The sequence below is a fragment of the Orcinus orca genome, chromosome 1, assembly GCF_937001465.1.
Source record: "Orcinus orca chromosome 1, mOrcOrc1.1, whole genome shotgun sequence".
NCBI lineage: Eukaryota > Metazoa > Chordata > Mammalia > Artiodactyla > Delphinidae > Orcinus > Orcinus orca.
The window spans coordinates 167,944,749-168,087,889 of record NC_064559.1 but is presented as its reverse complement, the minus strand read 5'-3'; the positions used below and the strand labels follow the sequence as shown (position 1 = coordinate 168,087,889).

General features: G+C 51.2%; 1 protein-coding gene and 1 long non-coding RNA gene across 2 annotated transcripts; one reads left to right on the top strand and one right to left on the bottom strand.

Annotated features, from left to right (window-relative positions):
- Positions 1 to 37,439: 37,439 nt before the first annotated feature.
- GLIS1 (GLIS family zinc finger 1) lies at positions 37,440 to 121,593 on the bottom strand. The gene is made up of 8 exons (XM_033435472.2): positions 120,711 to 121,593; positions 60,222 to 60,383; positions 55,264 to 55,374; positions 51,039 to 51,171; positions 46,052 to 46,208; positions 41,063 to 41,241; positions 40,398 to 40,565; positions 37,440 to 37,965 (listed from the first exon to the last, which is right to left on the bottom strand). Exons 1-8 carry the CDS (start codon positions 121,503 to 121,505, stop codon positions 37,808 to 37,810), a joined length of 1,863 nt encoding a protein of 620 aa, XP_033291363.1. The 5' UTR covers positions 121,506 to 121,593; the 3' UTR covers positions 37,440 to 37,807.
- LOC125961537 (uncharacterized) lies at positions 69,680 to 71,065 on the top strand. Its single transcript, XR_007472395.1, has 3 exons — positions 69,680 to 69,875; positions 70,282 to 70,461; positions 70,816 to 71,065. It is a non-coding gene; the product is annotated as an uncharacterized LOC125961537 (long non-coding RNA).
- Positions 121,594 to 143,141: the final 21,548 nt, after the last annotated feature.

Here is a 143,141-nt window from a genome sequence, read left to right as displayed (position 1 = left end):
AGGAAAGTGAGGCATAGAGAGGGATAGTGATTCGCCTAAAGTCACACATCTTCTAAGTGGCCGAGGTGGGCGTACAGAGGACGACATAACATCCCTGGGCACCAGTTACAGAGTTGTTAATATCCATTTTGGCCTGCCTTACCATCTTGAGACGTTTTTGAACACAGACTGCCTGAACGCACCCTCGTTTCTGGGCAGATTCTAGCGCAGCACAGAGAGCGGCCTGAGGACTGTTGCCTCCTAAAACCACGGCTTCATCTACTCACTGACCCCGGCATCCAAAATCTCCTGAGAGAATGCTAAAAGAGGCATTGTTGTGACCAGTGTGGAAAGGGCCCTTGGGGTCTTTGGGCCAGAAGACAGTCAACACCTCCTGTTGCTCGAGCCCCTGCTGCGGCCTGGGCTTCACCTCAAGCCCCATGGTGTGAGCTGGGACTGACAGAATGCTTGTTCTTGTGGCCAGAGTGGAGGACAGAGGTGTGTCTTCTAAGGCTGCACCTGTAGGTTTTGGCCCCCCAAACCCTACTGGAGAGAAGCCCTCCCACCTTGACCTTCCCAGTTTTCCTGGAGAGTGGGCTAGGGATCCTCTGCAGACTAAACATGCCCTTCTGGGTCTAGGGCAGGAGACGAGGTTCTCTCCCTCGTCTCCTGCCGCCCTGGGGATTATCACAGCTCCTTCCACTCCTGGACGCCGTGGTCTCGGTGGGCTTGGACCTAGGCCCCTCTTACTAGAGAGCTGCTCAGAGGCCCTAGAATGAGCCGTGGGTTCTTCTCCTTGGCCAAGGCCTAAGGTCTTAGGGCCCCACTCTTCCTCCTTACCTCTTCCTAGCTGTGTGCGCTTGGGCACATCACATAACCTCTCTGAGCCTCCCTTTGCCCTCTTAGCACTGGCTCAGGGGTGTGCTGAGGCTGCAGGGAGCTCTCATGAGAAACACGCCTTCGATGCCACCTCTCAGTGCACAGTATATGGTAACTCGTGTGGTCAGATGATTGAAGGCAGCATTGAGTCTGTGTCGGGAGGCTAAGAATCACAAAGGCTAACAGCTGTGGCTCTCTATTTCCTGATGCTCCCCATGCGCTAGGCACTGTATGAGTACTTCCACCAATTCTCTCTGTGAATTCTCACAGCGACTCCTCCAGGCAGGCACCGTAATTCCTCCATCTTACAGATGGCAAAACCGAGGCCCACAGAAGTTAAGTTCCTGCTCTTGGTCATACAGTCTATAAGTGGCAGAGCCAGGATTAAATCTGAGTTCCACCTGAGTCCAGAGCTAAGTTCCCAACCATACTGGCCTCTCCTGCTTCTCAGCAAGGGAGAGTTGGGAGTCTCGGGGAACTCATGGGTCCCCCGAGACTTGCTGCCCAACTGCAGTCCACCCAGCCTAGCTGCTTTCAAGGCATGTGGACAGGCTGAACACAAAGAACAACCTAGCTCAGATCTTATGCAAGGAATAAAATTAATTAAAACCTTTTATTTTCATTTTGAAAATGAACAAAGAAGCGTGAAGTTGATTTTTAAAAAATGGGTACTTGAGGTATATTAAAATTTAAATATATACCCTTCCACAAGGTAGATAGGAAAATTATCAATAATGGTGCTTTTTTTTTTTTTTTGCAGTATGCAGGCCTCTCACTGCTGTGGCCTCTCCCGTTGCGGAGCACAGGCTCCGGACGCGCAGGCTCAGCGGCCATGCCTCATGGGCCCAGCCGCTCCGCGGCATGTGGGATCTTCCCGGACCGGGGCACGAACCCGTGTCCCCTGCATCGGCAGGCGGACTCTCAACCACTGCACCGCCAGGGAAGCCCAATAATGGTGCTTTTAATTCAAATGTAACTTAGGAAACAGTTTTGGTTTTCATCGGGATGATTTCTCTTCGTGCTCATTTCTTTATTTTTCTCCAAACTTTTTGTTCGTTTTTGTTTTAAAATAATTAATTAATTGTGAATATAAGAAAACGGTAAAAGTATAAGCCAGAAGCAGATTAGTTTCTCACCACCTCTGTTACCCATTCTCATTTCTTTCCTCAGAGACATCTCCTCTTTTTTCTGTCTCCTTGCAGAGATGATTTGTACCAGCTTTTTTGATTGTTTGTTTAACTGAAGTTTGATTTTGAGATAAGTATAGATTCACATGCAGTTCTGAGGAATAGCACAGAGAAATCTCACATGCCCTTTACCCAGTTTCCCTCAGTCATGCAATATCATAACCAGAATATTGATATTGATACAGCCCACTCAGGTTTTTCAGATTCGGTGTTACATTTTCCATCTGAGTTAATTTTTGTCTGAGCTGTGAGGCTGAGTTTCATTTGTTTTCCTGCGGATGTCCAGTTGCTCCAGCACCGTGTGTGGAAAAGGCTGTCTTTCCTCCATCGAATTGTTTTGGCACCTTTGTCAAAGATCAGTTGAGCATATTTGTGTGGACCTATTTCCTAGTTCTCTAATCTGTTCCATTGATGTGCTTTTTTAAAAACACACAAATGGCAGTGTATGATCCACACTGCTCTGCACATTTCTCTTTTCATTAACACCAGATCAGATGTTCTGAGCTTTTTTTGAGCCATGGACCCCTTTGTCAGTCTGGAAAAGCCTGTGACCCCTTCTCAGAGCAGTGCTTTAAATGGATAAAATAAAACACATAAGGTTACAGAGGAAACCAATTATGTTTAATATACTTGTCAAAATAGAGAAATACATTTGTGGTTTAGTAATACATGTACTTCTTTACTAACACATTAAATAACAAAATCTATTGGTGGGTCTAATACTATTAGCCTTTTTTTTTTTTTTTTTTTTGTGGTATGCGGGCCTCTCACTGTTGTGGCCTCTCCCGTTGTGGAGCACAGGCTCCGGACACGCAGGCTCAGCGGCCATGCCTCACGGGCCCAGCCGCTCCACGGCATGTAGGATCCTCCTGGACCGGGGCACGAACCCATGTCCTCTGCATCGGCAGGCGGACTCTCAACCACTGCGCCACCAGGGAAGCCCTATTAGCCATTTTTAAGTAGTGATATAATTGATATTTTGAGTTATTTGCAACCACTGTAAAGTGATATGAGGAAATCTGTGATTTCTATTGGTGACCAAGTCACTGCTAATTTTACTGGGATTGGTGGCCTGAACTCATAATTGACAGAAACACTGAATTATAGTTAGAGGTTAGTGAAAATCAAGATGTAATTTTCCCCCAGCCAAGTTCACAGAGCCCTGAATTCTCTTCCGGACCCTGGTTATGAACTTCCGCATCCGAGTTTGGAGATCCTCCTGGCCTCGTTCCTGTTAGCCGCTGAGTAGTCCTTCACTGCGTGGATGCCCCTTAATTTATGTAAACAGTGCCCCGCTACGAAACATTTAGGTTGTTTCCAATATTTTGCTCTTACTGCTAACTTAAAATTTTAAAGGTTTCTCCGGCTAAGATTTTCTTCTCAAGCAGGGGCACCAAACTGACGCCTCCACCTTCAGAGAAACCCTTGGCTGGGCACACACACACAGCCGATTTGCAGAGGGCATCTGGGTGAGCAGGCTTAAGCCCACCTCTCACTCCTTCTGGGGCCGTCCAACCTCCAACCATAGAGTCCTTCACCCCTGCCCTCAAGCCCCGGCTGGGGGTTCCATGCCAGCCCCGGTGAGCGAGCGGGTAAGCGGGCCAGCAAGGGTTCCCCAAGCCATGCGGCATCCTGTGACCAGATGTACGGCTCCTCTGCGCCTTTGTGCTACGTTTAATTAACAGCAGATCGCGAGATGCTAACATTCTATCATGTCAGCTCTTGCATTCGAGCTAACACAGGCATTGGTCTGTCAGTAATTAGCTGCTGGGTGGTGTCTTCATCTTTTTTCTTCTTTTAATTGGAATCAGGACTTTCTCTTTCTTTCTTTCTTTCTTTCTTTCTTTCTTTCTTTCTTTCTTTCTTTCTTTCTTTCTTTCTTCCTTCCTTCCTTCGTTCCTTCCTTCTTTCCTTCCTCCCTCCCTCCCTCCCTTCCTTCCTTTCTTCCTGGGAGCAGATGCTGTCCATGGAACACTCTGTGTGGACTTGGCTGCATTTCCGCATTCACGGACAATTAATTCCCAGCTATACTCCAGGTACCAGCAAACACTGAGTTGCCTCCCAGTGTTGTCAGCCATTTGCTGGAAGAGTTGCTCCCGCCAGCCCCAACTTGGGGAAACAAGAGATAATAACACCTCGTTCTGAAATGTGTGAAACACACTTGGTTTGGAAACCCTGGCCATTTCACTGTCGGTCTTTGTCAGTGTTTTTTTTGTTTTTTGTTCTTTTTGCGGTACGCAGGCCCCTCACTGTTGTGCCCTCTCCCCTTGCGGAGCACAGGCTCCGGACGCGCAGGCTCAGCGGCCATGGCTCACGGGCCCAGCCGCTCTGCGGCATGTGGGATCTTCCCGGACCAGGGCACGAACCTGTGTCCCCTGCAACGGCAGGCGGACTCTCAACCACTGCGCCACCAGGGAAGCCCTGTCAGTGCTTTTGAACATCTGGATTTTGCCTTTTTTTTCCAATTTGGAATGAATTTTTTGCTAACACAGTATACCAACCTAGTTATAGGGTGATGTCAGCCACCATCTTTAACATCAGCAGTGGCCCATATTCTGTCCGCAGTGCCAGTATGCATCTATTGGGTGCCTGCAATGGGCCAGGCCTTGTGCTGGGCTCCTAGGATAAGGTGGCTCTTTCCCTCCCACACCCTGGCCTGGGCACTCCCCGACATGAAACCCTCCTCTCGCTCTCCACTGCTGCAAGGCCCAGTTCTTCAGGCTGGCCTACAGGCCTTTCACAACCCACAGTGCAGCTGATCATTTCAGAGTCTTCTATGCCTCTTTGCCCCCATTGCATGAGGATTTCCCCAAATGCCTTGCTCACACAGCATCCTCTGCCTGGGCCACCCTTCCCCTGGGCCTCATCAGCACCTGCATGGAGCCTGCTCTGAGCCTCCCAAGGAAGTCCGGTCTTGCTCTCCTTTGATGCCAGGTGAGTCCTGTACCTCTCCCTCCAAGACATTACTGCACTCACTTGCCTCTCCTGTGGGTTCGTCACAGGTAAGGATGACATCTGACTCACCCATCCAGGTCACCAGTGATAGCCTCATGGCCACGTCCAGGGGTCAGTTCTCTGTCCTCTGCTCCCTCGACCTCCTGATGCATTTTACACACGTTTCTGTAGATCCTGGGACGCTATTCTCTCCTGATTCCTGCCTCACTGCTGCTCCTTCCTGCATTGCTGCTCTGCCCCCTCCTCTGCCTGCTTTCTGGATGCTGGCGTTCCTCAGGCAGGCCCTGGACCCTCCTTTTCTCTTGACAAGTCCTTACACTCAGTCTAGTGCCCTGGAAGGGCTGGCCCGGGCTCCACACTTGTGTCAGCTTTGTCTACACACCTCTCTCCCTGCATGTCTAAAAGGTGTCCTGGCAGGAAACAGAAGTCAACTTGGAAGGTTCAAGATTAGACTAGAAAATAGTGTTCCCTGAGTGAGCTGGAGCCTGTGGAGGCGGATCTGCCTGCGGGGGCTGCAGTCATGGAGGGATATAACTTTGGCCCCCCAAAATAGCTTAGACCGTAGAGGGAACTGGGTAGAAACAGCCCTACCTCACTCTCCTCCCACCCTCTGATCTCCTGCCGGTGCTTTCCATTGGCCAAACCCAACTGGAAGCCACAGGGCAAAGGAGCTGTGGGCGGCGGTGGCACTGGGGGTGAGGGTGGGATGCAGTTCACAGTGCTCTGACTTAGACCCTTGGGCACAGAATAGGGCAAAAGGGCAGAGCAGAGTTGGGGGAGGCAAACAGAGAGTCACAGCCACAGTCCACCCCATGCCACTCAGCATCTTGCCCTTCTCTCAGAGCAAGAAACTCTCATCTTCAAAATCAGAGGAGGGGGCTTCCCTGGTGGCTCAGTGTTTGAGAGTCTGCCTGCCGATGCAGGGGACACGGGTTTGTGCCCCGGTCCGGGAAGATCCCACATGCCGCGGAGCGGCTGGGCCCGTGAGCCATGGTCGCTGAGCCTGCGCGTCCGGAGCCTGTGCTCCGCAACGGGAGAGGCCACAGCAGTGAGAGGCCCGCGTATCGCAAAAAAAAAAAAAAAAAAAAAAAAAATCAGAGGAGGGACACAAGCCATCAGCCTCTGTATCGTCCTGGTGTGATGTCACTTCAGTCACACTCCAGCCTGGAACCTAAACCAGAGCATCAGCTAGATGGCAGGAAAGGGGAAAGAAACTGACTAGTCAGCAAAAGACGCAGCCTGTGGCGGCGCTCGCCATGTCTGTAGCTGGATGAGAGGCAGAGGCGAATCATCGTTAGTGCTTCTTTCTAGCGCCCGTTCTATGCTCCCCTCATGCTCTGCCAGCCGCTCAGCTTGGGGGGGCTCTGTGCCTGGGAGGGTGACCCAGCTCTTCCTCCTCGTGGCCGAGTCCTCGGTCAGCCCGTCCCTGTCATTGGCTGCAGCCTTCCGCCTACTGTTTTAGAGGATATGGAAGCATCTGTCCCCGACCTCAGGGGCTCTGCAGGTCCCAGGCCCAGTTTTCTTTTCCCTGTGTGCAGCAGAGCCCCGTGGCCCCTTGGTAGTTGCGGTCACCCACTCCGGACAGCACGGCAACTCTTTGCCTGTCAGTTCAATAGCACACGGAGCCCAAAGTGGCCAAGAGGAAGCCCAGCTTCTAATTTAGCAGAACCGTGGCAGTGCTTCCTGGTGGAAGCCTTGAGAACTGGCACCCCCCAGCCTGCTGAGCCCAAGGCTGCTGTCGTAGTTTGGATTCCTCAAAGCAGACCCCAAGGTGAGGTTAGTGTAGAAGTGATTTATGAAGGAGGTGCTTTTGGGAGAGACCAGTTAGGGAGAGGGGAGAGCAGGACAGGGAAGGGGGAGAAGCCAGGAAGGATGCCATTTCAGGCAAGCTCTCAGCCTCAGCCCGGGAGCTGAGCCAGAGAACTGGGCTGTCACACTCCTTCACCCTCAGTCACTGGTTAAGAACCGCCCCGGGGGTGATGTAAATGCCCAGGCACCTCCAGCTGTCTGAGCCTGTGGGCCAAGCAGGCTCTGGAAGCCCAAGGGATGTTCTCTGAAAAGGTCTCAGATGTGCCTGTTGGAAGCAAAAACACGCCAAACCCGGGAAGGACCCAAACATGGACAACAGGAATCTGAGGGAATTTGGGCAGAGCTCCAACATGATCTGTTATGTTGCAGAGACGGGAAGCCAAAACTTCGTAAGTGGGTTATGAAGGGATAACCGCGAGTGGGCTGTGGTAATGGTTGCACTACTATGAATAAACCAAAACCCATGGAATTGTACACTTTAAATAAGTGAATAATATGGCATGTGCATTATAAACAATAAAGTTGTTATTGGTTTTTTTTTTTTTTTTTTTTTTTTTTTTGCGGTACGCGGGCCTCTCACTGTTGTGGCCTCTCCCGTTGCGGAGCACAGGCTCCAGACGCGCAGGCTCAGCGGCCGTGGCTCACAGGCCCAGCCGCTCCGTGGCATGTGGGATCTTCCCGGACCGGGGCACGAACCTGTGTCCCCTGCATCGGCAGGCGGACTCTCAACCACTGCGCCACCAGGGAAGCCCTGTTATTGTTTTTAAAAGTGAGTGGGGACGCTCCTGGTGGGAGACAGCACTGTATATCGGTCACTGATTAAGGCACACGCCCCATCCTAAGCGGTGGATCCCCTACATCATCACAGGGTGCTGACTCCCAGCTGGTGCTGTAACTGAGCCCTCAGCAGCCATTCCTCCATCCCCTCAGGCTAGCTGCTGGGTGCAAGCCCCCCGCCACACTTTTCTCCCTATTAATTGCGCTTCTGGGTTGAAGGCAACAGTGCAGCACACCACGGTGATGGAGAAAGCATTCTGTATGACCACAGATGGTGGTGCTGGCAGAAGTATCCAGCAGAGAAAGCAAATCTATACCCAGATTCCATGAGGATGAATTGATGCAGTCCTCATGGTGGAAGACATCCAAGGTAATCAACTTGCCATCATCGTGGTTTCCTGGGCAGTGGTACCATTTGGGCACCATTGGCCGGCAACTGGCCTGCTACTGGCAGACTCGACACTCAGCAACGGCAGCGGCCAGATCAGCTTTGGTAAGGGGGAGTTCATGTTGTTGAGCCTATGAAAAGCCTTCCTCCCTGCTGTTATGGACTGAGTGTGTCTTCCCCAAATCCGTATGTTGAAGCCCTAATTCCCAGTGTGGCTGTATTTGGAGATGGGACTTCTAAGGAGGTAATTAAGGTTAAATGAGGTCATAAGTCTGGGGCCCTGATCCCATAAGAACAGTCTTTATAAGAAGAGACGCCAGCGAGCTCCCTCTCTCCTTCTCTCCATGCATGCAGAGAAGAGGTCAGGTGAACACACAGCAAGATGATGCTGCCTACAGGCCAAGGGAAGAGCCCTCAGAATGGCGCCTACCTCGACGGCACCTTGGTCTCGGACTTCCCACCTTCCAGAGCTGTGTGTCGTAGATTCTGTTGTTTAAGCCACCCCGTCTGTTATGGCAACCCAAGCGGACTAATACACCTGCTGTCACACTCACTTTGTTCATGAGCCCATTGAGCTGGGGAGAGAGATTAACTGACATCTGCAAGATGGGCCCTCTTGTCCCTCTAGCTACTGAGAGCCTCACCTGCAGTCGTTACCCTCTGGTGCACATTTCCTGGCAGTGAATATCTTCTCACACTGCCTGTTTTGAGAGGTCCAGCCACATACCCACCAGTTTTCCCATCTTGTTCTTTCCAAAACCCTGAGCAGCTGATAACCCATACACCTCTGCCCATGAATCAGTGTAGACCCATACCTCAGGCCGTCCCTCCTTCCTCCGACGTGGGCATCAGGTACAGGTTAAGCCCTGCGCACAGGAGGATCTCCTTTCACCACTTGCAGGGAAGGCCCTGAATGGGGTTGTAATGCAGCCTCCATCCACTCTGGCTGGTGGTGACACACCGTGCACCCCCATTTGTACATCAGGCTCCTAGTGGCTTCTCCTCTGCTAACTGGTCACAGGGAATTCCCCAAAGGAGATGGCAGAGTCCAGCAGCAGGTTCCATGGGCGTGTGAGCCACGTGTCCGCATGATTCCCTTGTGCCTTTGGACCTGCTGCAGCCCAGTGTTGTGCACATGTTTGCTTCTCACACTCAACCTTATGGTTTGGAGGAGCGGATAAAATCCAGTGTGTCTGTTTTCTATGACTGCATCACAAATCACTACAAACTCAGTGGCTTGAAACAACACCTATTGATTGTCTCGTAGTTCCCGTAAGTCAGAAGCTGGGTAACTGCATAACTGGCTTCTCTGCTCAGTCTCATCAGGCTGAAATCAAGGTGTCGGCCAGGGTGGCGACGTCATCTGAGGCTCAGGGTCCTCTTCCAAGCTCATCCAGGCAGAATTCGCTTCCTTGCAGGTGTGGGACTGGGGTCTTCTTGCAGGCTGTTGGTGGTGAATCACTCTCAGTTCCTAAAGGCCACCTTCAGCCCCAGGCATGTGGGCCTCTCACAACATGGCAGCCTACTTCTTCCAAGCCAGCAGGAGAACCTCTCTCCAGTCTGCTGTGATAGGGTCTTATATAACGTAGTCACAGGAGTGAATATCCCATCATATTTAGACTCATGGGGAGGGGTTTCTACAGGACATGTACACCAGGGGGCGGACTCCTGGGCTCATTTTAGAATTCTGCCTACACACCTATCATACGGGGTCCCCATAGGAAACAGCGTGCTCAAATTAAGATAATTTAAGGGGGCCCAATAAAGGAATGAATAAAAAAGCTTGGTGAGGAGTAAGAAACCACAAGCGTAGTGCAGTACCTAGAGAGGTCGGTTAGCATCCCTGGGGTGGCTGAGGGGCGAGGGGACAGATCGCTAGTGGGACATGGAAGGAGTCATGTAGAGAAGTCTGCTATGACAGAGCAAGGACCTCTCCCAGGGACACTCCACTCTGACCCCTCTCCCCTCCCGCCTCCAATCTCCTGCTGGGGCTCCTCAATGCTGAGCTCAGCCAGAAGCCAGAGGACAGAGGAGCCCCTTGATACAGTCCACACAGGTCAGGCTCCGGGGCACAGAGCAGGGGAGAAGACAGGGGCAGCGGAGGGTAGGCAACAGGAGGACATCCAGCCAACAGCTCGTCACCCAGCCCTTCAGTGTCCCGTGGCCACGGGGTCCAGTCTCTCCCAGAGCCTGAAGGGCTGTCAGTGGAGGAGAGCAAGCTGGGCTCCCAAACCTCGGCGGTCTGTGCTGCGATTCTGTGGGGGCCATGCCAGGGACACCACCCAACGCCATTCGGCCCCCCTCACCCCAAGTCCCGTTGGATCTCTTGGGTCATAAGGCCCGTGTGGCAGGACAGCTTGCACTATAGTCTGGACCAAATGCAGAGCCCGCTCTTACTTTGGGCCCATTCAAAACTGGCAGGCGTACCAGTTCCCCAGTCAATAGGTCAGAGCTGCACCCCCCCGGTGTGCTGTATGCAACCTCCAAATCCCAGAGGCCCCTTTAGCACCATGCCTCTTATTTGGTGGTAGTTGGTACCACACGGAGCCACATACCTTTCATTGTAGAGAAGATATCCCAAGTTCTATCTCCTCCCATCCTCTGGTCTCCTACTGGAAGCCAGAGAGCAAAGGAGCCCAGGAGATGCTGTCCACAGGGGTCGGCCCTTCTGGACACAGGGTGGAGAAGGGATCTGTGTGTGAGATGCAAAGGGAGAGTACCCGGCTCCACATCTCAAACTGGACATGGCAAAACAAAGCCCTCAGCTTTACCAGCCACCACTGACCCCTGTCCCCAGCCTTCCCTCCTGCCTGGTGGATGGCAGTGGCCTTCCAACTGGACGCCCTGCCTCCCCTCCCCACTCCACTCTCCGTAAGCAGCTAGAGTGATCCTGACAAAATATGAATCAAATCAGGTCACTCCCGGCCCCAAACCCTGCAGTGGCTCCCCTTGCTCTTCCAGTAAAACCCCAACTCCTTGGTCTGGTTTCTGAGGTTCTGAATCAAACGGTCACCACCCGGGCTGGTACATGAGATAAATTCATCATTGGTCCACGCACTGCCTACTTCCATCTGCTTGTTTGTTTTTAATCATGTGATTAGCACCCATCACTCCATTTCTCCAGACAAAAGCCAGGCCCTTGACAGTATCCATCCAGCCATCTGGTCCCCAATTCTACCCTCACCTCCCCCACTCACTGTAGCCAGCACCCTGAATGCTGGTGTCTCATTCACTCGCTTTCCTTTTTTTATTTCATCACATCCATATGTTTTCCTAAATTTTTTTTTAAAGTTATTTTAGGCTGTAGTCTTTGGGGCGAACTTTTTTCACCGAATATTACAATGTATCGTTCACACTCATCCACATCATTGTGGGCTGATGTGGCCCTTTTGTTTTACCTGCTGTGTGATGTTCTTGTGTGGTATCCCAGGTTTCTCACATTGTCCCTCTTGCTGGCATTCGGTGTGCAGGTTTGGCTGTGGGGGGCAGTGCTGCTATGAACCTTACTGCCCAGGCCCCTGCTGGCCCACCTTCTAGCACTCTTCCCCTCACCCACCTCATGCCAGCCACTCTGGCCCCTTAGTACATACTCCCAGCTCATCCCTGCCCCAGGGCCTTTGCACCTGCTGTTTCCTCTTCTTAGAATGCTTTTGCTGGTCTGGCTCTTCTTCATCATTCTTTTGGTGCAATGTCACTGTCTCACATATCTGTCCTCGCCCACCTGGGTCTGCAGCTCTCCCCTCCCAGGATCTATCCCCATGAGACCAAAGTCTTCTTAGGTGGTTCAGGGAGGGGCTGCTGTGGGTGTGGCTGGAGCATGGAGTCAGTGGTGCCCTGAAAGAGGCCTAGTGCAGCCAGGGTGCTCCCCCAGGCCTCTGGGGAGGGGCAGCTACCGTACATGATGAAATATGAGGTATTCCCTCAAATCTATCCCTCCGAAAAGAGAGGTTGCCTCATATTTGAATCTTTACATAGTGTCACATTCTATGGGGCACTTGTCCAACTACTTTATTTTGAAAAACCAAGTTCTGGTTGGAGAATGCTTGTGAGACTAAAACAAACCTCCGTTGTTTTGGACACTTCTGAGGGTTACCTGTAAATTTGATAGAAAAGAGATAGAGAGAGTCTTTTCACTGACAGGGTCAGCATTCAGAGGCGTGGACCTGATGATTGTGAAGGCTGCCTGAGGCCACATGGCCAAGCTGTTTCCTTGGAAGTGTGGGGGTCTGCAGAGCTCCGTGGGCCCATCCCCCTTGTTCTTCAGAAGGAGAAACTGAGGCCTGAGGAGGTGAATGACTTCCCAAGGTGCAGAGTCAGGCCTAGAGTGCAGCGCCCCTGCTTCCTAGAGCCTCAGGCTTTTCCAGGACATCATGTGTGGAGTACAATGTGCCAGGTACATGGGGCACAAAACCTTTCGGCTAACCAGCTGTGTGACCTTGGGTAAGGCACCTCCCCTCTCTGAACCTCGGTTTCCTTCCCTGCTGAGTGGAGATGATAGCAGTGTGGTGAGGCTCTGGCTGCTGCAGAGTGGGGTTGGGGGGCACTCCTTGGAGTGTGGGAGCCATGGATGTGAAGGAGATGCTGGCGGGGGGTGGAATCATGGAGCTGCGGAGATGAAACTGTGGCCTCTTTCTCCAGTGGTCCAAGGGGCTGTAGGTGCTTGAGGGCGTCCAAGCTCTCGGAAGAGTAGGGGCAGGAAGAGCAGGGCTAGGTGGCTGGGCTGTCTGTACTCATAGCCCTCTGCCCAGCAGGTCCAATGACTCTCACCACGGGAACATGTGTTTGCTACCACAGGCCTTGAATGTCTTATAAAACTCACAATTTGTTCAAAAGAATAAACAGCATGAAAGGGGATGCAGAGCCTTCATCCAGGGCTGGTGGGAGGGTGGGGAGCTGCTCAGAGGCTGTTTTCCATTTAAACCAGATTTGGAGGCGTCGGTTCTCAGCTCTAGATCTGGGAAGCTCTGCCTGGTGCAGACTGTGTGCACGGCTCTGGCCTTAATGAAGGACACAGGGCCTTACTTTCTCCACTTGTGAAACAGGGATAGCAATAGGATTATTCTATACAGTATAGGATTAATAGATACAAAGTGCTTCGAACGGTGCCCAGGAATGATGAGCCATTAAGCTTACGGGAGGAAGACATATGCATTCCGTGACACCCAGAGGGGTCAGTGCTGTGACAGAGGAAGCCTGGGACCTCAGGAACCCAGGGAGGCCTCTGAAGAGGCAGAGAGGGTTTCCTGGAGGAGGAGACACCAGTTTTCCAGATATAAATCGGGGACAGGGTGGGCAGATATGGGTCCTGGCAGAAAAGTAGCACATGTAAAGGTTCTGAGGTAGGAAAAAGGTTTTCATATTTGAGAAACTGAAAGAAATTCCCTGGGGCTGAGAGGACCAGGGGCCAGGTCACATGAATCACGGGCGGCCTTTAGAGGATGTGCCAGACCAGCCTGGAGCATCAGAGAAGGCTTCCCGAAGGAAGTGACACTCAGGCTTGGCGCTGAAGAATAAGAAGGTATTAGTATTGTGAGGAAGGGAGGGAAGGGTGTTCCAGGCAGAGGGAACAGCATATGCAAAGGCCTGGAGACCCGAGAGGACAGACATAGTGGGTGGACCTGGGTCAGCTGGTTGAGCTGAATGGGTCAAGAGTGGACTAAAGAGTGTCAAATGGATTTCAGAACAATAGGGCTTTGGAGTGATTGTGAAGCGGGAAGGGAGAGATAATGAGTGTAACTGCTCTTTTGAAAACTGGGCTCTGAAGAAGTAGGAAGTAGCTGGTGAGGGAAGGGGGTCTGTGAGTGTGTGTGTTAAGATTAGCTGAGAACTTCTTTAAGTGCTGACGAGGAAAGAGCAAAGAGGCTACAGATGGAGGAGGCAGAGGATGGGGGTAGTTTGTGGGGTTTGGGGCCAGCTGTCACAAGAGGGCCCTCTGATGGTCAAAAAGGCCATGAGCACTCCCGCCTCTGGCGGAGCAGGAGGGGGGCCTGTGGCTGGGGGTCTGGGAGGGAGGAGGGAAGGGAGGTTTGCCTGTCCAGGAGAGTCTGCCGCTAGAACCTGGACAGGACGTGGCCCGTGGGGTCCTCAGTGTGAGCATTGCATGGGTGGAGGGGCATGGAGCCGGGAGGGGGCCCCAGGGGCAAGGCTGGGGCGGCACTGAGGCTGGACGTGAATTCCAGCTTGCCCCCAGCCTACCCAGCAACCGTCCTGGCAGTGCTGAGGGGCTGGGGCTGGAGGAGCAGCCAGGGTTCAGGCTGTGGGGAGGGAGGACAGTGGAGACAGTGAAGGGGGAGGGGAGTGGCTGACCCGAAGACCCTGGGCCCTGGGCTGGGGGTGAGAGTGGGGAGGGCGCGTTCTCCTGGTTCTGGAAGCCCCCCTCTCCAGAGCCAGCCAGTACATGATGGTGCACCCTCCCCAGCACCCCCGTGTCCACTCCCGTATCACACCTGCCTGGCATCTCTAGGCCCACTTGCTCCCCTGTAAGATGAGTCCGGCGAGGTTAGGAGTCTCCAGGGTGCCTTCTGCTCTAATCTCCCCTGACAATTTGGTTTCGCTGCTTTCAGGAGCTTGTCCAAGGTTGCACAGTGAATGCAAGAGGCCTCCAGGCCTCTGACCCCTTCCTCCACCTGGGATAACCCCCTGCAGCTGGTGGGGACCCCCGTCTCCTCCCATCAGCAATTCAGGCAGCTGGACTGCCAAGTGCATTTGGCGAAAGCTGAAGGAACGGCCACGAGGGGGCGCCAGGACCCAAGCCAACCGTCTGTTCCAGCAGAGAGGGCTCCACAGTCTCTACTTAACTATATTTTGAAGCGGCTATTAGCTGCAATGAGAATTTGAAAGTTTGTCATGGGGTAGGGCTTCTCCCGTCCTGGAGAGGAGGCAGGAGGCCCAGCTCGGTTCCCAGCTCTGCCAGAGACCTTGGGTAAAGTCCCCGCAAGCACCGTCAGGCCTGTTTCCTGTTGGTCAGTGGTGGTGTCTGCTTCGCTTGGGTGGGTGTGGGAAGTGCAGCAGCGCCGGTGCCTCCCTAGCCCCCCACCCTGCCGTGATTTGTGCCTGGACCCACCTACCCACTGCCCACCGCGGCCTCCGCTAGCCTTCTCGGCCAGGAGGCTGCCTCCCGGCTCTGAAGGGCTTTGAAGTTTGCCGAGGATGTTTCCACACTGGCCCAATCCCCACACCCCTCTGGGAAGTCGGGGCCCTGACTCTGCTGGTGTGGAAACTGAGGCACAAGGAACTGAATGCTTTCGAGGCCACCTGCCCCCAAATGCCCCCCCCCAGGGGAGGCTGTGCCAGGGCCTTGGGCTCTGTTTTCACCCTGCTCTGTGAGTAGCCAGGAGGCACAAATCCCTGGGACCAGGGTTGGAGGCTGCGAGTAGACTCCTCAGCCCAGTAGAAGGCTGCCACGGCTGGAGGAAGGGCGCTGAGCCCTGGGGCACGGGCTGCAAAGCTCAGAGGGCCTGAGAGGGAGCCGGGAATCTGCATTTGTACCAGTGGCCCCCAGTGGCTCTGAACCAGGGGACCCGCAGACAACCCTATGAGACACCACTTTGCAGGCGAAGGCAGCTTGTCCGGGGCGCCAGGCTGGATGCACCTCCGAGCCCGGCACTCACACGTTCATTCCTTTCCTCCCTCCGTCAACAGTAACCGGCTTCCAGTCCGGGCGGGGCTCCCTGTGCCCAGGGCGCTCACAGAGCCACCACACCCGGTCCAGCCCTGGCAACCCCAAACCCCACACCCTGTATTTGAGCTGCCCCCATTTGGAATGCAGGTTGAGAGGGGGCTGCATGGAGCTGAGGCTGCAAAAGTAGGCAGTGGGGTGGGGTAGAGGGGGTGGGCACTGGGGAGGGGTAGGCGGGAAACAGCTGATTTGTTTTAGAGCAAGAGGCTCTCGGTTGCTTTCTAAACTGCAGCTTCAAAGGCTGCTTGGAAGCGTGTACAGAATAAGGTGGAATATTATGGAAATTGTCTCCTCTGCTTTGTGGCCCGGGAATTCACGGTCACTGAGAAGAATTTCCCATGGTCCCATAGTTCCCCCTCTTTGAAAGTCAAGCTTTTGGATCAAATAAATACAAATTCTGGTCATACGTCTCTCCTGACCTCAACTGGCTTCACCAGCCATAACATACATGGATTGAGCTTTTTTCAAATGGTCCTTCCGGCGTTGGAAGGTTGAGATTCAACATGGTAACGTTCCCGTTTTCATCTTTCCTGTGACCATGGCTTACAGTCACTGGTACCCGAGAGCCACCTGGCAGTGGGGGACCCAGCTCCTGTCCTAACTGGGTCGCACTGGGGTCTTGGGCCCGCCCCTTACACTTAGTGGGCATCAGGATCTTCACCTACCAAGAGGATTAATTATACCTACTGCTCCTTCATTTTAATTTTTCTCAAAGTAATATAAACACATTGTTTTTTTAAAAAAATCAAGTGGTGTACTATGGGCTGAGAAGAAAAATCAACAGCCCCCCATTATCCCAGTCTCAAGAAGCCTCAATTCCACTTCCACTTCCCAGGGGCAGCCACAGTCACATCCTGAAGCTTTTGCCTCTGTATTCACGTTCACACTTCAATACAATACGTTAACTGCTATTTCTTGCCTCTTCACTTTGAGATATTTTCTGTTGGCCTCCTGGGGGACGGTGATGACCTGGTGTTCTTCTGTTGCTCCCACCACTTCCCTCTTCCCCAAACTCCCAGTAGTTACAGCACATAAATTTTCATTAAATAGATATTCTGGAGTTTTGTTATCGTAACTGTGTAAATATTTACTAATCCAAGTACTGTACTCTGATTAGTTTCTTTTTCTCATACTTCTACTGTTTTCTGAAATTAATAATCGCCTTGTTTTCTCGTTTGTCTAGTTTTCTATGTTCCTATTGCTCATCCCTCCCAAACCCTCTGATAGCCACGTATGTCACCTCTCCATAGCACTGTCCACACTGCCAAATGCACCAGAGGCTCCAGTTCAGCCCTCTGCTCCTCTAGCTCTGCTGCGCAGCTGTCCACTTAGCCTTGGCTTTGACCTCTCCTGCGCTGGCTTCCTTGTTTGCAAGATCCAATTCCTTCCTCGTTCTTGCTTTATTTCCTTAGTTTAGTGGAACTTGTCCTCTGGTAGCTTCTTGAAAAGTGGTGCATAGAAAGTACTTCTTTCTGTAGTTCACGTCTGAAAATATCTTTATTCCACGCTCACCTTTGATTACTAGTTTAGCTGGGCATAGAATTTTAGGGTGAAAATTGTTTCCATTCAGAATTTTTAAGACTTGTCTCTACAGTTGTCTGTCTTCCAGTGTTACGCTGAGAAATTCGATGACGTTCTGACCCTGTATCTTTGTATGGGGCTTCCTTGCTCCTTTTAGCCTCCACTTCCTCCTCCTCTCTTTAGGACCCCTCCTTCATCCCTGGTCTTCAGACGTTTTCAAATGACGTGTCTCGGTGAGGCTCTTTTGTTCATCCATTGTCCTGGCCTCCCAAGTTGGAGGCTCACATCCTTCCATTATGAACATTTTTCTTATACTGCTTCTTTCACAGCTTCCCTTCCTTCATTTTCTCTTTTCTCTCTGGAACTTTTATTAGTCAGATATTACTCCCAGGATTGATCTTCAAGCCTTCTTATTTATCTTTTCCTATTCTCTATTTCTATACTTTTTGCCTACTCTCTGAAGGATTTCCTTAATGTTACCTTTCAAACCTGTCCAGGGTTTCATTTCAGTTCTCCTTTGTTTGTTGTTTCAGTTTTGCTCTGCTGCCTCGAATTGTCTGTTTCCTCCGGGGTTTATTTTGTCCCTGTTTGTTCCTGGTGATTCTTACAGGCACTAAAAAAAAAAAAAAGAAAAAAGAAGCTGTGTACCTGATTTCAGGATGGCGGGGAGCACAATTGTTGACTGTGGGCTCCACTGGGGTGATCTGGTGGCAAGTCAGCTTTTCGAGGAGAGGGTTCTAGGGACCAATTACTCCGGAGAGGACTCTCCATCCTCCTGTCCTTCAGGATGCTTCTGGGTCAGGATCCACCCTGGTTCTTTGTCTCTGGAGAATGAACCTTCATCTCCTGGTCTCCTGGGAGTGGGAGGTGAGTGGTAGGGAGAGGACTAGTTGCCTGGCTTTAGGGTTGGGAAAGGGGGTACCAGGAAGTCTAACTCTCCCACACTGACTTTCCACCGCCCCCTTCTCTTTAATCCACCCCTAGCCCCCACCTTCTTCAATATCTGGTGCCTCTGAGTCCTGAGCGTTTCTGGGGCTCCGTGAGAGACCCTGTTCATGTCCGGCAGTGCCCCCTCCTCAGACGTGGAGCTACTCCTGCCCGGCTAGTGCAGTCTCCACTCCCCGTCTTCCACTGGCTCCGCTCCTGTTCCCACGGTCTTTCTTATTTCTGTCCTGTCACCTTAATGGGGTTTTAGGAGGAGATGAGATCAACGCTTATCAAGGCTCCGTCTCTTATTTCACTTAGACTGTCCCTGTGTCAGGCAATCTGGGGAAGCCAGAGAAACATCATCATCCTTGTAACAGCTAATATTTACTCAGTGCTTGCTCCTTCCAAGAACCTTCTTAATCCTGTTACAATGTATTATCTCATGGGATTCTTACTACCACCCTCCGAGGACACTTACAGATGTGCAACTGGGCTCGGAGATGTCGGTGACTTGCCCAAGGTCACCCAGCTAGACCATCTAAACTCGTCAGCGGGCGTCAGAGCCCTGGGTGGTCCTGGTGCACTGCCCTCTCCAGCCTCCCACCCTCCCCACCCCGCCCACTGCATCGGCCTGAACGACCTCAGTGCTCGGCTCACCCCACTGTCTCTCTCCCACTTCTACACCTTTGCACAGGCTGTTCCCCTGGAGAAAGAACAAAAGAAGTTGTGGGAAAACTTGCTTGTAAGAACAAAGACTACCCAGGCTCCCGGCACAGCTGTAAGAGCACCCAGCTCACCTCCTATCAGCCCTTGTGTATGTAAGGGCATGTTTTTCCATGGTGCTTCTTTGAGGTTTCTTTAGAAATCAACCCTTGACCTTAATTCTTTTAGTTCATATAAAAGGTTTGCTGCAGAGACTTCCCTGGTGGTCCAGTGGTTAAGAATCTGCCTTCTAATGCAGGGGACGTGGGTTCGATCCCTTCTCGGGAAACTAAGATCCCACATGCCTCAGGACAACTAAGCCCACAGGCTGCAACTACTGAGCCCGCAACGAAGAGTCTGTGTGCTGCAGTGAAAGCCCAGTGCAGCCAAAAATAAAAAATAAATAAATTAAATAAAATATAAAAATTTTTTAAAAAATAAAATAATTGTTTAAAAATTAAAAAAAAAATAAAGGTTTGCTGCAGTATGTACCTGGGATGCACATGTTTCCCTGTTGTTCCTTTCTTCTGCTCAAGGAGGGTTTTTTTAATAATTAGTACCTGACCTGTTAGTTTTCTGCCTCTGAGGTGAGACAGTTGACCAAGCAAGGGACAGGGCTGCATACTGATGAGAAGTGCAGTGCCAGTGGGAAAAATAACAGATTAGTCATTTGGTGCTGCTGCCAAGACGTCACTTAATTAGACTGCATGGGTTCTGCCATCATTTCTCTAGGTTTATAAGAACAAATTCCACACAGAGACTCTCTTTTTCAAAAATAATGGCTTTATTGAGATATAATTTACATACCATACAATTCACCCATTTAAAGTGTACAATTCAATGGTTTTTAGCATATTCACAGAGCTGTGCAACCATCATTATAATCAATTTTAGAACATTTTTACCACCCCCGCTAAGAAACCTTGTAACCATTAACAGTTACTTCCCATTCCCCCCAAGCTCTCATTCCTGGATGAACACTCATCTATTTTCTGTCTTTATGAATTTGCCTATTCTACACACTTCATATAAACGGAACCATACAATATGTGGTCTTTTGTGACTGGCTTTTTTCACTTAGCATGATGTTTTCAAGGTTCGCCCAGGTTGTGGCAGTATTAATATTCTATTCCTTTTTAGGGCTGAATAATATTCCATTGTATGTATATACCACACTTTGTTTATCCATTCATCAGTCGGTGGACATTTGGATTGTTTCCATTTTTTTGGTATTATGAATAATGCTGCTGTAAACATTCATGTACAAGATTTTGTGTGAACATGTTTTTAATTTCTCTTGGGTTTTTATTCTATGTAAGAGTAGAGTGGCTAGGTCACATGGTAACACTATGTTTAACTGTTCAAGGACTTGCCAAACTGTTTTCCACAGCAGCTGCCCTATTACATTCCTACCAGCACTGTATGAGGGTTCTGATTTGGTCATATCCTCACCAACACATGTTATTATCTGACTTTTGATGACAGCCATCCTAGTGGGTGTGAAGTGGTATTCCATTGTGGTTTTGATTTGCATTTGTCTGGGGCAAGTGATGTTGAGCATCTTTTCATGTGCTTTTCGGCCATTTGTAAATCTTCTCTGGAGCAATGTTGATTCAGATCTTTAGCCCATTTTAAAATTAGGTTGTCTTGGGGCTTCCCTGGTGGTGCAGTGGTTGGAAGTCCGCCTGCTGATGCAGTGGACACGGGTTTGTGCCCCGGTCCGGGAAGATCCCACATGCCATGGAGCAGCTGGGCCCGTGAGCCATGGCCACTGAGCCTGTGCGTCCAGAGCCTGTGGTCCGCAACGGGAGAGGCCACAACAGTGAGAGGCCCGCGTACCGCAAAAAAAAAAAAAAAAAAAAAAAAAAAAAAAAATTAGGTTGTCTTTTTATTATTGAGTTGTAAAAGTTCTTTATGTATTCTAGATACAAGTCTCTTATCAGACATATGATTTGCAAATATTTTCTCCCATTCTGTGGATTGTCTTTTCCCCTTCTTTTTTTTTTTTCACATCTTTATTGGAGTATAAATGCTTTACAATGTTGTGTTAGTTTCCGCTGTACAACAAAGTGAATCAGCTATATGTATACATATACCCCCATGTCCCCTCCCTCTTGAGCCTCCCTCCCAGCCTCCCTATCCCATCCCTCTAGGTCGTCACAAAGCATTGAGATGATCTCCTTGTGCTATGCAGCAGCTTCCCACTAGCCATCCATTTTACATTTGGTAGTGTATATATGTCAGTGCTACTCTCTCACTTCGTCCCAGCTTCCACTTCCCCACTGTGCCCTCAAGTCCATGCTCTACGTCTGTGTATTTTTTCCTGCCCTGACACTAGGTTCATCAGTACTGCTTTTTAAAATTCCATATGTATGTGTTAGCATATGGCATTTGTTTTTCTCTTTCTGATACTTCACTCTGTATGACAGATTCTAGGTCCATCCACCTCACTACAATTAACTCAATTTCATTCCTTTTTATGGCTGAGTAATATTCCATTGTATATATGTGCCACATCTTCTTTATCCATTCATCTGTTGTTGGACATTTAGGTTGGTTCCATGTCCTGACTATTGTAAATAGTGCTGCAATGAACATTGTGGTACATGACTCTTTTTGAATTATGGTTTTCTCAGGGTATATGCCCAGTGGTGGGATTGCTGGGTCATATGGTAGTTCTATTTTTAGTTTTTTAAGGGACCTCCATACTGTTCTCCATAGTGGCTATATCAATTTACATTCCCACCAACAGTGCAGGAGGGTTCCCTTTTCTCCACACACCTTCCAGCACTTATTGTTTCTAGATTTTTTGATGATGGCCATTCTGACTGGTGTGAGGTGATACCTCATGGTGGTTTTGATTTGCACTTCTCTAATGATTAGTGATGTTGAGCATCTTTTCATGTATTTGTTGGCCATCTGTATGTCTTCTTCAGAGAAATGTCTATTTAGGTCTTCTGCCCACTTTTTGGATTGGATTGTTTGTTTTTGTGATATTGAGCTGCATGCGTTGCTTGTATATTTTGGAGATTAATCCTTTGTGAGTTGCTTCATTTGCAAATACTTTCTCCCATTCTGAGGGTTGTCTTTTCATCTTGTTTATGGTTTCCTTTGCTGTGCAAAAACTTTTAAGTTTCATTAGGTCCCATTTGTTTATTTTTGTTTTTATTCCCTTACTCTAGGAGCTGGGTCAAAAAGATCTTGCTGTGATTTATGTCAAAGAGTGTTCTGCCCATGTTTTCCTCTAAGAATTTTACAGTGTCTGGCCTTACATTTAGATCATTAATCCATTTGGAGTTTATTTTTGTGTATGGTGTTAGGGTGTGTTCTAATTTCATTCTTTTACATGTAGCTGGTCAGTTTTTCCAGCACCACTTATTGAAGAGGCTACCTTTTCTCCATTGCATGTTCTTGCCTCCTTTGTCATAAATTAGGTGCCCATATGTGTGTGGGTTTATCTCTGGGCATTCTATTCTTAATCTATAACATTGATATATATTTCTGTTTTTGTGCCAGTACCATACTGTCTTGATTACTGTAGCTTTGTGGTATAGTTTGAAGTCAGGGAACCTGATTCCTCCAACTCCATTTTTCTTTCTTAAGATTGCTTTGGCTGTTCCGGGTCTTTTAAGTTTCCATATAAATTGTAAAATTTTTTGTTCTAATTCTGTGAAGAATGCCATTGGTAGCTTGATAGGGATTGCATTGAATCTGTAGATTGCTTTGTGTAGTATAGTCATTTTCACAATATTGATTCTTCTAATCCATGAGCATGGTATATCTCCACATCTGTTTACATTATCTTTGATTTCTTTCTTCAGTGTTTTATAGTTTTCTGAGTACAGGTCTTTTGCCTCCTTAGGTTTATTCCTAGGTATTTTATTCTTTTTATTGCAATGGTAAATGGGATTGTTTACTTAATTTCACTTTCTGATCTTTCATTGTTACTGTATAGAAATGCAAGAGATTTCTGTGCATTAATTTTGTATCCTGCAACTTTACCAAATTCACTGATTAGTTCTAGTAGTTTTCTGGTGACATCTTTAGGATTTTCTATGTATAGTATCATGTCATTGGCAAACAGTGACAATTTTACTTCTTATCCAATTTGTATTCCTTTTATTTATTTTTTCTTCTCTGATTGCCATTGCTAGGACTTCCAATATTATGTTGAATAATAGTGATGAGAGTGGACATCCTTGTCTTGTTCCTGAACTTAGAGGAAATGCTTTCAGTTTTTCACCATTGAGAATGATGTTTGCTATGGGTTTGTTGTATATGGCTTTAATTATGTTGAGGCAGTTTCCGTCTATGCCCACTTTCTGGAGAGTTTTTATCATAAATCGGTGTTGAATTTTGTCAAAAGGTTTTTCTGCATCTATTGAGATTATCATATGGTTTTTATTCTTTAATTTGTTAATATGGTGTATCATATTGATTGTTTTGCTTATATTGAAGAATCCTTGCATCCCTAGGATAAATCCCTCTTGATCATGGTGTATGATCCTTTTAATGTACTGTTGGATTCTGTTTGCTAGTATTTTGTTGAGGATTTTTCATCTATGTTCATCAGTGATACTGGTCTATAATTTTTTTTTTTTGATATTTTTGTCTGGTTTTTGTATCAGGGTGATTATGGCCTTGTAGAACAAGTTTGGGAGTGTTCCTCCCTCTGCAATTTTTTGGAAGAGTTTGAGAAGGATAGGAATTAAGTCTTCTCTAAATGTCTGATAGAATTCACCTGTGAAGCCAGCTGGTCCTGGACTTTTGTTTGGTGGAAGATTTTAAATTCCTGTTTCAATTTAATTACCTGCGATTGGTTTGTTTATATTTTCTAATTCTTCCTGGGTCAACCTTGGAAGGTTGTACTTTTCCAAGAATTTTTCCATTTCTTCCAGGTTGTCCATTTTATTGGCATATAGTTGCTTGTAGTAGTCTCTTATGATCTTTTATATTTCTGCAGTGTTATTTGTAATCTCTCCTTTTTCATTTCTAATTTTATTGACTTGAGTCCTCTCCTGTTTTTTCTTGATGAGTCTGGCTAAGGGATTATCAATTTTGTTTATCTTCTCAAAGAACCAGCTTTTAGTTTTATTGATCTTTGCTATTGTTTCCTTCATTTCTTTTTCATTTATTTCTGCTCGGATCTTTATGATTTCTTTCCTTCTACTAACTTTGGATTTTGTTTGTTCTTCTGTTTCTAGTTACTTTAGGTGTAAGGTTAGATTGTTTATTTGAGATGTTTCTTGTTTCTTGAGGTGAGCTTGAATTGTTATGAATTTCCCTCTTAGAACAGCTTTTACTGCATCCCATAGGATTTGGATCATTGTTTTCATTGTCATTTGTTTCTAGGTATTTTTAAAAATTTCTTCTTTGACTTCTTCAGTGATCTCTTGGTTATTTAGTAGTGCACTGTTTAGCCTCCATGTGTTTGTGATTTTTACTGTTTTTTTTCCCTGTAATTGATTTCTAATCTCATAGCATTGTGGTTGGAAAAGATGCTTGATATGATTTCAATTTTCTTAAATTTTCCAAGGCTTGATTTGTGACACAAGATGTGATTTATTCTGGAGGACGTTCTGTGTGCACTTGAGAAGAAAGTGTATTCTTCCACTTTGGGGTGGAATGTCCTAAAAATTTAAAAATAAATTAAGTCTATCTGGTTTATTGTTTCATTTAAAGCCTTATTTATCTGCTGTCTGTATGATCTGTCTATTGGTATGAGTGGGGTGTTAAAGTCCCCCACTATTATTGTGTTACTGTCGATTTCTCCTTTTATGGCTGTTAGCATTTGCCTTATGTATTAAGGTGCTCCTATGTTGGGTACATAAATATTTATAATTGTTATGTTTTCTTCTTGGATTGATCCCTTGATCATTATGTACTGCCCTTACTTATCTCTTGTAATAGTCTTTATTTTAAAGTCTATTTTATCTGATATGAGTATTGCTACTCCAGCTTTCTTGTGATTTCTGTTTGCATGGAATGTTTTTTTCCATCCCCTCACTTTCAGTCTGTATGTGTCCCTACATCTGAAGTGGGTTTCTTGTAGACAGCATATATAAGTGTCTTGTTTTTGTATTCATTCAGCCAGTTTGTGTCTTTTGGTTGGAGCATTTAATCCATTTACATTCAAGGTGATTATTGATATTTATGTTCCTATTACCACTTTCTTAATTGAATTGGGTTTGTTTTGTGGGTCTTTTTCTTCTCTTGTGTTTCCTGTCTAGAGAAGTTCCTTTAGCATTTGTTGTAAAGCTGGTTTGGTGGTGCTGAATTCTCGTAGCTTTTGCTTGTCTGTAAAGCTATTGATTTCTCTGTCGAATCTGACTGAGATCCTTGCCAGGTAGAGTAATCTTGGTTGTAAGTTTTTCTCTTTCATCATTTTAAATATGTCCTGCCACTCCCTTACAGCATGCAGAGTTTCTGCTGAAAGATCAGCTGTTAACCTTGTGGGGATTCCCTTGTATGTTATTTGTTTCTTTTCCCTTGCTGCTTTTAATATTTTTTCTTTGTATTTAATTTTTGATAGTTTGATTAATATGTGTCTCTGTGTGTTTCTCTTTGGGTTTATCCTGTATGGGACTCTCTGTGCTTCCTGAACTTGGGTGACAATTTCCTTTCCCATGTTAGGGAAGTCTTCAACTATAATCTCCTCAAATATTTTCTCAGACCCTTTCTTTTTCTTTTCTTCTGGGACCCTTATAATTCAAATGTTGGCGCATTTAATGTTGTCCCAGAGGTCTCTGAGACTGTCCTCAATTCTTTTCATTCTTTTTTTTAATTCTGCTCCGCAGCAGTTATTTCCACCATTTTATCTTCCAGCTCCCTTATCTGTTCTTCTGTCTCAGTTATTCTCTTATTGATTCCTTCTAGAGTATTTTTCATTTCAGTTATTGTGTTATTCATCACTGTTCATTTGCTCTTTAGTTCTTCTAGATCCTTGTTAAACATTTCTTGTATTTTCTCCATTCTGTTTCCAAGATTTTGGAGCATCTTCACTATCAGTACTCTGAATTCTTTTTCAGTTATGTTGCCTATTTCATCTTCATTTATTTGATCTTGTAGGTTTTTACCTTGCTCCTTTGTCTACAACATATTATTTTGTCGTTTCACTTTTTTTTTGATGGGTGGGGCTGTATTCCTGTCTTACTAATTGTTTGGCCTGAGGCATCCAGCGCTGGAGTTTGCAGGCAGTTGGGTAGAGCCAGGTCTTGGTGCTGAGATGAGGCCCTCTCGGATGCCTCACTTCAATTAATATTCCCTGGGGTCTGAGGTTCTCCATTAGTACAGCAGTTTGGACTCAGTGCTCGCACAACAGGAGCTCAGGCCCGACCTCTGGTTTGGGAACCAAGATCCTGCAAGCTGCATGTCATGGCAAAAAACCCCACAAAAAACCAAAACCAAAACCAAAAACAAACAAACAAAAAAACAGAAAGAAGAAAAGGAGCAGTACAACAACAAAGAATAAAAAACAAAATAAAATTTGAATGATAAAAAATATATTAGGAAAAACAAAAAATATAATTGAATTGACTGCAACAAGGTAAAACAAAACCACAACAGAAAAAGAAAAAAAAAGGGGGGAACAAGCCAAAATGAGCAGAACAATAACAAAGTGTAAAGAATAAAATAAAATTAGAAAAATAAAAGATTTATTAGAAAAATAAAAATATAAATGAATCAACAACAACAAGGTAAAACAGAACTCCAACCTAAAAGAAGAAAGAAGAAAAAGAAAAAAAAAAAAAGGCCTTGGCTATGGGGGTGGAGTTTAGGCAGGTGGTAGAACTAAACTACCTTTAGGCAGGTGTGGGGTTTAGGGTGGGGCGGGGCCTAGGCTCAGGACCCACGCAGCCGAAAAGGCCTTGGGGGCGGGGCCTAGGCAGGGCAACACTGAAGCGTGGAGCGGAGCCTCTGCTTAGGACCTGTATGGAAGGGGAGAGGCAGCACATCCGAAGGGGGAGTCTCTGGAGTGTGGAGTTCTGGAGTTTGGAGGTAAGGCCCTGGGTGAGGGTGTGCGGGTGGGGTTTAGGCCAAGCCTGGTTGGAGAGGGTCTCAGAGGGTCTTTTCCCTTTCTTAATGGTATCCTTTGAAGCACAAAAAATGTTCATTTTAGTGGAGTTCAGTTTATCTTTGTTGTTTTTGCTGCTTGTGCTTTTAATGTCATATTTAAGGAAATATTGCCTAATTCAAGGTTGTGAAGATTTACTCCTATTTTTTTCTAGGTTTTATAGTTTTAACTCTTTCCTTTAGGTCTTTGATTCATTTTAAGTTAATTTTTGTATATGATGTGAGGTAGGGGTCTAACTTCATTCTTTTGCATGTTGTCCCATCACCATTTGTTGAAGAGACTATTCTTTCCGCATTTAATAAATGATACCTATTGTAAATACTAGTTACAGAATGCTAGAACCCAAAAAGGGCTAAAGAAAACCTTAGCAACGATAAATCCCAATCCTCTCATTTTACAGGTAGGGAAACAGAGTCTTGGAACTGTTGCCTGGGGGAGAAGGGAAAAAGGAGAGTGACCAGTTGACAAAGCCTGAGACGTGGCTCCTGTTTTCCTTTCCTGGGTTCTCCACTCAGTGGCAAGTCCCTGCCCTTCCCTATCTGTAAAATGGGGGTTCAACTGATTTCCCTTCAAGCCCTTCTGAGAAGGCCTGGGTGAAACTCTGGGTCTTGTTGACAGACTTGGAGGCCTTGGGATTCGAGAGCTGGGGCCATGTCCCTGAGTGGAGCCTGACAGCCACATGGGGATCTCCAGCCAAACTGTGGGCATCCATGCTGTGTGACATACTGAGCATTCGTTGTGTGAAAGGAAGACTTGAATGACCTGGCCTCGAGGAAGTCCCATCATTAGGAGATGAGATGCCCTGAGAAAAAGGTCATGGAAAGACTGACCAGCTTGGAGGGGCTGTGTGTATCCCAGAGCCCTGGCTGGGAGTTAGCAAGCCTGTGCCTCCAGTCTCTGCCACTCTCCCACTTGCAGAGTGACCTGTGCAGGCCCCACTTCCCTTTGTCTCTCCTGGCTCTGAGCCCATGACCCCTTGAGCTCATCTAGAGCCTTTGCACACTGTCATATGGGCTGTTGAGCATTCACTCTGCTCTGGTGCTGGAAGCTGCATTGTGAACAAAACACAAAGGCCAACTTGAGGGGCTTCCCTGGTGGCGCAGTGGTTGAGAGTCCGCCTGCCGATGCAGGGGACGCGGGTTCGTGCCCTGGTCCGGGAGGATCCCACATGCCACGGAGCGGCTGGGCCCGTGGGCCATGGCCGCTGGGCCTGTGCGTCCGGAGCCTGTGTTCCGCAACGGGAGAGGACACAATAGTGAGAGGCCCGCGTACCGCAAAAAAAAAAAAAAAAAGGCCAACTTGAAGGAAGTGGGACTCAGAGGAAGAGGAGCGATCTTAGGGTCCAACAGCCCTGGTCTGGTGCTCTGACCTTGGATTGTTTCTCTCTAGGTTGTTTGAAGAGTGAATGAGTTAACGTATGTCATGTGGTTGACACACAGAGGGGGGCTCAAAAAACTCCTGTTGTCATACGCAAGGTCTGCAAGTTGGGGAGACTAAGGCAGGCTCTTTTTTGGCCAGTGGGAGGGAGTAAGCAGTCTGGATTGTAGAAGATGTCTTGACCTTGGAGTGATGGCCTTGCCTTTGGACAGCCCAGGCCCATCGGCTGGCAAGGTTGCATTCTATCTCTGTTTCTGGCAACAGCAAGATTTTCCCTCCTTAATTATCAACCTACTCAGGGAGATGCCTGTTCCTGTGCATATGTCCAGTGGCCATCAAGAGGGCTCCATGGAGGAAAGTCTATTTCAAGAGCACATTAAGTGCACAGAGAGAAATTGAGAGGAGAGACTTATAAGCAATGGGAAGGTAGGTCACGTTGGGGGTACTTCCGGGTGAGGGTCCCTGAAACACCTTTACAGAAGCCCACCTTGCTGGCTGAGTGTAGGAATACTTGGAGCGTCTTCAAATTCTTTTTAGAACCAAGTCATGTATAGTGAATTACTCAGTTGCTGAATTGATAGATGGAGGCTGACTCCTTCTCATCCCTCACCACCACTGTGGCTTTCCACGGTCACCAAATACTGCCGTCTCTGATTTCTTATGTCTTCCTCAGCACAACCTTATGTGTAATCATGGTTTTCATTTTTCAGTTGAGGACACTAAGGCTCAGGAGAGCATGTGACTCGTCTAAGGCTGCCTCCCAGAATCTGAATAGAGGTCCCAAGCCCTGGGTAGAGAGACTGGTGTGTTCTGGCCAGCGAGGCTTCTGCCCAAGACAACGTGGGGTGATGAGAGTGCTGCCCTGGAGCCCTGAAACCAGATCCACCACCAAGTTACCATGTGTCCCCAGCCAAGTCAGACCAATTCCCGGGCCTCAGTTTCCCACTTGTATCATGACCCTGAGTTTAGAGTTATGAGGAGAATGCTCAGGGCACTTATCTAAATGGAAGAAAATAGTTACATTTCTTAAGATCCTACTATGTGACAACATCACCCCATTTAATCTGCCTACTAGGGGAGGGCCATCGTCCCATTTTACAGAATAGAAGCCCAGACTCAGTGAGGAGACCTGCCCAGGGCCCCAGTCTGAGCAGATCTGAGGACACTAGAACCCCTGCTGTCAGTGCTCCGGGCCTCACCATCTTTTGGGAGCCACAGACTTCCTAAGCCTCAGTTTCTCCATCACTACAAGTAGAGCAGCGGTGCCAGTCGCATTCCAGGCCTCTCTGGGGCATGCAGGCACCTTGTAAAGCCAGGCTCCATGGAGACAGCTGCACAACACGCAGCGCCTGCTGGGGAGGGACCACGAGCCTGTGCTCCCGGCAGCCCGCCCCGCGCAGAGCTTATGACTTCAACTTGGGGCCGCCCCCCACCTCCCCCTTTGCTTTGTAGCAGGAGACACCCACCACCTCCCCACCCGTCCCCTGGGCCCTGTCTCAGGTGGAGGCACAACTGACCCGGAGGAAAGCTTGGGTGAGGGCAAAGTGCCAAACTTCTGTGAACGCGCCAGCTCGCCCCGGCACAGGCCTTCCCAGTTGGCCAGGCAAGTCTCCTGTTCCATTAGAGCTCTTGATTCTCCAGGAGCCAGGAGGGCTGTGAGCATCATTCCCATTCTACAGATGAGGAAACAGACGCCCCAAGGGTGAAACAACTCAGCGGCAGAGGCAGGTGATACACTGGGGTTGACTCCCAACCTTGGGATTTCATCTCAACTTGGCATGTGCCATTCACCCCAGGAGTCTGGGGAGAGCAAAGTACTGGGGCTCGGAGGTTGACCAAGGGTGAGGGCTTTGCAGTCAGAAGGACATGAGTCCAAAATCTGGCTTGGCCGTGTGTGATCCTGGGCAACGGACTTCGTCTCTCCGGCTTTTCGATTTCTTATCTATAAAACGGGGATGAGATTAGACCTTCGCTGCAGGGCTGTGTGGAGATTAAACAGAGTGCACACGTAAAGCACTGACGGTGCGGCCCCTGCTGAGGGACGGCCGTTAGTGTAATCTCAGGACCAGCATCCCAGCCCTCCCTCCCTGGGCATTGAGGCTGTTGGAGGCGCTCGGATGGTCTGGCCATGCAGTCGGCGGAGGAGGCTGCGCGGCATCAGGTAGGTGGGTGAGCTGGTCTCCGAGCAGCGTGGTGACCCACAGGCCGTCTGGGCTCCTGTCCCTGCTGCTCCAGGACTCGGCTGCCCTCAGGTGGCTCGTTCCTGAGGGAGCTGCTGGGTGCCCAGGCGGGGGAGGCTCTGACCTCACTGCCAGGGACTTGCTGAGCTGCTTCAGGCACAGCCTTTCCTTCTCTGGGACTTGATTTTCCTCTTGTCAATAATACCTATCCCTCACCTCCCCACCTCAGGGCCAGTCTGACCCCTCGGAGCCTCAGTTTCCCCATCTGGGAAGTTAGGGCGTTGGGAGATGCTGCCCCGACCGCGGCCTGGCTGCCCCCAAGGCTCCAAAGGCCAACAGACGCTCGTGTGCTTGGTGTGCAGCCCCTGGGTCAACACTGCTCTCCCCTGCAGCCTCCAGACCAGGTGTCGTCTCCTGATGCCTGGCTGCCTGTGGGGGAACGAGAGGCGTCTGAGAGCAGAGGCCCCATCCTGGTCTCCCCTTGCTGCTGTCCTGGGCTTGAGGCCTGACAGCCCTGAACCTCTGAGAAATATGGAGGCAGTAACCCAAGCCTCGGCCACCTGCTTTCCCTGCAGGTGTGCAGTTAATCACCTGGACACGCGCTTCCCTCTGTCCAGCCTCAGGGACAGCGATGCTGGGAGGCTGGCCCTGCTGCAGCCTGTGTGGGTGTGAGACGGCGGCTGCCTCCGAGTCCTGAGTGAGCCTGAGAGGCCTTTCGAGATTGTGCAGTCCAGTCTGTGACCGAGTGACAGGACTGCTTCATGGCTTCCTGCACACTCTTGCTTGTACACCCCCAGGGATGGGGAGTTCACTTCATCCCAAAGCAGTCCGTTCTGCTTTCGAGGGCTTTGCCTTTTAGAAATCTGAGATCTGCCCCCAGCCCCACTCCCTGGCATCCCAGTCTTGCTTGCTTGAGGGTCTCCAGCTCCCTCTCTCCAGGGCTCCCCGCAGAGCTTTGGGGTTGGGGCCAAGCTCTCCTGAGCATGCCCGCAGCACGTGCGGCCACTGTCAGGTAGGTGAGCAGACCTCTCCCTGTCCTGGCCCAAGTTCTGCACACACATGTATGTCACTGGCATATTAACCCAAACAAAGAAGCGTTTATTAAATCCCAACCGTGGGCCAGGTCCTGCACTGGGCACTGGGGACACAGGGCCCCAACACGGTCCCTGCAGTGACAAGACAGTCATACAGGGAAGGTGAACTGAGGCTCCAGCCCCTCCCCCAGCAGGGCCCTAGCCTGGACTTGCCTCCTGGACCCATCCAGGCTGCCAGGCCAGCGAGAAAAATCCCAGCCTGGCCACACCAGGACCACATCAGTTCTCTTCTGGAAAATTTCAAGCATACCCAAAAGTACAGAGAAGTAAAATGAACCCCCAGAGAAGAGTGGAGTGGACCCTCCTCCAGCTTCAGTGCTTTCAACTCAAGGTGAAGCCTGTTTCTATCCCCTCTGTACCTCCCCCCTCCCCACATTATGTTGAAACCTGGCTGCTCCAGTTCTTCCTAGGCCCTAAAATCACCCACCAGACCCCAGTCCAAGCCCTGGCCCCGTGGGAGCTCAGGCAGCCCCCAGGCTCCTGCACAGATAGGACGCATGTCCTTGGAGGAAGCCTGGCACGGGGGCTGTTTCATTGGCCTCTTGGTGGCCCTTCTGCAGGGTCCGGCTGCACCACAGCCCCCGGGACTCCTGGGAATAAATCAAAGAAGAGCTCTGGCTCCACAGCCCTGGGGCAGATGAGGGCTGGCAACTCCTGCCCTGTTCACTTTCCATTTGCATTTTCCCCCAGAGACACGATCACTTAGAAACTTATAAATCCCTGGCAGGGCTGACGACCCAGGAAAGTATATAAACTGGCAGTTGTAAAAGCATAATGGTCCCCTCTGGATGGCGCAGAGGGGCGCGTGCCAGAGCTCCTCTGGTTGCCCCCCAGGACCCGCACTGGGATCCCAGCTCTGTCTGCCCTCTCTTGGCAGCCTCAGGCAAGCCACCTCTCTGAGCCTCAGTTCTTCCCTCTGTAAAATGGGGCCATCGCACTTACCTTGCAGCATGTCGCAGCAACATCATGCAAGTGCCGTAGGAGCCGTAAAACATGGGCTGCAGCAGCCTTTTTGGTGGGCCGGCAGGGTATGTGGACAGAGCACAGGCTGGGTCCAGGAGGCCAGGGTTCTCCCCTGATGGTCACTGACCTGCTCTGTCACTTTGGACACATCACATCCCCTCTGGGCCTGTCTCCTCATTTTGAAAATGAGGGGTTGGTCAGGCAGTTGAATTAACAAGTATTTGTCGTGGCCGTACTGTGCACGAGGTTCTGTGTAGACGGGCCCTTGTTTTCTTGCTCCCATCTCTCTGCTCCATCGATGTATGTAACAAATAGGTGTTGAGCACCGCTGTGTGCCCAGTGCTGTCCTAGAAGCTGGGCAGTCAGCAGTGAGGAGGACAGGTCAGGACCTACCCTCACAGGGCAAACGTTCTAGTGGGAGCTTCCCCAATCCATTCCTCCATGGGCACGGGCAGGAGGTGGCATCTCGGGTATAAACCTGGCGCATCCCTCCTGACTGCTCCCTTGCCTGGAGCCCCATTCTCCACGCCCTTTCGGCTGGATTAGGGAGTGTGGGTGGAGGCTGGAAGCGGTTGCAGAAATGGAGTCTCTCTGGGTCTTTCCCCATCTGTGAAGTGAGGAGGGTGGAGCAGGTGGCCTCAGCAGGCGCTCTCAGCCCTGATGGTCTGGGTCACGGGGGACCACAAAGACCACCAGGAACAGAGGATGGGGAGGCAGGCGAGTCCCTGGAGGGCAGATCCAGGTATGTGCCCAGCATCAATATGAACCCTGGGCCTGGCTATGAAGGCAAAAGGGGAGGTCCTAAAACCCATTCACCCCAGAGACCCCTGGCAGGTGGAATTCAGGCTGAGGAGGGCATCAATGTCATGGGCTCCGGTCCCGGCGGCAGAAATAGGGCAGCTGGGGGCAGCAGTGGCACAGCAGGGGTCAGCGGTGGCTCAGGGAGCCAGAGGTGAAACGGCCTAGAAGCGCCGGGGGCCCGGGGACAGCCGGAGGGTCCAGCCAAGGGATGCGGGCCGGGTTGCCGCCACCACCGGGGGGGTGGTCCTTCCTGTCCACCCAAGTCCTGCTGCCTCCTACTCAACCAATGGGCTGCAGCTCACACTGCTCTGGGCCTGCTGCCGGCAGCGCCGGGATGGATGGACCAGGAATCATGGGCAGAGGCCTGAATGTGGGTGTGGGGGACTTGCAGGCAGAGGAATCCAGAAGCTTTTTTTTTTGCGGTACGCGGGCCTCTCACTGTTGCGGCCTCTCCCGTTGCGGAGCACAGGCTCCAGACGCACAGGCTCAGCAGCCATGGCTCACGGGCCCAGCCGCTCCGCGGCATGTGGGATCTTCCCGGACCGGGGCACAAACCCATGTTCCCTACATCGGGAGGCGGAATCTCAACCACTGCGCCACCAGGGAAGCCCCGGGGGGCTGTTTTTTAACCACAGAAGAAAACAAGTATCGAAGCCCAGGGCTGGGAGATTCCACTTCCGATAGAGGATGATCTGAGTTGACACCACGCTCCTCTACCATCCCCACTCCAAACACATATAAATGCTGCATAAAATATTACTGGGGAAAAACCCAACTGGCCGCTGCCCCAAAAACCTCTCCCACCAACCTCCTCTAGGCTTGCCTCTCGGCCCTCCTCTGCCCCTTGGCCATCAAGGCTCGATGGGACCTTGGGCAAGATGCCCTCGGCCCCTGGACCACAGAGACTCAGACAGGAGTGAGGAAGAAGGAAGCACACACGGGAGGGTCGGGAGAGAGAGAAGGAAGCCTCCTTATCTGGGATCAGACCTTGCAATTTAAAGAGAAAGGGCAAGAGAAACTGGAGGAAAAAGAGAAACAAAGGAATGGGCTGGGAGGAGCTGAGAAAGGGAGGAAGGAGAGAATTGGAGGAGGAGGGAGGGAAAAAGGGCACTGCAAAGAAATGGTGAGACAGGGAGAGGGAAATGGGAGGGAGGAGAGCCAGAGAGAGCCAGAGAACAGAGGGCCAGGAGACAGCAGACAGACAGGGAGACGGAGGACAGAGGGACAGGGAGACGGAGGACAGAGGGACAGGGAGATGGAGGACAGACAGGGAGACGGAGGACAGACAGGGAGATGGAGGACAGAGGGACAGGGAGACAGAAGACAGACAGGGAGATGGAGGACAGACAGGGAGACGGAGGACAGAGAGACAGGGAGATGGAGGACAGAGGGCCCCGATGGAGACAGAGACCAGGCATAAGGGAGGCAGGCAGTCTCAGCCTGAACAAAGGCTAGGGCCATGGGGCTGTCTGGAGAGGCCGCGCTGGAAGGGGAGCGTGGTCACTGTCTCTGCAGGCCTGTGTGTCTGCACTCTAGGTCCTCCTTGAGGGTTCCCGGGCTGACTCAGCTCCACTGCCCTACAGACACCACAGGGCCCCCAGCCTTGGCCACCCTGGACGGGCTCCCCAAGTGAGAAACACCACGCCTTCCACCTGAGCCGGGTCCTCCCTTGGGAGGGTGGGCAGCAGGCACGCCTCTTCATTAGGGGCGGTAACCCCCATGCCCCCTGTGATGGTGTGACTCCTGAGGCGGAGTCCCTGGCACAGGGTCAGAGCTCAGGAGGGGCCACGGTTCTCCGTGTTTTCTAAATAAGGGATGCAAACAGCACTGGCTGGGAAGGCGCTCAGGTCCAGTCTCCCAGAGGGCCCTGCCTGCTGCTGTGCTCCCCTAGACTTGGAGGGACCCTGCAGGCTTGGGGCATCAGGGCAGAGGATCCCCTGAGGATGCCAAGAGGAGGCGCGGAGGCTCTGAGGAGATCCCAGCGGGGGAGGGGAGCAATCACATTTCTAGCTCATGGTCGCTCCTGAAAGCTATGACCTACTGAGCCCTACTGCGTGCCGGCTCTCAGCACCCGCCCGGTCCCCAGCTCACTTGTCTTTTTCCTTTCTTTGTCCTGTGCTTCTCCTGCCTTTGTCTCCTTGTCTCCCTTTCTCTGGCTCTCTGAAATTAAATAGGATCCAACTGCTAGCTCCCTGTGTGTTCTCCTGCTCACGACTCAGCCCTTTTCATTATTAATAGAAGTATGTCCTCATTGTACAGCTTAATTCTGCTTATCTGGAGTGGATTAAGCGCTCACAGTGACATGCAGTATTGATTCCTGAGCATCCCTGTTAAAGGAATTTCACCGCGACCTAATTAGTTCCATAAAACCAGTGGGGGACGGGGCCAGGGGACGAGGGGAGCCTGGGTGGGAGTCAAGAGCCCTGGATCCCCATCCCATAATGCCACTGTGCTGAGTGACATCGTGCCCGTTCCGCCCGATGTCACTGGGGAGTAACTGGCCTGCTCCGGGAGGCTGGAGCTGGGAGAGGATGTGGGAGCCAGGTCACCCCGAGTCTTCAAGCAGTCAGAGGTGCACTGGGTGAGAGCATACGCTCTGGAGCCCGAGGCCTAGGTTTGGATCCCAGCTCACCATCTGCTGGCTGTGCTGTGAGGGCAAGTGACTTAACTTCACCGTCCCTCAGTTTCTGCATCTGTAAAATGGGAGGAACTGTCAGTCCAGCTCTGGCAGGAAGCAGATGGCCCTCTCAGTCCTGGGCAGCTGAGGAAGGTTCAATGAAGGGACTACACACAAGGCTGTGAGCCGGGTGTCAGGCAAGCAAGAGACAGCGCAGTGTGCTGACTTCCCTAAGAGTGGGTGCAATTCCAGTGCCAGCCCCTGCCTGAACACGTAGGCTGGGGGCCATGTGAGAGGGCCCCTGACCTTCAGTGGAAGATATAGCCTGCCAGGCACCCTCCTTCTTGCCCTCCCTGCCATTCTGGGCTCCTCACTGGCTGCCGGGAGCCAGCACGACGGGAGCCCCAGAGATAGGTTGGCCCTGGACACAGGGCAGGCAGAGAGTCTACCTGGGGTGAACGGGCGTCGGCGAGCTGACCCAGGAAGCACACGCAGGCTAGCGCAGAGCGGCACTCACAGACCCCCGGAGATCATGGCGGGGGGAAGCCAGGCACGCGTCACGGGTTCTGTCGCCACTTGGTTGGGTGGCCTCTCTGAATCCTAGTTTCCCCTCTTTATAAAGAAGGGGCTGCTGGATCTTTCCATCTTGCTTTGCCTAACGCAGCCATGCAGTATGAAGAGGTGTCCCTTTGGCCTGGGTTTGAATCCTGGTTGCTCCCCTCACCTAAATGGGGAAAGACCCTCCACAGGGCTGTTTCCCAGAGCCGGGGTGGGGTGGGGCGGGGTGGGAGGAGGGCCCTGCATAGAATAGGTGCTCAGTAAACATGACCTCCCTTGCTTTATTTCACTTCAGCAGTAACGAGGCAGGAACTTTCCCTGGATTGGTTTTTAACAAGCTGACCTTCAGGATGACATGGTGAGACACAGGACACTGTTCAGGGCACCTGCATAGGCCTGGGCTGTGGGGAGGGCAGCCGCCTTGTGGGAGCCTTGGTGTCCTCCGAACCGGCCTCCTCTTCCCTCCCTGCTGGGACACTCAGGGTGGGTGGGGCTCTATGTAGAAAGGATGTTCTCTCCGCCCCCGCCCACCTGTAGGGGCCCTGCCTCTGCCCCTTGCCCTCTGGAGGCTGTTCGGGCTCTGTCCCTGGAAGGCCTGCTCTGCCCTCCCCTGGCTTCCCCTGTTTACCCAAAGCCAGTGCCAGAATTGAAGCACTTTTTTCCACCAGCTGAGGAGTCAGTGCAGAGAGCAAAGGTCTGGGTCACACAGGGATTCCAATTTCAGTCCCAGCCTTGGTCTGCCTGTTTGCCAACGGGGATAAGCCTGCCTTTCATTGATGTCCTGGGACCAGTGCTGGTGTCTGTAAGACTCACAGCACGTGGTGGCGGCCCTGTGATGCGGGCCCCCGTCCCTGCCGAGGGAACCCAGGGACCGAGCTGGGCTCCGCACCTCGGCTCTGTTACACACTCCTCCACTGCTCTCCTGGTCTCGGCCTCTAGGCTGAATCACAAAGCAGAAACGGGCCCCCAAGTCTCGTTTCCAGTTTTTAATGTTTTTCTTGTAAAACCAAAAATATAAAACTGGCAGGGGAATGGAAAACAAGTTCTGTACATTTTATATACACGAGGTCTGTGATTTCGAAACCACTGGGGAAACGAAAGGAAGACGCAGTCAAGGGATGCCACAGGTCACGGATCCTGAAGGGCACCTCTGAGCACCTGGCTCAGGCTCAGAGGCTCACTCCCGGCCAGCGCTGTGCAGCTGCCGCAGACCAGGCACCCTGCGCTCTGCGGAGCAGTGGCCTGGCTGCTCGGGCTGGATGCCCCTAAGGTGGGAACAGACGACGGGGTGGGCAAGGGAGCGTCTGCGGTGGAGGTCAGGCAGGTGTGGGAGGCGTTCCTTCAGGTGTCTGTGTAGATGGAGGGGATGTGACTCAGGCAGTGGTCAAAGGCCCCGTTGGGGAAGAAGCCACAGTCCTCGGGGCCGCTGGACACGACGTCTTCCGACGGCTGTGGTGGCAGCACTGTGGGGCATGGGGCCTCGGCCAGGGCCTCGTAGCCTGTGGGTGTAGGGGAACAGGGTCCAGACTGGAGAACTCAAGGGCCATGCCTTGTCATCTTTTCCCAGCTCCCAGACCCCACCCTCCTGCCCAGGGTCCCTCGTCACGGTTTCCCCTCAGCAGGGTGCTCTGAGACCTCTGCTCTTCCAGATGGGGGAGCTGGTGGGCGGGGCGGGGGCTTGGGAGGAGGCTCCCTAGGCCTTGTACCCCCAAGGGGCCCAGGGCAGTTGGGGAGAGAGGCAAGGGCTGGCGTGGGGCAGTCCATCACCCAGTGCTGGACTGTGGTGCAGAATGTGGGGAGGAAGGGGAGGTCGAGGTGGGAACATCACAGCTCTAGCCCTCAAGGGCTGGTTTTCTCCTGGCAGAAGGACCCCAGCCCACCGTCACCCTTTCAGGTTCCTCTGCCCCAGCAGACACAAGAAACCCAAAGAAGGGGGCCAGCACTCATTGGGCGTTTACCAAAAGCTCATTTAAATCTTGTCTCACTTAAGCTTCACAACCATCCTATGAGGTGGGATTCATTATCCCATTTTACAGGTGAGAAGACAGGCTCAGAGAAGGCAAGCTCCTTGCCCCAGGTCATAGTAAGCAGGGGAGCTGGGATTTGAACCCAGGTCCACCTGGCCCCGAGACACCTGGCTCTTCCATTGGACACACTGTCTCTGGGGTGGGGGCCTGAAACCTAGAAGGGGCCTAGAGAGGTCATCTTATCCACTCCCTGCCCTAAGGACTCTGTCCCTGAGCTGCTGTCATGAATTTGTATAACCTGAGACAGATGGGTCTCAGTCTTCCTGTCTGTGCAATGGGATCAGATCAAACTAATCCTGAGGCCCCATGGCCCTACCTTGTTGGTCTGGATTCAATCCTGTGAGTCTGCTCTCGCCTGGCAGAGGAGGTGTGGGCAAAGGCACTGGAGGCTGGGCTGCCACCCAGATGGCAAGGGAGGCGGGAGGCCAAAAGAACCCCCTACCCAGATGTGGGGGCACGGAAGCTGCCTCTCGCCCCCCCTCAGAGCTATTTATTTCAGGTCTTGCTGCTGAACCAAGAAAATCCCGCCTAGAGTTGGATGGGGCCGGGGGAGGCTGGGGTGGCGAGAGCTGGCGGCGCTGGAGACGGCGGCGGCAGGCGCCTAATCACACACCAACCCGTATGCAAGCAAACACGGAACACGCCCCCCGCCCCCCGCGGACCTGTGGTCAGGCTCACATCTGCCTCTCACGCATGCGTGTGACACATGTCCACTCACAGAGATATGTGCACTGTGCCCGAGCACACAGGCACACACCTGCACACAAGCACGCTCATATGAAATGGCCCAAACATGCTAATACACAATCACGCACACACACGTGTACACACAGGAGGAGGACACACGTGTGCACGGACACGGCATGAACATCAGCACAGGCACGATGTGGAGCACATGTTTGCAGACACAACACACGTGCCACCGAACTCCTTACACACATGGGGGGCTCACACTACCGGGAACCCACCGTGCTGGCCCTGCATGCACACGCATGCACATGGCCACAAAGACGTGCCCCACAAACACGTGTAGAAGGAAGACATGCGCAGACCTGGAGCGTGCGTGTGAGCAGGAACACACGGGTCCACACGCAGGTGACCCGCAGGTTTGTGTGTGCTTGGCTGTGGCCTTGGTGCTTGTCCCTGGTCCTTATCCCTCCCCCACCAGCTGCACACACCCAGAGCTGCCCAACGGGCCTCCAGGAAGGGTCTCAGGCTCCCCTTTGTCCGGGGCCCCACCATCCTGCCCAGGCCTTGCAGCTTCCAGCTAGAGCTGAGCCCCGAGGCTGATCTGGGGTGGGCTTGGCTTGGGGACTTCCGGTACCACCCATCTGATGCCCCTGCTCTGACCAGGCCTGGCCCTGGGGTCTGAGACCTCCACTCGGGCTGTGCGCAGCCCTCCCCTCTCACTGGGTTCTCCACCCCAGCTGGGGGCATTACTCGAGGAAGGCCCAGGGCCCTGAGGGGGACACAGATGCAGCATAAGGAACAAACACAACCTCTAGGCTCTGTCTCTTCCTACAGTGTGGCCTCTGTGGACCTCGGTTCCCTCATCTGTTAAATAGGGATCAGTATTTGTCTCATTCCCTGCTGTATTCTCAGGGTTTACAACTGTGCCTGGCACACAGTAGGTGCTCAATAAATATTTAAAGGGAAGCATCAGCTAGACGGGGAGATCCTAGTCTGATTCTTCTCTGTGTGAGAGTGTGGAAGGAACACGGAGGCTGGGGTCAGGCAGTGTGCACATCCCCACTCTGTGGGGTCCTGGGACCTCCCTGCGCCTTTAGCTCCGCCTCTGTAAAGTGGGGATGACCCTACGTCATAGGGCCGTCCCAAGGCTGTAGGACGATACGCACGAAGCACGCGGCACAGGAGTGGAAAGGAGGCATGCAGGTGGGGCTTACCTGTGGCAGGTAAAGGTGCACTGAGGCCATGGTAGCCATTGGGCCGCAGGGGGTTGAAACCGTGGGCCTCCCCGGCCAGTCCGTCCCCACTGGTGGCCTGCTCGGCTGACCGGTAGCAGTCACCATAAGGGAAGCAATTCTGGATGGAGTGGAAACTGCCCTGGTAGCCTGCAGGGGGAGGCAGCGGGGGCCGCATTCAGAGGGAAGATGCCCAGGGAGGGAGGGGACGGTCCCCCACTGCAGTGCTCAGCCCCCCACACTCCTGTGGGCATGGGGGGTGTGAACGAGTGAAGAGAGCCCCAGGGTGGAGGAGGCGCGGGGGGTCCTGGCCCGCATGGGGTTGGGGAGGTGGTCTGCTTGGGGGGAAGGGACTGTGGGCCCTCCCCCGACTTCCGCTCTGAGATACCCCATCTCTCACGGTTCCTCCAAGCAGCAGGCCAGTCCCACCCCCAGCCATCAAAGGGAACGCTGTTCCATTTGATGCCTGGTCGATGGAACAAACTCTTCCTCAGCCCTGCCACCCGGCTTTTCCCAGTGTGGCCCTCAGTGCCCGCCATCATTCCGAGTACCCACCTGCCACCCCCAGGCCAGTGTCTCCTGCCTCTCGGGCAGCCTGAGTGGAATCGGTGGGTACATATGGAGAGGACCCCCTGGCCAGAGCTTACCTTGCGGGCTGGGCAGAGGCTGGGGCGGAGGGCTCTGGAAGGGTGGGTAGGGTGGCTTGCTGGGGAGCGTGGGGAAGGACTGGCCCCCTGGAGAATGGCTCTGGGAGGACGGTGGCAGCGGCGGCGGCGCAAGCCCCTTCAGTGGGCTGACCATGGGCGAGAGGAGGCCGGGTCCCAACCTGGAGAGAAGAGACAGCCCTTAGCAGGATGGGCTCTGGGGGATGTGGGGGCCACAGGTGTGCCTGCCACTTCTTGTTCCCCTCCAGCAACGGTGAGCTCACTCACTGACCTGTTCTAACTTACAACAGTGCAGTTAGAAGAGGAAGCTTTTATTTCTGATTATGTTCAAACCGGAATTAAAATTTAAAATCCTGTAAGCTTTAGAGTCCAAAGGAGCCAGTAAAGAAAAGCTTCTATTTGGTATTTAGGACTGATAGTCAAGACCACTGGTTATAACCACAACCTCTGGAGTCAACAAAACTGTTTAAAACCCCATCTGCTCTCAGTGCTCACGTGACTTTGGGCAAAATGCTTAATGTCTCTGAGCCTTGGTTTCCTCACAGGGTTGCTGTGTTCTCCACCTTGCAACTCCACTGAAACTCTTTACCCAGGGCTAAATCCCAGCCACCCCTGCTGGATCCCCATACCCTAACTCTGTGCAAGCCGCTCTGGCCACCAGCAGGACGAGTCCAGGAACAGCCCCACTGAAAGCCGGGGCAGTTTCTCAGCAGGAGAACATTCCAAGGCACTAACAGTCACCATTCACTCATTGAACCTCTGCCTCGCTCCAGACCTTGTGAGAGATGTTCACAGATCAGAAAACCAAGGCTCAGAGAGGTTGCCCAGGTTAGTCCCAGCCACACAACACTGACCCCATAGGTTCTGGTGAGGATAAAATTAAGTAAAGCAATGTGGACAAAGCACCCAGTGTGACGTCAGATACATTCTTAGCCACACTGTGACAGCAGCATTACCATCAAGGGGAAAGGAAGGAACACTAGCACTGAGATCTGGTGTCCAAATTGGCCTTTCGTCCTCTGCATGGTGTACTTTTAGGGACCTTCTGTCTCCATCTCTGGCCATCTCTCCTCCACTTGCACACATCCTGTGATGGGGGACTCACCACCTCCCTTCGTACACAGCCTGAAGGGGTGTAGGCCTCAGCCTGTTTTCTCTGGAAGCTCACGTTCTGAAACGAGCCTGCAGCGGCTGAGAGCTGCGCAGCCGTCCTGAACCCAGCTGAGCCCCAGTGGGCTGTCTAACTAGGCTTCCTGTCACTGTACGCCAGGTTCCTTTCTCTTGCCGCCCTCTTAAGCCTCTGAGGTCTGCTCACAGGAACCCAGATGACCCTGGGGTCAGGGGGACTGGGCTGAAGGCTCAGCGCCTGTGAAGCATTTATGTGCACTGCAGAAAGAGGACGAGCGTGAGGGCTCAGAGTCTTTACTTTCTTGTTTGCATTAATGGTTATGTGGGACCATTCACGTTAGAATAGCCTATGAACTCAATGTCACAGCTCCAGGTGAAGCTCCAGGTGACCTTTTCGGGCTAGGCATGTTACGCCCGCCCACCCTCCAACATGAAGAGGTGTGAACAGACAGATCAGTGCCTCTCTCTGAGGGGAGCAGGACTGTCTCAAAACAAGGAGAGATTTGGGGAGAGGCTGGTGGGCTTCATGTCTGTAGCTCTGCAGGGTCCCCACATGCTCTAACTTGGGCATCCTGCTGTCACTGCCCCTGTGATGACACGGCACTGTCATCATTCCCATGTCTGGGACCCCCACCACTGTGTGAGTATGCTGAAGACAGCAGAAAGGGGCTTCCACGCCGGGTCCCTGGTCCCCAGGCCCAGCATCTAAGGCCCCGGAGGTACGCGTCAGCCTCCGTAAGTTGATGAACTGACGCTCATCAAGACTCCACGAATTAATTGTCATTATCATCAACGTGTGTATTTTTAGACCTGTCTCACAGGGCCACCAAGTGGGTCTACAGTTGTGCTCTATAGACTGTGTAGGGCTGTGCACAGGCCATGGGTCCTCGTGACCAGTTCTCTCCGCTGAGGCTGGGTCCAGGTGTGGCCAGGAGGGTGGGCCTTCCTCCTTCCTGCCTGCTGGGTGGTACCCTCCTGTCTTATGCCCACCCCATCCTGGCACCCACAGCCCAGTTCTTCCCCGACTTCCTGTCAGTCCCCTCCCCTGGGAGCCCCTGCGGGGAGGGCCAGGCCTGGTCCTCTCCGTTACTCCCTGCTCAGCACCGGGCCTGGCACATAGCAAACAGCTGATAAATACTAACAAACGGGCTTCTGAATCACTCAGCTACAAAATCCAGAGATTAACAGCACTGCAGACTTAAGGAGAACCAGATCCGAAGGGGAAAAAACATGCATTTTCAAAGTTTGTTTCTCCTGTCTCAAACCTGCCGTAAATTCCCATGTGCCACCTTCACAGCCAGTGAAATTAAACAGAACACGACTCTCCCCTCAGCAGACGTGAAGGTTGAGGTTCTACTGCTCTACCTGAACCCTTTAAAAGGAAGAAAGATCGTCTGGAGCTCCTCTTCTGAGCCATGCAAATGATCCCCAAATCAAATATTTTTGCTTCAATTGGAACCTATAAAAATTAATATAAAACCTCACTGGCCTGGCAGACGAGGGCTTCATACCTCGTACAGGGCCGGGGAGAAAAAACCACCCTATTGAGCGTCTTCTCTGAGCCAGGGTAAACAAATCTGGTCATGAAGTCAGGCCCTCTTAGCATATTTTTGAGTGAATCAGATAATTCTGTCAAGCTATTTAACGTCCCAGCAAACCACCAGGGAGCTGCGAGTGGCCTTCCATGTTGACTTTGGCAGGAAGGGGAGGCTGAAGGCCTTCCCCCCTTCCTCGCCTCTTCTCAGGGGCTGAAAAAAGAAACCCATTCAAGCTGGGCCTGGGCCTGGTGTCAGGCGTGAGGGCCTTTCTCTCGGGCAGCCCAGGGGAGCCTGGGCACCTGGCTGGTGGGGATGGCTTGCCCGTTGCTCCTGCAGGTACGGGTGACCGAGCGGGCCTGGGGTCCTGTCTCCGTCCTGTCATCACTCTGCCTCTCGCTGCAGGAATTCTTGATGGGCACTTATGCAGGCGGCAGGGAGGTGACGAATGAGGTGGAGCAGAGTGCACAGGCCTGAGAGGGGAAAGGACTCTGGTTTATTTTTCTTAGGTTGACGATGTTTTGGGGCTGGCTGTGGGTGAACAGGTGGACTGAGCCAGTGGGTGGGGGACAGGGGGGTAGTGTCCAAGGAACCTGTACCGGGCGACACATACAATGTCAGGCATGTGTAGCTGATCCTTACCACCTTCCTAGAGGAGAGTTTTTTAATGCCCATTTTACAGAAGAAGAAACTGAGGCTCGGGGAGGGCTTGGTTTTCTGGGTCCCCCTTTGCACTCCATCATGCTGCCTCTTTGTGGCTCTTCCCCTACTCATAGCCAGTCTTCCCTGCTCACCCAGGGGTTCATCTCTGACCAGCCCTCCTCTCCCCACCCAGCCAGAGTGTCCTCAAGTCCTGCTCATTCCATGGCACTCGTGTCTTCCGAGCGTTCCTCCTCTCTCCCACAGGTGCTGGCTCAGGCTGCCATCCACCCACCTTGGACGACGCAGTCCAGCCCCACACTGCAGGCTGTGTCTTCTCATCCCCAAACCTGACCTGCTCACTGCTCAACACCCTTCAGACAGAGTCCTGTCACAGGCCCCGTGATATGGCCTGGTGGCCGCTCTCCTGAGCCTATCACCCCACACGAAGGTTCAGGCTTCTCAGAACACACCAAGCTCTCACCACACCTGCCCACGCTCTGGCTGCTCCTCCCTCCCAATCTCTCCACTCGGCCAGCTCCTACTTAACCTTGGAGGCCCGGCTTAACACCACCTCCAGGAAGCCTTCCCTGACATCCTCCCCCACCACACTGGGCTCTTCTCTGGGCTTCCACAGCCCCTCCTGCTTTCTTCCCTGAGGGCACTTGCCCCACGTCCTCAATCCCTGTAGGTCTATCACAGGGAGCTTCACCAGGGCTGGCTGGGGGCAGCAGTGGCCCCAGCACCAGGCCCAGGGCCCTGCCCTCAACAGGGGCTCAATAACTGGACACTGAATGAACGGATGAGGGAGTAGCGAGAGGAGCCCTGGACAGCGAATTTGGTAATGAACTCAGGCTGGTGGCCCCTCGCACAGGCAGGCCACGGCTGCAGCCTTGAGAAGGAAGGGCAGGGGAGGAGGAAGGTGATGGGAACAGGCCTTGGGGGACGAGTTTGATCAAGTCAAACTTGGGGGACAAGTTTTGATCAAGCAAAAGTGGCAGGGAGGGCAGGCGGTAGGGCTGTGAGGCTTCCCTCTGCCCATTTGCAAGGAAAACAGATTTCTGAAGCATTAGGGGCCAGCAGTTAGCACATTCCTCGTTTCCAGCCAATTAAATGGCCACAGTGGGAACCACCCTGAATGCAGAAAGAGGCCCCCTCCCTGCAGTGATCCTGCAGAAAGGGCTTCTGGACAGCCCTGGCGGGCCGGCCAATGGTCACAGCTGCATCGGCCAGAAGTGGGGACGAGACCAGGCGGGCCTTTCTGGAGCGGGCAGTGGGCAGTCTGCTCACCAAATACACGGTGCAAGCCAAAGAGAAGTCAGGGTGAGGCTCCCAAGGAGGCCTGGCTGTGGAAGCCCAGAATGCAGGGTCGGGTGGGGATGCAGCATCTTCCCAGGGCGGCCCCCCCAGGGAGTGGAACGGGCACGAGGTGAGGCACCGAGAAGCCCCGTACCGATATCATCCACCTGGTAGGGTTACTGTGAGGCACTGATGAAATCGTGCACGGCGAGTATTTGGTACAGAGCGTAGTACCTGTAGGTGCTGCATAAATGCTGGCTATTTTCATTATTAGTAACGACCACTGAGTGTGCGGGACGCCTGCCCTCACCTGCTGCCCGTGCAGGTGCCCACCTGCTGTCCCGGAGGAGGACTGGCTTGCTGTACATACCCATCCCTGGTGCTCTCAGCCGTGGGCAGAGGGGACAGATGGTGGTGGGAACTGGTGGTGGCGTCCAGTGGGTGGTGCCTGGAAGGGACATCGTGCATAGGGGGCAGGATGCTTGATGCGAGCCCGTTATGGGGGGTGATGGAGCCAGGATACACGCCTGCAGGGAAGCAAACAAATATCACTGGGCTTCGGCCACTCCCTAGAGATGGCTGTGGATGCCCCAGAAGCTGTGTGCCTGCGGAGAGAGAAAGACAAGAAGGGAAACCAGCGAGGTTGTATTCATAGAAGGTTAGGGGCCCAAACGGGGGAGATGCTCTGTTCACACTGTAGCTGAAGGGTTGTGTGCGGGGCTGAGGTCTGTGCTGAGAGCAGAGGTGGACTGACAGGGGCTGTCAGAGGCAGGGGGTGGTCAGGCTGTGTGTGTGCACATGTGTGTTTACTGGGGCAGAGGGGTGTTGAATGGAGCAGGCTGCCTCAAACCTCTGGGGCTGTTCTGGGAAAGAAGGGGCTTGCTCGGTGTAGCCCCAGTAGACAGAGACCCTGGAATGAAGAGACATTTGAGAGAAGCAGACTCTAGCTCCAGGCCTGGCCGTTCCTTCTAATAGGCAGAGCTGCTGTAGGGTCACAGGCTGCCTTTGGAGAAAATTAACTACCCAACCCCAGAGATGTGCAAGCAGTGTCGGGATGTCTGCTGTGAGGGGTTCTAGAGAGAGGATGACTGTGCTAGCTGGATGGCAGGCTGGCCTGGGAGACTTGGGAGAAGGGATACCACAGATGGCTACGTAGGCTGTACACTGCACAAGGGTCCTGACCAAGGAGAGGTGTCAGCCACGCTCTAGTCTCAGATTCTAAACCTCTAGAGACACCTGCAGGGTGGTACCACCTTTTATCACCTTTTACTCTCAAGGGTCTCACCCTTATTAAGAAGACAGGTGGGCTAGTGAATCAAATGGGGGACACCAGTCAGTCCAGGGTCCCAACTGAGGGTCTGAGAGTAGTTCCCAAATGCCTTCAGCAAGGAACCCCAACTCTGGGACTAGAGCCTGAGAAGGTCACAGCAAAGGCTGCAAGTTTTGACATTCCCTATTTCATCTGAAAAAAAAAATGAGGCCAATTTTGCAGCCCTTCTTTAATCTGGCCATGTTTATTCGAATATTAATAGAAATTGACATCGTTTTCCCAGAAATCAGTTCATCAAGTTGATGCCCTGGGAGGACTCTGTGGACCTGGGGGCTGTGCCCCAAGCTGCACTGGTGCAGTGTCCACTCTGACTGTCAGCTGCTACATGTCGAATATCACTCTGGTCATCGTGGATCCAGACCCAATGTTCTTAGCACCGCATGAGGACCATCTGAGAACACACCACACTCTTTCCATGGATTCAGTAAAGGAGGAACTTTAACCTTCTTAGGTGGTTCTAAGGCTAGCCCGTCCCAGGCCTGCAAGTCAGGGAACTACTACCAGGAACTGAGCAGGGCTACGGCAGGGACTGCAAGCTCAGTGCCTTAGGTGGCATGGCAGGGAGCAAAGTAAGTGAACCGGCAGGGTTTACGGTAGGGGACTGTGGCACCGCACAGGTCGTAGACCAAACGGTCTGCAACCCCTGGCCAGGAGTTAGAGCAACAGACGTCCTATGGAAGGGTTACATTAGGTGAAATTCTAATCTATTATTAACAACAGTTAATTAAGAATATACTATACGTCAAGCTCTTTTTCCACAGTATCAAGTTGAAGCATCTCAGCAACTGTCAATCGGGCAGATAATATGATCTCATTTTAAGATGAAGAAACTCAGTCTTAAGAACTTCAGTGATTTGTCCCAAGTCATGCAATGGGCAGCTAATCAGGCCTCCCAAGTGATACCAAGAGAAAGTCCATGTAGAGCCAGGCCCAGGAAATGGCCTGGGGCTCCAGCTCAGGCTGCAGCCTGGATGTCTGGCTAGGGGGCTCTGGTCCAGGCTTCACTGTGGGCCGGCTGTGAGACCCAGGCTCTGAACGGGCTCTCGGGAGCCTCTGCCTCTCAGCCCCAGTCCCTCCCGCTCCGTCTCGGGGACCTCTGTTCCCACGGGCAACATCCATCGGCCGTCTCCTTCAGCCACACACCCCTCCCAGCTCGGTCAGGAAGGCACAGGAGCGGGGTTCTGCGGATGGGGCCTGGCTCAGCGCTGCTCACGGCCTGCTCCGCTCACCGCTCTCTACGGCACCTGCCTTCTTGAACCCATTTGGGAGTCTGACAGCTGGGAAGGCCTAGAATCCTGATAAATCCTGTTCCCTCTCCCTCAGCCGTGCTGACCTCATGCTTCTCATGTCCTACTGCCCATCACGTTACCAGGGTCAGCTGAGGGAGTCCTGCCAGGGGTTTCCTGTAAAGAGAGCTGGTCCTCCCTGGTGAGAGACAAGCTAGAGGGAGCTTCCTATAGTCAGACAAATGAAGATTTGAGGCCGCCCTCACCAGCCCCTCCCTAACCTCACCCCTCTGTTCTGGACTCTTCTGTCCATACTCATCGAATCTGTGCCATTCCCCCTGCCTTTGCCCTGCCTGGGCCAGGTCCCTCTCTGTACAGCCCCCTGAGGATGAACACACGGTAGGCGGCTGAGTATGTGGACATGGGGCCCGCCCGTTCTCTCCCCAGAACATACCACTTCAGCCTGTAAAGCATTGTCATCAATCACCAGCCGTGAGCACTTAACCTCTGGCCCCGACATCTGTTCCCAACCGTGCCTCAGGCATCTATCTGCTGTAGGGTCTGCAGAAGAACCTGACGGCCGAATCCCAGGGGGACCCAGGACTCCTGCGTTTGCCTGGCTGGTCCTTTTCTCCCCACTGTGCCGGAAGCAGCTCAAGGACAGGGACTAGAACAGAGCCTGGCACACAGTAGGTGCTCAGTATGGCGAGGTGTAGCATTGGCAGCAGGGAGGCAGCAGACGGTTTGGTTAAGGGCACAGGCTGCAGCCAGATGGCCTGGGTTGAAATTGGCCTCTGCCATTTACTGGTTGTGGAACCTCAGCAGAAAGTTACTTAAGCTCTCAAGGCCTCAGTTTCCTCATCTGGAAAAGAAAGAGCATACGGGCATGTACTTTCTGAGGCCGACGTGAGTATTATGTTAGTTAACACACATATGTATAGGCTCTAGAACGGCTCCTGGCAGCACATATTCAATAAATGTTGGCTGTTGTATTATTAGGAGATGGATGAGTAAATAGTTACTCTTCTCCTTCACCATGAGACACAAAAATAAGGATAAAATTCTCAGTCGCATGGGTTCATATAAGGGATCACATCCACAGTCCCATCTGTTGCCACAGCAGGTGTGGGACGGGGCGGGGAACGGAGGCCCAGGGCAGGGGAAACACCCCTCACGCATTGTCGGAGCAGCCCTGGGCAGGCTTGGTATTACCCCAGTGCCCTTCCCGTCCACGATGCTGCCTCAGTGACTTCACTCCTCATCTGCAGCATGGGCTCACTGGTGACTGGATGAGATGATGTTTGTAAAGTGACCGGCCCAAGCAGGTGCTCAAGAGATGGTTGTTGCTGGTTCCGACTGCTGTCCCTGGGACAAGCCCTGGGATAGCATCTGGGAGAACAGGCTTCCAGATTGGATCTGCTGACTTTTCTGGATGACCTTGGGTCAGTCCTTTTCCTGCCCAGACCTGAGTCTTCCCAGGGTAAAAATGATGCAGCTGCAGGACCTCGACCCCAGAGTAGCCATTATTAATCAGTCCCAGCCCTCTTTCCTGCTGAGCCTCAGAATCCTTCTCAACACATAGCTCCAGCCACAGGCAGCTGGCACTTGAGATACAAACCTTTATCCCTAGACTAGGTCATCCCTAGGGTCTCTTCTCTACTAGGGTCCCTATTTTAGCAACTCTGACCCCATGAGAAGCAGCCATGGCAGATGGGCCCCCTAGCTGGAGGGAGGTGGGTGTGGTCCCTCCTCCATGGACCCATCCTCCTGGGGTGTCCTCACCTTTGTGGACCTGTATGAGCACAGACCCTGTGAAGGGTTACCTAGAGAAAGGGGAAACACCTTCTCTTCCCAAGGTTGTTTGGTAAAGTGCTTTGACACAGTTTTAAATTTGCTGCAACTCTAAGGCTGTGGGGGGAGAATTTTAAAAAACTAGAAAATAAAAAATGTTTAAAATGGTTGGGGTAATTCAAGAAATCCCGAAGGGTGGGAAAAGCTTTCTGCTCTGATACTGTGGTTTCTTTGGGGGTTGGGGAGCGGGTAGAGCACAAGTATTATCAGCTGGAATCCACAGGCCACACTGCCCTTTTCTGGGCTGGATTCCCAAGCATCTAGGAATCCCTGCCAGGGCCTGAGACCTGCTCCATGGCCCGCGGCAGCTGGGAGGGACACACAGGCTGCCTCGGCTGGACCAGAGAGGCTCTGAGTGTCCGGATGGATAGGCTGCAGGGTTCCAGGGGTTTGGCGGGCCCTATCTTATGATGAGCTGGAACTGATTATGGCCAAGCTGCCCACCCTCTCAGAGCCTCGGTTTTCTCCTCTGAAGCAAGGAGTCGTGGTGGGGAATACATGGGACTTTAAGTTGGGGTCCAGGCCTGAGCCCTGAGGCAGGTCCTGAAGGAAGTGCAGGAGCTGCCTTCGTGAAGGGGAGGGGAGTGGAGGCTGGCACGGTGTGTACAGTGGTTCAGAGGCAGAGGTGATCGGGAACTGCGTCCAACGTGCCAAGGTTGGGGCAGGAGGCCGCCAGGAGTGCCTAGGCCCCGTGAGGCCTGGGAGGCCCAGCTGGGAGGAGCCTGGGCTTCATCCCAAGGGCAATGGGGAGCCACAGAGGAGTGTGAAGGAACATACACCTGGTCAGATAAGCTGCAGAGTCAGTAAGCCCCAAGGAGTGGGTGCCCTCCAGCAGGTCATGCCCACATGGCCCCCGCTGCCCAGAGAGCCTGGCCATCCTCATGGAGGGCTGGGTACAGGAAGGGGCCCCTCCAGGCTGTGCGCCTAGCCCTGCCTCCCTGTATGCGTACCTGGGAGCAGCTCCTGGCTCAGGGTGCGGCCACCCTTCCCATTGCTGGCAGCCAGCTGTGTGGATGCGTGGAGCTGCTGTAGGGCCAGACACTCGGTCAGGACATCGGCCTCAGCATCAGGGCACATGTGCAGCTGGGGAGTGAGCAGAGAGAGAGGGAGTGTTAGCGCGAGGCCACCTGCCCACCGGCAACCGTTGCTTTAGGGGACAGGGCAGGAAGGACAGTGGTCCCAGGGCACGACCCCTCCCTCACTGTACCTCAGTTTCCTCAACTGTCAAATGGAGCTAATTATGTACACAGCTAAGGTTGTGTTAGTTCAGGGCTGAGGAGCAGATGCTAAGGGAAGATTGAACATGCAAGGGTTTTAATAGGGAGAGTGCCTGTGTGAGAGAAAACAGGGAGAGCTGGGCAGGCTGGGAGAGCCGTCAGGCCAAGGGAAGGAGGGAGGGAGAGGAAGCTTCCTCGACTGGGAGCCTAGGTACCAGGGAGTCCTCAGGGAACCAAAGTCTGCTGGGAGTCAGGGGGGTCCAAGTCTCCCAGGAAGGGGTCTGGTCTCACATCCCCGCAGGGCCTGCCAGGCTCGGTCTCTGGCTGGGAGCGCCCGCAGGAGGGGTGGCCTCGGCACAGACGCCGAGAAGGCATCAAAGTGCAGCAGCTGCGGCCTTCCAGGTAGCTGGAGCTCTGTGAGGCCCATTTTCGGGGCTGCTGCCGGGGTGACTGATGCCATGGAGTAAGATACAGGGGGCACGTGCAGTTAAGTGTCTCCTCTCTGGCTCTCCCCTCCCCTGCCCGCAATAAGCAACAATACCCCTCAGGCCAGGCTGCTGTGAGAAGTGATGAGAGGATGGGCATGAACGCTTGTTGAAGGTGCTGTGTCAAGGGCTGGCTGGCTCCACTGGCGGAGTCCCCCAGGCTCACATGACAGTGGGCTCGCTGGGTCGATACCTGGTCTTGAGGGTGTTGGCTAAGAGTATGCTTGGGTGGGCAAGTCTTTGGCCAACCGCCCTCAGCTGTCCCTAAAGACAGACTTGAGCTCGACACCTCAGACCATCTTCACGTCTCCAGATGGGGCCAGATGGGCACAGGGAGGGGCTGGTTGGGGCCCTCGGGCAATGGGGGAGGGTGGCATGCACCAGGATGGGAGGGTCCCTTCTCCCAGGGAAATCCCAAAGCTGACCACCATCAGAGTCCAGAAGATTGACTTGTCCAAACCCTCATTTTATCTGGGACAAAACCGACTCAGAGAAGGCAAGAGCCTTGTCGCATGTCACACAGCAGCTGGGAGTCAGCCCTGAGGGTTTTTCTACCCGCCCAGTCCAGCTAGGCCAGCACCCAGGCTTGGGGAAGGCATGCCCAGCCTCCCGATGGGCTCTCGGCTCCCTGACCCAGCAGCTGTTTTCCATGTAAGTTAAGTTTCTGGCAAAAGAGGGCCAAGGCATGTTCTTACAGACCGCAATATCGATCGGATTAGGAGCAGCGGGAGAGGAGAATTAAGGAAGAAAAGCATTTCTAATTCTCTCTGAAACGCAGCAGGACTGCCAAAGAGCTGTCATAATACAAGGGTCGCTTTACCCAGAAAGATACATCATCCCCGATGGCTTTTAATGGATGCTTATTGTTGGGAAGTTTGCAGATCTGCGGCCCCAGGTCCCTGGGGCTCAATGCAAGCCAAGCACAGGGCCTGGGAAAACCAGGGCAGGATTCTGGCCCTTGGGCACCAGTCCGCTTGGGACAGAAGCCCCCCCTGGCGTGGAGCCTGGGCCATTCCCTGTCCCTGACCAAGCCCCTCAAGCTGAGAGCACTGGAGAGAGCTTGGCCCTGGAAGCAGATGGGTCTGGCACTGTCACTCCCACGCTGAACAACTCTGGGGAGATGTGTTACCTCGCTGAGCCTCAGTTTCCACATCTCTAAAATGGGGGGAAAATTGCCCACTTCCTAGTTATACTGAGGGTTATAGTGAGGACTAGATGAGATACGGTCTGTGAAGCACCAGGCTCGTCTCTCCTTTCTCAGGGTGAACGTGTGTTCATGGTGAGCTCGTGGCCCATGCTGCGAACATGTCCCTTCTTTGCTCTACTGCTTCCAGGGGCTCCCAAGCCTGTCTGTCCCCTCCTCATTGTCTTTGCCACTGAGGCCTGCTTGCTTCCAGCACCTCATCTCCGTATACACCCATCCCACAGACTACAACAGTCTATTTCTCCAGCCTCTAGGCCTTTCTCTGCTTTATTCACGCCGTATCCACAGTTCTGAGAACAGTGCCTGGAGGACAGGAACTGCTCCGTAAATCTTGCCGAACAAATCCATGGGCTCTTCCCCCCTCTGTCCTCCTCTGTCATGCTCATGTCCCCAGATTGGCCCCTGGTGTTTCTCTTCCCCCCACACCCTCCCTGGCACTCAAGCGCCCGTGGCCCCGGTGGTCCTCAGGAGATGTGGGTTAAACCCAGCGGCTCACACACCGCCTGTCCAGAACAGAACCTGCTGCTTTCTTCTGCAAACCTGCTTCTCTCTTAGATTCTCTTTCCCGGTGAAGGGGACCACCATCCGTCTGTCCATCTTGCCCCCAAACGTCTGACACTGATGCTCCTTCTGCCAGTCCCCCCACTGCCCAGCCAAGCAGTCGCCAAAGCCAATCCCCTCCCACCTTGCCCCAGGTCAGCCCCCACTGTCTCCCCTGCTCCCCAGCAGTGGCCTCCCTGCCTTGAATGTCCCTCCAACCACCTCAACCCATTCATTCTCCACTAGGCCCCAGAGCCATCTTTCAGGGTGATGTGTCCCTTTTTTGCTTATAACCCCTCGATGGTACCCCCTGTCCTCAGGACAGCCCAGACTCCTCTGCAGGGCTTTGGGCTGTCCTGCGCGCCCCCCCTCACCCACCTCCCCTTCGTGTGGCTTGCTGCTCAGCTCCGAGACAGGTAGGGGGCCCACTGGTCCCCGCACAGTGATTTAAGCTTCAGTTCCTCTCTTGCGCACCGTCTTCACCGGCCCAACGCTTACTCCTTCTTCAAGACTTAATGACAACACCCACCGACTTCTGTTCTGGACTTTTACTTTGGCCAAGTACTGTTCAAAACCCTTGACATAGATTTACTCATTTAATCCTTTAAAGGACATGACGTGACATGACAACCCTTTAAAGCAAGTCCTCTTTGCCCCATCTGACAGCTGAGGATATGAGGGACAAAGGCACTAAGACACGTTCCCAAGGCCACGGGGCTAGTTAGCGGTGAGCCCGCAGGCTGGCCAGAGCACACACCACTGCCCCCACCCCCGGCCCCATGTCACTTCTTCCACGACCCTCCCATTCCCACCCTGACGGGCTAGAGCCCCTTCTCTGTGCCCTGACTGTTCTCTGCACACGTCTACTGCAGTCTTTGTCATATCTCTTTATGCCTGTCTCTCACTGCCAGGTCCCCACTGAAGGTGGGGACCATGGTTTTGTATTTTTGCATCCTTGACGCTTAACATCAAATATTTATAAACAAGGCATGGCCAGTGGGCAGATGGATGAGAGAGGAGCTGGTGGACAGTCTGTGGGTGGATAAATGTCCGCTGGCTGAGGGTGAGGAAGTACAGATCTTCCTCAGCTTATAATGGGACCACGTCCCCAATAACCCATTGTAAGTTGAAAATATCACAAGTCAAAAATGCATTTAATACACCTAACCTACCAAACACCATAGCTTAGCCTCACCTACCTTAAGTGTGCTCAGAACAATTACACGAACACAAAGCCTATCTTATAATAAAGTGTTGAATAGCTCATGTAACATATTGGATACTGTCCTGAAAGTGAAAAACAGAACGGAGGTCTGGGAACAGAATGGCTGTTAGCATATCAGCTGTTCACCCTCGTGATTGTGCAGCTGACTGGGAGCTGTGGCCACTGCCGCTGCCCAGCATCACAAGAGAGGATCTACTGCACGTCGCAGGCCTGGAAAACGATCAAAATTCAAAGTATGCTTTTACTGAATTTGTAAAAATACCATCGTAAAGTTGAACAACTGTAAGTTGAACCATCATAAGTCAAACCATCGTAAGTCAGGGACTGTCCGGACACTTGGGCTGGTGGGAGGCAGATGGAGGGCAAGGGACAGTGGCACCCTTGGATGTGGAAGGCTGAATGCACGCAAGCAGTGTGGCTTGTACCTGCCTTGATGCTGGACGGGCGGCCGGGAGGCCGGGTGGGGGCATCTGCAGAGACGGGCCTGGAACGGAGCCCTCTTACCTTCTTACGCACCTGCTGCTCTTTGGCTGAATGGGCCTTCACGTGCTTGCGGAGGGAGCTGGGGTCTGTGTAGCGCTTGGAGCAGCCAGGGATCTGGCAGGCGTATGGCTTCTGTAACATCAGAGGGCAGAGGTGGGGTGAGTGAGGGTCCACCTGCCAGGCCCGAGGTACCGCTGCATGGCCTGCAGTGGGGGGGACGACTGGGCAAGGGGCGGCTGCAGGCTCACACCCTGTCCCTCCCTCCGTGTCCTGGGCCAGGAGGGGTCTGACTCAGCCAGGCCTGCCGATGGGTGCGGGGAAGGTGCCTGGCCTGGCAGTGAAGGAGGGGGTTTGTGTCTCCATTCTACCCTCATGCTGGGACCTCGGGTAAGTCGCCTCCCCTCTCTGAGTCTCACTTTTCTCCTCTGCATAAATGGGGCCAACTGAGTCCTAAGGATTCTTTCTTTCAGCTCTAATACTAGTTTGGAGAAAATATACCCTTTGGGGCTCATGGCTGCAGAGAAGCAGCAAGTGGAGAATGAGTAAAGTGAGGTTGTTGCCTTGGAGGAGGGGGAGGGGCGCAGGGAGAGGGGGAGAGGGGGAGAGGGCGACAGCGCAGGGCAAGGCGGGCGCAAACATGGAGCCAACCTGCACAGTGGCAGGGCCCGGGCTGGGAGCAACTGACCGAAACTTGCCATGGGTCCAGAATCACAGGTCCTTGACCCAACAGTCACAGGAGACCAGAGGGAACTGGATCTCAGACACAGCCCTGGGAGGCTGTGCCTTCATCTGTGCCCTTTGCGTCCCTTCCCCTCAGAGCCCCATCCCTCCTCTAGGACGAATGCACGCCCACCGCCTCCCCTGGTTCCTGTCCAGACCCCACCCTGCTCTCTGTGCCTCCAACCTCCCCTCACACTCACAGCCAGAGGGCCTTTCTCACAGGCCTGGCCACGCTCTCACCTTCTAACACCCTTGGCTCCCTGGTGCCCTTGGATACAGCCCACGTCTGGGCACGGAAGGCCCTTTGTGACTTGGGCCCTGCTTGAGTCCTCACCCCTTCCCCTGCCCCTGCACACCCACCGCCCAGCCCTCGTCACCTCCTCTCCAGCCTTTCCTCGAGTCTTCTTCCCACTGCCACCTCCCGAGCTTCCACGGGCAGTGCTGTCCACCTGCACTGCTGGGTCTGTTCAGTGGTGAGATTTCCTCAGGGGAGGCTCCCTTCTGATTCATCTCAGGCCTCAGGGTCTGACCCAGGGCAGGGACCCTGTGGCTCTAACTGAATTCTGAGCTCTCTGTAGCGGCCTCCACAAGACCTTGCTTGCGGACTCCAGCTGCTACTTGAAGTCCCTAAGACGCCCTTTTTGAACACATCTAGTGGCTCCGATTTCTCGGGGCCTTCTGGCCTCCAGCGACTGCAGGGGATGTCATGGGGAGGGGACGTTTGGAGGTGATGCCTATGTCCCCGTCAGACACGCCCACTGGAACTGCCCCCCGAACCTCAAGGCGAGTCAGCCCTGCTGGACCTCATGGGGAGGGGGAAGCAGAAAGAGACGGCCATACCTTGGTGCTGCCACGGAGAGTTGCCAGGTTAAAGAAACGGAGGAGAGCAAAAAGAGAGAGACAGAGCAGTGAGAGGCTTGCCTTGCTGAAAGGAAGGTATGGGCGGGAGGGTGGAAGGCAGGCCTCAGACCTGTCCCCACACAACCACACAGAGACACAGACACAGACCAACACGCTACAGGGTCCCTCTCACACAGGCCTGCTCCCTGCCCCAACATATGCACGCGTGCGTGCATGTGCACACACACACACACACACACACACTTTCTCTCATGGGCCCTACCCTGCCCTGCCCCAGGCCCGGTCCCCTGGGGACGCTGATACAAATCCACACGCTTTTGTCAAAAAGCAAACAAACAGAGCTCCGTGTGTGCAGGCACCCTCGCCTGGAAAGAGGGCACAAGGCCCATCTCTGTGTTTGTTTTTCCAGGGCCTGACGTGTGTAGAACATTCCTCTGGCCCAGCTCCCTCATAAGCCCTCAGGAAACCCTGTGGCTGTCCCAAGCAGAAGCCAAGCCCCGGGCCTGGAGTCACCACACCGGCTCCAAAGCCTCGTTAACAGCAGGACGCTCACGGCCGTGCTGTGAGCGTGGAGCACCTCACAGAGCCCTCCTGATCTGTGCTCAAGACAGCTCCTCACCTACTGAGCCCCACAGTGCAGGCCTGTGCTCGGGGCTGGCCACCCACGATCTCCTTTCAGTCTCACACCCACCCCGTGAGAAGCATCCGCACTTTGCCGATGAGGATATCGAGGCTGATGCTTTGCCCAAGATCTCACAGTGAGTGGAGTGCCCATGACACTCTGCTAGGGTGCCCCCTCTCTTCTGCAGCCCTGAAGGGTCCAGGGAAGTGGGCAAAGGAGAAATTATCACCCCCTTCTTCCCTATAAGGAAATGGAGGCCAGGGCAGGATGGTCTGTGGCAGTCGGGACATGAACCCCACATGGAGTGCCTGGGACATGGCAGGATGTAGTCAGCATTCAGTCAGTGAGTCATAGGTCAAGAAAGGAGGGACTCAAGTTTGCTGTGCAGATCCTGTGTCTGGGCTCCACATTTGTCACCTCAGTTGATCCCCTATCCCTCTCATGTGAGGTAGATGTTTGAGGAAACTGAGGCCAGAGAGGATGGGTGGTGGTCCTGGGACCTCTGGGACTAGGTGGAGGGCCAGGGTTAGAACCCAGGCTGGTTCTCTCCAGTCTGTCCCACTGCTTTCCTGCCTACGGAGAGAATCCCATGTTCTCTGGTGCCAGAGGGGAGCTGGGGACACGACTGGGTCCTCTCTGGAAAACAAGGCCCAGCCTACATGGGGCTGACCCAATGGGCCTGAGCCTCGGGCGCTGGGAAAGCAAACTAGCCACGGGGGGTCCGCCTACATGTCTCCATGGGGCTGGAGTACGCGGGGGCTGCGCTTGGTGGCTGCACCTCCCGGGCTTGACCAGGACCTTCTGAGGAGATGCAGGCCTGAGACAACCCTGTGGGCTCATTCTGGGCCTGACCCGACCCAGCCCTTGGAGCTCTGTTCACACACCAAGTTGGGGCCAGAGGCATGTTGCTTTGGGGCTGGGTCCAGGAAGTGCAGTAAGGGGAAGGGAGGAAGGGGGTGAGTCAGGGTAGGTGACCCCGAGATGCTGGAGGGACGTCGCCCGGGGGGAGCGGGGTACAGAGAGGCCTGGTGCTGTTGAGGCTGCCTTGTGGCCTCTGGGAGATGTAACCAGGGTGCTGGGGCACAAGTCATGCCTCTCAGGGTTGGGACAGGTGCCAAAGGCCCCAAGGGCTGGGCATGTGAGAAGGTAACAGAGACAGAGGGATTTGGGAAGAAGATACCTCTTCACTTCATGTCCCCAACCCCCGTGACAGTGAGCCTGAGAGGGGCGGGGTGGGGACAGCGGTCGGGCTCAGGTTGGCGGGAGGGCTCCCCCTTCCCACCCTCTCCCCTTGGCTCTTCTCCCCTTTTCCAGCAAGGGGCAGCAGACTTGGGGTCAGGCAGACTGGGTGGCATCCCAGCTCCGCCACTTACCAGCTGTGTCACAGTCAATGACTTCATCTCTGACTTTCAGTTTCTTTGTTTGCAAGATGGGGATAGGCCCCTACACCTTGTGGTCTGTCACTAGGATTAAACTGAGGGACAGTGTGTGTGATATTAGGGGACAGGGGAGATGTGTAGAACATTCTGCCTGGGGCCTGGGCCTGGCCCCAAAACCTGACTTCCTGCTATTTTCTGCTACCCACTTCTCCCATCTTTTCTGGGTCTTGGTTTTCCCAGCTATAAAACCCCAGAGGGGCTCTAGCTCTGACCTCTGTTGTTATGTGGCTTCCAACTTACCCTGGAGGGGTCAGTCGCCCTCCTGGGCCTCTGTTTCTTCATCTGTATGTCTGTATACTGGATGGGCTGGGCTGGACGGCCACTCAGGTCTCCCAGTCCCCGACCAGCAGAGTTCCCCAAACATTTGCACAAAATGCAGAGACACAGGCCAGTGGCCCAGACGTGGAATCTGGCTACGGACCCGTCTCCTGCTGCACATGCGGGCTGGGGGCCTCCCAGGCTGGGTGCATCCCATCACATGGGCCCTATGAGACTGGGGTGAGGCCCAGTTCTGAGTCAGCTCTGCCACCTTCCAGCTGAGGAGTGAAGTGGCCAGAGCCCCGCTTCCCTCATCTGTCAAATGGGCTAGTGACCCCCCGACTGGCAGGGTCATTGTGAGATCGTGGGAGACGATGTTCTAGGAAGTGCTCTGCTAACCGCTGAGGTCTGTATGCACAGGAGAGAATGCTTGGACCGATGCGATGATGGAGCTGCAGGTTACCACACTGGCACAAACAAGGGAAAGGAGGTGGATACACGGGCATCTGGGGCCCAGGCCACTATTCCAGGGGCCTGGAGTCTTAGGTCCTGCTCACCTCAACTCCTCACCCACCGTGCCCGGGAGATACAGAATGGTCCTGGAGAGCCTCTGGCCTGTCTCCATGGAGGGAGTGGGTGGGAAGAGCAGGGAGGACCTGCTCTGGGGGTGACTGACAGGCCTGGGGATAGGATGCAGGATGGGAGCCCACCCTCTCAGTGGGGCCCACACTAGTGCCTGGGCCGGTACCCTTGGGCTAAAGCAGTGGTTCTCAACTAGGGGTGAGTTTAATTCCTCCTCCCCAGGATTTTTGGCAACGTTGAAGGACATTTTTGGTTGTCATAACTGGGAAGTAGGAAATCGCTCCTGTCTAATGGATAGAGGCCAGGGATACTGCTAAACATCCTATACTGACAGTACTTCCCTCTCCCCACAAAGAATCGTCCCGCTCAAAATGTCAACAGGGCTCAAGGATGCAGGCAGGGTTTCTGCCTGGAGCCGCCTGCTGCCCTGCATTAGGCAAGTGGGGGCAGAGTGCGCGTCCTCCAACCCCACCCTCGGCCTCTGCCCTCGGGCTTACCGTGTCAAGGTGGGTGCGCTGGTGCTTGGCGCGGTCGCTGGAGTTGCTGAAGGCCTTCTGACAGCCCGGGTGCTGGCACAGGTATGGCTTCTCGCCCGTGTGGCTCCGCAGGTGGATCTTGAGGTTCTCCAGCCTCGAGAAGGCCTTGCTGCAGCCCTCAAACTGCAGGAAAGGCTGGTGAGGGGTGCTCTGCAGCCCCCGGAAGGCCCACCGCCCAGCCTGGAAGTGGGCCCCAGCATCCTCTCCCCCCCAACCCCCTGACCCTGCCCGAGGCCTCCAGCTGCCCCAGTTCAGCTTCCCATGAAGTGCTCAGGACCCAAACTCTATCTGGGAAGCCCTGGTAGGTCCAGAAAAAAATACACCCCTGACTTACAAATGGCCACTAGGGCTTGAGAAAAAAGTGGTCTTTCCAACTCTGGATCTCGACAGGTTTGCCCTCCATCGGCATCTGGAAATGATGTGCTGCTCCAATGGCAGCACTGCCCTGAATGGACAGGATGTAGGTATACATCTATTGCAGACAGCCCTGGATTTGGAACCCAAGGCCTGGCTATGAGTCGGGCTCTGTCCCAGTGAGGCTTTGGGCACTGCCCTTGACCTCCCCGTGCCTTATTTCCTTGCCTACAAACTTAAGACTGTGTGGCCACCACTCAGGGCTGATAGGAAGGTCCCAAGGGGTAGGACGCTGACTGTCAAAGGGCTTTGCCCACCTGGAACACAGCATCAATGCTGATCGCTGTCAGAACAATGACCACATTTGTAACCGCAGCGTCTCTGATTTATCATTTGGCTGTTCATCTGTTTAACATCCATCAAGTATGCACTAGGCCCCATGCCAGGCAGTGGGCATTCAGTGGGTACAGCACAGACATGTGATGCCCCTGGTCAGGGTGGAGATGAGCAGAGAGCAACAAATACAGTGCTGATCCCAGCAGCCTCGGCCCAGCTCCCATCTCTCTCCCCAGAATCCTCTAACTTCAAACTCCTCCCTCCCTACTCTCTACACAGCTACCCCAGGAGCCTCTGGTGTAGGAAAGGGACCCTGTTGCTTCCGCCTGAAGTCCTGCGGGCCTGGCATTCAAACACTCGGCCCTCCACACGTTCCAGCCCCTCTTGACTCCCCACCAGAGGCTTGAAACAGCAGGGGTCCTCCAGGCAATCTCAAGCCTTTGTACTAGAAAGGCACTCAGCAAAGAATGTCCTATCTCGTAACAGTGCATCCAACCCCCTTCAGCCTTCAAAATCCTTCAAACACCGCCCGCCGAGCACGCCCTAGTCCTGGTGTGACTGGCCGCCATTCCCGCGGCGCTCGCTGTGGGCAGGAGGAGGAGCTACACCAGCTCCATCCATCCAGCTGTGGCGCTGGCTGTTTAACCACATGACAACCGGGAAGTGTGCGGCCTCAGTGTCCCCACCTCAGAGACAGAGGCTTCCAGGAGCGATCACAGTGTTGGGACAAGATGCAGGCCACATCTGGGGCCAAAGTCCAGGTGGCTACTCTGTGCCTGCTGCCTTCCCACAGCAGTGGGGCAGGGGGAGGTGACCCTTGAGGAAGAAGAGATCAGAGGAGGCTGGGTTTCCTCTCATGAGCCATTGGTTCCAGCCCTCAGGCCAGGGCAGACGTCAGAACAAGGACCCAGAGACAACGGTCTGGGGCGGGCTCTCCTGGAGCCTCTCCCTTGAAGACCCGGCCACAACTGTGGGCCGTGCTCTGCTGGGGCTGGTCCAAGGCAAGCTGTCCACAGCTGGGTTTTAGAAGCTGTTCCGCTTCCTATTTCCAGATGTTATGCCTCTTCCGTGCATCAAAACCAGAAGGAAATCCTGTCTGGGGAATAAACAGGCCACAAGCCACGCCCCCCCTTGCTCTCCTGCAAGGCCGGTGCCAGGTTCACCCACAGTGAGGTGGGGCAGCGGCTGAAGAGCAGGCTGCCTCTTGGCTCCCAGCCGGTCCCTTTGTTCCTCTCTGGCCCGAGCTGGGAGGGTGGACATCTGAGGCAGAGGGGCAATAACCCCTCAGGTGCCGCGTGCCATTCCTGACTTTGGAGGGTCCATCTGACTCTGGAGATCCATATATCATCTCCCCACCCAGTCTGCGCGCCTACCTGGCCAGCCGTCCGTCTCAGCACCGTTGCCCCTACCCCCATGCCTTTGTTCGGGCTGTGCCCCTCCTGGGACACCTTCCCTTCCAATTCGCTGACAATTCAATTCAGACACTTTTCACGATCTGCAGCTTGGTGTTCGCGGTCTTCCAGCACGGCTGGACGCCTCTCCCATCTGCATACACCCCACACGTTATGCTGTAGCCACACGGGAGTGATCAGACCCCGAACGTGTCGGGAACTTGAATGCCCCCAGGCCTGCTGGAGCTGTTCCCTTGGAATGGAACGCCTTTCCTTCCTTCACTCACTTGGCAGACATCTACTCATGGTGCCCAAGCACTACCTCCTTGGAGAAGCCTCTCCCAACCTCCTGCTCCTCCTTGGTCACACCCTGAGGTTTTCACTGCACATCCTTTGCCCTTTCTCCATGCCTCCAGGCTAAGGGTTTGGGAGTTCCTTGCGGGCAGAGCGAGCAGCTCACTTATGGGGCAAAGGGTGAGTTAGAAATGTGATCCAATGGTGGTTAAGAATAGGGGTTCTGGGGACTTCCCTGGTGGCACAGTGGTTAAGAATCCGCCTGCCAATGCAGTGGACACGGGTTCAATCCCTGGTCTGGGAAGATCCCACATGCCATGGAACAACTAAGCCCATGCGCCACAACTACTGAGCCTGTGTGCCACAACTACTGAAGCCTGCGCGCCTAGAGCCTACGCTTCGCAACGAGAAGCCACCGCGATGAGAAGCCCGTGCACCGCAATGAAGAGTAGCCCCCGCTCGCCAAAACTAAAGAAAAGCCCGTGCGCAGCAACAAAGACCCAACACAGCCAAAAATAAATAAATTAATAATTTATAAAAAAAAAAAAAGAATAGGGGTTCTGGAGCCTCGGGGTGCACACGCCTCCCTCGTGTTCATCAAGGCACCCCACACCTGCGCATGTGCGCTGTGCCCATGCCATGCCTGTGTATATCGGCCCAGCTCGTCCTGCCCACCCCTACCCCACTGGAACTTAACAGAGCTGAGTCCCAGGCTGGGGTACAACAAGCAGCTGGCCAGAGCACCATGATGGGGGACCCAACCCTCAAGGTAGAACCAGAGGTAGCAGCAGGTGAGGTAGCAACTGCCCCATCAGGACAGGTCTGGGACGAGGATGTTACAGGTACACCTGGCAGAGCAACACCCGCAGCAGAGCCAGCATCCCAGGCATGCCAGGGCCTTGAGGGGAGATGGGCTCTGCCTGCAGCTGCTTGCCAAGGTCCCCGAGATCCTCCCCCTTCAACAACCCCAGAGATGGGCTAACAGAGGCAGAGAGAAGAGGACGGGAATGCTCGTGGGTTCAGCACCTGTGCGCTCACTCTGCTAGGCCTGGTAATGTCTCTAGCATGATCGAATATCCTCTCCACAGCCCTCGGGGCAAGTATCTCTCCCACTGTCAGGAGCTGAGGCTCGGGGGAATCAGCACAACAGTTACAGACACGGACCCTGGTGTGGGACGACCAGGGCTTGTGTCTTGGGTGCTCCACTTGTGAGTGATCTGAAGTGAGTCCCTTCAATTCTTTGAGGCTGTTTCCTCATCGTAAAACTGGGTGAGTTCTACCAACCTCAGAGGGTGGCTGCACAGTAAGTGCTTCCCTTGGTACCAGGTGCTTGCTCAATACCGTCATTGTAGCTACTATTTAGGATCACAGAGCAGGTAAGTAGTGGAGTGGCATTCTGCCTGGGGTGGCAGCTCCCGGGCCTGCTGGCCCTCTGTGGAGTTGGAAGGGTGTGTGTGTATGCGTGTGTGTGTGATGTCCCGCTGGGCATGGCGGGCTCTCAAGTCCCCCCAAAGTCCTGTTTCTACTTCTCACTCCTTAACCCCTCACCTCACTCCCCATCTTCCTCCTCCAGCCTGACATCCAGACTAACCTCCTCAACACACCCTGGGCTCAGGCCTATCAAAGGGGTGTCAGCCTGCTCCTGGGGCCTGGAGCAGGCTGGGGACTGGGCAACAGTCTGGAGGGGCAGGTGCCCCAGCACCTCCTCTGATGGGGAGTTATCTCAGTGCTGTCCTGGCTCCACCTCCAAGGAACAGGTGCCCTGGACAGGTCTGCTCCCCCACCAAGCCCCTCATCTGTACCCTGGGGAGCCAGGACCTGGCAGGGCTCACACAGTGGTGGAAGGGCCTGGTCTGGAATCCTAGAACTGGGGCACCTGAGTTTCTCATGAGTCCTTCTCTGCTGCCTTACAGCGGTAGCTTCACCAGACAGCCCCCAAGACCCCTCGAGCTCTAATGCTTTATGAGTCCATTTTTAAATTGTAAATCTAACCAGGTCACCCCTGCTCAGGACCCTCCAGGGCTCGTTGTGCCTTCTGACATCCGGTCAACCCCCTTAGCCTGGCATTCAATGCCCTCCACGGTCTGGTGTGTCAGAGGCTGGGGTGAAGTGTTCAAACTCGGAAAGCAGATGGCTCTGTAATCTTGGCAAGTCAGTGCCCTCGCTGTGGCTCAGTTTCTTTCTCTGTAAAATGAAGATGTGAGGAAGCAGCTCACAGAGTTGTGGCAGTGGGGCAATGTGCATATCTGCATGTCACGCAGGACGTCAATGTTGTCACTATTATCGTGGTGGTGGTGGTGTCTTGCCCTGAGGGAGGACACCCCTGTGGGGCAGGTTTTACTGACCCCAGAAGTAAAGAACAGGAGGCCCTGGTTGATGTGTTTGCCATTGATTGGTGTGGCCCTAAAACTCTTTCTACGCCAAGCCCGTGGAGTACCCTTTGGCTTGAAGGGGCCCCATGCACTGACTGTGTGGGGTCTGGGGGGACAGCAGGGAGAGGTGCCCCACCACTGCTGTGTCATGGGGTACAGATGCTGCCAGAATGGAAACATGGGTCTTATTGGAACAGAAATGGAGTCAACGGGCACATCCGGGCTTTGGGTCTCCGTTTGCTTGAGGCGGGTGGAGGATGGGCCTTAAGGCAATGCTACGGTGACCCAAGGGTGTAATGATGCTTCCGCAGGGTCTGCACCCCACCGGGTACATGCTAGGGTGGGGCCTTCCTGACATTCCTCCCCCAACACTCCAGTCTCCTGAGGTTCTAGGGCAGATTTTGCCCTGTTGTCCATGTCCAGGTGTATAACCTGCAGAGCACACCCCTGCTCCCACTGCAAGGGGGCAAGGAGGTGTAATTGCCCCCACTGTGCCAGAGGGCACCAAGCCTGGGCTCGGCTGCAGTCAGAACTGCCGTCTCCTCTAGAAAGAAGTGACCTCCCATTTCTACTTCTAGATCTCCTTCTCTTCCTCCCCTTCATTCTGGCTCAGCAGATGCTTGGCTGTTTCCAGAATATATACCACCCCTCCAAGTCTGCCTATGATCTCCACTCTGTTTGTCCACAGAAACTGCCCTGTGCAACCATTCACATGGCCCAGCCAACGGTGCAACACAGGGCTATTCACTTGGGGAACTCTGGTGCCACTTCTGCTGGTTGGACTCCCTGGCCACTGACCTCCCACCTTCCACCTGGATGCTTGAGCCAGAAACCTGTTCCCTCCTCCCTGGCCCCTGCATCCAACCATCTGCTAAGCAGGGAAATGCCACCTCTTAAACATCTTTCACATCCGCCCACTACTCTGGTCCACACCCCAGCACTGCTCACCCAGGTGACTGTACCAGCCATCCTGCCTCCACTCTCCCTTCCCAATTCATTCCCACATGATATCCAGTATCTAGAACAAAGACGGAAGCCTATAGGTGTGTCTGAGCCCCCTTTCCCTGCCACCCCCGCTCACACCCTGCATGGCTCCCCAGTGCCTGGGAAAGTACAAACCCTCACCCCAGCATTCTGGCTGGTGCGACCTGGCCCTGGTAACAGCTTGGTGATGTCTGCCCCCTCCACCCCCACGCCCCTCACCACTGTGTTTCAGCATCAGATTGGCCTGGGTTCAAATCCACTCTTCCGAACTCGATGACCTGGGCAAGTTCATTTCACTTGTCAGAGCTCACGTGCCTTATCTGTAAATGGGGGCATCCACTTGGGCACACCTGGGCACATGGTGGGTGGGTGCTCTCTGTGAACCACAGGGTATATGCAGCATCCTGTGGCCAGAGCCCTGATGCCAACTGTGTGCACCCAGAGGATTACCCAGGCACCTCTTATTCGGGATGAATTTGCAACACACCAGTTCACACAACCAAACACAACAGATCTATCTGGCCAGAAGCAAAGGCTCACATGCCATGGGCAACAGAGACGGCCGCTACTGTGGGCAAGGAGTACCCGGAGAGGGGAGAAGGAAGAGAAGAGCTATCTGACAGTCTAGAAAAATGTAAGAGTGAGTGCTGGGTTTTTCTTATTTACTTAGAAGGTATAAACATTAAAATACGTACTAAGATGACACTGGGGTGAATTCAGAATGACCTTAGTGACTGGGTGACACCCTCTCAGTCACCTATCAGGAGCCGGGAGCCATGTGTGTTTTGTGTGGTACTTCATTTAATTGTGACAACATGCTCTTCTGGTGAGGCTCCTTTCAGCGCCACGCTGCAGATGAGGAAACTGAGGCTCAGAAAAGTGACATCACTGGCCCTAAGTGATGTCACACAGCCAGTAAGTGGCAGAGCTGGGGCTGGATCTCAGGTCTGGCTGATGTGCAAGTCTGTATATGTGTGTCCCTAAGTGCTCTGGCTACCGCCTCAGGGACCCCTACAGAAAGCACCCAAAACAGGCTGGTACTCGGGAACTATGACCATGATTTCCAACTGGGCTCACATCCTGGGTTCCTTTCCCAGGCAAAATCAGGCCCAGCCCTGGATGCAGAGCTGATGCTGGGCAAAGGGGACACCCTCCTTCCTCCCGGGGCCTCCGAGAGGAGATGCCACCACACAAAAAGGAAAGCCGCGGCAATACAGCAGAGAACAGCGAGCCCGGCTGAGGCACTGAGTCTTGAAAGGCCCAGTTCCCACATGTGGGGCGTGTTACTAAAGAAGATTCAAATAACGGGGGAAAATACCCCTGGAACCATGAAGCCCTAGACCATCTGGAGTTTTATAGTAACAGGCAGGGGAAAATCAGAACCTAATTGAAAAAAGTCCACTGCAATCCATTACCGCTGCATGCAGCTCACAGAACCAAGGGCAGGAGATGAAAGCCTGAGAGGAGCCGTCCCGGGAGCTGGGGAGGGGGCACTCTTTTCCCTTCCAGACCAAGTCCAAGGACCCTTCAAACTCTGGCTGGGGGAAGGAGAGGGCACTGGGTCTGGCATCAGAATCTGCAGGGCTGGGCTCACCCCACTCAGCGAGCTGCCGTCTCTGAGCCTTTCTCGCACCTGTGAAAGGGCAGAGCGAGTTCATTCAGGGCAGCCCCAGCACGGAGCCAGCTGGTGCCGGGCACGCCTGTTCTCTCCCTCTGGGCCTTGGGGGATGATCAAGGGCCCTGTGTCACATGTGAGGTGTGGGACATTGTGCCACAGGCCGAAGGCCACGAGGTCTCGCAGACAGAAGTTTGTGCCGGGGACACACCACCGACCGCCACGAGCTTGGGCAGGTCATGTCCCACCTCTGCCCTCATTTTTCTCCTCTCTAAAATGGGCCACCACAAATGGCTGCTAGAAGTAAATAAAAGGACATGCCCAGCACAGGACCTGGCACACAGTGGTCCCTGAGGAATGTCAAGTTTCCTCCCTGTGGCTGACATGGGCCAAGGAGGAGGGAGGCCCTTTTCTCATGCTCTGGCTAAGGATCTGGACACAAAGGGCAAGGAGGAGGTTTGGGGGAACGGGGCACACGGGTGGGGGCAGGAGAGGAAATGCCTCCAGTTTTGGCCTTTGCCAATGACTTGCTTCTAAACAAACACATTTCTGGTTTAAGGGTAAAATATATTAGGTTTCAACAGTCTGGCAGGCCATTCAGGGATCAACTTTTCATTTTCGTACAAACTTTTAACCTACTTTACAACAGTGATTTGGATGGGAGAGCTGCACGGTGCCAGAACCTTCTCCAAGATGTCAAATAATTCTGTTTGGCCAGCTTGAAAGGCCAGCCAGCCGGGAGCTGCGGTCCACGCCTCACGCTGCTCCCCAGGAGAGGGATGCTGCTCTGCAGTTACTGTCCTCTGAACCTCATGGGTTTTCCACGAGGCTCTTCTCAGGGCCTTGTGCTGCGAGGGTCCTCAGAGGTAGGTGGAGGCAATAAGGGGAGGGACAAAAGTGGAGAGTCCTAGGAGGTGAGGCTGGATGGCACTGGTCCAGCCTTGGGTACCTAGTGCCGTCTGAGTGAATGAATGGACGGGCAGATGGGGGCAGGAGGGAGACCATGACTGTAACAGCAGCTATCACATTTACTAGGTGGGGGACTGGGCCAAACTCTCCCTAAACACGTCTCCTTAGTCCCATTAACCAGCACGACAGGTCCCCTTGTTACAGAGGTGGAAACTGAGGCCCAGGGAGTTTATGTGAGAGAGACCCCGAGCTCATGAGGGATGGAGGCTGGGTTTGCCTCCAGTGCCCTTCTGTGCCTGGGCCCACTCTTGTCCTAGGCAGCCAGGACCGAGGGGCGCCATGAGATCCAAGGCGAGCATCTCTCAGCTCTCTAGGCCTTCATGACCACCTAGAGAAGCTGGAGGCACACAAAAGGCAGAGAGAGACTGGGCTAGGGGGCCACAGGCCTCCTTTCCAGAGCCGGTCAGACTGGGCCTGCCCTTGGGAGGAGATTGCTCAAGCTAGCAAGGTGCGGGCTGGAGATTCCCCATCCCTTCCTCACCAGGACTGCGCTGGAGGCTCTGGGCTGGGCCCTTTTCCAGCAGAAAGTCCCTCTCAGGGCAAGAAACAGGTTCCTGTTCCCAGCCAGAGAGAGCCAAGAGGGCTAGGCCACCTTTCCAGGGTATGCAGAGCTCCCCAGAGTAGGAGGTGCACGGGGAGGTTGAGTCTGCTCACCCAGTAGACAGGTGGGATCCAGGGGGCTCCCTGTGCTGACACATGGCTTGAGGTGTGGAGAGAGGCTCGGCTAGGGGCCAGGGCTCAGAGACTGCGCAGAATGGCTGACACACGCACACACACATAGCAAGCCACCAGCCGCAGACCCAGAAATGCAGACACGCACACACTCTGACACCTCTTCTGCCAACCAAGCCACACATCAAAGACACAGAACCCCAGGACACCAACACACAGTGCATGCGCGCACACACACACACACACACACACACACACATCATGACTCATGCCACACACACACACACACACACTCATACATATACCCAAGGACACCCAAGCCCAGACCCCACCACAGGCACAAACATACAAACTCCGCAGACTCTAGATGCACTGACACACAGCCCCACGTACAGCACAGCAGAAACTGGCTCACATATCAGAACACAGATGGTCTCATGGTGCTCTGTGTGTGCACAGGGAGAGACACCCAGAGACAAAGTCCAGCAAAGGCTTCCTCCAAGAGGCCAGTGGATAAAGACAAGTCCTCACACCAACATCTCCACACCCAGCACAGCCAGACCCATGGACAGTCACGCTCCCACACGCCTCTCCATGGCTCCAGGCTGCCCAGGAGAGGAGGCTGCAGGTGGGAAGAGCCAGCTGAGCCCACTCTACCTCCTGATTTTCCCACGGCAGCTGGACAGGCTTGGCTTTGGGGAGGGAACATGTGGCCATAGAGAACTCCAAGACAGGGCCGCAGGCCACCCTTTGGTCCCACTGACCTCTAGCCCAGTGCCCACTGCCCCTTCCTAAGCTCCAGCCGCAGGCCTTTGACCATGCAGTGTCCTCTGCCTGTCCGGTCCTCCCTGCCCTTCTGGTCTTGGCTCAAGCCTCAGCCCTCCCCTCCTCCTGTGCCAGGCCTTCCCTAATCGCCCCTGTTCCCACCCTGCCCTGAGCGCCCGGACACCACCCTGATGCACTGAGGCCAGGACGGCCTGTCTCTCACTGCTCGTCCTCTCTGCGGATGCCGCATACCCCCTGGGCCTTGACAGATGCTGCCCGGCCTCTAGAGCTCACCCCCAAGAGGGGAGGCAGGCACAGGTGGGAAAGCGACATGGCAGCCCATTCCATCTCCACAGCCAACTGAGAAGCAGAAGCACCTGGCCCATTTGCTGAGGAGACACCTGTCCAGGTGCGTCGACATCTGATCCTAAGAGCTGGGGTTAAGACAGGTGAGCGCTGCTCCAGGAGGAGGAGGGGAGGGACTGTAATGAATGAAAGGGTTCTCTCCAGCCTCAACCCTCCCCGAAATAAGCCTGCGCCCACAGCCTGGGTCTCAGGTCCAATTCCTCCTCTTCCTGGCCCCTGTGAACCTCAGTGTGCTCCCTGCAAAGGGGATGACACTCCTGGCCTCAGGGGCCTATTATGGACAGCAGGGTGTGGCCTTGGTACTGGGCACAGGGCAGGTGCTCAGTCCTCTTTTCGGCTCCTCTCCCGGATTCCAAGAAGAAACAACAGAGGATGGGTCCATGGTGTGAAAAACATTAGGGTCTGAAGACCTGATTCCAGCCCTGGCTCTGTCACAGGTTACTGTGTGAACTTAAACCAGTCACCTGCTTCCCTTGAGCTTAATTACCCACCGCCTGCCGAGTGCACAGGTGGCGGCTGCATGAATTAAGCCCTGTACAACGCGCAGCACCCTGGGGCTGCCCGGGGAGAAAGGAGATCCAAGACATCCCACCCATCACCTGAAATAAAACCTCATGTCGGGTCAGTGCGAATCATGACAAATGCACACGTGCAAAATTCCCTTCTGAGGTCATGGGTGGGAGCAACCTGCCCCATGTGCACCTGGGGCTCAGTTCCCACCAGGAATGTCCCGTGAGGCTCTGGGCCCCTTGGGAGGGGGGAGGGGCACGGCTGGGCCAGACTGCTGGTGTGTGTAGCTCTGGGGTAGCAGGGGCCTGTCGAGGTCGTAGTGAGGGTGTGGGGAGCCACAGAGGGCTGTGCTCAGTCTGGGGGAGCCCTACTGGAGAGGACACGAGTGACCCATTCCCAGGTGCTCAGGAACAGAGCCGGGTGACTGCATGTTCACCAGGGCTGCTTGGAGGGTGCAAGATGGTTCGTAAGTTGCCTTCGGGGATATCCAATGGCTCTAAATTGGGTTGGATCCGACACCTGGGTCCCAGTGGGATAAACAGGCCAAGCTGACCTGCCTCAGCATTGCCACCACTCTCCCACCTGCCACAGATCCTCTGGGAGGCCCTGTGATGGCAACTTAGGGCCACACGCTGAAGAGGGTCACTTGGCTCCACAATGCTCGCTGCTGCCACGGACTGAACCCAGTGCCTGGACTCACTAATAATGGTGGATGGAAGGAACGATGACAGCCCAGCTTTCAATCGAGCTAATGAAGGAAGGTCAATCGCCATTAGGAACCAAGTACACAAACAACAACAACAACAAAACAAATGAAATCCAACCTACGGAAGGACGAGAAGACAGGAAGAAACAGGGCAGAACTTTCCAGTGACCAAGTGCCTCAGTCTGCAGGACACCTCTCTTCCCTGGTCTAACCAGTATCACAGCAACCCCGCCAGAGGCAGGACTGAGGCTCACAGGCTCACTCTGGGGCTTCTCGAGCCACTGCTCATGCCTCCCAACTGGCCCACTGTGCAAGAGACATCCAGCTGTGAGCTGTGCACTTGGCTGGTTCAGCCACAGAGGACTCCCCTGGGCCAGGTGTCCTGGGAACGTCCCTTTCCCTGCTAGGCCTCAGTTCTCATCTGTCAAATGGGTATGTAGTAATAGCATTGTGCCTCCACCCAAGTGCTTCTGGAGGAGATAAGTTGGCAGAAAGCAGAGCAGACAGGAGTGAACTCCTGGCTTTTGGGTTTCAAAATCTCAGGCCTCGGGGCCAAATGGAAAGAACTCTGGAGACAGAGATGAGTCACACACAGTAAATATTTCAAATGATTTTCTGCCCCAAGCCATCTGAGAGTGCCCAGCACAGGCCTGGCACACAGTGGGCTTGTGTGTGAATATCTGTTAATGAATGAAAGAAGAAAGCAACAAACATATGAACCTTGAGGGAAGTGTGGAGCAGGGCAGGGAGCCCCCCAAATGAGTGGAGCCCAGGAGAAGCCTAGGCGGGAGGAAGAGCAAAGATTCCTGTGTTCCCACCCCTGGAAAATGTCTGGCTGGGAAGGGGACGCTGGAGGGAAAGCAAGACATGGGGAGACGGCAGGGCTCCCTCAAAGTGGGGAGGCTCAGAGCTCTGCCCTTTCACCCTAGAGCCAGGCTCTGGTGTGCTGATAGCACCCCCAGTTAGGCTTGTGGGACCTGAAGCAGGGCTCCTCCCAGGCGGGCAGGACTCTGGATCTCTCAGGAGGTCCCACACCCGGATGTTGAGTCCAAGCTGGCCCCAGGGCAGCCTTTCAGATGGATGGGAGACCGCTGGGCTCTGGGCAAAGACGAGGTGGGGTGCAGGACGGCTCAGAAGATGCCAGCGTGAGAAATGACTCTGAGGACCCCTCGGTTCAGTGCAAGCCCCTCCCAGCCACAGAACTGGCGCAGGGCTTTGTGAACTGCCTGAGATTTGCTACTCAGCTACGGAGACTCAGAACAGGATGGGAGTTCAAGGAAGACTTTCAAGTTACACTCTCTCACACTCAAGTCTGTGGACTTCAGGTTCAGATCTGACATGAATAAAATAGAGACCATTGTCTGCTCTGTTACGAGGATGTGGAAAAGGCAGAAGGGAGGAAAACTGCTCCTGAGGTGTGCACCTCTGAGTCGGCCTGTGCAGCCCCCTTTCTGTGCACCGCCGTCTGTGCTCTTCGGGGCACCCTGGACAGAAGGTGCTCTATCACCCTGTTTCCCAGAGAGCCTGTGCTCAGGGCGCCCAGGGGCTAAGAGCAGCAGCCGGACTGAACCCAAGGCTGTCTGATGCCAAAGCCCTGTCCCTGTTCTCACATCTCATTCAACAAAAAGCAGACGGGTCTGAAGATTTAGGAAACATTAGGCCATGGGCAAGAAATGACTAGAAACAAAGAAGTAAATGTTTCACGTCACCAGAAAATAACAATACTAGCGATAATAGCCACCACACTGTTTTTCAGATCCCCTGAGAGTGTTTATTTCCCTTAACACACAAATTCTCCAGATGTTCAGTCCAACACAGGTTGGAAAGCGCTGGAAAGGGTCTGGGGGAGGCATCCCACCCCTCACCTGCGCCTGGTGCCTCAGGGGTCTGAAAGGGAAGCATGCCTTCTGCTGGGCCAGGCAAGCTGTCCGACTCTCGTGGGAACCTTCCGTCCCTCGAGCAAGGGAGAATCACCCTGTGGTCACCACACAAAAGAACGACCAAGTAAACTGAAAAAAATTACAACCATATGATAAAGCAGGAAGGGGTCCTTAAGGAGGAACACACTGCGAGGCACTTCTCTGAGAACCGAGAGGGTGGCAGGAGGGGCGTCCTGGGGAGCAGGGCCCCGCCCAGATGGCTGGCTGCACAGCCTGACTCAGGGGGACACCTGGAACTCATTAGCATTATGTCAGGAATAATGTAAAATTAAAACATTTAGCTTTGGATTCTAAAATTAAGGAGGACAAAAAGAGAAGGATGCCATTGTGCTGAGCCACTCAGCTATGACTTGGGCACCAATAATTTACAGAAAAAAAAAATCACTGCCTTACACTGGGGCCCAGCCGGGGCGCCCTGCTAGCGGGGGCTGAGGACAGAGAGAGGAGTCTCCAGCTCCGTCCTGGGGGAATCAAGTTGGGAGCCTGAGTGGGGCCCAGGTGAGGTCACCTCACTCCCTCTGGCAGTGCCAGTTATATGCCAATCCTGCCACTCTCCTCACTGTCTCCACCCTGGTCACTGCCCCCAAATCCACCATCTGTCCTGCAGCCAGAGACTCCTAAATGGCAACCTGCCCCCAACATTGCTCAGACCCTTCGATGGCTGCCTACTGCATTCAGGATACAACCCCAGGCCCTCAGCCTGGCATTTCCAGCTTCCCACCATCTGCATCTGCAGGCCTTCCAGCGGTGGTTGGCTCCCCAAGCTCCCTCCTCCCTCTCTAGTCTCCACTTAGACTGACTACTTGGGCTCTTGGAACTTTACACCTCTGTGCTCTTGCATATGCTGTTCCCTCAGCCTGGAATTCCCTCAGACACCAGGGCTCAGTGCCAATGGTGGCTCCTCTGCAGAGGCTCTGGGCTCTGGGGGCAGGTCCTGGGCCAGACTCCTCTCCGGGTCCTCCTAGGCTCAGGGGTAATAGCAAGGTGGCTGGGCTGGGCTGCGTGGGGACCTGAGACTCACACAATGTCAGGACTGGCTGGCCCTCGGAGGCCTCTGTGTTATAGGTGGGGACACCACGACAGCCCAGAGAGGGCATGGCTGCCCCTGCCCCCAGCTTTGGACCCCTGGATTCTCAGGGCATGCTCATTCTGGGTTAAAGAGTGCTCTGAAGACATCCAGGCTGAAGTTCAAATCCCAAATCCCTTCCACTCTATGAGCGGCACAAATCACCTAATCTCTCTGGGGTTCAACATCTTTGTTGGCATTGCAAGGATGGCAATGATGGTATAGTGTTACCCACTCCCAGGGCTGTGGAGAATTGGCACCAGGCTCTGCTCTATCACCACGGGTCACCACCAGTGACCCCCTGTGAAGACAGAGAAACCGAGGTCCAAGGCTACAGAGGACAGGGAATCAATGACAGGATGGAGACGAAGGCTCCCGGCTCTGGAAAGGTAGTCTGGGCAGAGTTCACAAAGCCTGACTTGTCCAGTGGCACAAGAGAGCAGACAAGTCATTCATTCATTTCCTCACTCATTCATTCACTCAGCTAAGTGCACACGGCTAGGTGTCCAAAATACACAACAGTGAAGAAAGCAAATTACCAAACAACATATCTGGTATGATTCCCTTCCTGTAAAGAGTATAATTATCATATACACAGAGAAGTCTGGAAAAATACTCCAAAATGTTAAACAGTGGTTATTTCTGAGTACTATAGTTAGAGGTAACTTTTCCTTTTTTCTTCATACTTTACTCTCTACTTTCTACCTCTTGATACATTATGCTTTTGCTTTATACTTTATACTACTCTGTTTTGTTGAAGTTTAAAAAAATTCATGGTGGCCAGTGTGATACTTTCATAGATAGATCTAGGTTGCAGAAGAACTAGACTTCCTTCTTAATTCTGCATGTGGCTTTGGGTGAGTTGTCCTGCATAACACGACCTGGGGATGTTCCCACCCTCGATGTGGAGCCTGAAAGAGCTGAGTCAGGTCTGGATCCGACACTTGCCCCTGTCCTATGTGATGTGGGCGAAGGACTTCCCTCTGATCTCAGTTTCCACACAAATACATGGCAACAACATGATGACCTCCAGAGGGGATCTGAGGACCAAGGAAGACATGGATGGTGACCCACTTTCATGGGTGGTGACACAGTCCGTGACGATGACAGCTGTGTGGCTGCATCAGGGAACCCAGGCCCACCCCATGGGATGCACTGAGGGATGGCTCCTCACAGAGTGACATCGCCAAGCTGTTTCCCACGTGGTGACCAGTGATGACTGAGGAGTCTCAGGAGACAGAGCGGCCAACTTAAGTAAACAGTGGACACAAACAAGCTCACTCCTAGGGCAGAGGACACACAGGCAGGTCCGAACCACAAGACTGCATGGAGGCGGGCAAAGCTGCATTTCACACCGCAGCAGCAGCCGTGAGCCACAGAGCGCCGTGGGGAGCAAATGCTCCTTCAACATCCTTCTCTGCAGCCTCAGCTGAATGTCTGGGGACACGTCTCTGAGCCAGCTGGATGGGCTGCGGGCTTTAGCGCAGGCAGAGCTGGGTTCAAGTCCCAGCCCCGCTGCTGACTGGCCCCTGCCCTTAGGCGTGGTACTTAGCCGCTCTGGTCCAGAGCTGTCTTCTGGAAAACAGTTAACACTCCTTCTTTGTAGGTTTATTGTAAGGGCCAAATGAGATAAGACACTGCATGGGATCTACCATTTCTTACTCCTACAAGTGAATCAGTAATAATAAGTTTAACTTTTCAAATCATTAAATCAAATCATATAGAAAAAACCCCAAATACTCATCAAGTGATGAATAGATAAACAAAAATAGTATATCAATACAATTGAATATCATTTGGCCATAAAAAGAAGTAAAACACTGATACATTCTACAATATGGGTAAACTTTGAAAACATGATGGCGAGTGACAGAAGCCAGATACAAAACACCACACACTGTATGATCCCATCTACGCGAAATGCCAGAGTAGGCCAATCCACGGAGACAGAAAGTAGATTGGTGGTTGCCAGAGGCTGGGTGGAGGGCAGAATGGGAGTGACTGCTAACAGGTACAGGGTTTCTTTTGGGTATGATGAAAATGTTCTGGAATTAAGATAGTGATAATGGTTTCACAACTTTGTGAATATACTCAAAACACTGTATACTTTAGAAAGATGAATCTTGTGCGTTATATTTCAACAATACTTTAAAATATTAAAAAGAGAGAGGGAGATGGCAGGGCCTTCCACCTCTGGGCGTGGACAGGCCCCCGCCCCAGCACTACTGCATGCCAGGCATGGGTGTCATTCTCCATGCAGCCTGCCCTGATGTACCTCTGCTCCCATCACTTGCTACTCAGGGTGCCCTTCTCCTGCCACTTCACCTGGCAAAATCCTGCTCATCCTCCAAGTTTCAGATCATATGCCACCTCTTCCAGGGAGCCTTCCTTGATTCCCCTACTGTTAGGGCAAGACTCCCCTGGGGTCCCACAGCCCTGACCTTCCCTCATCACAGACCCTTGGACTCAGGATCCTAACTGTCTGCCTCTGGGTCCCTTGCTCCCACCACCAGGGCTGTGACTCAGACACGGAATAGTGCTGGTCCCACCAGCTGGCCTCTCACCCAGGGCCCAGCAGTAGACTGTACTCACAGCAGGGGCTCAGGGCATGTTTGCTTACTGAAACAATCGGCTCAATTGGGGTTAGCCACCCATGTGCCATCCCACCCTGGGTAAGGAGAAAAAGGCTCTTTTTAAAATCACAGGTCTGACTGGAACAGGTGTTAGAATAAGTCTGCCCATTTTATACCGGGGAGACTGAGGCTGGGGAAGGAGAAGAGACCGGTTCAAGGCTGCCCAGCAAGTCAATGGTGACACCAAGACAGGGAGCCCAGACTCCAGGCTCCCAGCCCAGTGCTCCCTGACCTTTGGCCTCGGGGCACTCTCCTCCTCACACCCAGAAAAAAGGCAGCAGCTCCAGTTTCAACATGGGCTGAAGATGGTAACAACAGTGGGTCCTCATCTGCGGCCCCTCCCTCTCCTCCTGCATCTGCAGAGAACTAGCTCTTGACTCCTGGGTCCCGAGCTCTTCTCCACCTTTCACGCTCCTGCCTTTAATGGATGGAAGGTGTTTCTTATCTCTGTAAGGTCCCATTTCTCAGGCCCTAACCCAGGCAGTCCCGCCGACACAGGTAGCTCCCAGAACTTCACCACCAGCGAGCCCTCCAGTGGACCCCGCGGGCCCAGTCTAACGTATTTGCTAACTGCGTGCAACACAATGGGTTTTCATTGACTTTTGAATGACTGTGCATTTTGGAACACAAGCTCGGTGAACCGGGCTCAGACTGGGTCTGGCAAATCCTATTTGTGGCCTCTCCCTTTGTGCGAGCCAAGCCGGGCTGCCGGGGATCACCAGAGAAGAATGACGGTAATTTCTCATTCGAAATATGTTTCATAAAGTCCATTTCCATTTTCCTCAAGGAGCCAGGAACAGCCCAAAGAGGTCCAACTTGAGAGTCTCTTTGTGTGGGAGCCGCAGAGAGGACTTTTGTTTTCTTATAAATCTATGCTTATTGTGTTTTCCATGTTTTCTGCAACAAGCATATAAAAACTTTTACAAATATTTCTTTTTAAAAACTCAAGGACAGAATCCTCCTGCTTCTCCGACTTCTCCCTGCTGGTCTGTCTCTCATTGCTCCCTTATACGGGGTTGGTTTCTGCTGAACACGGGCTGAATCTCCCCTCCAGCTGCCAAGCTCTAATTGGACCTTGTGTCTGCTGGCTTTACCTTCTTAGCAACTCCACCTTTTAAAGATGACTCCTGTCCAGGGCCGCCACAGGAGTCCCCGGCTGACCGGGACCTGAATGCAAAAATGCACTTCCTCTTTCCCACTATACCACCTCACTTCTCTGGGCCTCAGTTAACCATCTATAAAATAAAGGGGGACTTCCCCGGCACTTCCACTGCAAGGGGCACAGTTTTGGTCCTGGCTTGGGGAACTAAGATCCTGCATGATGCATGTTGTGGCCAAAAAATAAAATAAAATAAAGGGGAAGGGACTGAAGATGGTCTCACAGACCCCTTCTGGCTCTGGCATGCCACACCTCGTGTGCACCGCCAGGCACCTGAAGGCAGGGCTCAGGGGTGAGTTCTGAGGGCCTCCGTACTCACACCAACATTGGACTTTGCCCTTTCCAGCAAAAGGCCCTATTTGTGCACGTCTCTAATTGGAGAACTGGGGTCTCTGTGCAGCACTGAGAAGGTGTTTATCTGCCAGACCTGTAGCATGCTGCCATTGGCAGTGCCATGTCCGTCATGGATGGGAGTGTGGGGGGCACTCGCATGGCAGTAGGGGGCAGGGGACGAGGGCCACACATGATATGTGGACCCCTGCTCTGGGCCACATGCTTATGCTTATGATTTCTGCTAATCCTATGACCATGGTGTCACGCTAACGTAATCCCAGCTCAGGGTCCTACCACTTGACCACACTGTCTTTCACTGCGACCACAACTCTGGGCCTGGCTTTTGGGGACAGGCCTGCATGAGTTCAGAAGTTGCTGACCTGCTATGGCAAGATGAGGATTAGATGGCCTCTGCCCTATGAAAGCAGACCAGGAGGAATGCTGAGGGTGGGCCAGGTTTTTTGGGCGATGTCATTCTGTGTCTGCTTCCCTGTGGTCTTCCATGAGCCCTTCATAAAGTCTTTTTTTTTTCCCTTTTCTTTTTGTTTTACAGCTTTGTTAAGATGTAATTCACATAACCATAAAATTGATCCATTTGAAGTACACAGTTCAGTGTTTTGAAGTATATCCACAGAGTTGTGCAACTATTACCACAATCAATTTTAGAACATTTTCATCATCCCTAAAAGGAACCCCATACCCATTAGCGGTCATTCCTCCCTCTCTGTAACCCCTGACAACCACTAATCTACTCTCTATTTCTATAGATTTGCCTATTTGGGAAATTTCATGTAACTAGAATCATCCAATATGTGGTCTTTTGTGGCTGGCTTCTTTTGCTTAGCATAATGTTTTCAAGGTTCATTCACGTTGTTGCGTGTATCAGTGCTTCATGCTTTTGTGGCTAAATAATATTCCATTCTATGGACGCACCACATTTTATTCATCAGTTGATGGATATTTAGGTTGCTTCCACTTTTTAGTTATCGTGAATAATGCTGCTGTGAACATTCATGTACAAAATTTTGTGAAGACCCGTGTTTTCATTTATTTTGGGTATATATCCAGGAGCAGAATTGCTAGATCACATGGTAATTCTATGTTTAATTGTTTGAGGAACTGCCAGACTGTTTTCCAAAGCAGCTGCACTGTTCTACCTTCCCATCCTCACTGTATGAGGGTTCCAATTTGTCCATGTCCTTGTCAACACCTGTTACTGCCCATCTTTTTCATTACAGCCATTCTAGTGGGTGTGAAGTAGTATCTCATTATGGTTTGGATTTGCATTGCCCTGACAGCTAATGATGTTGAGCATCTCTTCATACGGCCACCTGTACATCTTCTTTGGAGAAATGTCTGTTCAAGTCCTTTGCCCATTTTTTACTTAGGTTATTTATCTTTTTCATCATTGAATTGTAAGAGTTCTTAATATATGCTGGGTACAAGTCCCTTATCAGAAAAGTGACTGCAAAAGTAAAGTCATTTTTGAGCTAAAACAACAACAGCTAACATTTACTGAGTGCTTACCATGTGCTGGGCCCTGTTTCAAGTGCTTTACATGCAAAAGTGTTTTAATCCCTACAACAACTCCACAAGGTAGGTTTTATTGTTGTCATCATCCCCATATTACAGATGAGTAAAGAGAGTCACAGAGCAGCACCCTTTTCAAGTCACCCACCTAGGAAGGGGCAAAGCGGAAGTTCTGGGGTACTAACGGAAGGTCATGGCAAACCCTTGAGCCATGGGACAAACTGGGAAGTGATGCCTCCTTGGACTGATATGGGGCAGAGCAGCCAGGGACCCGTAAAAGGGGACTCAACTCTGGGACAGGAGACAGGGCCACAAGACTGAGCCCACCTCACAAGGTTTTCTTGTGGTCTCCTCTGCCAGCCTCAGGGACTCTGGGTTCAATTTTATTCAGGAAGGATTCAGTTTCCTTCAGCCATGCATGCTCACATTGGGTGGAGATTGCAGACTGACCCACTGCAAATCATGGGTGATGTTTTCAGCCATTAGCACCAGAGGGAGCCCAGCCCATTAACACATTAGCAAGCGAGCTTCCCTGGCCTTTCTCTGCAGTAGGCCTGGGCAGGAAGGAGGTGGAACATAGGGCTCAGAGGGGGAAAGCCTTGCCCCAGGGGTTGGAAGGTTAGATGTGACGGTGGACAGAACGAACACTGGCTCACACAGAGCCAGGTTCCATTGCTGTTTGACATCTGGGTTCTGGGCGCCCACCCAGGCTTAAGATCAGACAAACTTTGTGCAAGAAGATGGTTAATGAAACATTCCTGTTACCAAATATGAATAGTGGAAAATTAGGAACAACCTAATATCCAACAGTGGGAGAAAAGCTGAGTAGACTGCACCACAGTCCTCATGATGGACTACAAGACGGCTATGGAAAACGATCGCGATGACGCACCTGGAATCATGGGAAATTTCTTAGCCCCAGCGCTAAATTCATCAACGCTCATTATTGTTAATAATCTTCTCAACAACCCCATTGAGAACCTGAGGCACAGAGAAGTGAAGCACCTCATCTGAGATGAGGCCTGGACTGGTCCATAGCTTGGACCCTTCTCACTCTAAAATCCTGGCAATGAATCTGAAATCACCCCTGTTGAGCACTTACCATGCGCCAGACATTGTGCTAAGCACCACGTCATACGTGGATGGGCTCATGACCAAAGAAAACATTCCACTGTGGTCGTTTGAGTCATCTGTTCTTTTTGGCTTTGCAAAATTTCTAGCAAGTGATTATGTCACACTCAGAGAAATTCAGAACACCCGAAACACCCGCCTCCTGGGGATGCAAGGAAGCCCTTGGGACGTCACGACGTAGCACTTCGGAAACTGTGGCAGCCCACCTACACTCAGCACCCAAACCCCAGGTCCCCGGGATGGAGGCCTCTCACAGCTAGTGGGAGATGCTCAGGTGGGGAGGGAGGAGCCTCAGGCCGCTTCCTCCCTCCCCTCTGGTCCAGTGTCCTCATCTGCCAAACGGGGTAACAACCTCTGCGCTATTGCTTCCCTGCATGCTGGGAGGAGGCCAGGTCAAACAGTGATCTACTGCAGGCAGCTCAGAGCCCTGGGGGACCAAGGTGAAGCCTCAGGAAGGGGCTGCTTTTCTCAGGGACCCCATGAGTACCCGAGAGAGTGCTGTTGGCACTACCGCTCCTACTAGGTCCTCTTCCATTTGTGAGCTCTGCAATCATGCCTGCTCCATCTTTTCCATCCTCTGCCCACAGGATCAAGTCTCCACTCCTGGGCTTGACATTCAGACTCACCATGCCATGGCCCAAGCCTCACTTCCTTCTGCCCCGCCCCCCTACACTCCACTCCTTTCCTGGATGCACTGGCTGACCTGCCTCCTGGTCCCTCTGCCTTGAAAGTCCTTGGACACCGTGCTCTTTTCACCACTCCAGGCCCTGCTCAATCTCATTCCCTCCAAGATTCTCCCAGATGCCCCCTCCAGCACCTCACATGGTCCTCAACTTGAGGAGGAAGTGGGGGCTACAGGCTCCTGGGTTCAAATCACAGCCTGGGCTGGGCAGGAGACTCATCTCTCCCAGTCAGTGTGAGCCCTACTCCCTCACCCTACACCCGACACACACGCCCCCCCAACGCACATCCAACATCCTACCACACACCAAAATACACACACACGAACCCAAGGCCAACATACATGCCCATACCCAATATATACGCACGTACAGCAAACAGATTTTCAAATACACTCCTCCAAACACACGTGTGCCTTGACCACATGCACACCCAAAAGAGTCAACGCCCAATACAACACCATACACCTCACACACACACGCTGAATGTACAACACTCACCCAAACACTCAAACTACTCCCCGCAACACAAGCACAGACCATGACCACCCACCCCCAAACTTAAACTCAAACTCATACCCCACACAAACATATGCACACTCACACTCACTTCACCTAACCACACACACACGTGCACATCTACCAGAGGAGGGTGTTGGAGAGTGTGCTCTGGGAGTGTGCTGGATGTGTGCATGGGTGTGGCATTGGGAGTGTCTGCGTCTGCTGTGGGTGCTGACATACAGGGATACATGGGGTGTGCAGTGGGTATATGTCTATCTCTGCCACACACTCCCCAACCATAACCCCAGGACGTATGTACTTAACTGCACGGACACCCCCATCCCACACCAAACCTCCCCCCACCCCAATCCCAAACACGAGCTCTACAACCGCACACATTTCAATCACACTGAGAACAACCCGCACACACACCACACAGACCTACTCGTACAAACACGCATGCCCAATCCCCCCAGTGCTTAACACACACCCGGGTACAGGCAATCATGCGCAGACACACACACTCTCACAGACCCCCTGCCCACGCCCAAAGATGGAACCCCCTGGACTCTCCCCTACCTGCTCGCCGGGCCTCACCATACACCCCAACCCTACACTTCTGTGGGTGGAAGGCAAACCCCATGGGAGTGGAAGCAGGCAGGGACCCCATGAGCCTGCACACAAGCCCCGTGCGTGGGCTGGCTCTATGCAGAGGGACCCAGGTGGCAGGGGGATGGGCAGCCCCACGGGGGATGGGCAGCCCCACGGGGCCTGCCTCCTCAGGTCCCCTGGCCACATTCCTGCCTGCTCCAGGGGTTTACTCTTCCCTTGTTCATTGATGATTAAAATACTTTTAAACAGACCACAAAGATTGCTGTCTTCGTCTTTTTTTTTTTTTTTTTTTTTTTTATAAAAACCAAAACCAACAGATGCGTATGGGGACCCTCTGATTTTCCTCCAGGGTGATTTACATGACCACAACCAGTTCTTGGAGAAAAAAAGAAAGCATTCCAAAAGCCTAATAGAAACATTCCCCCTCTGCTTGCTCACCATCCCCTCAGCCTGCTCAGCTCATTCGCAAGGACGGTTCCTCTGGTCCCCTCCCTGCCGCCTGGAGGCCAAGGGGCGGAGGGAGGACCTGACTGGACCCTGGACCGCAGCCCTACGTGAGACTATCTCTATGAGAGTTTTCTGTTTTTATTTTTATCATCAACCCTAGAGGAGGGAGTTGGGCAGGCAGAGACAAACTTCCTCAGCAACAGAACCGAAGACTCCTGTTGGCTTAATCGGTCCTCTTAAACAGTTAACAACCTGGGGGCCGGGAGGTACTAGTGTTATTTCCATTTTACAGATGAACAAACTGAGCTTACAGGTAATAAGTAACTTGCTCCAGTCCTCAGCTGGTGTCAGGCCCCAACCAAGGCAACACAAAGCTGGTATTCGAGCTGACTCCACAGCCCGAGCAAGGGGACCACCAACCTTCTCTGCCATCCTTTTTTTTTTTTAACATCTTTATTGGAGTATAATTGCTTTACAACGGTGTGTTAGTTTCTGCTTTATAACAAAGTGAACCAGTTATACATATACACATGTTCCCATATCTCTTCCCTCCTGCGTCTCCCTCCCTCCCACCCTCCCTATCCCACCCCTCTAGGCGGTCACAAACCACCGAGCTGATCTCCCTGTGCTACGCGGCTGCTTCCCACTAGCTCTCTATTTTACGTTTGGTAGTGTATATATGTCCATGCCACTCTCTCACCTCGTCACAGCCTCCTCCTCCCCATATCCTCAAGTCCATGCTCTAGTAGGTCTGCCTTTCTTAAGACATTTCCCCCACTGGCTGGTCTGGCAGCTGCAGCCAACCCCACCCCTGGAAGCCTTGGTGAATACAGGTTGTCCTTCAGATCTGGGGTACACCAGGAAAGCACAGCCAAGGCTGGAGGGACTTGTGGGGTTACTTCATCCACTTTCCCCAAGAACAGGAATCCATTCCATGGCCCCCTGCCAGGGACCATTCCCCTTGGCTTGCACACCTGCTGAGATGGTACCCCGGATCGGAGGCAGACTTTCCCTATCCATCCACCACCTCTCCATCCAACCGTGACCCATCTATCCCCACACTCACCCATCTAATCTAATGTTAAGTGCCTACAAGATGCTGGGTACCATTCCAGCTGATGGTGACACAGTGGTGAACAAGACACACATGACCTCTGCCCTTGTGCAGGTAACATGCTATTGGGGTGACACAGACACTAGCCAAGTAAGTAAATAAGATAATGTCAGACCACGTGAGTGCTATGGGGAAAAGCACTTGGCCTTGTGATGGGACAGAAGTAGTGTGAAGAGGTGGCATTTGACTCGAGACCTCAAGAATGAGAAGGAGCGAGGCACACTGAGCTTTAGGGACAGAGAATGCCAGGTAGGACGAAACACCAGTGCAAAGGCCCTGAGGTAGGAAAAGAGATAGAGCAAGGAGGCCAGTGTGAGTGGAGTAGGGAGGGCAAGGGGGAGGATGGCCAGAAGGGTCTAGAGAGGTGGAGGGGCCTGCCTTATTGGCCAGACGAGGGTTTGGCCAGTGTTCCAGCAGATGGAGCAGCAGCCCCTCCCTGGATGTCCCTAAAGAGAAACCAGTACACTGGGCCTCCCCCAAAGTCTGGCTCAAGGACTCCTGTCAGTGCAGAGAATGCCATCGGGCACCCACAAGGCCAGAAGACCCTACCTTGAGTTCCTGGACATAACATCTCACCTTCCATTACCTGCCCTTGTGGGACTTTCACATTTGCAGTCCCATCTGAGCATCCTCAAAACAAGGAAGGGAGGGACAGTCATGACAACTTCTTTTTGACAGATGAGGAAACTGAAGCACAAAGAAGGCAGAACTATCACCTGAGGTCAGACAGTGAGTGGGATTTGAATCCAAGCCCTTTTCTGGGGTATCCAGAGGATCCCACCAACCCAACCACAGCCCTCTGGGGTAACGTTTGGATAACTGAGGTAGGGGCAGGCAGTAGGGACCAGGCAAAGTGCCAGGTTATTTCTATGTATTAGCTTATAAAACTAGAGAACCAAAGCTCAGGGAGGGTAAATGACTGCCTAAGGTCACACAGCAAATCTGAGAAGGAGCCAGGACTTGACTCAGGTCTGGCACCACGGGACTAATCAGGCAGCTCATTAGTTCAGGCAAGTTTCCTCTTCTGCTGTCAATCTGGACTCAGGTCTGAGTCTGTTGCAATAGGGACACTGGGGAAGGGTGTAGGTGGGGATGGGTCACATCAGGGAGGCAGTGACACAGGCCCCACCAGTCCTGACCTGTTACCAGGCCCTACTGGCCAGCTCTGAGAAGCTGGGGGACAATCCCAAGAGCCACTGTCTCACGGGGCTCAGGAGGGCTTCCCCACCCCTGACATCCCCTCTGACCCTGCTTAAGCCACCAGTGAAGGACACTCTGTTATCCTCCCAGGCCCCGTCAGGGCCTGTGAGGCTTGAAGGAGACATGCTCTGGGGTGCAGAATGGATAAGGCCTCACAAGGAGGGCAGGGGACCTGGGGATCTGAGAGGGACTGGCAGCTGTCTCTCTGGGCAGACTTGAGTGCCGTGCAGGGGTAGCTTCTCTAGGCTCAAATAGGAAAGGCTGGCATGTTCCAGAAAGTTCCACGGGGACTCTCAGGTCTAAAGATTGGCCACCCCTGCCCTTGCCTCAGGTCACTGTCTTCCCTGTAAAGCAGTGTGTCAGCGGCCTCTTGGGCCACCCTCATTCTGAAAATCCCCTGCCTCAGACCTCATTTGTGGCTTGGCCTTGGCACAGAGCAGGACTGAAGGGGACCTGAAGAGGGTGTGCGGGTGAGTGCGTGCTTGCGTGAGGGCACCGGGTTACCCTGCCCCAGTGGGCTTGGGGCTGTGCTGTCCTGCTTTGGGAGAGCCTGAGCAACAAAAGCCCCTCAACTCTGAAACAGGGCACCTTGGGAAGGTGCAATCAGTCAAAACAAGAAGCATTTACTCCTGGGTGTGGGAGGAGAGCACTACACTGCAGACCACGTTCATCCAGCACTCACAGCCAGCCTGGAGCTCAGCGTGGTTTGTGCCCAGACCCGCTCACCTCCCTAAACCCCAGGCTGGGACTGGAAACAAAATGTACCTGTTCCGTCTTGCTTGTGCCACCCTGGACGCTGTACATTATATCATCAAGTCCCCAGAATGGCCCCAATGGTAGGTGGTATCATCATGGTCCCTCCTTTACAGATGGAGGAACTGAAGCACACAGCATTATGGAACTTGCCGCTGTTCCCTCAGATGGAAAATACACTCTGCTTCTGCATCCACCAGTTCGCACCTGTGGATTCAACCAACTTCGTATCCATGGTACCCACGGATACAGAAGGTCGACTGTACTAGTCCATTTTACATAAGGAACTTAAGCATCCACAGATTTTGGTATCTGTGTGGGTCGGCTGGGGAGTCCCTACTACAGGGATGACTATAGTAGCAGGTAGGATTTGACTCAGGCGGTCTGGCTGGACAGAGAGGTTTAGGAGTCCGAGTCATCAGCACTTGGTAACCAGCGAAACATAGGGAGGTGAGAAAGCATCCAGAAAGCCTCTTGGGGTTGTGGAGGAAGGGGGTGGGGGCAGCAGCAGGTATCCAGATGCAGAGCAACCACATCCCACGGCTGAGGCCGGCTGGGGAGGAACCGACCCTCTGAGCCCATCAGGTCTGCCTTGAAACACACACGTGGCAGAGCACATGCTCACACGGTGCTGTCCAGCAGCTTCCATGAAATATCTTGTCACTCCAATAACATTTCTGAATACCTCTCCTAATTCACTTCCTGTATAATCAGACAGACGAGGTAAATATATACCTTTTTTTAAGTGAAGCACATTATAGTACCTAAATGGTTTTTATCAAGTTCTTTCCAGTCTCCTGCAAATTTCTGATTTCTAAATAATCCCTTATCCATTCCATATACCCTTCTGAAGTCATTGTTAACAGAACAGCAGAAAACACATAAATAATTTGCCCTTTTGCATGAGCTTATGGTTGACTCCAGTTACTGCCAATCAAATGTCCTTAGGAGAGCCCCAAATCAAAGCGGGACGGAGCCGCTGATTAGATGGGGAATGGGGCTCCGGATGATATGGGATGAGGCCAGCAGGGGCTGGCAGCACCAGGCCTGCAGTGGGCACTGCTTGTCAGGCTGTAAGGGCTCACTGTCAAACGCACAAGTTGTGTAAGCAATGTGATGGGAGCCTGGGCTTGGGAAGTGCGACAGCATGCAGGTGGGGCGGGAAGGCAGAGGGACACATTCAAAGGGTCCCGTTTAGCGGGGTAGCTTAGTGACCCCTGGAGGCGGGCCCAGGGTCATACTGAGCGCCATCCCCTGGGGTTCAGTCCCTCACCTGTCATTATCAAAGTGATCTTTCGAAAGCAGCCGCTGATGATAGCGGCCCTCAGCGGATCTCCAGGATAATGTCCCAGTTCCTCTGCATGCGTGGCTCTATGTGATCCAGCCCCAGTCAACCTTCCCATCTGCTGCTCTCCACCCCAGGCCTTCTACTCCAGCCCCAGCAAACTCCCAGGCATTCCCACAACATGACTGTCCTCCACCTCTCCTCCTAATAAACTCCACCCTGCCTTGGGCCAACGCTTATGTCCACGCCCCTTGCTCCAGTGTTTGGCTCCCCCCAAGACTTGGGACAAGGGTTGAGAAGGGTGGCCCATTCGTGTCATGGTGCCCAGCACCAGCCCAGGGCCTGGTCCAGAGGAGCTCTTGGTAAAGGCTGAGTCAATGAGTGAAGGACCACCCACTTCCCCTCGGGTGAGCCATTTACCTCGCTTGGTTCAGGACCCTGTATGTGCAGGACACCCTTAGTGTGTACTTCTTTGCTCTTCTGGGACACCTAGAACCTGTCATAGTGCCTTATGGCCTGAAGGTAAACGGAGCGTAGTCTTGGACTTGTCTGTGCCATCCTGGAAACCGAACAGCAGGAACGATGCAAAGCCCAAACTGATGAGGGTTTGCTGTAGCAGAGAGAAGAATCAGACCCAGAGGTAGAAGGGCCTGAAAACTTTTCTAGGTCTTAGAAACCTGGGGCTTCTTAGAAACAGTAACACACAATGCGGTGGGCTTTGCTGGCCTCGGCCATTTCGTATAAACCTTGTCTTTTCAGACTTTGGCTTCTCTGAAGGCAGGGACCGAGTCTTTCTTGGCTGTGCCCACTCCCCTCAGAGACTGAACTGGCACCGAGTGGACAGGCACTGGGGCCTGCTGACTGGAGAGAGGACCTCAAGACCCCAGAGCCCACCAGGACACAGCCCTACCTTGTCATGTGTTCAATCTCAGAACCGGCCCAGGACTTTAGACTTCCCAAGGTAGAAGGGCTCTGTCCTCTCCCTTGACTGCCTGTCGACACCTCAGTCCTGGTAACTGCCCTTCTAAACATCCCTCCATCTGCTTGGCCCCTGTCCTGATCCTCCTGCCACTGAAGGTTGGGATGATGTCCAGCAGGCTTCTAGTGGTATGCAGCTGCCAGGCCTACTCCTCCCAACCCATTCTCACCCCATGGCTCCCCTTGTCCTCAGCGTCAAGCCCGATCGCCTTCATGTGGCATAAGGGCCTGGTCCTCAGCCCTGTGTCAGTCCCTCCTTTTGCTAATCTTCCCCGTGACTGAATCCCCTCACAGCACTCAGCCTACCCAGGATGAGAGCTCACTCCCTGCTTGAAGGGCAGGGTTTCTACCTGTGGACAGTTTTTATGAGGGGAAACTTGTCCACATGCTGACCTGACATCAGCTTCCCTCCAACACCCATCAGACAGCCCTCCCCCTCCCCATGAGGGCAGAAGCTGCAGTGAGGAGGATGGGGTGGGGTGCAGGGGAGACTGGAGACAGCATATAGCTGGCCTAAGGGCACATCAGCATACCTGGCTTTACCATGCCTTCGGCTATGAGTCCAGCATGGGGCTAGGCACTGGAGCAGTAGTGCACGTAGTAAGTGCTTTAAGAAGGCCTCAGCCACAGCTGCTCAGTAGACTGCTCAAATGCAGCCTGTGACAGATGAGTCTTTGGACTCACTCCAGGGTGGACCACCCACCCTGCCCTCAGGACTCCAGGCCTCGCTGCCCGAAGGACCACAGGCAGTAGATAACACTCTGCCGCCTGTCCCCCGCTCCTGCCCCCGCCCCTGCCAGGCAGCTAGGCAGAGTACCAGAGAAGAGGCCAGTCCCATCTTGGACTGTTGTCCCTTTTAGGAACTCTAACGTACATGCCATCACTGAGCACCTACTATGTGCCAGAAACTGTGATGGGTTCTCTACAGCTGTCACCCAGTTTGTTTGATCCCCACAAAGCAAAGTGTCTACTACTCTTCCCAAGTCCCGTCCTGCCACACTAGTCAAGTTATAGATGAAGAAATTCAGGATCAGAGAGACTAAACCACTTTCCAAGGTCACGCAGCAAGGAATAGAGAGCCAGGATTGAAACCAGGTCCCACTTTCCAATAATCTCTTAGGGTCACTTTAACAAGCAGCCAGGCCACGAGGGCCCAGACCTTGCAGGTAAGCTGAGCAGCAGGGTAGTTAAGAATATACTGCCTTTATAAATGGCGCATGAATTTACAAGACTCCAGCTATAATTTCATCATAGGCCAGGCCCTGGAAAGTCTGCATAATCCTGAAAGGTGCTAGGTTTTGGCTAAAAGACGGCTATGACTGCTAATTGGAGCCTTGGTCTATGCTGTAAATCAGACCAAAGTGTGGGCACCTAAATGCAATCTTTTGCAGACAGGCACTGTATATCTTTACATTACTGTTGGCCAACCAGGGCCTTAAATCGTTTCTGTGCGACCAACTTCATAAATCTGCCCTCGCTCCATGGCTGGCAAATGCTGCCGCAGAGGACACCATGTTCCCAAGGTAAACAGTTGGCTGGCAGCTGCCTCCCGGCCAGCCAAGAACTAGAGCAATGGGCCTGGGGTTGGGGCCCAGACAGCTCTCAGGAAGCCACAGAACATGCTGGGCTTGGCAGAGGCCGAAGGGAGCCAGTGGGCCCAGTAGTTCATGGAGTCGTCATCCTAAGGTGTGGAGTAAAAGGGGCTTTAGGCCCATGGGAGCCATAGTGCTCTGGCTGTGTGGAGCACGCCAGCAAACAGAGCAGGTCCAGAGGCCGGCCAGGGAAACTGGAGGGAACTCACCCTTACCACGAGCCCACAGCACACGAATCTCTCCCCACCCCTGGGAGGCTGGCTTCCCCCTCCCCATTTTAGAGGTAGGGAGACTGAAGCTCACGGGGTTACACTATTTGTCCACAGAGCCAGCAAGTGGAGAAGCCAGTTTGGATCCAGGGCTGCTGAGTTCCAAAGACTTCTTCCATGTCACACGCAAGGAGACGACTTGGAGCAGACAGGTGACAGAGATCATATTTGCCAAACCAAAAATCTGTCCCCCAGGAATGACAAATAACGAGTGTGGTTATGAGGGCAACGCAACAGAGCATGTTCATGTGGGATGATGCCAGAACACAATACTGGGGAAAGGAGTGAGCATCCCAGAGATGAATGAACAGAGGCTTACAAAGATTCTGTAGATGGGGTCTGTGCACAGTGCGGTAGAGAAGATCCTGTGAATTCCTGTCCTCATCGTTTGCTGAACACCTGCGGTGTGCCAGGCCTCTGCCAGGTCACAAAGAGCCAAGCAGAATCAGTGCCTGCCTTCAAGGAGTCCAGCCACTCAAGGAACTAAGTGGTGAACAGAAAACAGGGCACCAAGGATTTTACTGCACACGGAGATGAAACACAGAAGAAACCTGGGGACATCAGAGAAGTATAATCCTACCTGGGAGACAACTGGGGTTGCACCTCCATGGTGACTCACAGTGTATGGAAACGCTCCTGCACCCACAACGCACCCTTCTGCTCCCAAGAGACGAGCAGGCTGGGATTCTGCAGCCAGCTCCCCAGACCATGAGCTGAGCTGGCTCAAGATCACCCAGCAAGAACCCACCCTTTCTCCTGAGTCCCAGCCCAGCACTCCCCATTGCACCACACGGCCCTTCAACCAATAGGCAGGCACCCCGCCCCACTCCCTTGGACCCCCTCTGCCCACAGGTATTCTCATTTCCCTCTCCTCCAGCAACGTAACAATCATGATAATAGCAATGGTGAGGCACATGACCCTTAACCCCTTGAAACCAATTTCCTCACGGGGGTGATGACAGAACCAGATCTGTTGGAGGATTAAATAAAATAATGCATGTAAAGCACTCAGCACTGTAAAAGACCAACAACATATCAATAGCCGATTCTTAAAATAACACATTTATGGTGCTTTGCCATATCTGAGTTCCTATGATTCTCGTAACAACTCACGGGGGAGTTGTTGTTACTATTATTGTTATTATGACTGGTGACCATTTTACAGATGAGGAAACTGAGGTTTTGTTTCTGGGCCTTTCTGCTGCAAAATAACCAGATTATATACAAAACATGGTTTTTGTTGAGTTGCTTGTATCCTAGAAGGTAAGGAAAATCTCAGCGTCTAGGGGAGACAAAAGGAGGAAATCATGAGCTAAAAATAGACTAGTGCAGCATGGGGTTGCCCTGAAGCAGGTGTTGACACCAGACTGCAGCCAAGTGGGGGGGCTAGACCTTCAGCTCCTACACCGAGCTTGGGGACCTGGCCGGGGTTTGGGGCAACCTGGTTCTGAGGGTTCCTGGCTTCTGGATTTCCTCTAGGGAGACAAGCATGTTCATCTCAGGCTTCCGGGGTACCCAGAGATAAAGATCACCCACACATCCTCACACTTAAAACTACCCGGTACACAAGGGGACAAGCAGAGGAAGAACCCGAAGAGACAAAGGATCACAAAAGTAGCCATCCACCGCCCCAAGGATTTCAAATTTAAAACTATCAGATCTAGAATATAAACTACTATGGGTGAAATGTTTAAAGAAATAAAGGATGGAATCAAAAAATATGAGCAAGTAGTGAGAGACTATCAGAAATAACCAGTGGGGCTTCCCTGGGGGCGCAGTGGTTGAGAGTCCTCCTGCCGATGCAGGGGACGCGGGTTCATGCCCCGGTCCGGGAGGATCCCACATGCCGCGGAGAGGCTGGGCCCGTAAGCTATGGCCACTGAGCCTGCGCGTCCGGAGCCTGTGCTCTGCAACGGGAGAGGCCACAGCAGTGAGAGGCCCGCGTACCGCAAAAAACAAACAAAAAACAAACAAAAAAAACCCAGTGACCTTTGAAAAAGATCAAACAGAATTTCTAGAAATTAAAAATGTAATTGCTAAAATAAATTTTTAAAAACCAAAATGGATAAAACAGCAAGTTAGACACAGCTGAACTGGAAAAGCTGAAGAAATTTCACAGAATTCAGATCAGAGAGATAAGTAGCTGGAAAATAAGAGATTTGGAAGCCAGAGTAAAAAAGGCATAATATACCTTTAATCAAAGTTTCAAAAGCAAAGAAAAAAAATGGAAAAGAAGCAATATTTGAAGAGCTAATGGCTGAGAACTGTCAAGCGCTACAAGGAGGAAAAAAAAAAATTAAACAAATCCCCTTCTACTTACAGGGTAGTGAAAATTCAGAACACCAAAGTAGAAGATCTTTATATAGAAAATAACAGAGCGAAAACCTGTGTTGTGAGAAAACTCACAAAAAAATGCCAATTATATCAACAGGTTTTCTACAACAAAATGGAAACAAGGGGCAATGAACTAGTATTTTCAAAGTGCTGACAGAAAATAACTGTCGTGAGACAGAGATGTAGAGAACAAACATATGGACACCAAGTGGGGGAAAGTGGCAGGGTTGGGGTGGTTGGTGGTGGGATGAACTGGGCAATTGGGATTGACATATATACACTAATATGTATAAAATGGATACCTAATAAGAACCTGCTGTATAAGAAAATAAATAAAATAAAGAAAAAAAATAATTTTTTTTCAACATAGAATAGGTACTCCAAAAACTATCTTTCAAAATGAAGGTGAAAGAAAAGATATTTTCAGATAAACAAACGAGACAGACAAACTTACTCCAGGAACTTCTAAAGGATAAATTTCAGAAGAAGGAAAATGATCCCAGAAGGAAGGTATAAAATGTGCAAGAATTGATGAAGGGCAAATAAATTTGTAAATATGTAAACATGGAGGTGGAGCTAAAAAAACATTGTTTTATAAAATAACAATGTTCTCTAATTTGTGGAGTTGAAACAAGGACAGAAATAGAATACTGTCCAACAATAGGAACAAGTTTGGATGGGGGAATTAGAGGTAGTGTTCTACCTCTGTCTTGTTCTACCTCTGTCTTGTACTGCTGGGGAAAGGCTTAAGGTATTAACATTAGACTTCTAGAGTGTATAACTTCCACACCAGCAGAGAGAGGGAAAAGTAATACGGAGAAAAACAAAAACAAAAACAAAAAAACCCCACCTCTCGTAATCAATCAAAAAAGCAAAATAAAATGAACAACAAAAAAACTAAGGCAAAACAAACAAAAAAGCACAGAAAAAGCAGAAGTAGAAAGCAAAATGTAAGATATCAGAAACATGTCCAAATACGTTGGTAATCATAACTGAAAATGGACTAAACTTGAGAGCACATCAGAATGAACTAAAGAAACAAAACAAATCACACCTCCCACTATGTGCTAATTATTTTTTTTTTTTGCGGTACGCGGGCCTCTCACTGCTGTGGCCTCTCCCGCTGCGGAGCACAGGCTCCGGACACGCAGGCCCAGCGGCCGTGGCTCACGAGCCCAGCCACTCCACAGCATGTAGGATCCTCCCTGACCAGGGCGCGAACCCGTGTCCCCTGCAGCGGCGGCAGGCGGATTCTCAACCACTGCGCCACCAGGGAAGCCCTATGGGCTAATTATAATAAACACACCTAAAGCATAAGGACATGAAAAAGTTGAAAGTTAAAGGATAGAAAAAGACATATCATGTAAATGCTATCCAAAAGAAAGAGGCTATAGCCTATTAATATTAGATAAAGTAGAATTTAAACCAAAAAATTATTAGGTATGGAGTTATCTAATGATAAAAGTTTTAAACTTCTAGGAATCTAATGATGTTGCAAATAGTGATAGAAATGCAAAGCCTACCATCTTGGTGGGAGATTTCAACACTTTTCTCTCAATTATTAATAGGTCAAACAGAGAAAAAATTAGTAAAGTTATAGAAATTTTGAATAATACAAGACTTTTGATCTATTGAACATAAAACAAACACATTCTCTTCAAGCACATGGAACATTTACAGAAAACTGTCATAATTACAGTCATAATGGGTGATATCATATAAATAAATGTTCTCCAATAACCGTAAAATTAAATTACAAGTTAATAACCAAAAGGGAAACATATTTTCCTATGTTTGGAAAATTAAAGACTTACTGAGTCAATCAAAGCATCATAATGGATATTTAAAATATTTACTTAGAACTGAACAATAATGCCAATACTACATATAAGAAATTCTGAGATGCAGTAAAAGTAGCATTAAAAAATTATTTTGCAAATGATTATACTAGAAAAAGAGAAAGTCTGAAAATTAATGTGCTAGGCAATCCATTTTAGAAATTATAAAAGGGACAGTGAAATAAAATAAAAAATATAAAAAGAAGATAATAAATATAAAAGCAGAAGTGAATAAAGTTGAAAACAAAGATACAATAGAGAGAACCAACAAAGCCAGGGATTAGTTCTTGGAACAACTAATAACAGAGACAAACCTCTGGTGAAATGAATTAAGAAAACAAGAGAAAAGGCATACAAGAAGAGTAATATTAGGATTAAAAAAAGGGAGACATAAAAAAAAAAAAAAGGGAGACATAACTACAGATCCACCAAAGATTTAAAAATTAAAGGGAACACTATAACCAATTTTAAGACAATAAATTTGAAAACATCAGATAAACCCAAAATGAGGCGCATCTTATAAAACAGCGGGCCTGTAATCTTCCAATGTATCAAGGCCATGACAGTCAAGGAAAGTCTGAGGGATGGGTGAAACAAAACAGATGAGACAAAAAAGAACAATGAATGATTCTGACCTGGATCCTTTTTTAATAAAGAACATTACTGGGACAGTTGGTGACATTTGAATGGGGCCTGAGGATTAGATGGTAGCAGTGTATCAGTATTAATTTCCTGATTTTGATGGTTAACTTTTATCCTTTTTTGTAAGAAACACATACTAAAATTCAAGACTGATAGGATATCATTTGGCAACTTATTATCAAATTCTTCAGAAAAAAATTTTTATACTGTACTTTTCTGCAAGTTTTTATTGTTTTAAATTTTTTAAAAGAATGAGGGATAGGGGTAGGGGAACTGACTTCAGATGAAAAAAAAAAAAGCCTTAATAGTTCTATGCCAATTAAGATAATTGAAAGAGTAGTTTTAAATCTTCCCACAAAGATAATACCAGACTCAGTTTTACAGGCAAGTTTTACCAAATAGTCAAAGAACATATCATTCCAATCTTATACAAACTCGTCAAGGGATAGAAAAAAGAGAACTACTCCTCAACACATTCTATGAGGCCAATAAAACCCTGATACCAAAATCAAATGACAGAAGTATGTGAAAGGAGAACTACAGGCAAATATCACTCATTAACAAAGATGTAAAAATCCTGAGTTAAGTGATATAAAGAAAAGATAACACACCATAACCAAGCTGGTGAATTCTAAGAATGTAAGAACAATTTAACATCAGAAAAATCTATAAATTTAACTTACCATATTTACAAATTGAAGTAAACTATATATGGTAACCTCAACAGATTTTAAAAGACCATTTGATTAAAATTCAATGCTCATATATTCTAAAATTCTTAGCAAATTAGGAATAAAAAGGAATGTCTTAAAACAAAACAAGGATGTCCCCTATCACCACTCCTTTTCAACATCATACTGGAAATCCTAGCTAGTGCAATAAGAAAAGGAAATAAAAGGAATACAGATGAGGAAGGAAGAAATAAAACTGTCTTTTTTTGCAGACGACATGATTGTCTATGTAGAAAATACAAAAGAATCAATTAACTACCAAAATTAATAAGTGATTATAGCAGTATACAAGGTTAACATACAAAAGTCAACCACTTTCTTATATGTCAGCAATAAAAAATAGAATTGAAATTAAAAACACAATAGAATTTAGATTAGCACACCCCCGCAAAATAAAATACCTAGTATAAATCTAACAAAATATGTACAAGATCTATATGAGGAAAACTATAAAACTGTGATGAAAGAAATCAAAGAAGAGCTAAATTAATGGAGAGATATTCCATGTTTATGGATAAGAAGACTCAATATTGTCAAGAAGCCAGTTCTTCCCAATTTAGTTAATAGATTCAATACAATCTCAATCCAAATCCCAGCAAGTTATTTTGTGGATATTGATAAACTTATTTGAAAGTTTACATAAGAGAGGCAAAATACTCATAATAGCCAACACAATATTAAAGGAGAATAGCAAAGTTGGAGAACTGACGCTACCTGACTTCAAGACTTGCTCTAAGGATATGGTAATCAAGACAGTGTGGTATTGGTGAAAGAACAGACAAATGGAACAGTGGAACAGGACAGTCCAGAAAGAGACCCCCATAAATACAATCACCTGATCTTTGACAAAGGGGGAGATGGTAATACAATGGCAAAAAGACAGTCTTTTTAAGAAATGGTGTTGGAACAACTAGATATCCACATGCAAAAAAAAAAAAAGTCTAGACACAGACCTTACACACTTCACAAAAATTCACTCTAAATGGGTCACAGATCTAAATAAAAAATGTAAAACCATAGAACTCCCAGAATATAACATAGGAGAAAATCTTGGTGAACTTGGGCTTGGCAATGACTTTTAAGATATAATACCAAAGGCATGATCCATGAAAGAAATAATTTATTCTAATTGGAATAAATTGGACTTCATTAAAATTAAAAACTCCTGCTCTGCAAAAGACATTGTCAAGAGAATGAGAAGACAAGCCACGGACTGGGAGAAAATATTTGCAAAAGACATATCTGAAAAAGGAATATTATCCTTATTAAAAAATGGGCAATGGTTGCAGTGGTTGGGAATCCGCCTGCCAATGCAGGAGACACAGGTTCGATCCCTGGTCCAGGAAGATCTCACATGCCACGGAGCAACTAAGCCCGTGCACCACAACTGCTGAGCCTGAACTCTAGAGCCCGTGAGCCACACTACTGAAGCCCCTGTGCCTAGAGCCCGTGCTCTGCAACAAGAGAAGCCACTGCAATGAGAAGCCCTTGCACCGCAATGAAGATTAGCCCCCGCTTGCTGCAACTAGAGAAAGCCCACACACAGCAACAAAAACCCAACGCAGCCAAAAATAAATAAATAAAAAATAAAATTTTTAAAAATGGGTAAAATATCTGAACAGAAACCTCACCAAAGAAGATATACAGATGGCAAATAAGCATATGAAAAGATGCTCCACATCCTATGTCATTAGGGAATTGCAAATTAAAACAATAATGGATACCACTACATATCTATTAGAATGGCTAAAATCCAAAACACTAACAACACCAAATGCTGGAGAGAATGTGGAGCAACAGGACCTCTCATTCATTGCTGATGGGAATGCAAAATGGTACAGTCAATTTGGAAGACAGTTTGACAGCTTCTTACAAAACTAATAAATATACTCTTACTGTGTGATCCAGAAATTGTACTCCTGGTATTTATCCAAATGAGTTGAAAAGTTATGTCCACACAAAAACTTGCACATGGATGTTTTTGGAAACCTTATTAATGATTCCCAAAACTTGGAAGCAACCAAGATGTCTTTCAGTAGATGAATGGATAGACTGTGGTACATCCAGACAATGGAATATTATTCAATTCCAAAAAGAAATGAGCTATCAAGCCATGAAAAGACATGGAAGAAACTTAAATGCATATTACTAAATGAAAGATACCAATCTGAGAAGGATACATATTGTATGATTTCCAACCGGAAAAAGGAAAATTATGAAGATCAGTGGTTGCCTGGGGTTAGGGGGAAGGGAGGGATGACTAGACACAGCAGAGAATTTTTAGGCCAGTGAAACTATTCTGTATGATACTACAATGGCGGATACATGTCATTATGCATTTGTCAAACTCATAAATGTACAACACCAAGCGTAAACCCTAATATAAACTATGGACTTTGAGTGATAATGATGTGTCAGTGTAGGTTCACTGATTGTAAGAAATGTACCACTCTAGTCCAGGATGTTGACAGTAGGGGAAACTGGGGCGAGGGTAGGGTGGTGCAGAAGATAGATGGAAACTCTCTGTACTTTCCACTTAATGTTTTTGTGAACCTAAAACTTCCCTCAAAAATAAAATCTATTTTTTAAAAAAGTAATGCCTTTTATCTGATACAAGATAGGAAGTTTTATACTTAATGGTAAAATGTTAGAAGTATTTTAAGTAAGAGCAAGACAACAATATCCACTATCATTGTTTCTTTTCAAAGAGATAAAAGTATAAAGATCGAAAAGGAAGAAGTAAAATCATCATTATTCACATATATGAGAGTCTGTATAGAAATCCCCAAAGAATCTATTACATAAAATTTAATAGAAATAATAAGAGAATTTGTCAAGATAGCTGGGTATAAGGTACATATAGTGAAAGCAGTTGTATTTTTATACACCAGGAACAAACAAAAAAGATAATTTGAAAAGAGATATAATTCACACTAGCAGCAAAAATCAAAAGAAGCCTATGAATAAATACTTAAAAGAAATACATGCAATACATGTATGGAGAAACATAAAATCTTGCAGAAAATCATTAACAAAGACCATGTTTATAGACAGAAAGAATAAATATCATAAAGAGGTCCATTTCCCCCAGTTGATCTGTAAGCAGAATTGCAATAAAAAATGTTAAGTTTTTGAAATTTTAAAGTTGATTCTAAACTATATATGGAAGAGTAAAGTCCTAAGAATAGCCAAGGAATACCTAAAGAAGACTGGAGTGAGAGTAGGGGGATAGATTTTCCTAGTAGATATTAGCAAGACTTCTTACAAAACTATGGTAATTAAGATAGTGTAATACTGGTACAGGGTTAAAAAAAAATTGACTAATGGAACAGAAGCACCTAGAAACAGACTAATAAATACATAAAAACATATATGACAGGGCAGTTTTGCAGATCTCTGGACAAAGGATGGGTAATTCAGTGAATGGCTATCCAGATGGAAAAAAATTAAATTGGGTTCCTACCTCACACCATACCCTCTAACTCCAAGGGATTAAAACCTTAAATGAAAGTAAGACTTTAAAAACTTAAAAATAAATCCTCTCATTATGATACAAGAGAATTTACTTGTGACATCAAGGTAGAGAAGGATTTCTTTTAAGAAAGAGAAGATTTAAGCAATTAAAGGAAAGACTGATAGACTCACTCATTAAAACTAAGACCTTCTGGGCTTCCCTGGTGGTGCAGCGGTTGAAAGTCCGCCTGCCGATGCAGGGGACACGGGTTCGTGCCCCGGTCCGGGAAGATCCCACATGCCGCGGAGCGGCTGGGCCCGTGAGCCATGGCCGCTGAGCCTGCACGTCCGGAGCCTGTGCTCCGCAACGGGAGAGGCCACAACAGTGAGAGGCCCACGTACCGCAAAAAAACAAACAACAACAACAACAACAAAACTAAGACCTTCTGTTCAAGAAAAACACCATCAAGAAAGAAAATATGAGTCACCAACTGGTAGAAAATACCAAGAATTCCTATCAATCAATAAGAAAAAGACAAACCAATAGAAAAATGGGCAGAGGACATTAAAGGCATTTCACAGAAGAGGAAACATGAATGGCCTACAAATTATGACAAGGCACACAATCTCATTAGTACTCATCTGTATGAGAATTAAAACCACCACCAGATACCATTTCACACCCTCCAGACTGACAGAGTTACGTAATGCTTTTGAGGCTGTGGAACAACAGAACTTCTACACACCATGTGGGTGGGAGTGTAAACTGGTAGAACCACTTTTGAAAACAATATGGCATCATCTTACATTCTCTGAGCCAGCAATTCCATTTCTAGGCTCACACTCTAGTGAAACTCTTCCACTCGTCCAAAAAGACACATGAAGAGGAATGTTCACAGCAGCATTGTGAGCTAGCACAAAACAGAAACAACCCAAATGTCCATCAACAAGAAAATGATTAAAGTTTACTCACACGATGTAATATTACACAGTAGTAGGAGTGAATGAATTATAGCTACACACAGTAATATGGATATAATCAAATATAACATTAAGTGAAAATATGGCAAAGACCACATACAGTATACTATTTTTGTAAAGTTTTAAACCAAGCAAAACTAAACAATACGTTGTTTATAGATATATACGTGTGATCCTAAACAGAAAATAAACAGTGGTTCCAGAAATTCATGGATGTTCATTTTGCTATGCCTTATTATTTACACATATTTGCATGTATTATTTTCAATGTATCAGATAGGATATAATTTTTTAAAATGTAGTCTAAATCTTGGTTGTCTCTACTTCCTCATGTGTGACCCTGGCAAATCCTTCCCTTTCCAAAGCTTCTGTTTCCTCGTCTGTAAAATGGGGTTAGCGACACCCCTCTCCTGGGGTGTTGAGAGCCAATCCTAATTTAGCACAGTATTTAGCACTAAGTAAGGGTTTGCTATTTTTATTATTACTATTAATAGGGATAAACATAGGCAGTGGCCGGGCAGGGACCCAGGCCACCCCCAACTCCCAATTTACTGCTTTTACTATGCTGTCCTTTCTGCCTGGTGCCCCCAGACCCCTGTGGGCTGCAGCAGGGTGACTCTTTCCTGCCTTGTCAGAGGGGCAACTGATTCAGGCAGCACCATGGCCAACAGCCCCATGCAATCAGGGGACGTTTACATTCCTGCTGGATTGAACTCCTTAGCCAGCACTGCGGCGGCCTCTGGGCCTTCTTGATTAATAACCTGGCCTAGCGCTAAGAGCTCTCAGAGCATGGCTGGCAGGGAACAGGCAGGATGGCACAGGCACCTCCTGGATGCACATGAGCTCTGGGGGCAGAAACCAGCCTCTTCTAGGCCCTGGCCAGCACCATCGCCTAGAGCTGGGGCAAGGGAGGGGGGCCAGCAGCTCAAGTCCTCCTGACTCAGGGATGCGGGTTCCAATCCTAGCTGTGCCTCTGCTTGCTGCAGGGACCCCAGGCAAGCTGCCTCATCACTCGGGCTTCCGTCTCTCATTTGTAAAACAGCACCTGGCCCAAATGTGTTAGCGAGCTTAGAGCGGTGCCCAGCAGTGTAAGAGGTCCATCACTTTAACTGCTATTATGCCTTTTGGGACCCAGTCTCAAGGGTTAATATCATTAGCCTGTGGGTCCTGGAACTCAACCTGAATTCCGTCTGTCCCAGGGCCCAGAGCAAGGCCTGATAAAGAATAAGACGCTTCAGGGAATGTTTGCTGAATGAAATTGCCAAGTGGCAGGCCAGCCTCTGCTCCCACGCTTCCCTCCACTGGGGAAAGTCCTGCGTGCTATAAAGTCCTTCCTGGTACGGGGCTCAACGTGCTTCCTGGCAGCTGCCTCCCTCCAAGTTTTGAGAACAGGGGAAGAACAGTGAGGAGGAGAAGCGCCTGCACACCCCATTTGTACACACTCGCCAGGGTCCAAATCCAGTCTGCACTTCTCAGTGGTGCTTCCCCTGACCACCCTGACCAGGAGGAATGACACCTTCCTCAGGCTTGTAGGACCCACATTCACAGACATATGCTGCATGGACACACAGAGATGTGCAGACACACACCCCAGATACACACTTACAAATCAACCCACTCAGAGGAACACACACAACACCCTGGCCCTTGGGGACACATTCAACAACACAAACATGCGTACAGACACTAACACACAGGCCTGCGAGGGTGCACGCACGCACACGTGTGCACACACACACCCCACAAGCACATAGAGACCTGGTGACAGGCACCCAGAGACAGGCAAACACACATAAGCGTGGGCTCTCAGAACTCCAGAAGCTGGTGAGCCAGGGTCAGAGCCCCTTGTGGGGGAGGGCTCTGCGCTTTCCTAGAAATGGACTTGATTTACCCTGGACACGTCCCTGGGGGGCAGCTCAGGCTGATGCCAGAGACCACAGGTCGCCCGTTGGTTGTTCAGCAAACCTGGCATCTGAGGGGTATTTTCAGAGATGACATAAACAGACATTCAGGGCATAATCTCTGCTCCCTTCCATGCCGTACAAATTGTCGCACAAATTGCAGTACAATGACAGTTAGAGCAGCAACTGCCGCAGGCTGGTTAGCTTGTGCAAACAGAGACCCCGCTGCTCCCCACACCGCCCCTGCAGTCCACTCCAGGCGCTCCAGACAGCAGGACGCTGCGACCCCAGCAGGGCCTCACCCAGCGAGCAAGACCGTCTGCACTTCTGACATCCACTTCTGTGGTCCTGGCTCTGAGCTGCTCCAAGGTCACGCTGGGTGAGGCCCTACTGGAGCGCAACTCTGAGCCTCAGTTTTCCCAGATGTCACCGGGCCTTTGGTCAGCTTCCCCTGCAGCTTCTCCACCCAGCCTGCCTTTCTCCCAGGTCCCATTCACCTCTGTCCCCAGCACTTCACTCAATGCCGGGCATATTTCAAAGACTAAATAAGAGTGTGGAATGAATGAATGACCCCCCTTCCCACCCTGGAAGACAGGCATCGTTACCCCCACTTGTGGCAGACCCTCACCCCCGGCCTCCCCTGGGAGATCACTTGTACACAAATCTTCCTCTCAGGGTCTGCTTCTGGGACATCCACCTAAATGCCGTTTTACAGATGAGGAAATGGAAGCTTCAGAAAGGTAAAGTAATTCTCCCAATGACACACAGCACAGCTGCCCTTGGGGGTTCGCTCTGGGAGGCAGCCCCCCACTCCTCCTCTGGTCGGGAGGCTGGTGAGGTCCCAATGTCTGGTGGTCCCTAATACGGGTAAAGGAAGCAGACCTACTTTGCCCTCGTGTCCAAGCCACATTCGTGCTTCCAGCCGTACCATTAACAAGGGGCGCTGTGATCCCCACCTAGCCATGGGGCCTAAATGTGAGTATGTCTAAGAAGAGGAGGACCGAGTTCAGCCAGGGTTTGACCACAGGCCCGCTGGAGGGGGTACGTTCAGCCGGCCCAAACCCTGGGCTCCCTGAGAGGGAGCCTCTCCATAAACAGTGTGATCAGTCCAGGGGCAGAGTGGTGGCCCCCCTCGGGACCTGATATCTTGTCAGGGGCCCTCACTGGACACCCTGGCCCAGCACAGAGGATTCTTGGGCCAAGTTGGAAAACTACTTGCAAGTGCAGTGCTCTCCAGCAGCCTATATAAATCTGGAGGAAAGGGGTCATTGAGACCTGGGAAACTGCAACCAAAGGCACTAACTCCGTTCTTAGAAAAGCCTCTAGAATTAAGTCATTACCTGTTAATTAACACGAGCTGGGCAGAGATTTTAGTTGATGGTATGACTGTGTGCATGCTGGCCCTTGAGAGGCAAAGGAAGCACACACACATCTATGTTCACATGCACCTCAGGCCCCTCCTGCTCTAACTCACCCTCAGGTCTCTGCAGCCCTGTGGACAGAGCCCGAGCTCCTCCATCGGACACACAAGGTCCTCTGTCACCACCCCTGTTCACCTCTCCATCACTCTCCCCATCACTCCATCACTGAGCCATTTGAAACTCTCACCTCCAGGCTTTTCTTATGCTGTTCCTCTCCTTGGGACACCCTTCCCCTCCTTTTGCACCTGGATAACTCTTACCCACCTTCTCCCTGGAGGCCTCCCCACCCGGTATTAAATCCTCTCCTCTGAGTTCCCATTTATTTTCCTCCAGGGGATTCATCATGGCGTTTTGTAACTCGGGTTCAAAGACTGGCCCCCAGAGTCTAGATGGCGAGCTTCTCCAGGGCAGGACGAGGCAGAGCACAGAGCAGGCGCGTGGTGGTAAATGAATGAACACACACAAGCACAGCTGCATGCGCTCAGAGGCTGCTCTGAGCTGGCCCTTGTGCCAGCCTGGGCCCCTGGAGATGGTGCAGGAACCACCGCACAGGAGGACTTCGTCAGGGCCCTCTGTTATCCCAGCAGGAGGAGGCATCCCAGCCTGCTGGCCTGCTATCTCTTCTTGGAGACACGGGCAAGCGCAGTCGGGAGGGTGATGGCTCTCTCCAGTCCCCGCCCCCCACCCAACTCCCTTACCAGATCCTCCAGCCCCTTATGCTCTCAGGCCCACCTCTAGGCTGATGACCCCCATCTCCTGTCTCAAGAGCCCCAGACTCCCACATCTCTAGCCCCCTGGGGCCCTCTGGCAGGCACCTCCCTACTCAGCACACCTGAAACCAACTCACACCTTCCTCCCTCGTGCTGCCAGGGCTTGTACTCATGTCCGCACAATGAACGCAGGCGGGAGAGTGGAGCACCAACCTGAGCTCCTCCTCTAACCCCACATGTAACAGGCTTCCCATCCCTTTCTGTCGACTGTCTCTCCTGAATACCTCTCAGATCCAATCATTTCTGTAGCTGCAGATGTGCCAGTTTGATTGGTTGCCCAGTTTCCCCATGTTAAAGAATCCTTCAGTGTGGGAAGTGAAGGTGTGAATAGGGAGGACATTTATGCCTCCCACAAAGGAGGGGGGGCAACCCCCGTCAACCTGGGTGGGGGGAACCCAAGACAGGCCTGGTCAGTGGGATGCCCTGCTACAGCTTTGGCCCTGGAGCGAGAGCACAGAGGCTGAGGACCCCAGTGTGGTGTCTGGATAGTCTGCTATCTGGAGAAGCAGGTCTAGGTTCCCTGCTTCTAGGCCCCTGGGGTCCTGGGATCCTGCCTGTCCTCAAAGCCTGCTCCTCTTTCCTTAGACAAATGGTCTGTGGTCACAGGGCCTGCCAATAAATTCTAGGGGGTGGGGAGGGAGGGGATACAGGGCTCATTATGGCCAGAGCTGGTTTCTGCTGCTTATAAGTTAGAAACTTAGCAGGCAGCTGCTTCTCTCCCTTCTGCCACCACCCAGATCCAGGCTTCATTGCCCACGCTAGTGCCCTTTCTCACCTCCTCCATGATGTCATTCTGGTCCCCTCCTCCACCCTAGGTCCTGGCTGACAGATGCTCCCTCTACTAGGCCCCATCACCCCCGAGCACCCCTCAAGGCACGTATCACGCTGTTGCCCTCTTCTTTTTAAGATCTGCAGAGTCCACTAGGCTATGAGCTCCTTGGGCAAGGGGCCGAGTCTGCCCCAAGTAACAGACTGACCCGTGAAGTCTGTAGAGAGAGGCCACTTGCTATAGAAGTCAGCTCCCACTGAGTGATCGGGGTCAAGTCACTTAACTTCTCTAAGCCTCAGTTTCCTCATCTGTAAAGTGAGAATAATGACAGCTACCTCAGAGGGCTGCTGTACGGACAGACTAAGAATATAACATAGACTATAAGACACAGGTGAGGTTCCTTCATTGCCAGTATTTACTTGGCCCTGGCTTTTCTCAAAGAACATTAGCAAAGTTATTTGTGAAAACAAGGTCTATGGCTTTGTTCAGTGACTCTGTATCATTATCAATCATTCGTACAGCCTTCCTCCAGCAATCAACTTGTGTGACTCTCATCAGGCCTCATAAAGATTTGATATCCAGACACAACTGGCCCCAACACACAGCTGGCTGCTCTTCTTCCTTTCCCAGACAATAAGAATTCTACAATTCAACAACTTGCCTTCTTTGCCTTGGCTTCCAGGAAGCTGCAGTAAATATAGGGTTCAATCGCAGTAACTAAGTGAGCTTAGGTTTTTCACATATTTATGTCCTTTTCTCTATGTCAGTTTAACTGCATATAGATCTTTTGTAGTAAATACCTGTGAATTCTTAATGAAAGACAAGAACTCAATGATCAGGAATAAAATGGACTAGAACAGAATGGGACATAGTAGAACATCACAGCAGGATTTTCCAGTGTTTCCTCCACTCATTCCTCTTCACAGAGGATGAAACTGAAGTCTAGAGAAGGGGAGGGGGAGGCAAGGCCTGGACTGCACCTCAAGTGCTCCCAGCCTCTGCAGGCCTTGCTTTTGGGCTGCCTTGTCCACCAGGCACAGCATACACAGTACATAGAGTCCACAATACTTTTAGGAACCCTTGAAAATGTTTGAATTTAATTTATAATTAGAAGAAAAAAGGAACTTTTAGGTCAAAGAAAATGTTTTAATACCTAAAATTAATATGTTGTCTTTAAACCAATGCTGTCATAAAATGTAATTTTTAGGATTTTTTATGGAGGAAGAGGCTGAAGCCAAAAGTGCTGGCGTCAGCAAATGTCATGATGAGGCCCTGCTCGCTTTACCCATCTCACCAATGAGTCCCGGAAGCTTCTACTTTCCACCTGCTGGCTTCCAGGGAACCCAGGCCTCCTCCACACTTCCCTCTCTGACAGGATCCAAAGGGAGCGTTTTCATGAAGATTCTAGTGGGAAGTGGGGCCTTGCCAGGTGAATCTAATTTATACCCAGTAGTAAGCACCTCAGAGAGCTCCTGAAAGGCCGAAACCACCTCCTGGCTGCGGGGTGGAGGCGTTTCCCCTGGCTGAGTTTGCCAACCAGTTGTCAGGACAAACCTTCCTGGGTTCACAGCGTGGAGACAATGAAAGGGCTGGCACTTGGAAGGCACGAGCCGCGAACTTCCTGACAGAGGTGTTGACTGCGGGCCGCAGACCCTCTGTTCTGCTTGGCTCAGGACCACACCTCGTCTTCCCCAGCTCACGAGCTGGGCTCACTGCGGGGGCCACAGCAGGAGCAGAGCTGGCCTGACAAATACCACCATCCCACCTGGGGTACAAGCAGCAATGGAACACAGAGGAGAGGGGCGGCAGGGGGATAGCCTGCCCTGGGCATCACCGCTGACACGCCGTGTGACCCCGGGCATTACCGCGGACGCACCGTGTGGCCCTGGGCACCCTTCACTGGTCACCCTGCCTCACCAGGTCCCAGTGTCCTCACTGAGAAGATGGGGCAATGGTTGTGAGGATGACATGGGATGACGGGCAGTAAACAACCTCCAGCAGATGAAGCAGGATTATCATTCCCACTAAACAGAAAGAAATTGAGACCAGAACAAGGAAATAGTTTGCCTAGCCAGCATCATGGTGAATAAGGGATCAGAACTGGATTCCAGAAGCCTTGAAGGTAGGGTTCAGTTCTTCCTGAGGAGCGGTTATGCCTTCAGTCTTCCCTGGATTCGAATCCCAACTCCAACTCTTACTGGCTGTGGTACCTCCCCACATTCTCTCTCCTGCCCCGTGTACATAGTCATGGGCCGCAGAGGCCTCCATCCCGACCTGGTTCTCTCACCCGGTCTCAGGGATGGAGCCCCAGGTAGCTGCCCCCGAACCCCTCCCTTCCTCTGACCCCTGCACGCCTCCCCTAACCTGTGAGGTCACTGTCTCCCTGCACAAGAAGCCAGGGAAGTGGGGCAAAGGATGCCTTGGGCTCGTGGTGTTAATTCTGGATAAAGCAAACCCCACCCCCGAACAGTGTAGGTTAAGTGCAAGGATCCATGCAAAGTCCAGATTACATGGGATTGTTTTCGAGGAGTCACAGGAACTAATTAAGTTGTCTTGACAGGCATTCTCTGGGCTGAGCTCAATGAAAACAGGGAGTGATCAGCTCATGAGCAATTACAGAAAAACATGCTGACACAGAGGACATCCTGGAGCAGTGGGTGGCCGGGGATTGGAACCCCAGCACTTAACTTCTCTGAGCCTCAGTCTCCTCATCTATAAAATGGGACAGTAATGCCAACATCGAAAGATTCACTGAGAAAACAAAGGGCTTAATCTGCTATCTGGAGAAGAGCACATACCTAAAAAAATGCCACTTTCCCTCCTTCCTCACACTTTAAAGTAGCTGCTTTGGGGTAGTTTAATCATTTCCTCTGCTGCATTCTTGGCTATAATAGTCCTTTTGTTGTCAATTAATGCAAAATTGTACTCTTACTCTATCTCTGTGCCCATGGTCATAAAAACAGGATCTGTGGAGACTGAATTAACGATAAACAGCTGCAGCAGCAGCAGCAGCTAATTACAGAGCTTCTACTCTGTGGAGGGCTTGATTGTAAATTTCTCTCCAAGCGTGGGAATGTGGACAAGAACTCCTCCTCTCTAGGCCTCAGTTTCCAAATCCACAAACAGGATTGAGCCAGATGGTTTCCAAGCTGATAGTTCCTAAGCTCTTGTCTGGGTCTGACATTCCATGAGCTGGAGAACTTGGGGTGCAGACTCTCCTTTACCCTCATATTGCAGATTAAGGAGGGAGGGAAATCAAGGCAGGGATGGGGTAGGAGGAGTGAACTAACACTGTACACCGGGTGCTTGGCTGGGCCCCTTGGGCACACTACCCATCTAGCCTATCCCAGAAATGCCCCTCAGACAGCAACCCATGCAGTCCTCACCACGGCCCTGTGAGTTTGCTGCAAAAACCTTCATTTTACAAGACAAGACTCCTGATTCTCAGCCTGGGCCCTTCCCAGCACACTCCATCACTTCTGCCCATCACTGAGTCCGGCTCTCCCCCTTTTCACTCAATCACATTCATTCAGGAAACAGTTGTCAATCACATACTGTTCAAGACCCTGGAAATGTAACAGGGAACAAAACATAAAAGGATCTAGACTTTATGGAGCTTACGGTTGAGTGGAGGGAACAGATAAGAGACAAACACACAGTGTTGGGTAGTATGAGGGGCAGAGAGTGGATGAAGATATTACATTGGACAGGTGGTCAGGGAAGGCCTCCTGGAGGAGGTGACATGGACCTCCATGAAAGCTCTCCATGGGCCTGAGTGAAGGGAGGTGGGGCTGGAGCAAGAGAATTCTGGATGGAGGGAAGAGCTATGCAGAGCCTGAGGTGGGAATGAAGCTGGCATGTGTGAGGAACAGCCAGGAGCCAGTGTGGCTGGAGCAGAGCAAGAGAGGAGTATGGAAGGAACTGAGGTCAGAGAGCTCAGCAGAGGCCCACACCTGCCCCTTCCTTGTCTTTCACCTCTTTCCTCCTCCCCTAGGGCCCCGCCAGGAATGTGGAAAGGTAACTGTCTGAGTTCAAAGGATCTTAGGGATTCTGGAGTCCTTTCATTTTATGGATGAGAAAATGGAGGCCCCATAGGGTCTGGTGACTCTCCCAGAGCCATAAGGCAGTCTGATGCAGAGCTGGGGAGGGAACCGAGCGCTGAGCCCTGGCCCACGCTGTCTCTACCCAGACTGTGGGAGTCAGGGTCAGGAAACCTAAGGGCTTGGGACTGATCAAAGTCCTTGTCACACACATGAAGAAACTGAGGCCCAAGTCCAGGTGGCTGCGTGTGCATGAAGAAGGGGTGGGGGTGGGTAGAGGAGCTGCAGACTCTTCTTGGTGCACACCCGTGTGGGCCTTTGCACAAGCCAGGCTTCCTCTGGGCCTAACACCCACGGCAATCAATCATCGTGCTTTTCTAATGCACGTAAGGAGCTGTGATGTCTGAAACCCACCGCTGATTACAGCCTCCCTGGAGCCTGCTGGACAGTGCTGCCTGAACCCGATCCTGCTGGGAGGGAAGGTAATTCTGACACGTGTGGACTGCACAAGCTGCCAGCCATCTCCTCTGCGTGACCTCCAGGGGGGTTGCCTCCCTACCCTGGGCCTCGAGTCCCCATTTGTCAAAAGGTGCTGCAGGGCTTGGGAGCAGCATCAGATGAGATTCCCTGGAAGGTTCTTCCCCAGTGTGAACACAACACAAGCCAGCGTTCTCCAGAATTTGGGAGGCAGTGTTGGTACAGGTGGAGGCAATGCAAGTCAGCTCTCAACACGGGGCCTGGCACATAGTAGGTACTCAGCAGACTTTGCGGCTCTGCACAGCAGGACGAGCACTGCACTGGAAGGCAAGGGACCTGAGCTTTGGTTCTTTTGCTCCGTGATCTCAATAAGCCAAACCCTCTCTATGTGCCTCAGTTCCCACAGCAGCAAACAGCAAAAGTGCAAACACAGGCATTCGGACTTGTGGCCTCCACGAGGCCACCTCCTCTGGTCCTGGATGCCTGGGGAGAAGCAATGGGAGCAGTCAGTGGGGGGTGGGATCTTGGGGAAGTATTGGAGGCACAGCAGACTCATTTTTCTTCCTGGGGCCAAACTCTCTTGACTTCCTATTGCTATCATGTTCCTTGGCAACTAAACCTGGTCAGAAATGACCCCATAGGCCAAACTGACTCCCCAAATGAGGGATTCATCAGCAGATTCTGGGGAGCACAGACTTGTTAAATAGAGGAGCAGAAGGCAGCTGTGGGCAGTGGGAAGATGACTGAGCATGGAGCCAGGGACAGGAGGTGGAGTCCCAGATGTGACACCCAGCCAGGTAGCTTCCCCTCCGTGGATTTCAGCGAGCCCATTATAAAACAGGGATCCTGCCACTGCCCTGTGCATTCCCTGAGCGAAGGAACTACACCCATCAAAACTGCACCCCAGGGCCTGGTCATGCCCTGGGAAGCTACAAATGTTACTTTCAGCTCGAAAACCCTACACTTTCTGGCTCAGTACAACAAAGAGGCTGGCTCATGGAACATTAGCTGAATGCTCACAGGGCACTTGCTGTCCTCCATGCCCAGCAGAGACCAATATCCCCAAGAAACACACAGCCCAGGAGTACCACTCTCTCTGCTCTCCAAGGCTCATGCTCCCAACGTGGCAGACTTATCAAGGGAGGCTTGAGGGGTACGTGCAGGAGGCAAGAGCAGGCTGCCCTCCATCAGGCGGCCACCTCCCAGCTGTTTGGAAATGGCCACTTGCAAGGCCATGAGTCTCAGTGATGGACTCTCATTTTATCATTACCCACGTCAGAAGAATGCATCTTGAGGGGGCAGCACTGCACAAGTCAGCGCTGTAATCACTTACAGACCACGGAGGCCCCAGTCCTGGCAGTGGAGGAAGATTTATTGTGGGGATGGACGGAAAACAAAGAACAGTTGTGCAAACTTTACGGAGCCACATTATGGGAAATGCCTTTCCCATTTCCCACTGGTAAATGTGCTGGATGCTGTTTCCAAAGGGGGACTGAGCCCCGGTACCCAATCAGGTACAGACACTGCGCTCAGCATGGCTCGCTGGGCTGAGCTGGCCTGGCCCGTGGTGCCCAGGCCTTGGCTGGCAGCCAGGTGCTGCTGTCTGCTCTGGTGGACCCGGGAAGAAGGCTCCTTCCTGGGCCTCTGCGTCCTCATCTGCCTACTGCTGCTCCCCCTTGCACGCACCCACCACAGGACCAACATTCTAAATGTTAATGCTGATCGTGTCACTCTCCTGCTCAGAACCCTTCCACCATTCTCTCCCTTGCCCTCAGAACAGAGTCCAAGCTCTTCATACTGGACTTCAAGGCCCTATAAGGTTCAATTCCAACTGCCATTTCTACTCCCAGCCCCCATGCACGGAACACACTCCAAGCACAAGAGGCTTCCTATGCTCCCCTCAAGGGCCAAGACTGTCTCATCTTTTATATGCTGTTCCCTTTCCTTGAAATGCCTTTCCTCATGGTCTGCACCTGGAAAGCTCCTACCCTCCCTTCAAAGCCCAGCTCTCATGACATCCTGGGGGAAGCCTTCTCCCTCCTCTGTGCCTCTGCAGCATTTGGTTAATTCCTTCGGCACCAGACCATTCCTCATTTGATGCTGCACCTCCTGCTTCTAGCATCAAACCTGGCACAGTATGGGTGTCAATAAAGCTGTGTTGAAAAGGTGGCAGAAGTGAGGGGGGAGACAGCACAGCTGAGCCCAAGGCACTCTCCCGAGGGAGGGGAGCAGGTAAGCTGAGTGTCCCGGGTCTTGGAGGTGACTGAGGCCATAGCGCTGGTGTGGCCCATCACCCCTTTAACGGATGAGGTCAGCCACTGCAGCAGGCCAAGTGAGGTGCATGAAGTTGGCTCAGATAACCCATCTGCCATCCTGTGGAGACAGAGCCTATTAACGCTCAATCATGAAGTTTACCATTTCCAGGATGTCCCTCTCAGAAAACATGTTCTGGACACTTTCTTCAAGTCACTGTTGATTTTATCTGACTTTCTCAGTCCAATAAGAGAATCATTTCAATTCCATTTACATTAAATTCAAAAGCTTTCTCTCCTTTTATTATTTTAAATTCAATTCAGAGGGCTGTGTTTTTTTTATCCTTAATTTTTTTCATATTCCATAAAGCAGTGTGGAGTTCACAAAACTTGGCCAGTGTTCCTGTACCCTCAAGTTTGGTGCTCCCAGGAATTCTCATCTCTATGAGAGCTTGGGTTTGATGACTCAAAAAAAAAAAAAAGGAACAAGGGCTCCTGTTTTCAAGCATGGAGTATTTTGCCAGGTATGAGGTAAGTGCTCCACATACATGATCTCATTTAATTCTCACAACACTCTCCCTTCTACACAGACAGGAAACTGAGGCTCAAAGAGACCACGTGACTTGTTTGAGGTCTCACGGCTGGTTAAGGGTCAGAGCAGAGATTTGAACCCCAACAGTTATCCTATACCTTTAGCCATTGGTCCACCCTGGCTCACCAAACTCTGGCTCAGAATTCAAATAAGATGGAGGGCGGGGAGCCAGGGATGGAGATGAGGTAGGGATGGGGAAGTGAATGGGAGTAGGAGGGATGGGGGATAGAGGTGGAAGGGCGAGGGGGGATGTATGGGGGCACTGTGAAGCAGAGAAGGAGGAAGCTAGAAGAGCTGCAGACAGAGGCCTAAAGGCCAAGCACTGCATTTGGGGAGCATGTGGCTAAAAGGTTCTGTGCCCGATGGGAAACCCATCTGGGAGGGACACGCCTATGAGGGTGATTGTGTACTCTGGGGCCGGGTTACAGGCTGGAGCACTGGACTGGGAGATGGGGACTCAACTTGATCCCCTCTGCAGAGCTCTCTGCAGTTTGTGGACCACAGGTATCCACCCCTCACAGAGACTCTTCTGGGGTGAGCATCAGAAGCCCTATTTTATAGATACATTAACGGAGGCTCAGGAGTGAAATGACTTGTCCAAGGTGGCACAGTCAGTGAGCAGCAGAGCTGGGATGAGTCTCCAGCTCCACCTGTCTCCTTCCTCTCCTCTTTCCCAGGCAAGCCTTTTCCATCTGTGGCCTCAGTTTCCCCCTCTGTACAGTGGTGAGAGGGGGCCCTCAGGGCTCTGAGTTGAATGCAAAGCTGGAGTTCCCAGAAAGCCCCTCCTTATGAAGGTCCCTGAGTTTGATTTTTTAAAACTGGGGGAGATAGGAAGGCACCCAGTGTAAGCCAAGATCTGTAGAGCTGGAACCTTGGCTTCAAGAGGGGAAAGGGCATTAGCATCTGCTGAGCACCCAAGGAACACAGAGTGCTAGGCATTAATCCCATTTCACAGTTCAGGAAACTGAGGCTCAGCATAGCCAAGTGACCCATCCAAGGTCACATCCATGGCAGAGCTGGGACTTACAACAGCCTTTTCTGTTCCTTTGGGGATGCTCATGACTGCATGGCCCCTATGCTTTTTAGACCCTCCCTCTTCTCCTTTCCTAATGCAAACTGCCCAGAGCAGTCAGACCATTTGTTGTGCACTCACTGTGTGCCAGGCAGTACGCAACATCTCATGTATAGTACCTCATCGAAGCCTCACAACAGTTCTATTCCCTCCACTTTACAGGTAAGAAAACAGAGGCTTACAGAAATCAAGTTACTTGCACACCAATCATAGGCTGCTAGGTAGAAAAGCCAGGTTTCGAATTAAGGCTTTCTTGCAGGAAAACTTCAAGCACCAGATGAGGGATGGATGTGACCATCTTTAATGTCCCTCCATTCTTGTAACTTTATGGGAAATTGCTCTGGAGGGCAGTGTCTGGGCAACGTCACACAGTGTTGGAGCAGAGAGAGTAGATGGCCACTAGGGCAAAGCCTCTGTACTAGGGAGCAGACTCAACTCCTCTGCCTCCAAGGCCAGGCCAGGTGCCAAAGAGCATGTGGTCCCCAAGACACTCAGCCATACCAGGAGCACTGTTATAAATGGGGCGACATGTGCTGGGAGAGCAGGACACACGGAGAAAAGGGGTGCCGAGGAGGGGACACTGGACTGGGTTGTGCGGGATGGTTAGGAGTTTGCTGGGTTGGGAAAGGCATTCCAGGCAGAGGTATCAGCAAAAGCCAAGGCCCAGAGGAGGGACTTCAGTAAGGGTTGTTAACGAGGGCATATCTGGATGCAAACTAGATGGCTGCCTTTGCTCAAAAAGGTTTTCCTCCCGACCCCCACCCCTAGAATGAGATGAGGCTCAGGCCCCTGTTTCCAAAGTGGGTGGGCTTGACCTGGTTGGGGCAGCTTGGCCTCTATGGGCTCATGTACAGCAGGCTCCTCCAGGGCAAGGGGTTTAAAACCATATTCAATTTTGCAGCCTTTTAATCTTACCAGAAACCCCAGCCTCCAGAAACGGAGACTGTTTTCAGGTGACTTATTTATTTTTAAAAAGGTAAAATGTCTTATTCTTCATCCCATGAGTGTTCTCTCCTCTCATATAGGACAAAAGACCCATCATGTCAGCAGGGCAGGGACCTGCAGGCTCTCAAGATGATGGGGCACTGGCTTGGGAAAAGTAGTTAAATGCAGACGTCTATCTGCTTCCCTGCTCCATCAGGGCTCCACAGGGCCAGGCTGGCTTTGATTCCCTTCTGTGACCCCACGGCCCACCAGGGCCTGGCACACAGGAGGCGCTCGGTGTCAGCTTGCCCAATAAGTTTCAGATCTGGGTATTCTCTCGACATTTGCAAGCAGACTGATGATTCTCTGCCTGGGAGGTGGCTTGGGGTCATGGTTAGCACACAGTCCTTGGAGTCAGGCTGAGACCTGGGTTCAAATTTGACCCCATGATGCACTTGGGGCCTGAACTTGGGCAGGAACTGGACTATCCTTTCCCCATCTGTAAAATGGGGATAATTTCAGTCCCCAGGAATGTTCTGAGTGCTGAGATCACACATGTGTGGAAGCCCTCAATACTGAAAAACACCCAATGAGTATTTCAATAACGTTCCTGTCCCCCTTGACTGACTCAAGGCTCAAATCCTCAGCTCCTGGCTTCCCTCCCTCCCTCCACCATCCAGCAATAAGATGGCAAGATTCAAGGGCAGAATCCTTCCCACGGCGCTAGAAGTCTCACATCACATCATCTTTGTCTCCGGACCCCCGACTCCTGGCACACAGGAGAGGCTGCTGCCCCTCCAGGGAGGCAAGTGTCTCAAGGGGAGGATGAGGGTCACTTTCCCACAGTCTAACTTCCCCACTTTTGGCTACTGGCCCCCCGCCCACTGAAGCTGCCCCATTTGCTGTGCCATCCTAGACCCCCATCCTCTCAGGACCTGTCTTCCCCATGCCCTCTCCCTACGTGATGAGGATGGACTGGTAAAGCCACCAGCTCAGACATCTCGAACTCCCAGATAATTCCCTGGGATGAGCCTGAGATGTTGAGATGAGTCAGGGGTGTCAGCTAGCCTGGGAATGTGCCCAACCCACCAGGCTGGTCTCAGGACATGGGGGCCGGAAGGAGCAGATGCCCTGGGACCCCACACACTGTGATGTGAGACGCACAGAGGACTCTACTCTGCTGAATAGAGAAGCTGGGCAAAGGCGGGTGGTAGAGGGCAGTGTGGCCTGTGGAATGGTCCAGGCAGCTGTGCCTGGTGATACAGGGCAGGCCATTGCGTCTCTGAATGTCAGTTTCTTCTTCTGTAAAATGGGCATGGTAATCCCTGGCTGGAGAGAGACTGTCTCAGAATATATTAGGTCTCTTCTCCCTCAGGACTTCCCATAAGATGCTATCCCGGACCCCCTGTCAAGCCTCTCTCTGAGGTATATCCCTGGTCCCAGGTCCAGTGGCACCTAGGAAAGACTGGGCAGGGTGAGGGATGGGGACCAATGGTCAGTGCGGCTGCAGCTGCCAGAGGGACCCGGGCAGGATGTTAGGTCCAGCCTCAAGGCTCCAGCTGTGCATCAGAACTTGGAGGGCAGGGACTAGAGCCTCCTCCCTGTGCCTCTGCCCTGGCTCTCCCTTCTTACCCCAAACAGCCACTGTCTGGCACCGAGCAGGGACTCTGCATCGCTGGCAGACACCTGACCACAAGGCCACCAGCACATGTGACAGCTCTGCCCACCTCACCAACAGCAGAGGCTGCAGCAGTTAGCTGACCTCAAGTCCAGGTTCCACTCCTGACAGGTTCTTTTGAGCCTCAGGTTCCTCATTTGTAAACTAGCTGTCAAAGATCCTGTCCTAACTCCTAGGGCTAATGTATGAATCTCCTAAGACCATCAGTGTGAAGAGTGTGATTGGGGAAGATGAGAATTAACTAAGCAGTTCCCTATGTCATCTCTTTTAATCCTAATAACGACAGTCCTAAAAGGTAGGTACTATTATCACCCCGTTTTACAGTTGAGTATGCTATGGTTCAGAAAGGTTAAGTCACCTGCCTGAGGTCACACAGCTGGTAAGTGGCAGGGCCTGAGGTCGGTGTGACTCCAGACTTGGGCTTTCACCTGCCTTTTACACCTTCATGCTGAGCTCACAGCTTTGGTCAAGCTCTTCACAAAAGTCAGGGGTTGTTGTCATGATTATTTCATAAAACCCAAGGTTATAAGAAGTTTTCCTCTTTCTCCTCTGCCTGTGTTTTTCTCAATGTGGACAAATGCAAACTCAGAGTCTGCTAATTTCTGCAGTCTCAGACAATCAGAATTCCAACCGTCTGAGAGAGCCAACCTAAGAAAGCAAGAAAGTAATCTTTTCAAAGTTAACGTCTTCGAGGCGTCGCGTCAGTATTTGGGTTGGACGTAACCTTGCTATCGTAACACAGATGAAACCCCAAATATAATAAGGCTAAGACAACTCCGACAACGTAAGAAACATAACAGGATATTGCAAAGAGATTAGGGAGCTTCCGCTGGACGGCGTGGAAGGGCTGTGGAAAGGGCAGGGTAGGGGGCGGGCGGTGCACCCTGTGGGCCAGTGAGGCGAGTCCTGGGTCCCCGCCTGAGCCTGAGGATGAACGGCCTGGACAGAGGGGAGCTGGGCTCCTCCAGGCACCTCTAGGCCCGCCCGGTGCGGAAGCAGAGGCTCCACAGGCTAAATGTGAACCAGCTGCGAGGATGGGAGTGTTACAGTTGGACGGGGCGGGGAAGGCTTACCTCATGAAAGAACTGTGGAAACGGCTGCTGGAAAGATAATAAAAGGATTAACTGCTATTTTAGTGGGCCATTTACTCTGCAATCAAAGTGTCTCATCTATTTCCTGTTCTCCAGAGGCTCCGGGTCCAAAATTCCTTTGTCTATTACAGCACATGGTAGCAGAGGCCTGTCATGAGAAATTAATAATTTTACAGGGAAGGGAGATTGTATTTATCTGGGGTGCGGGTTAGGGCCCGCCCCTTCCCCTGGGTTACCTACTGCACCAGCCTTGCAGGAAGGGGGAGCACCCCCACTGCGGACAAGGCGGAGCTCAGAGCTCTCTGCTACCATCTCCAGAGGATGGCACCCGGCAGGGCTGGTACCTGGACCCCAGAGAATAATCAGTTTAACAGGAGAAGATATACACAAACAAGAGCATCACGGCTTAGAAAGATGTGAGTTCAACTTCCACTCCAACGGTTACTAGCCGTGTAACCCTGGGCAAGTTATTTTTATTGTTGTTATCAATACTATTATTACTATCATGATTATTAGCCTCTATTATTGTTGTTATGGTTTGTCTCTAACTAGCTGTGTGGCCTGGGGTAAATTATGCCGTCTCTCTGAGCCTCAGTTTCCTCATCTGTAAAATGGGGACTAATAGTATCTGCCCCATAGGGTTGTTGTGAAGACCACATGGAGTATGAGGACAATGGGCTTAGAATAGCCCCCGCATACGGTCAGCACTCAGGAGCTGCTTGCTGGTGTTATTACCATAATCCTAACCCCCCTAAGAGGCAAGATGAAGTGTTCTCACAGCAGCAGGTGGAAGGCCAGCTGGACCCTACTGACCCCCAATGTGGGGTCTGTTTCTTCGTCTATAAAAACCCTTGGTTTTACAGGACTCTTGTAAAGATTAAACGCAGCCATGGGTAAGTACAGACATGGCTTGAACATCACCTCCTGTATGAAGCCCTTTTAGATCTCTCCTCCCTGGGCCGATGCAAACTCCATCCCAGACCCCGTCACTCATCTCCACACCCATCTCCCACGCATCTCTGACTGTGAGTGCCCTCAGGCAAAGATCTTGGCAGGTCCAGGTCTGTCTCCAGAGCCAGGTGTAAGCCAGTGTTCTGTGGAATCTGCTGAACAAAAAGAGATTCTGGCAGGCTGGCCCCAGAGAAGAAACCCTGCAGAGAGGTCCTGAGACTGCTCTGAGTGATCTGAGCCTCTGTGACCCACTCACTGGGCATCAATTTCCCAACGTGGAAAATGGACAGGGAAGGCCTAGATCATCTCCAAGGTCCCTCGTGTCTAACACAGAAACTCCTGGATGCCGCGATTCTACACGGGAGCCTGAGTGCGAGAAGGCCACTGACCACGCCACACCAGGGTTCAGGCCAGGCAGCCTCTTCGAGGACCCTGCGTACACCACTGGGCTCACCCCAGGAGAGAAGACATGAAGGAGAACTGTAGCCCGGCAGCTGTCAACTGCAGGATTTCAGAGAGAGACAGGACTGTCTGTGGTCCAGGAGCCTTACCCTGCGATGTCCGCTGGGCATCTCCTTCCAGGCAGGGGCGTGCCCTCCCACAAGGCACATGTCACAACACCCCAAAGGAATGGGGGTGTCGCCAGGAATCGGCCCAGCCACCAGTTCTGCCTCCAGCACACTCTCGGTCCAAAGACACACGATACAGTCAGCTTCTCAGCCTGCTCACTCCAGCCCCTCCCCACAACCTCAGCATGCCAACCCTGACCCTCCCTTGTCTGCAAAGTGAATTCCTTCTCATCCTCAAGACCCAGCCTCCTCAAAGCTGAATAAGCTGGTTCAGTGGGTACCCAGCTCACAGCTCCACAAGGAGATGTGCCCCAAGGGCAAACATCTGGTCCCAGGAGGATGGAGTTTATGCCGCTGGTTGCCCCTCCCTGGTCCTGCAAATGCTGCCCTGCACTTTGAGCAGGGACAGAGGTGCACCTCTCCCCAAGCTGCACCCATTCCCAGACTGAGTTCTCCATGAGGCAGGGCCCAGTGACAGCACACAAGTGTTGGAAGAACTCAACTTTGGCTACGACACTGGCCCTGAAGACCAGACACACTGCTTCCTTCCTCTGCCGTACCCAAGCCCCAGCAGCTGGGAAGACGGAGCTGGGCCTTCGTGGCTCCATCAGCCCTTCCAACCCCAGGCAGGCGCCTGTCCCGGTGGGCTGGCTGGGCCCTGTGGGTAGGCACAGTGGCCTGGCTAAAGATATCAGGGACTAAGACTAAATTTCTAACCTCTGATACGGATTTCCACCACAGTGAGAGCAGAACATGCAAATGACCACTTAGAAGGGCTGGAGGCCTGGGTGCCTATATTGTGTGTGTGTGTGTGTGTGTGTGTGTGTGTGTGTGTGTGTGTGTCTCCCTGGAAAGCTTAGTTTCAACCTCAGCCAGAACACTGCAGGTGCTATCCAGGCCCTTATCTGCTAACCCTTGGCCTTACCCCAAAGCCTACCCTGGGTACCCACAGCTCTCAAGCCAAATGCCTGTGAGCACCTGGTGCTCCCTGGAGGAATCAAGCCTGTGGCTGCTCCAGGAGGCCCCAGAGTCTCCCTGGGAAGGACGCCAGGTGAAGAGCCAGTGCTGGGGGAGAGAGTACTCTCCATGACTCACCTGGCCATCGGCAGGTGTGACACTGAGCCTTTGTATGTAAGAGAGAAGGCTGGCCGAGCTGCTTTGACCTCAGAGCACGTGTGTCACCACCTGAACGAGTGTGTGTGACACCAGGCCATGGAGGGTGGAGGATGGGGTACCTGGCCCTCTGCCAAGGTTCCCAGTGACAGAGCACTGACCACTGTGACCTGTGGCCACATCCCAGCCAGCCCCCAGGGTGAGGAGCCTAGGCGGGGCTCTCCCAGGGCAGTGAGGTGGGTGCTGCTCTGCTGGGGGTGGCGGGGGCACAGCCCGGCGGCCGTGGGAACTCACCATGCACTTGTTGGGCTTCTCGCCCGAGTGCACCCTCATGTGGATGAGCAGCTTGTAGCGGGCATTGAAGGGCTTGTAGCGGCGCACGCACCCCGCCCAGAAGCAGGTGAAGTCCTCGCCCTTGCGCTGGTCGATGTGGCTCTTCTCAATGTGCCGCACCAGCTCCTCCTGCTGCTCGTAGGCTGCACAGCAGTCCACCCAACGGCACGCCTGCCGCCCAGCCACGCCCCTGCCCGCCAGGCCCAGCCCCAGGCCTCCAAGGCCCGGGCCAGGCGGCAGCTGAGACAGGGGGTAGGGGGGTGGCAGGCCCTGCTGGTGAGGCCCGAAGAGCTCTGAGAACTCGTCCGCGGGCTCCTGCTTCAGGAAGCCGGCCTTCCGGCAGGCTTCAAGTTGCAAACTGCCCTCGTGGCTCTCGGTGGACGCAGGGCTGGGCCGGGCCCTCTTGTGAGGGCCCCCCGGGTCTCCCGGCAGAGGGGGGCTCCGGAGTCCATTTACGCAGGTGACCAGAGCTGTCTGGGAGGAGCGGATGATGGAGGTGATGTCGGAGGAGGCACAGGGCGAGGCGGAGGCTGAGGATGCGGGGGGCAGGCCCAAGAGGCAGCAGCGCTTCAGGCCACCCTCGGGCAGGTGGGCCTCAGGTGGGGGGCCCAGGCTAGAGCTGGGTTCACTGCCCAGAAGGTAGCAGGAAGGTGCGGGGTTGGCGAGGCCTCGGCCCGAGAGGTCCAGGTCTGTGTGCAGGCCCGTGGCTGGCGGGGCCCGGCAGTGGGCAGACAGGGGTGCGCGAGCTTCCGTCATGGCCCGGTAGTCAGGCAGGGACTCCTGCTTGATGTGCTGTGTGGCTGGGAGGCCTCCGTTCACATAGGTGGCCTGGGGCCTGGGTGACCTGGAAGACAGTGCACAGGGGTCATGAGAGGGTGGGCACTCCACAGTGGGGAGGTCCAGGCAGGGGACGGTGGGGAGCCTGAGGACCGAGGGGCGGAGAAGCCAAGAGCAAGAGAGGGAGGCTGAGGGCTGGCAGCAGAAAGACCAGGACTGGTTGCCCGGTCAGCAGGGAAGAATGTGGAGGGAGAAGGGGAGAGAGAGGAAGAGGAGGGGGCTGGGAAGAGGTTCAAGAGACATGAATGTGCCCAGGAGGATGCCAGAAAGGAGCACATTTCATCCTTTTATTAACTCCAGCCCACCCTCTCCAGCCCAAGTGCTATCCGTCCTGCCACTGAGGCCTCCCCGGGTCTGCCCTGTCCTCCTCCCGTGACCTTCTAGTGACTTCTGGAGGAAGAAGGCTGAGGATGGCTCTTTGAGGGACACCAGGTCCAGTTTGTTTTAAATTCTGCTTACTTGTCCCTTAAATCTCTCTTAATTCTTGTAATCTTTCTTAATTTCTAAAAATGTGATGTTTTGCCCCAAGCAATCTGTTCTTTCCACTGTGAACGTCAGCGGGTGGGGTTTGAATCACAATCACAGTGAGGGGTCATCCTAGGAAAAACTGAGGAAAAGTTTCTTGGGGGGAATGTGCAGAATTTCAAGGTCATGAATGTACAAAATGAAGCTGGAGGCAGGCAGGCCAGGTGGGGCAGCAAGAGACCTGGGTTAACATCTCTTAACCCTCAGGTCTCAGCCACTCGCAGCTCAGTGAACCTTACTTAGCAACGTGGTCTGGGCCTCTCCCTGTAGCCCAGCTACAGGAGAATGGTTCTCCTGAGGGTGAGGACGGTGATGGGCAGGACCCAGCTGGCCAAGATGCTATCATCATCACACATGTGGTACATGCATTCCTAGAAGGGGTCTCTCCCAAATGTGGGACAAATAAGTGCAGGAAGAGATATCAGGGCCTGCCGGTCATCAGAGGACTCTGGGAAGGGAAGAGACCAGCAAGGTGACAGTGGGCTCAGGGTCCGAGAAGCCCCAGGAGCTGGCTGGGCAGAACAGGAGGCCTGCTTATGTGCCCAAAGTCTGACTAGGATACCCCACGTGCCCTCATACCTGTCCCCATCCGAGCCTCAGTCTTCTCACCTGTGAAATAAGGACTAACCCTCCCTACCTCAGAGGGAGGCTGCCAGGATCAAGGGAGGAAACAGATGCCGTGACAGCCCTCTGGGAAGAGGACAGCAGGGTGAATGGTGCAATCAGCACTGCCATCATGAACACTGCCGTCCTGGGGCTCTTTGCAGCTGGGGGTTGTGGTGCCATCACCTGTCCCTCTGCTTCCCAGCATGGCCCTGTAGCCCCAGCCCCTCCCTCTCGGGCTCCCTGCAGCTGTGGCATCCTCCGCTCCAGCCCTGAGGTGGAAGGGAGGGGACAGGACAGGGGAGAAGGAAAGTCAGAGCCCGGAGCCCTCCCAGAGCACCGGCTCCAACCCCATCGCTACCAAGAGGGCACAGGGCTCACCGCAGTCACAAGCAGCAAACCAGCAGCAGGGCTGGGACCAGAACCCAGGCTCCCCTTCTCCCTCCCAGGTGTAGAGTTCTCCTGTGTAGACCTAACCTGAAGTGCTCCCTGGATAGGAGGTTGGGGGAGGGGCTCTTCTTCTGTTTGGTTCTCAACTACACTTGAACAATTCTCTGCCTCACTCACCAGAGACCTCTCTTCCCTCCCAGGAACTCTGCTGTCCAGAGCATGGTCACCAGGTGGAATCAGAAGGAGCAAATACATACCCCCCCCGTCTCCAGGGCTGGGGATCCTGGGCCCACCACTGCCAGCAGAAAGCTCCGAGGGGCTTAAAGATCGGATTTGAAGCTGTGACTTTGTGAAGCTTAAAAAAAAATAAGTGCACAGCTGTTCCTTGCGTGGTCATGATCCTGGGCCTGGCAGAGGTGGGCACGGATGGGGAAGGGCAGCCAGGCAAGCATCTGTTTGAAGCTGCTTTAAAAACAGCTCCAGCTTAAAGCAACCAACACCAGAAGAGAACAGCTGTGGTGTTCTGTGACTGAAGTTACCCGAATAATCAACAGCAAAACCTCGAATGGCATCCGGCAGGGACGGGGCAGCTCAGGCCTTAGGGTTTCCGGCTCCGAATGCCAGCTAAGGCAGCCCCGCCCCTTGCCCTCAGTGTCCCTGTGGGGCCGGGCAGTGGTCCTGGTCCTGCTCTGCCATTGAGCCCTGTACACCCCAGGCAAATCCCATCACATCTCTAGAAATTGAGAGTGTGGTCCCTAGAAAAAGTGGACAACTCCAGGCACTTTCCCAGGGGCCGTCTCATGAATCCTAACAGCGTAACGGTGCATGGTAGCTGAAGGCATGGCCAAGTTCTTCAAGGGAGAGACTACTATCTGTTTGACACTTTTGAAAACTAAAGCAACTTGCCCAAGCCCTCAGAGGCAGGCAGCGATAGAGCAGGAATGTGAACCTGGATCTGTTTGAATCAGAGGGAGCCGCATGAACGGAGAGACCCCAAACACAAGGCAATCTGGCGGGAGGGAGAAGGCATAGAATCCAACTGGGTATGGAATAGGGGCTGGGGCCCTCTTTTTCCTTAGGAAAATGAGGGAGTTTGGGAGAGCCAGATCAGCAGCAGAGGTGGCAGCAACTCAGACTGATGCTGGCATAGGGTTCTGGGTACAGACTCTCCTGTGCCCTGTCAAATGACATTCAAAACGACAAATGATGTTTCTGATCGTCCAGGGTTCATCACTAAAGCATGCGTGAACCCTGAGCTGGGTCTTCCCTCCCCAACCTCTCCCCTCATCCTCTGAATCTTTTTCTTCTTCTGAAATGACTGATTCTCTGTAAAGTCAGCTCAGCTTCTGCAACAGGGAAACACACCTCAATAAAGCCACTCCTGTCTCTCATGGGTCCTTGCAATGCTGAGGTCCAGAGCCTAGACCAGGCGGCCATCCATGTGCTACTGGGCTCCGGCTGGTCTCTGGCCCTCCTGGCCTCAGTTTCCCTGTGTGTCCCACGAGCCAGGCAGACCAGGTGAGGTCTGGAGGCCCTAGATCTGCGGCTTCCAGCTACCGTCCACAGAAGGCAGCTGATGCATGGGGTCGGAGCACATACCTGCTGGGGTGGGGGAAATGCAGCAGCCTCTCACAGGCTGAGGGGTGGCCCCGGGGTGGTGGGCTTCCTGCAGGGAGAAACAGGCCCTGGCGGCAGGGGGGGCCAGGGCCTTCAGCAAGGTCCAGGTCCAGTAGACTCTTCTCCGAGCCCGGAGTGCAGTGGCCGTAGCTCCCGTTCACTATGCAGAGAGAGACAGGAAAAGGAGACAAAGTGAGTGGGGATGGCCTGCAGAGGGCAGTCACTGGGGTACCAGGTGGGACAGAGTGCCCTTGAGAAACACTAACTGAACCCTTGCTGCATTCCAGGCACTGGGAACACCTATTAATTCCCATAATCACCAGCAGGATCAATAATAAAATCCCCAGTTCTCAGATGCAGATGCTGAGCTCCAGTGGGTAATTGATCTTTACACAAACACAGAGCACTTACAACATACCAGACACTCTCCGGGTGCAGGAAACATGGTGAGCTAGACACACACTCCTGCCTCTTGGAGCTTACAAGCTATGATCCTGGCGCTCATTTGACAAGATGCAAGGCCATGGCTGGGGCTGGCTGCCCAGCAGGCCAGGCAAGCATCACTAACATCTGTAGGTCAAGGAGGAGGTGCTCACTAAACAGAATGTGTTCTTCTTATCACTGAAGCTGAATCCACATTGTTTTCCAAATTGCATTACCCCCATAGAAGCACAGTATACAGTTATTCACGCCTCTGTATCCTCCACGGTTCTTTGACAGCCTAACTATCATATGCCCTGCCGTGCCCCACTCCTGGGAATTTTAGGAAGACAAACTGAGGCAGACATGCCTCAATTAGTCTTGAAATCTATATAAAGCCCTTGAAAGCCCTTAAAAACTATATAAAGTATAACAAAAATGTTAGACATGGTTGTTATAAGCCACTTGCCCTCTCTGGGCCTCAGTTTTCTCGTCTATAGTGTGAGGAGGGTTAATCTGAAGACTATCTTCTCGGGCTTTCTGCCCAGTCACTTGGCAGGGTTATGCTAAGGAGGAAAGGGCTTTGGGGCCTGATGGGCCCAGTGTGAGCCCCTACTGCCCCCAAGCAAGTCTGTGACTCGGACAGGTCCCTTCCAGAGGCTGAGTCCCCCTGTGTCAAATGGGGATAGCCACACCAGTTCTCCAGAGATGCTGTGAGGTGTTGAGAGCTGAGGTGCAGAGCCCTAGCCAAGTGCGGGTCCCTAGTAGGTGGTGCACCTGGAGTGGAAAGTGCTCGTATTGTCAAAGAGCACTTTGAAGAGTATAAAGTGTCTGACAGATGCAATAAAACATTATTAACAGGCCCAAGGACTGTCCAGGGACTGTCAACACTGAGCGAGATAAACCATTAAGATGAGAAAAGAGCTGACACCAGTACACGGTCAGCCCTGAAGCTAAGCAGGATGTGCAGGCCCTGACTCCACTGCCTCACTGGGGCCTCCTGCAGCCCTCATAGGGAGAGATCAGTATTATGCCCATTGTACAGAGGAGACAGCAGAGGCTCAGGAAGGCTAAACTACTCACCCAAGATCACACACAGCTAGTAAGAGTCTGGGCTGGATCTCTGGCTCAGGTCCATCAGACCCAAACCCATGTCTTAATCACTATGTAATAAAAAGTGGCCTCTTAGGAAGACAGAAGTCCAACCTCATCCTCAAGGATCCGGCTCCCCCAACCCTAATTCTAGCTTTACCCCGCCCCCAGGCAGCCCCTTCACAGAAGGTCAGACGCTCAGTGCTTACTCGCCACGTGCCCAAAGCTCCGAACAGGCACTGGGCATTCACCTGCCGAGCACTTTACAGTTTGCAGATGAGAATGCCATGCTCTCAAGGTCCCAGGGCAGGTGACAAGTCTCCAGACAAGTACTTCCTCAGAAGTGGACCTCTGGTCCCCTTCCCAGGCCAAGCACTGGGCCAATGTCCTGCTGTGAGGAACACTCACTCCTGCTGGTTTGGGCTGCTGCTTGGCCAGCCCCTCACAAGCTTATTTTTTAATAACTTGGTTGTTTTTTAATTAAAAAGAAATCCCTGGTAACAAATGTGAATGGCCTGAGTTAATGAGAGCCGGCTGCCGCTCATTTAACTCCTCCTCTGCAAGGCGGTCTCTGCCTTTTCCAAATTGTTTCTGCTTGTGATTTTATTGTCCCATTGAGGCAAACCCTGGGACTGGGCCTGAGAAAACTGTGGATGATTTTATGACTGTTAATAGCATTTGGCGCAAAGAGAGCTTCATCACCACATGGGGCTGTTCTGCCAGGGTCTTTCTTCCAGCGTCTTTGGGTCAGGGACATGGTTCCAAGCTTCTTTCAAGGACCCACGAGGCCCGTTGGGGACCTCTGGCTTACCTACCCCTCCTTCCCATAGGAGGATGTACGGAGAGATGGAAGGCGGGGCCCCAGAAAGGCGCCAGGGAGCCCAGCATGTATCAAGCCCTATTCATCAGCCCTTTCTATTTGATCAACAGGAACATTTGATTCCTTTACGTGTCCATCCCTGTGAGGTGGGCTCATTACAGCCACTTTCCAGATGAGAAAAGTTGAAGTTTGGAGAGATTAGGTGCCTTCCACCAGGCTCTGGAGTCTGTAAGACGCGGGGCCACAATTCAGACTCAGATCTCTCACACTTCAGAGCTCAAGTCCTGTCCTGCTGCCTCTCAGCCAAATGCTGAACGACTGGGGACCCCCAAACAGGCATCCCCAACTTTGACTCCAATAAGATCATGTTGGGGAGCCTTCGGGGAAGTCAACGTGCAACCATTACAATGACTGCTAAACTTCAATCTTTGCAACAGCTCTGCCAGGTGGTAAGACCACTCCATCTCAGATGAGCCTACGAAGGCTCAGAGAAATTCAGTGCATTACCCAAGGTCAAACAGGGAGTAAGGGGCTCAGCTGGGATGCAAACTCATCACCTCCGGGGGAAGAAACAGTCATTCCCAGACAAACAGTTGGGGACTATTGGCTTCTTTTCCACTGGATACAGTAAGAAGTTTTCCTACAATATATAAACACACAGCTTTGGGAAGGAGTCCCTCAGGTCACAGTTTGGCACTGCTCGGGGATCCAAGCCCGTTCAAGCCTTTGTCTTATGTGACTCTCACAGCACCCTGATGAAAGCATTGCCCTCCCCGCCTCACAGAGGGAAGGACATGAGCACCAGAGTTGGCAAGTGGCCACCCAAGGTCACATGGCAATTGCTGGCATAGCTGAGTCCAAACCCACGTCTCCCCAAACCCATGCTGGACTCTGCTCCAGGCCACCTGCTTTCTCAAAGCCTGGAAATTAAACCAGAAGCTTTGTCCCAGCGGTGCTGTCACCACTGGAGAGATGTGGCTACAGTCACTCTTCAACCCTGGGCCCTCCCACTGCCTTCCTGCCCATTGACATCTTGCCTCTCTGTCCCCAAGGGTATCACAGGACCCACCCTGGCTTACTCTCTATCTCCAGGGAGCAGGGATGGTGTCTTTCTCTGGGAAGGCAGGGGAATGAGAGGGGCATGTCAGCCCCACTGCCCTGAGGCAGGCTGGGGGGTGCCCTGAAAAGGGACTGGCACCCAGCAGCCATGCCTCCCTCTGTGCCACAGGGGGCCACGAGCAGACCCTGGACCTGACTCTCCCCACATACATCAAGCTCCTTTGGAGGCTTGGAGGATGAGAAGGTCCTCTGTTCATTTTTACAGATTGATGAGAAAACCTAGAATGTCAGGGCTGGGACTGAGTGACTATTTCATTAATAGATGAAGAAACTGGGGCTCAGAGAGGGAAAGACTGTGCTTTAATCACACAGCAAATCCATAGCAGAACCTGGACTGGCACCCCCAGGGCTAGGTAAGAGTTCGGTTTAGTTTCCTCTTCAAGCCTCAGTTTTCTCATTTGTAAAGTGGTGCTAACACCTACCTCACAAGGTTGTGGTGACAATTAAGTGAAATTACAAACACAAGGCATTTGGCATGGTGCCTATCTCACAGCAAGCACTCGAAAAGTTATGATGATCATAATGATAATTACTTCTTCTATTTATCCTCGAATTCAGGATGGGGCTGGGAGACAGGGCCTGTATGAGAAGTATTCTATCCCCAAGAAGGTCAGGTCTGGATGACCCTGAGGCCAGGCTCAAGAGGACAAGCCCCCAAGTCTCAGGGGTCACCAAATGCAGAACTGGGCAGCCTGAATGAGGTCACAGCCAGCAAATCCAAAGCAAATGGCTCCAGTTACACACCACAGAGCTTTGCAAATTACCGTAATGACTTGGCTATAAAGTGGTACCACATATAAGGTGACTCCCCACAGGAATTTTAATTTACACTGAAAACTGCCAAGTCTTCATGAGAGGGACAATGATGCATTCAGCATCTCGGGCCCAGATGCCGCCTCCTTGCTGTCCCAGAGGCAGCCATTGGCTGGGTCTAGGAAGGCCTACATGATGACTGCTCCTCATTCATGGACAAGCAGACTTTTAGTGCTCACCAGGTGCCAGGCTGGTGACAGGGTACTGCACTTTACAGTCAAAACATTTCATAGCCATCACCTATAAGCTTTGCTACAACCGTCAGAAATTGGCCAGACAGGCTCAGAGGGGGCAAGCAATTTACCCAAGCTCACATGGCAAGTGTAGGGCTCAGAGAGCAAACTTTCTCTGTAACAGGCAAGATAACACATATTTTAAGCTTTGCAGGCCATATATTCTCTGCCACAACTACTCAGCTCTGTTGTTGTAACATGAAAAGCAGCCATAGACAGCATGTAAACAGAAGATTGGGCTGTGTTCTAATAAAACTTTATTGAGAAAAAGAGCTCACTGGCTCTTGGGCTGTAACATGCTGACCCCAATCTAGTGCAGCAGTTAGAGGTGGGCTTTGCAGTTAGAAAGACTTTCCTGCAACTGTAAAACGAGGAGCATTTTATGGGTGTTGATGACATGAAAACCACTGTCGACTCTGACTGCAGGGCCAGCCCCTGGTGGCACCTGATAAATGGAGGTGCTATCAGCCTGGCTCAGGGGTCCCCACAGCCTGGGCTCACCCCCTATCTGGGCATTACCTCCCACTCCCACAGTGCTTTGCTGCTGCACTGTACACACCCCAGCCCTCCAGTCAGGGTGCCTGACACCTCCCAAATCTCTCTGGGCCCTCAGAGTTCAGCAGAAGTGCATCTCCTTCTGGAACGTTCCTTGGTCTCTCCCGCCCTCCCCCAAGCTTCCCCACCTCTGCATACAGCAGCCCCTGAGAATAGCTGCCTGTTAGGGTGCACCTAACCCAGCATCTGACATGTGGTTTCTTTCTTTCTTTCCTTCTTTCTTCCTTTTTTCCTTCCTCCTTCCTTTCTTTCTTCCCTTTCTTCCTTCCTTCCTTTGTTTTCTGTCTCTCTTTCTCTCCCTCCCTCCCTCCCCCTCCCTCCCTCCCTCTTTCTTCCTTCCTTCCTTCCTTCCTTCCTTTCTCTTTCTTTCTTTCTTCCCTTTCTTCCTTCCTTCCTTCATTTCTTCCTTCCTTTCTTTCCTTTCTCTCTCTCCCTCCCTCCCTCCCTCTTTCTTTCTCTTTCTTTCTTTCTTTCTTTCCTTCTTTCTTCCTTTCTTGCCTGCTTGCTGTGTTGGGTCTTCGTTGTTGTGCACGGCCTTTCTCTAGCTGTAGTGAGTGGGGGCTACTCTTTGTTGCAGTGCGCAGGCTTCTCGTTGCGGTGGCTTCTCTTGTTATGGAGCACAGGCTCTAGGCACATGGGCTTCAGTAGTTGTGGCACGAAGGCTCAGTAGTTGTGGCTCCTGGGCTCTAGAGCGCAGGCTCAGTAGTTGTGTCGCACGGGCTTAGTTGCTCTGTGGCCTGTGGGATCTTCCCAGAACAGGGATCGAATCCGTGTCCCCTGCCTTGGCAGGCGGAGTCTTAACTTGCCACTGCACCACCAGGGAAGTCCCAAATACTCGACATGTTTGATCTCTAAATCTCCACAACATCACCACAAGGTGGGGACTATAATACTCTGCACGGCCACGTTGACGCTTGTAAGTGCGGTTAAAGTCCCGCCTCATCTAGAGTCTGTGAAATTCTTCAGGACAAGGTCTTGGAGCTCCAGAGCGGCTGAATGTCAGTACATTCTGACACATGATTTTGTTCAACTTACTTCATATACAGAAGAGAAAACAGGGACCCGGATGGGGGAAAGGCTCGTCCTAGTCACACAGCAAGCAGGTTCTCTCAACACCTGGGCCCCACTGGGGATATTCCCCTCATTCCTAGCACACGGTTAGAACTACAGTAGGTGCTTGGAAACACTGGGAAGGGGGCGGAGTGGCTGGGAGGATTATCCAAAGTTCACTTTCGTGCTTCCTCTACATCAGACACCGTGACTTGGGGAAACAGAACAAGGTTTTGCACACACACACCTAGGTTGAAGCCCTAGCTCCACCATTAACTTTCTGGCTGCTTCACCCTAGATGAGCTACCTTACTCTTCTGAGCCTCAGTTCCTTCATCTGTAAAACAGAGATAAGAATCTCAGCTCCAAGGGGTGGCTGTTAGGGGTAAATGAGATAATACATGTAGCAGTGTGGTGCCTGGTGCAGTCAGCACTTCAGTAAAAGTCCCTCTACTGCCTTCTTGACAGGCAGGAGACACATGGTCACAGCACCCTGAGGTGGTGTTTCTCCAGCAACAGTGGCCCACTTCCCCAGGCAGTGAGGCCCAGGGGCCACAGAGGGCAGCCTCAGGCCAACGGGTCTTGAGTATGAGCCTGGGCTCTGCAGGCCCCCTTTCTGAGCCTTAGCGTTCCCCTCTGGGTAGTGGGAGGGCCAGGCCCGAGCAGGAGGGGCACTAGAGACCCCAAGCAGCAGGGAGTATCAGGCTCCATTCTCAGGGCCAGGGAGGTGAGCGCCGGCTCTCCAAGGACGCTCAGCGGATGCCAAGCCTGTGCTGCACCCACACTCCGGGGCCCCTTCCGCCTCCGTGCTGCCCCGTCATCCCCTCTCTTCCCTCCTCATCAAACCCAAAGGCCTGACAATCAGCAGCAAGTGGGGGCTTCTGAAAGAGGAGAAGCAGGAAGGTGGACGTCTGAGCTTTTTCTCCAGTCTCCACAGTCCAGCGAGATGGGCTGCTCGATGCAGAGCTGTCTTGGGGTGTCCCAGGCCCCATCAGGGGGCCTGTAACCTTGCCAGGGCCTCTGGAGCTATAAAGCCTGATGCTCGAGGCCTCACGCCGGGCTTCTGGCCGCCCGGCGTCTCTTATCCCAGGTCACAAAAAACTCCATAAATTCCCCTTTAAAGCTAAGCTAGATTTACGGGGACTCAGGCCAGTAAAACCTGAGCAGCATGGAGGTGCCACAGAGAAACCAGAGTGAGCCTGCAACTCTGTCCCATCCAGGGCCAGGAAGTGAGCAGCCCAAGGCTGGCTGCACGTGGAGATGCAGGTACGTATATAAACATATATGTGGGCCAAGTCTTCCCTCAGACTCTTTTATTGCTATCAAATTAGCCCACATTTGCTGTAGAAAAAATTAGAAAATGTATTGAGGCAACAATTAGAAAACAGACATCATGTATAAGACCACAAACCAGAGAGCCCCAGCAGACATGATGACACATGAACCTCTATGGTATTTCCCGAAGCATCCCTATAATTTTTTGACAAAAAGAAGGATGATATACTAATTTTCTTGTATTCTGCTTTTTTCATTTAGTAATATATCATGAATATTAAAGTTTATAGAGTGCCCGTTATGTGCCATGCACAGTACTAGGCTCTTTCCATGCCAGAATTACTAATGCCATTTCCCAGAGGAAGAATAAGTGACTTGCCCAAGGTCATGCATCTGTTGAATGGTGGAATCAAAATGTAAGTCCAGCTCTCTCAGACTTGGAAGGCAGTGGTGACCCAGACATTGCTCCACATCATTAAGAAATTTAGGGTCAATGCAGCTGATTGCTTGTATTCATCTGCTTGGACTGACATTACACAAGGCCACAGACTGGGTGGTTTAAACAACAGAAATGTATTTTCTCACAGATCTGGACACTAGAGGTCCATGATCAAGGTTCCTGATGATTTGGTTTCTGGTGAGGGCTCTCTTCCTGGCTTGCAGACAGCCACCTTCTCACTATGTCCCTCATATGCCCTTTCCCAGTGCATGCATGGAGGTGGTGGGGAGGAGAGGGAGAGCGCACATGTGCTGTATCTCTTCTTATAAGGACATTAATCCTATTGGATCAGGGTTCCACCATTATGACCTCATTTAACCTTCATTACTTCCTTAGAGGCCCCATCTCCAAATACAGCCACACTATAGGTTAGGGCTTCAACATACGTTAGGGCTTCAATTTGGGGAGGGACACAAACATCCAGTCCATAACACCTAATATTCATTCCCTCCTTTCCTCGCCTTAATAGGGTCCCGTATTTCCATATCTATCTATGGGGCTTGAGAAGAAGAGACAGTATAGCACAGCAGATAAGAATGCAGATTCTGGGGCATAACTGACTAGGTTTGAATCCTGGTTTTGCCATTTACCAGCTGTGGCCTTGTCTAAGTCAATTGACTTAACTTCTCTGTGCCACAGTTTATGATGTTAAAATGGGTTTATATACCAAACGTAAAGTACATAGAACAGTACACCTGGCACACAGTAGGCACTATATAAATGTCTGCTCTCACTGTTGTTCTTATTCATTTTCCAGGGTAGGTTAGACCATCAGCATGGTCTCATCTCCCAAGCCACAGTGCCACAGTGACAGGCTCAGAGATAGGCATGTAATGCAAGTTGGGTTAATTAGACAGAGGCCTGGAAATTCTCTGACACTAAGGAAAGAGCAGCCTCCACTCCCCTACATGCAAAATTGTCTGTTTTGAAAAATTACTAGCCATCATCACTTCAGACATTACTTTTGCCCGTTATCTATCTTTCTGGGGCAACAATGTATGTTAGACCTTTTCACCATGTTCTATATCTCTCTTATGCTCTTTTCTGAATTTTTCATCTTTTTTTTAACTTTCATGCTTCTGTCTAGATATTGTCTACTAACTTATTTTCAAATTTATCAATCTTCTCTTTAACTGTATCTAATCTATTAAGTCCCTATTATAAAAACTCTCCAGGAAGTGGGTATAGAGGGACCCTACCTCAACATAATAAGGGCCATATACAACAAACCCATAGCAAACATCATTCTTGATGGTGGAAAACTGAAAGCATTTCCTCTAAGATCAAGAACAAGACAAGGATGTCCACTCTCACCACTTTTATTCAACATAGTTTTGGAAGTCCTAGTCATGGCAATCAGAGAAGAAAAAGAAATAAAAGGAATACAAATTGGAAAAGAAGAAGTAAAACTGTCACTGTTTGCAGATGACATGATACTATACATAGAAAATCCTAAAGATGCTACCAGAAAACTACTGGAGCTCATCAGTGAATTAGGTAAAGTTGCAGGATACAAAGTTAATACACAGAAATCTCTTGCATTCCTACACACTAGCAACAAAAGATCAGAAAGAGACATTAAGGAAGTAATTCCATTTACCACTGTATCCAAAAGAATAAAATACCTAGGAATAAACCTACCTAGGGAGGCAAAACACCTGTACCCAGAAAACTATAAGATACTGATGAAAAATCAAAGATGACATAAACAGATGGAGAGATATACCATGTTCTTGGAATGGAAAAATCAATATTGTGAAAATGACTAAACTACACAAAGCAATCTACAGATTCAATGCAATCCCTATCAAATTACCAATGGCATTTTTCACAGAATTAGAACAAAAAATTTTACAATTTGGAAACACAAAAGACCCCGAATAGCCAAAGCAATCTTGAGAAAGAAAAATGGAGAGGGAGGAATCAGGCTCCTTGGCTTCAGACTATACTACAAATCTACAGTAATCAAAACAGTATGGTGCTAGCATAAAAACAGAAATATAGTTCAGGGGAATAGGATGGAAAGACCAGAGATAAACCCACACATCCATAGTTTAATCTATGACAAAGGAGGCAAGAATACACAATGGAGAAAAGACAGTCTCTTCAATAAGTGGTGCTGGGAAAACTGACAGCTACATGTAAAAGAATGAAACTGGAACACTTCCTAATACCATACACAAAAATAAACTCAAAATGGATTAAAGATCTAAATGTAAGGCCAGATACTATTAAACTCTTAGAGGAAAAGATAGGCATAACACTCTCTGGCATAAATCGAAGCAAGATCTTTTTTGATCCACCTCTTAGAATAATGAAAATAAAAATAAACAAATAGGACTTAATTAAATTTAAAAGCTTTTGCACAGCAAAGGAAACCATAAACAAAACAAAAAGACAACCCATAGAATGGGAGAAAATATTTGCAAATGAAGCAACTGACAAGGGATTAATCTCCAAAATACACAAACAGCTAATGCAGCTCAATAACAAAAACAAACAACCCAATCAAAAAAATGGGCAGATCTAAATAAACATTTCTCAGGACTTCCCTGGTGGTGCGGTGGTTAAGAATCCACCTGTCAATGCAGGGGACACAGGTTCGAGCCCTGGTCCGTGAAGATCCCACATGCCGTGGAGCAACTCAGCCCGTACACCACAACTACTGAGCTTGCACTCTAGAGCCTGTGACACACAACTACTGAAGCCTGCGCACCTAGAGCCTGTGCTCCACAACCAGAAAAGCCACCACAATGAGAAGCCCGTGCACCACAATGAGGAGTAGCCCCCGCTCATCACAACTAGAGAAAGCCTGCATGCAGCAATGAAGACCCAATGTAGCCAAAAATAAATTAATTAATTAATTTTTTAAAAAATAGACATTTCTGGGGCTTCCCTGGTGGCGCAGTGGTTGAGAGTCCACCTGACGATGCAGGGGACGCGGGTTCGTGAGTCCGGGAGGATCCCACATGCCACAGAGCAGCTGGGCCCATGAGCCATGGCCACTGAGCCTGCGCCTCCGGAGCCTGTGCTCTGCAACGGGGGAGGCCACAACAGTGAGAGGCCCACGTATGGCAAAAAAAAAAAAAAAAAAAAAGACATTTCTGCAAAGAAGACATACAGATGGCTAAAAAGCACATGAAAAGATGTTCAACATCACTAATTATTAGAGAAATGCAAATCAAAACTACAATGAGGTATCACCTCACACCAGTCAGAATGGTGATCATCAAAAAACAAACAATAAATGCTGGAGAGGGTGTGGAGAAAAGGGAACCCTTCTACACTGTTTGTGGGACTATAAATTGGTACAGCTACTGAACAGTATGGAGGTTCCTTAAAAAATTAAAAATAGAGCTACCATATGATCCAGCAATCCTACCCCTGGGCACGTACGCTGAGAAAACCCTAATTCACAAAGATACATGCACCCCAATGTTCATTGCCGTACTATTTACAATATCCAGGACATGGAAACAACCTAAATGTCCATCAGCAGAGGAATTAGTAAAGAAGACATGGTACACATATACAATGGAATATTACTTGGCCATAAAAAGGAATGAGGGCTTCCCTGGTGGCACAGTGGCTGAGAGTCCACCTGCTAATGCAGGGGACACGGGTTCGTGCCCCGGTCCGGGAAGATCCCACATGCCGCGGAGCGGCTGGGCACGTGAGCCATGGCCGCTGAGCCTGTGCGTCCGAAGCCTGTGCTCCGCAACGGGAGAGGCGATGGCAGTGAGAGGCCCACGTACCGCAAAAAAAAAAAGAATGAAATAATGCCATTTGCAGCAACATGGATGGACTTAGAGACTGTCATACTGAGTGAAGTAAGTCAGACAGAGAAGGGCAAATATCATATGATATTGCTTATATGTGGAATCTTTTTAAAATGGTACAAATGAACTTAATTACAAAGCAGAAATAGAGTCACAGATGTCAAAAACAATCTTATGGTTACCAGGGGGAAAGGGGGAGGGATAAATTGGGAGATTGGGGTTGACACATATACAGTACTGTATATAAAATAGATAACTAATAAGGACCTACTGTATAGCACAGGGAACTCTACTCAATACTCTGTAATGACCTATATGTGAAAAGAATCTGAAAAAGAGTGGATATATGTATAACTGATTCACTTTGCTGTACACCTAAAACTAGCACAATGTTGTAAATCAACTATGCTCCAATAAAAATTTTTTAAAAATCTATTAAATCCATCTTTTGAGTTCTTAAATTTTTCTATTTTTTAGTTTAAAATTTTCCATTTGATTAATTTTTATAGCTTTCAGATATCCGTTGAAATTCTCCATTTGGTAATCTATTTTCTTGAACACATTAATCACAGTTATTTTAAATCTTGTACCCGATAAATCCAACATGTGGACCACCTGTGAGTCTGTTTTTGTATGTTCCCCCCCCCCCCCATTGGTCCTGCCTCCTCGTATCCCTGGTACTTTCTGACTGAATGTCCAACATTGTGTATGAAGTCTGTACAGGCTCCAGATGATATCTTCCTCCAGAGAGAATTTTCTTTTGCTTCTCAAAGGCAGTTAAAAGAGGGGAAGATGATCTTTATCCACTCTAGGATTTCAGTTTTAGGCTTTGTAAAGGTTGCTCTCTTTCTGGTTCATCCTTTCCCCTAGGATGCTGCCCTTCAGGGTCCCCAGGTGAAAACTTGGGATGCCCGGACTCCTCCCTGGTTGACACTGAACGTCAATATAAGTTCCCAGAACTTGAGGCTGTTGAAAGCTTCGCTTAGATCCTCAACCTCTTAACTGCCACACTGTTGATTTCTCAGCCGTATAGCCTATGCCACTTAAGAATCAACAAATATTTTGGAAGGAAACGCAACACTTAATGTTCAGCTCACTTTTCGGCACTTCCTATCTCCATGGAACCTTGGCCCCTCAAAATTTGCCTATGTTGGTGGCCCTAAACTCCAGTTTTTGTATCTCCAGCATAGTAAGGCTGCAGAAAGCTCTGTTCATTTCTCCAATTCTTGGTCCTATACAAATTGCAATCTGGCAAATGCCTGAAAGGAAGAAGTTGTGCAGAGTCAGATTCATGTCAGTGTATTTCCCTTCTCTTCAGGGTGTTGGTGCCACAAGTCCTGGTTGTCTTGGTAGTTCATGATGCTTTCAAACAGTTGGGTTTTATATTTTATTCAGAGGGAAGGTTAGTCTGATATAAGCTTATTTGCTATAAACAAATGCAAAAAGCCCCTTCCAACATATAATTTTAATAACTGCATAGTATTCAATAATATGCTTGTACATACTTTAGTTAATCCATTCTCCACAGTTAGGATTTATATTGTTTAAAAAGATTAAAACCAGAAACTATCATGTAATGAATGTCCTTACAGACCTGTCTTCATGTCCACCCATATTTATAGCCTTAGAATAAATTCCTAAATGCGAGATGGATGGCTGAGTCAAAGGACATGCAAAATTTTAAAGAATTTTGCTACCTGCTATTCGAACTGCTCTCCAAAAGGAATATATCAATTTATACCATCAGCAGTGCAGGAAAGCCCCTGTTTCCTTGCACTCTCACCACTCTAGGTATTCTCATTTTTAAAAAAATCTGTTACTTTAACAGTTCAGGGTGACTTATAATAGAAAAGAATAGGAGATAGTCTGTATATCGAATAACAGGAAAATGATTACATAAAGTTACTCAGCAGAAATTTTATGTAGCCATTAAATATAGTAGAATTCCATCATAATGCAATTAATCTTCAATTCCTTTAAAATGGTATTTTGGTGTTTTTTCCAGTTAATATATGGGAAAAAGATGTTTTCATTTATTAGATATGTCAGAAACAGCCCACTTATCACAAAGTACACACTACACAAGGAACTAAGAAAACCTCAAATGGTTATGATGCAGTCACTTCCTAACCCATAATTCCCTGCAACCTCCAGAGAAAAGAAGAACTCTTTTGTGAAGAGGCTGGACAGGGGACAGGAGCTACTGCCATGTTTTATATGAAGACATCTTATCACAACGTATCTTATCATGAGTTTTATTGGATTTACTAAAGGTTTTAATTACAAGGGAAAATATTTATAAGAATTAAATAAAAAGAAGATTCAAAATTCCACATGCATAAAACTAACTTGAATAGAAAAAAAATGGAAAATCAATACATCAAATATTAATCATGGACTTCCCTGGTGGCTCAGTGGTTAAGAATCTGCCTGCCAACGCAGACACGGGTTCGATCCTTGGTCTGGGAAGATCTCACATGCCACGGAGCAACTAAGCCCATGTGCCACAACTACTGAGCCCACGCACCACAACTACTGAAGCCTGTGTGCCTTAGAGCCTGTGCGCTGCAATTATTGAAGCCCGCGCGCCTAGAACCCATGCTCCACAACAAGAGTAGTCACTACAATGAGAAGCCCACGCACCACAATAATGAGTAGACCCTGCTCGCCACAACTAGAGAAAGCCTGCACACAGCAACAAAGACCCAACACAGCCAAAAATAAAATATAATAAAATAAATTTAAAAAACCATTAATCACTCATTCATTCATTTAACGTATGTCTACTGAATACCTACTTTGTGCAAGGACCAGGCACCAGGCACGGGAATGCAATGATGAACAAGAAAAAAAATCTCTATTCTCACGGTGTTGACATTCTGATCAGAGAGAAGACAATTTCAAAAGTAAACACATAAATATATACTATAATATGAAGTAGGGATAAATGTGAATTAAATTAAAGGTAAGAAGCTAGAAAGTGCAGAGAGATGGGGACAGTCGGGGCAGGTCTCTCCGAGGGGTGGACATCTACACAAATGCCCTAGTGAAGGGAAGAAGGGAGCCATGTGGACACCTGGCGAAAGAGCTTTCACACAGAGGGAGCAGCAAGTACAAAGACCCCGAGGTAGGAGTGTTCTCCAGGGTAGGAACACAAGAAGGCCAGGTGTGGCTGGAGCCTAGTGAGCAAGGATGAGAGAGGCAGGTGATGAGACCCAGCTGGGTCTGACCAGCAGGGTCTTGAGAGTCCTGTTGAGGCTTCAGGTTTTTCTTTTTTACTATGCTTTTTGTTGTTGTTGTTTTTTGTTTTGTTTTGTTTTTGTTTGTTTTGGCCATGCCACGCGCGGCACGCGGGATCTTAGTTCCCCAACCAGGGATCAAACCTGTGTCCCCTGCATGGAAGCACAGAGTCCTAACCATTGGACCACCAGGGAATTCCCGAAGCTCTGGGTTTTGTACCAACGTAGCAGAAAGCCGTGGAAGGGTGAGAGACCAGACTTGACTTATGGTGTGGAAGGGTGTCTGAGTTTGTGTTGAAAAAAGAAGAAAAACAGTAGCTGTGGGGAGAGTGGTGGCCTTATTATCAGAATGCTTCCTAAAACCTCCATTCCTTTTGGATTGAGTGCATTATTCTGATTCCTGATTGTAATGGTGATAACATGACTGCATTTATCAAAACTCACAGAACCGTTCATACACACGCTGTTTTAGTGATTTTTACTGTACATAAATTTTAAAAGATTTTAAAATCTCTGTATTACATATTTCAAAATATTTCATATTGTTTCAATAATTTAAAAAAATGTGCCCAAATCCGTCCTTGAGAATAGACCAAAGATAGAGCTGGGATAGACTGCTGCCCCTAACTCAGCATGGACCATCGTCCAGCACATGGATCTGTGAACAGGCCCCGTCCTTCCCAGCCCATCACCAGCAATTCCAGGCAGGGGGAGTGTGGCTACTCCCCACACTGGACCAGAGGACCCCTGGGTACCCTTCCTCTTGAAGGCTCACAGAAGAGGACAGCCCTAAGGAGACAGGCACCTTCACATGAGATAAGACGGTGAACAGGAGAGATGTACAGCCCAGTGAGTCTTCAGGACCCAGGGCTTCCCCTCCTCAGGCTGTTCTGCCAGAGCCTCTGTCCTCTCTCTGTTCCTACTGCAATCTCACAGTCTCCCTCCTCCCCCCCCTCCTCCCCCTCCTCTCAGATCCTTCCCTGGAAAGGCTGCACCTACACTAGGTGTAAATGACTGCTGGAGTGCCCAGGAAGATACACACACACACACACACACACACACACACACACACACACACACACACACACGATTCCAGGTTGAGTGAGTGAGTGAGGAGGGAGCAACACAAAGCAGGGGCCCCAGGGCTGCCAGAACAAAGCACTGCACATATTCAGCATATTTATGTATTTCCCAGGGGTAAGGGAAGCGGGGTCTAGTAAATAAACTCTGATAGCCCTTAAAATTCTCAGATTCTACATTTCATCATACTGAGCCATCACAGTTCCAAAATTTAAGATTAGAGATTTCCATGCATCTGGGATTCTAAAATTCCATGACTCTCTCATTCTGGGATGATGTAATTTTATAAAGCTAAGCATGTAAATTACTATGGTTCTAAGAGTCTATGATGTTATGGATCAGACATAAGGAAATTCTCTGATTCCAAGGGTGTAAAAACCCATGATTCTCGGATCGGAAAGCCTGCTACTTCCTAGGGTGCCCTGAGCCCCACGTTAGTCCCTGCCTGGCCTAAATCATCAGGGGGCAATAGTTATGGTCACCAAAACCCCTTTGTTTTTGTCCAAGACGAAAACAAGAGAGTAATGGGATGACAAGAAATCCAGAGGAAATGGCTGTTAAAATCTATAAAAACTTCTCGAAGACAAACATATTCCATCTGTGTTTTTTCAGTAAATACAGGACCATAAATATTTATGTCAGGCATATATTTAACATTTCATGTTTGGCCTTTTTTTTAACTCCCTCCCCTTAAATCAAGCTAATTAGTTAACTCCTATGCCCATGTCAGTTTTTTTCCCCCTAACCGATGAAACATCCCCTCAAACTGCTAAAAATATCTATAAAGCAAGAAGGAAGACATACAGGCAATGAGGAGAAATGCCCAGCTCCAGGCAGCTGCAGGCAGGTCTGGGCACACAAGATGCCAGCACCTTAAAATCCCCTCCCTCCATCTTGGGTCCTTGGGGAAGGATCAGTTGTTATGACTGAAAAAATACCACCATCCCAAGGAAGATGTTCCAACGTTCAGAAAAGGGTACATCCAGAGATGCAGCATGGAGCAGGCAGTGAGAATGGTTCCTTGTACCTCAGAGAGGCTCAGAGTTTCTTGACTCTTGGAAAAGATCATTTGTTCCACAGTGTGGCCAGAAAGGCTGGCAAAGCTTACTGAGGAAGTCATAGATGTTGATTTGGCTTATGAAAAATCCCCTCTCCTGGGCCCCGGAGCTGAAATCACTCAGCTCCCAGGGCCCCTCCTCCAGGAAGCCCTCCCTGATCAGCCATATCCCATAGGGCTTTCTGCTCTCCTCCTCTGCCCTCCTCGAGGACCCACAGCCAGTGCTCCAGTCTGCACCCTTACTCACCAGGGCACGAGGCGCCCTCCCTCAGCCATCATTGCAATAGGGATTCCCCAGAGTGGAAGTTCCACCCCAGGGGGCACACTGAAAATCCCTGGGGGGATATCTGGCGTCACAATGACTGGGAGTCACTGTCTTTTAGTGGGGAAGAGCCAGGGATGGCCAACTCACTGCCCAGGGTGGGTCAGCCCTACACTAACTTTTTTTTCTGCTGTACGCGGGCCTCTCACTGCTGTGGTCTCTCCCGTTGCGGAGCACAGGCTCCGGACGCGCAGGCCCAGTGGCCATGGCTCACGGGCCCAGCCGCTCCGCGGCATGTGGGATCCTCCCAGACCGGGGCACGAACCCGTGTCTCCTGCATCGGCAGGCGGACTCTCAACCACTGCGCCACCAGGGAAGCCCTACACTAACTTTTGAATATGTTGCCAGATATTCAAAATATCTGTAAGCAAGCAACCTGGTCATCTAAGTCTAGAACATAGCCCCATTTTACACATAAACACAAAGTATTTTTTTTATGGTTTTAACATACACTGAATTTTCCAGGAATGGAACTACGTACGATGTACATGGAGGAAAAATGGTACTGTGTTTTGTTTGGAACTTGACCAGTTGTTCACCATTTCATAAAATGAGGTCACCCTCAGTCCCTCCGTTTGTGACGTCCATGCGTCTGTAGCTGGCAGGTTTGGTCAGGGATGCCGGGCAGAGGTGTGAGCAACTGGCAACTTCTCTAGGCGCTTATATGGGGAAGCACACATGACTTAAGGGTTTCTTCCCTTTCATTTCTTCTCTATAATACAGTTGAAATATTATATGGAATTTTTAAGAACTATGGTGCCGACGGGTTCCATTATCTACCAATTTCATTTCAAGAGTGTAAAGGAGGCAGTACAAGAGGGTCCTGTTAGAAAAAGAAAGTGCTGAGAACCACTGACCAGGACAACTCCTCATTCTCCAGATGGGGATGTGTCCTCCAAAGTCACATAGCGAGGTGAGCATGGGGAGATTGGGATTCAGCCAGGTGTGTCTGACTCTGCAGCCCTGAGACACTCCGAGGATAGGCCTGGTATGATGTTTTTGACTCCCAGGACCTGTTTCTGGATTCAGTGACACACAGAGAGCCCTGGGCCCATAAGGACCCCCAAG

What these genes read in the sequence shown, in the direction of transcription:
- GLIS1 (XM_033435472.2), bottom strand. Translation starts at nt 121,505, where the DNA reads ATGACGGAAGCTCGCGCACCCCTGTCTGCCCACTGCCGGGCCCCGCCA. An exon ending in AGAAGCCCAACAAGTGCATG is followed by an intron (nt 60,384 to 120,710) that starts GTGAGTTCCCAC and finishes CCTTTCCTGCAG; the next exon opens with TTTGAGGGCTGCAGCAAGGC. An exon ending in AGCGCACCCACCTTGACACG is followed by an intron (nt 55,375 to 60,221) that starts GTAAGCCCGAGG and finishes CTGATGTTACAG; the next exon opens with AAGCCATACGCCTGCCAGAT.